General features: G+C 39.9%; 1 protein-coding gene across 1 annotated transcript; it reads right to left on the bottom strand.

Moving 5' to 3' along the window:
• Positions 1-1,586: 1,586 nt before the first annotated feature.
• On the bottom strand, positions 1,587-88,673 carry slc38a11 (solute carrier family 38 member 11). Its single transcript, XM_060827756.1, has 11 exons — positions 88,598-88,673; positions 72,837-72,911; positions 72,586-72,720; positions 70,456-70,521; positions 64,058-64,164; positions 55,972-56,051; positions 29,830-29,900; positions 18,549-18,710; positions 11,437-11,549; positions 4,542-4,673; positions 1,587-1,877 (listed from the first exon to the last, which is right to left on the bottom strand). The coding sequence occupies exons 2-11, from the start codon at positions 72,895-72,897 to the stop codon at positions 1,587-1,589; spliced, it is 1,218 nt and encodes a 405-aa protein (XP_060683739.1). The 5' UTR covers positions 72,898-72,911; positions 88,598-88,673.
• Positions 88,674-121,896: the final 33,223 nt, after the last annotated feature.

Below are 121,896 nucleotides of genomic sequence, written 5' to 3'. Positions count from 1 at the left end.
GTCCACTCTATCAGCATAGATTTTGACAGTCGATACATTAAATATCAACCATATTGCCAGCATCTGTGGGGAGCTCTTTAGAAATCTTTTGGCATAATCAACCTTTCACAATGACCTTTCTTTGTAAAGGACATTTGCAAAATTAAAACTGTAAAATGGCATCATATTGGCCTGACACATTACAATATACTTTAGTACTTGTTAAATCATCGACTTTAATCTTTTGGATTTACAACACACAAGAATTTTGCTTCAAAAATTTGCATTTTACTATTTTCCAATACTCATTAAAATTACAGTTCAGACAAGTAATGGTCATAAGTATATTCTGCCTGGTAAATGTCATGAACAATTATACAATGGAGCCTAAGGTAAATGATAGGATAGAAATTAATATGGATTGCACATGTACAAAGCTCCCATAATATTTTTTAAACAAAGCAACCAGTTGTTAGTCCTCTGCTAGATGTGAGGCTCTTTCTAATCATTGCAGATGAATGTCTAAAAATATTTTAGGTTTATATGTAATTTGGAAGCCTAATGTCTGAAACCTCCCCCCTTCCAAGGATTAGTCAGCTGTCTGTTTCGTGATTCTCCAGTTGCAAAACATAATTAGAATGCTGGAAAACTCAGCAAATCTGGCAGCATCTCAGCAGTGTTAACATTCCAGATCTTTCCTTGAGAAATAAAAAAATGCTTGTGATTATAGTAAGTGTCAAGTTAGTACAGACACAATGAAATTGCAAAGAGGATCAAAGAGCAAAAGGGAATACTTGTGACAGGACAGAAGTAAATAAAAGCTATAGATGATGCTGCAACACTTTGAAAACGTTATTATTCCTGGATTCTGTCAATTTGTAAACATTGAGTGAAGTAATGAGGCAGAGTAATAGGAAGCAAGAGAATACTGATCATAATAAAATCATGATTTTACTTCTTCACCATAAAGAGTTTCACAAAGATTCATTGAATTATTCAACACATGACATTAAAGCTACACATTCTTATGATGCTTTTTTTTTATTGGTTAATGCTAACTTGTTAGAAAATAGTGTATTACCAGCAAGGCAAAACTTTAAAACTTCAGGAGTTAGCAAGCAGGAATGGTTGATGGTCCTCTTACTGCTGGGACATTAAATTTCATTGAAACAATTCTGCTGCCTGAGCTGAGATCAGGTAGTTGAATGCTAGTCAGGGATCAAATGTTGAGCCTTTTTTTTATGGATCACTCAATTAAGTAAGTCTACACAGTCACTGATGTAGCCAATTAATAGTGAAGTACATTAATCATTTTTATTTATGGATGCATCAAAAGTTGTATCATTTGGTTGTTCAAACATTTATGGATTAGTCAGTGTTCTCTGAGTTCAATTTGCTTCACTTACAAAAGGGGAAGCTAGTGTTTACTTGTTTTAAATATGGACAATAAATTAAAGTATTCAACAGTAAATAAATAGGTTGCAAACATTAGCATAAAGTAGAGGGCATAATTTTACATTTACTTGAAAAATAACAGCACATTTGTTATAATGCAACAGAAATCAACAATTATTATTAATCAACACCACTGTACAGATTCACATATTTTATAATATGTTGGTGGTGAATGCAGGAGATTGACTGGCTGTCTCATTGACAGGGAATGTAACATTGTATATAGTTGAATTTGAAGGCATGCAGTAAAACATTTCTTTTCCATGACTGCACTCTTTTGGAAACATGACAGCCATTACAAAACCTACAATCATCACCAATATACCAGTGATCAGGATTATACAAGACTGAACACTATCCCAATTATACCATGACTCCTCAGAGAGTTTTAGATAGCATGCTGTTGGAATGATGAAAACCAGCGGAGTAGCAGCTACCACACCCTGTGAAAACAAAATAATATTGAAGAACATTTACAAAGTTGTTTCATTGTTTTGTCAAAGTCCTTGAAACGTGGAGTAAACATGTAATTTACACTTTTCTCTTATTTACATTGCTTTTTCATTATCATTCCCTTTTACTCAACAATTAATATTCTTGGAGATTTAAATTCACTTTGGGATGGCAGTACAAAATGGCCAATTGTGAATTGATATGTTATTTTGCATTCCATCTGAATTTGTTTTCCATTGGAATCAGATGGTGAACTGCGAAACAGCAGCTCGCTCACCATTCAGTGTTTTGTTCGAGATGAATTTCTACCCCCTTGTCCCCATGTGTTATCCTGTGGGATGGCACAAAAAACAGGAGATCCATGGGCATGGGATCTATTTACATGTACAAACACACATTCTAAATTTGCAGATGATACCAAATTGGTGGGTGTGGAAGGAGAGTCAATACTGGGAATGACGGCAACAAACTCATTAATAGTTGCACTGCAGGTTAGCCAGGAAAAATGCACAAGGTGTTATTTCTACTCTTTTAAACTGAATATAGATTAAAGCTTTCCTGACACTGTCGCTTTCCTGACACTGTCACCAGAACAGGGACAACACAGGGTTAGTTATAGTGTGAAGCTCCCTCTTTAATGCCCCCATCAAACAATGCTCCACCCCAGGACAGGGACAGCATGAGGACAGATACAGAGTAAAGCTTCCTCTACTCCTCTAAATTGAAGTAAAACTTCCTTTCTACTGTCCCTATCAAAGACGTCCAGGACAGGGACAACACAGCGTTAAATATAGAGTGAAGCTCCAGTTGCGCTGTCCCCATTAGACATTTCCAGGTACAGGTAAAGCATAGGATTAGATAGAGAGTAAAGCTTCTACTCTATTAAACTGAATAAAGCTCCCTATACTCTTTTAAATTGAAATTAAAGTTTCCATTACTCTTTTTAGGCAGAAAATAAAAATGTAGTTAAACATGCTAAGGCACTATATTAAATAACAAATTAATGGTTTAACGGAAACTTTCTTAACTGAAACAGAAACTTCCTAAATTAAGATAACATCATTTGGGGTGATGATGCTCCCCAAACCATGCAGTGCCCACCAGTCCACAAAGACGTTACATCATGCCAGTGAGCACCACATGCTCCCTCTCCAAAGACACTGGAGCACGGATATAACCATGAAAGAGGGGCAGAAGTGTTATTTCTAAGATGATAAACATTGGTTTCAGTCATCCTCATAGTTAATTGGAGCAAATTACTACTCACCCACTGGATATTGGTCAAGCAGTACATCATAGTCATTGGCTGGTTTAGAAGAGGTGGGGATGAGGTGGAGTTGGTTGACACTTGTGTGAAATATAATAAGTTTTCTGATGCTGTTGCCAAGGGGCAGTATTTAGATGAGAAACAAGAAAGGATCAAAGGAGATGCTTGGGGGCTCAATTTAATTGTGTGGAAAAAGAGAAGTCATTGCAGGAGATTCTCTGGCTATGACTGAATAAATAAGAATGGAGTCTGATGCTGGCAGTCCCAGCCACATGGGTAACAAAGGAGAGATACTTTTCGATGGGTGTGGGGAAGTTGAGAAGCTGAGTTGGATTAAGTTTACCATGGTCACAATCACATAGAATGTCAGTTTGTGACTTAGGTGAGGGCTATTACATTACACTGCTAAAGCTGAATCCTGTTCAAAGAATTTAAACATACTGTTTCAGGAAAGATGGTTGTAAGTGAAGTGGCTGAACTGAAGCTATTGATAGGAAATGCTACAATCTGCATAATCTTGGAGTTCCCTTCTCCTAACTATTGAGAGATCTGGTGGCTGATATGGTGTGACAGTAGAGAGGCCAAAACTGTGCGAGAGGAGCCCATAAGTAAAGGATGGGTTGCTGGAATCGGAAGGAAATTGGAATGGCAGCTAGGAACCATTGGCTAACTAGTCAGATTGAATGAGTGAATTTCTGGCTTGGAGAAGGAAAATGCTGGAAGAGATGTGAGGAAGGAAAGAAATGAACAAAAAAAAAGAAATTGGAATTCTTAAACCTGAGTGCACAGGAAAGGAGTTACTTGTGACGTTAGATTGTATGGACCAGTGGCACAGCTGCTTAGCATAAATGCTGAAAGAGAAAGGACAGCCAGTCCTTACAACTGATGAACCCTTCTGAGAAGGAAAACTCTGGGTATGAGGCAGAAAATGACAGAAGTCCAGAAGAAGAACTAAAGTGGCAAATAAAGATACATTCAGTTCACAAAAAAGCAATAATTAAAAAAATTTATTCAAATTGCATTCAGTTTAATAAAAATCAAAGTTCAGTAACAGCAACCGTGAAGCTGCTGGATTGTCAGAAAAACCTAATTTAAAACTGCAATTCTTTCATACTCCCATTTATATCCAATTTCAGTCCTGGCTGAATCCGATTGACTCTTAATCGTTTTCTGACCTTGCCCAAGCAAATGACTGGGTTGTATCAAACTATTAAGCCTTATCCGAACAAAGTTATAGGAGGACCTTTAGCACATGAACTTAAACAATTCACAAACAATGTTTTCACATGTATGTCAAATAAATCCCAATCTTGGTCATGACATCTATACCCAGAGAATGAATGGCAAAAAAAAAAGCCCCTCTTATTATAAGAATAGTCTTACTCACATTTAATTCCAAAACTATTCCAAGACAATCATAGGCTAATGAAATGCCTGTAGCTGCAGCAACAATGCAGACAGTTACAAAGAAATGAAAAATTGTTGACAATGTTCCCCCGAAAAATAAGTTTCCAATAACCTGTAGATGAAAGAAAATTCTATGATCCCTTGCTAAACAAATGAAAGCATTTGTGTTCCCATTCTTGCAATAATATATTTTTAAAATACATTTTCAGGCAGAAAAACATCATGCTACATCAAACTAATGATAAAAATGTTTAAAACTTATCTTCACCTGATTCTCCAGCAGCCAAAATATCTCATTTAATCTTAATTATTATTTCAGAATCCTTCAAAACATTTCAATGGTTAAAATGGTTTAAGTTCTACTGCAACTTATAATGAAGCTTTAGTGAAGTTTCAGCTATGCTAATCATTCTTAACTTAACATTTTCAATCATAAAATTTTATATTATACAAAGTTAAAAGCATTATATTTAAGTTCTCTGATTATAGATACACATTAACTAATGTATAGCCCTATCCTGAATCTGCAGGTCAGAAGAATGACAAATATACTTTACAACCACAAAATAATTCAAATAATAAGGCTCTGAATATCTGTATCTCCATTATAAATGCACTGTCTGATTGTAAAATTGTAAAAGTTTGCTTTTAGTGAACTGTAGAAATTGTGCAATACTTTGGGTTAAATTCCAGTCAGGCACAAAGTCTCTTGTGTTTAACTCTCAAAAATGAAGTGAAGGAAGAATTTAATTTCAGTTATTTTATAAGTCCTTTTTAAACAAATATTTTGAATCCCCAAACCTCAACTAAATGGTTAAACTGTGAAAGAACGGATCTGATGACGTGTGAAACCACCGCAACTGCATTATTTACATGCAGTTGCTACAACTTTGGATAGATGCTCTGTGTCCCCAAGGGAACTGCTGGTGAGAATTAGGAAGAACACAAATGAAAACCAAGGACTGTGCCCACAAAGACAACTAAAAAAGCAGCAGTAAACTGATAAGTTATTATAACATAAACTGCCACATAAATTATCGTATAAAATAAGAGAGGGGGATACATTTATTGCCTGTATAAGCATACTAGACCTTTGACAATTGTTTGTTGTTGTGATTGTGTATTTATTGTACAAAAACAGCCAATTAGATAATTGTGAATCATTTATTAGCAGGAACTGAATGTGGAGTGCAAACGTCTACAGAAAATGTAAATCAAGAGTGAGTTTAGAGTTTCTGTTGTTACATCCCATGTAAAATGCTGATTTTGTCTCACTCAATCTAAATGTTGTGCATTCATTCTCAAGTTTGGTCTGTTGTATAATGAACATTACATACATCGAAGCAACGAATGAAAGCAATAAGACTACTTACTCATGATGCAATCAAATAATTTTCATTCTTTTCATAAACATGGCACTGAACCATGTTAGTTTCTCTTAATTATTAATTTATGGAATGTGATCATTGATTGCAAGGCCAGTATTTATTGGCTATCAATATCTGTTCCAGAAGGTGCTGATAAGGTTGTTGAACTTTTAAGGTCAACATGATGTAGATACAAGCACAGTCTTTTTAGGAAGGGAATTCCAGGACTTTGAACCAATAACAGTGAAGGAACACTGATTAATTTTAAATCAAGAAGGTATATAGCTTGGACAGAAACTTACAGATAATAGTGTTCCCATGTCGCCTTGCTTTTCTCAGTGGGAGAGGTGCTGGGTTTATAAAGCGCTGTTGAAGAAGCTTTAGCACGTTTTTGCAGTGCATCTTGCAGATGCTATGCACTGCTGTCATTGTACACATATTGGGCACCAATGACATAGTCAGGAAAGGGACTGAGGATCTGAAAAGTGACTACAGAGAGCTGGGTTGGAAGCTGAAGAGCAGGACGAGTAGAATAATGTTCTCAGGTTTGCTGCTGGTGCCATGAGACAATGAGCTGAGGAACAGTCAGCGAGTCAGTGGCTGCACAGTTGGTACAGGAGAGAGGGCTTCAGATACTTAGACCATTGGGATGCCTTCTGGGGAAGGTAGGGCCTGTACATGAAGAATGGGTTGCACCTGAACTAGAGGGGCACAAATGTCCTGGTGGGAAATTTGCTTAATTGGTTTGGGAGGGTTTAAACTAGTTTGGCAAGGGTGGGAACCAGAGGTACACTTCTCAGTGTGTTGGTGGGGGGGGGTGCAGGTGGGGAGCTGTAGTTGTACATGAGGCAGTGATAGGATATAATGAATCTATCGGAAAGGTTTTTCATGTGATGGGACAAAGGGATCAGTTAAAGTGTGTCTGCTTTAACGTAAGGAATGTCAGAAGTAAGAGTGATGAGCTTAGAGCATGGATCAGTACTTGGGACTATGATGTTGTGGCCACAACGGAGACGTGGGTTTCACAGGGGCAGGAATGGTTGCGAGATGTTCCAGGGTTTAGAACATTTAAAAAGAATAGGGAGGGGGGAACAAAAGGAGGGGGTGTAGCATTGCTAATCAGAGAGTGCATTTACCATAGCCATGGAGAGGGAAAGGAGCAGTTACCATGGGAAGATATTTAACTGGAGAAAAGGAAATTATGACACTATCAGACAGGAGTTGGGCAGTACAGATTGGGAGCAACTGTTCCACAGAAAGGGCACGACAGACATGTGGACACTGTTTAAGGAGCAGTTATTGCAAGTGATGCACAAATTTGTTCCTCTGAGACAGGCAAGAAGGGATAAGATTAAGGAGCCTTGGATGATGAGAACAGAGGAGCTTCTCATCAAAAGGAAGAAGGCAGCTTACGTATGGTGGAGGAAGAAGGGATCTAGCACAACTTTAGAGGATTACAGGTTTGCTAGGAAGGAGCTTAAAAATGGACTGAGGAGAGCCAGGAGGGGGCACAAGAAAGACTTGGCTGGAAGGATTAGGGAGAACCCAAGGGCATTTTACTCATACGTGAGGAATAAGAGAATGATCAGGGAGAAGGTAGGGCTGACCAGGGATATGTTGGGAACTTGTGCGTGGAGTCTGAGCAGATAGGGGAAGCCCTAAATGAGTTTTTTTGCTTTGGTTTTCAATAAGGAAAGGGACCTTGTTGTGAATGAGAACTTTAAGGAGCAGGGAAACAGGCTTGAACAGATCTAGATTGAGCAAGTTGATGTGCTGGATATTTTGGCAAACATTAAGATTAGTAAGTCCCCAGAGACAGACCAGACCTATCCTAGGTTGCTCCGGGAAGTGAGAAATGAGTATGCTAAGTTGCTGGTGAAGATCTTTGCTTCCTCACTCTCCACATGCCGGAGGATTGGAAGGAGGTGAATGTTGTTCCTCTTTTCGAGGCTAATAGGGAAATCCCTGGCAATTACAGACCAGTCAGTCTTACATCTGTGGTCAGCAAGGTTTGGAAATAATTCTGAGGGATAGGATTTATGACTATTTGAAAAGCATAGCATGATTATAGGCAGTCAGCATGGCTTTTTGAGGGGCAGGTCATGCCTTGCTAATCTTATTGAGTTCTTTGAGGAGGTGATGAGACAGATTACCGAAGGTCGAGCAGTGTATGTGGTGTGCATGGACTTCAGCAATGCATTTGATATGGTTCCCACAGTAGGCTCATTCATAAAGCCAGGAGGTAGGGGATACAGGGAGATTTGGCTCTCTGGATTCAGAATTGGTTGGCTGACAGAAGGCAGAGTGTGGTTGTAGATGCAAAGTATTCTGTCTGGAGGCCTGTGGTGAGTGGTGTCTCACAGGGCTCTGTTGTTGAGCATCTGCTGTTTGTAGTTTTTATAAGCGACTTGGTTGAGGTGTGCGTTAGTAACTTTGCCTATGGCACAAAGGTTGGAGGTGCCATTGATAGTATCAAGGGCTATTGCAAGCTGCAACGTGACATTGATAGTATACAAAGCTGGGCTGAGAAATGGCAGATGGAGTTCAACCTGGATAAATGCGAAGTAATGCATTTTTGGAAGATTGAACTTGAATGCTGAATATAGGATTCTTGGCAGTGTGGAGGAACTTGGTGTTCAAGTGCATAGATTCCTCAAAGTTGCCACCCAAGTGGATAGGGTTGTTAAGAAAGCATATGGTGTTTTTCCTTTCATTAACAGGGGGATGGAGTTTAAGAGCCGTGAAGTTTTGCTGCAACTCTACAAAACCCTGGTGAGACCACACTTGGAATATTGTGTCCAGTTCTGGTTGCCCTATTATAAGAAAGATGCGGAGGCTTTGGGGATGGAGTAAAGGTTGTTTACCAGGATGCTGCCTGGACTGGATAGCTTGTCTTATGAAGAGAGGTTGACTGAGCTCGGACCTTTCTCTCTGGAGAGAAGGAGGAAGTGAGGTGACCTGATCGAGGTGTACAAGGTAATGACAGGCATGGATAGAGTCAATAGCCAGAGACTTTCCCTCAGAGTAGGACTGTCTGCCACAAGGCATCATAGTTTTAAGGTGTTAGGAGGAAGATAAGAGGAGACATCAGGGATAAGTTCTTTACACAGAGAGCGTTGCCAATAGTAGTGGTGGAAGCAGAGTCATTCGGGACATTTAAGTGACTGCTGGACTTGCACACGGACAACAGCAAATTGAGGGGAGTGTATGTTAGGTTATTTTATTTTAGATTAGGATTAATACTTGACACAACATCATGGCCGTAGGGCCTGTTCTGTGCTGTACTTTTCTACGTTCTATGTTCTACGTTATATGTTTTATGGTCTATGGTAAGGGAGTGAATGTTTACTACAGTGTAAGGAGAGCCAATAATGTGGGCTGTTTTGTTTTTTATTGATGTTTGATTTCTTCCAAGTTTTTGGAGCTGCACTCATCCAGACAAGTAGAAAGTATTTCATCAATTTCTGACTTGTGCCTTGAGGATGGTGGACAGATTTTGGAGAGTCAGGAGGTGGGTTTTCCTGCTCTTGCAGTATTTATACGGCTAGTTTAGTTAAAGTTCTTGTCAATAAGGACCTCTTTGAAGTTGTTGATGGAGGATTGAGCAATGGTTATATTGTTAAAGTTGAAAGAGGAATATTTGGATTCTCCCTTATTGGAAATTGTTGTTGGCTGGTACTAGTGTGAGCCAAATACTACTATTCATTTTTTTAGCCCAAATTTGAATGATGTTGAGGACTTGTTACATTGCAAGCACAGATGACATCAGTATGTGTAAAATTGCAATGGTTTTGTGCACTGTGCAATCATCAGAAAACATCACAATTTCTGATTCTATGTTTATGAAAAGTCATGGATGAAACAGCTGAAGATATTTGGACCTGGGAGGTTACCCTGAAGAATTTGTGCAACAAAGAGACCGTGGATTGCAGGTTCATAGTTTCTTGAAAGTGGAGTTGCAGGTAGATAGGATAGTAAAGAAGGTTTTTGGTATGCTTTCCTTTATTGGTCCGACTATTGAGTATGGAAGTTGGGAGGTCATGTTGTGGCTGTACAGGCCATTGTCTAGGCCACTGTTGGAATATTGTGTGCAATTCTGGTCTTTCTCCTATCGGAAAGATGTTGTGAAACTTGAAAGGTTTCAGAAAAGATCTATAAGGATGTTGCCAGAATTGGAGAATTTGAGCTATCGGAAGAGGCTGAATAGGTTGGGGCTGTTTTCCCTGGAGCATCAGAGGCTGAGGGGTGACGTTAAAGCTTTATAAAATCATGAGGGACATGGATAGGGTAAATAGACAAGGTATTTTTCTGGAGTGGGGGAATCCAGAACTAGAGGGCATAGGTTCAGGGTGAGAGGGGAAAAATTTAAAAGGATCCTCAGGGGCAACTTTTTCACGCAGAGGGTGGTGCTTGTATGGAATGAGCTACCAGAGAAAGTGGCAGAGGCTGGTACAATCACAACATTTAAAAGGCATCTGGATGGGTATATGATTAGGAAGAGTTGAGAGGTTTATGGGTCAAGTGTTGACAAATCGGACTAGATTAAGTAAGGATATCTGGTCAGCGTGGACAAGTTGGACTGAAGGGTCTGTTTCTCTGTTGTATATCTCTATGACTCTATGACTTAGAAGTTAGCCTCCAATAATCACAGCCAACTTCATTTGCGCTGAATGTGATTCTAAACAGTGCAAAGGTTTCCTCCAGATTGCTGATTAAAACTCTTTCACGTCAGACTCTACTAATTGCAACTTGATATCAAATGGGACTAGATTGGGTTGGGATATCTGGTCGGCATGGACAGGTAGGACCGAAGGGTCTGTTTCCATGCTGTATATCTCTATGACTCTATGTCCTTTAGGGAAGAAAATCTGCCATCCTCAGTTGGTCAGGCCTACATGTGACTTCAGCCCCACCGCAATGTGGTTAACTCTTAATTACCTCTGAAATGGCAATGTCAATCAGTTCAATCTTAATTTTACAATATAAGCAGCCAATTTATATCATCAACCATAGCAGTGAGCAGTGAATGGAACATTCAAGTTACGAATAGTCAAGTCAAAAGATTAAAAACCATACTTGAAGGTTTTGATATTAAATGAACAAATGGAGTCAGGTGATGTTATGGTAGTGAAAGTATATGGTCTTGTAATTCAAACAGTTTATGTTAATTGAATTCTAGAGTTTTAGTGTTGCAAAATTATGGATCCGCTATAAATATACAAAATGCCATTAACAAAACTAGATGTTTTGAGGACAGCAGAATGACAATTATGTGCAGTTCTACATTGAGTAAAAGTATAATTATATTTTGTATTGCAAAGGCTCATACCTATTTTCTACCCAATGACTATAAATCAAAATCTGCTCCTCATTATTATGAGGTAATAGAAAACTAGCACTGCATATTACAAAATTAATCTGGAAATGTCTATCTATAGATGGTGCACAGTAAAATTAGAAACATGCCCAATTAACTTGCATAATTATATTTACTGAAAGATAACTTACCTCACGTGTAACAAAGCATTCAATTGGAAATGTCAAAATAATGGTTATTGCATACAGAAACCTTCCAGCAGTAACCCAATCATCATTTCTGCAATAATTTTCAAATAGGTCTCCTAGTAAAAAGACATTGAAAAAATTCAGAGTTAATTTAAATTTCCATTAAACATTTCAAAACATTAACAGCATCAAAATATTCCCATTATGATATGAATGCTTTCACTGTGAAGTTATTAATTTCAAAATTAATTTGTTTCAATGAAAAGAAATAAGATATCTGAGGTGAAAAGGCAATGGTAACTGTTCAAACAGCACATGTAAACAGCTACAATTGATGTATGTCTTTAATAATGGGTGACTTTAAATTACATATATATTGGGAAAACCAAATCAGTAACAATACTGTGAAACATAGAAAGCATAGGGAGTAGCCCCAGGAGTTGCCTTTCAGACCTTTGAGCCTGTTCCACCATTCAATATGTTCGTATCTGATCATGCAACTAAGTAGGCTACTTAAATAAAAACCGAAAGAACTGCAGATGCCGTAAATCAGACAGAAAAACAGAAATCGCTGGAAAAGCTCAGCAGGACTGGCAGCATCTGTGGAGAGAAATCAGAGTTAACATTTCAGGTCGAGTGACCTTTTTTCAGTTCTGAACTGAAGAAGGGTTATTCGACCAGAAACTTTAACTCTGATTTTTCTCCACATATGCTGGGAGACCTGCTGAGCTTTTCCAGCATTCTATTTTTGTCTTAGTTGGCTGCTTTCTGTCCATATGTTTGATTCCCTTTATCCCAAGAACTATATCTAACTTCTTGAAAACTTCCCACTTTTCAGCCTCAACTGACTTCAGTGGTAGAGAATTACACTGTGGTGGAGTCACCACACTCTGGGTGAAAAACAATTCTCCTCATCTCAATCCAAAATAGCCTAGCCCCTGTCCTTGCACTGTGACCCCTGTATCCTATGGATTGGAAGATAGCTAATGTAACCCCACTACTTTGACAAAGAGGTAGAAAGAAAACAGGGAATTATAAACTAGTTTGTGTGATATTAGTAGTGGGGAAGAAGCCAGAGTCCATTATAAAAGACTTAGTAGCACCGCACTTTGAAAACAATAACAGGATCGGACAGCATGGATTTATGAAAGGGAAGTCAAGCTTGACAAATCTGATGGAATTCTTCAAAGATTTAATCAGTAGAGGTGTCAGGGAAGCCAGTAGATATGGTTTATTTTAACTTGCAAAAGGCTTTCAACAAAGTTCTGTTTAAGAGATTAAAGTTTAAAATGAGATGAATAGAAAGCTGGTTGACAGACAGGAAATGAGTCAGAATAAACAGATCTGTTTTCCGAGTGGTATGCAGTCACCTTTGAGGTACAGCAGGGGTGAGTACTGGGATCCCAGCTATTCACAATATATATTAATGCTTTTGATGAGAAAACTACATGACATATCTCTGTGCTTGCAGAAAAACACAAAGCTGGTTGGTAGGATACCGTGAACCTCCAGTGTGATTGAGACAAGTTAAGTAAGTTGTCAAATACATTGTTGATGCAATATGAAGTGGATAATGTGTGGTTGTCCACTTTAATAGCAAAAATAGGCAGGCAGATTATTATCAAAATGGCAGTAAATTGGAAAAGAGGAAGGTGCAAAGACATCTAGGTATCCTCATGCAAAAGTCACTGAAAGTAAGCATGCAAGTACAACATGCAATAAAGAAGGCAAATGGTATGTTGGCCTTCATAGCGAGAATATTCAAGTAAAAAAGCAGGGATTTCTTGCTTCAAATGTACAGAGCATTGGTAAGACCACACCTGGAGTACGTGTGCAGTTTTGGTCTCCTTAGAGTAAGGATGTTCTGGCTAATGTGGGAGTACAAAGAAGGCTTACCAGACTGATTTAAGAGGACTGACATATGAGAAGAGGTTGAATTAGTTAGGATTATATGTTCTGGAATTCAGAAGAATGAGGGGATCTCACAGACACCTAAAACATTCTAGCCAGATGAAACAGGGTAGATGCAGAAAGGATCTTTCCAATGGTGGCGGAGTCCAGAACTAGGGGCCATCGTCTAAAGATAGGGGTAAATCAATTAGGACTGCGATGAGAAAGATTCTTTTAGCAGTTAAGAATATTAATTTTCCACAGAAATGGTCATGGCCAAAGCATTGTATGATTTCAAGAAGGACGTGGATATATCATTTAGGGTAAAGGGATCAAACTAAATGAGGGAATTGCAGGAAAAGACAACTGAATTGGATGTTTAGTCTTGATCATAATGAATGGTAGATCAGGCTTGAAGAGCTGAATTGCTTATACTGGCCTCTATTATCTATCTAGGATTTTTAGGTAAGATTATGCAACATTTTCCATTTTTTAAAAATAATTCCAGATCGAGTCACTCACTTCTCGGATGACTTACAGGTTCACTATGTTATAAAATTTAATTGTTTTGGAATAGAGAAACAAATGCATCATGAAGCCAGCTCTAACCTGCCAACTTCTCGATTCAACTCAAGCATTTCAGGCTGAATGTATGAGGAGGTGGATTGCCAATTAACATATATTAGAGTCATAGAGATGTATTGCATGGAAACAGGCCCTTCAGTCCAACCCATCCTTCCCAACCAGATATCCCAACCCAATCTAGTCCCACCTGCCAGGACCCGGCCCATATCCCCCCAAACCCTTCCTATTCATATACCCATCCAAATGCCTCTTAAATGTTGCAATTGTACCAGCCTCCACCACATCCTCTGGCAGCTCATTCCAAACACATACCACCCTCTGCATGAAAAAGTTGCCCCTTAGGTCTCTTTTATATCTTTTCCCCCTCACCCTAAACCTATGCCCTCTAGTTCTGGACTCCCTGACCCCAAGGAAAAGACTTTGTCTATTTATCCTATCCATGCCCCTCATAATTTTGTAAACCTCTATAAGGTCTCCCCTCAGCCTCCGACACTCTAGGGAAAACAGGCCCAGCCTGTTCAGCCTCTCCCTGTAGCTCAGATCTTCCAACCCTGGCAACATCCTTGTAAATCTTTTCTGAACCCTTTCAAGTTTCACAACATCTTTCCGATAGGAAGGAGACCAGGATTGCATGCAATATTCCAACAGTGGCCTAACCAATGTCCTGTACAGCCGCAACATTACCTCCCAACTCCTGTACTCAATACTCTGACCAATAAAGGAAAGCATACGAAATGCCTTCTTCACTATCCTATCTACCTGTGACTCCTCTTTCAAGGAGCTATGAACCTGCACTCCAAGGTCTCTTTGTTCAGCAGCACTCCCTAGGACCTTACCATTAAGTGTATAAACCCGGCTAAGATTTGCTTTTCCAAAATGCAGCACCTCGCATTTATCTGAATTAAACTCTATCTGCCACTTCTCAGCCCATTGGCCCATCTGGTCCAGATCCTGTTGTAATCTGAGGGAACCCTCTTCGCTGTCCACTACACCTCCAATTTTGATGTCATCTGCAAACTTACTAACTGTACTTCTTATGCTTGCATCCAAATCATTTATGTAAATGACAAGAAGTAGAGGGCCCAGCACTGATCCTTGTGGCACTCCACTGGTCACAGGCCTCCAGTCTGAAAAACAACCCTCCACGACCACCCTCTGTCTTCTACCTTTGAGCCAGTTCTGTATCCAAATGGCTAGTTCTCCCTGTATTCCATGAGATCTAACCTTGCTAATCAGTCTCCCATGGGGAACCAGTAATATCAATATTTTTATAAAGAACCACCTGGGGAGAAATCTCAAATTGTGTTAGTTCTTCTGAACGAGGAAGATTACAGACAGGCAAACTAAAAATGCTGGGCAATCCCAACAAGATCAGTCAACTCATCCTTCACTGCATGGGGAAAAGACATCTAGGTCTGTAATCATGCTCCACAGCCATGCAAGGATGCACATAAGATGCTTTTAAACACGCAAGAAATTGTCACTTTTTTAAGTTGTAGAGGAAATAACAATGAGGATGATGAGCTCATACTTTTCAATTCATCACAGATTTATGAGCTTCATTAAATTTGACAGTGGGTAAAAAAAAAAGGAGTACACAGTATTGACTAAGAGGACTAAATCAACCTCCATACTCATAGCTGCTTTCTTATCTGTTCTTTGGAAGGGTTTTGTTCATAAAGGCTACTTTCTACACTTTGAATTTTTGCTGTATGCTTTGGAAATTATTTTCTGCACTGCCATACCAGAAAGTGTGCTCCTTATCCCACCTTAAATCAGATCTCAGTTGAAGTTTCAGATGTCCCGCAATAGTACATGAACATTGACCTCTGGATCTGCAGGACAGAGGGCAGCATAACAAGATGCAGCATGGAAGGGAACAACAGAGGATTCACAGGAAGCAATACTCATAACATAATACCTGCAGGCAGAGTTGAGTTTCCTTTGCATATCTGAATAGAAGTGTCTCAGGAGGTTCAAAATATCTTGTCAGATGGTGATAGACATATGCAGTCTCTGAGAAGATGACTTCCAGCTTGCTGGATTTATTGGGGTTTATAAATTTTAAAATCATGTTCAATTGTCAACCTCCTCTTTCAATACCTTTGATAGCCTTTCCCTTTAATCTTGTAAGGTTTTTCTCAAAGGCATTAAGAATTAAGTTTTGAGGGTCCATCATCTGTCATCAATAGCTCTGTCATGCTTTCGTATGAATGTAAAAGTTGACATTTCATTTGGATAAAATGAGATGCAGCAAAACACAAGAACCTATTTGCACCAAAAAATGTAAAGTCTTTTTAGTGTATTGCACACAAGGCTGTAAGTGAAGTAACACTTCCAGCAGATGACTGTGAAATTGATGGTTTTTTTAGATTAGATTCCCTACAGTATGGAAACAGGCCATTGGGCCCAACAAGTCCACACCAACCCTCTGAAGAATAACCCATCCAGACCCATTCCCTACCCTATATTTACACCGACTAATACACCTAGCACTACGGGCAATTTAGCCTGGCCAATTCACCCGACCAGCACATCTTTGGATTGTGGGAGGAAACCAGAGCAGGCGGAGGAAACCCACACAGAGATGGGGACAATGTGCAAACCCCACACAGACGGTCGCCCAAACGTGGGTACCTGGCACTGTCAGGCAGCAGTGCTAACCACTGAGCCATTGTGCTGCCCTTTTCCTTTTTCATGAATGTGAAGAGGCAATCACTATCAATGACAGACATTTTTATTCTAGAATACATCTTTCCGGCTGCTGTGATTCCCCTTTTCTGACTGATGTTCAGTATGAGGTCGCAATCTGGCCATGTCTCCCCATTGATCCCGCATGATTCTTTATGACCTTTTATATCCATTCTTTCCCATGTTAACCTCCTGGCAGGTCACCTCAATGCTGGTATCAGCAACATGTCCTGCAGCTGACCTTTTGGAACTTGCATCAAAAAGATCTTCCTGATTACTTGCAAAAGTGTCTTTTGAGGATGGTTACCTTTATTAGCTACTGCAAATGCATGAAGGTTGCAACAGCTCATTATTTCCCAATGAGTGAGCACTTAAAGAGAGGGATTTGCAATGCTCATTTAACTCAAAGACAACTACTGGAACCCTTAAACAATTTAATTCACCAACTTGTGAAAGTTATTATCTATCTTCTCATAACTTTTTATGATTGTAGTTTGTGTCCTACCTGGCTTGAGGGCAATGGCCCTCCTAAACTGTGGCCCACGTTGATGCTCCCCTATGCGGTGATGTAAGGATGACTTCTGTTTGTGGGCGGCACGGTGGCACAGTGGTTAGCACTGTTGCCTCACAGCGCCAGAGACTCGGGTTCAATTCTCATCTCAGGCGACTGACTGTGTGGAGTTTGCACATCCTCCCCGTGTCCGTGTGGGTTTCCTCCGGGTGCTCCAGTTTCCTCCCACAGTCCAAAAAATGTGCAGGTTAGGTGAAATGACCATGCTAAATTGCCCATGGTGTTAGGTCAATGGGGTAAATGTAGGGGAATGGGTCTGGATGGGTTGCGTTTCAGCAGGTTGGTGTGGACTTTACAGTTTCCACACTGTAAGTAATCTAATCTAAACTAATTTTTCATAATTTTGGCAATCTCCAGAGATCACCCTTCTCTGTCCCAGTCTTAGCTTTGCTTGAACTCATCTCTTTCTTATGTGAATGGTGTGCACCCCTAATATTCTTCCTACAATGAAATGCTAAGAGCTACATACATTCACTTAATAGTGCCAGAACATATCTTCTTGTGCAATGTCAACATCACCACTACTTCTGTATTCTACATTCCTGCAAAAATGTATATGACTTGCCATTTTTCAGCCCTTTGTGTCTCAATATTTTTTCTCAACTTCATGCTCAAAAGTAGGCAATGTTGAGAAAAATTCAACCATATAGATTAATTGTGACATTACCAAAGAAGTAGTTTGAAGAAAGTTCATCTGAGTACAGAACAACCTCGATTATCTGAACATCAGTAATCTGAATTTCACATTATCCGAACAAGATCTCGAGGTCCTGTAAAAACGTTATATGAACTATCAGTTATCCAAATAACCCTGCAGGTCTCGTTTGGATAATCGAGGATGTTCTGTACTTTAATTATGTGCAACCAACACTTCTTATCAAGGCAGAGTTCAAAAATATGGTCCAAAATAAGTAATGAAGGGCCAAGAATAGTTGCCAAAGTTTAAAAGAACATTCTTCCTATTTCTTTAATGCCTTTAGGACAGCCGTTTGACTCATTCCTTTCATTTATTCTGTTTTCTTCAAATTGTCAGTCTCAGTTTTTACTTTCTCCATTTAAGTATATATCGATAATTGAAATCAATGTTGATTTAGGGTGCAGGAACACTGAAAAACTATTAACAGTCAACCAAACTCATAAATGAAACAAAATCAATATCATTCTCAACATTTCCATCAGTAATTTCTGCAGAGGTTCCCCCAATCTCCTTCAGCAACTGTGAAATATGATAGAAACCCAAAGAAAATGAAATAAATGACCTATGACATTCTTAATCCAAGGATTTTACCATTCGGCTGTGAATTTTTGGAAATAGACCAGGAATCCTGACAGAAATCCTACCTCTGGAATTTTTATTTAAGCTAAACTGCTTCCTTACCTTGTGTATAACCTGTGAACGTAACGTATCCACACACAGCAAATGTCATACTAATGATCAGGGCAAATAACACTGACACATGAGTGATACGAGACCAGTTGTTTATCGTAGGCTGTTCTAACGATCCATAAATTAGAAAACTGTTGTGATGACAAACAAAAGCTGTAAGCACAGAATAAAATGTTAATAAATATTATGCTATTTCTTATTATGATCAAACAAACAAACATTTTTGCGCTCTTGTAAAAGCTATCAACGTTTCTTCTTTTTCCAGACAGGAATTTAGTAGAATAATTTTACTTTATAGAGACAATGCAGAAAAAAAAACAAGCTTCACTGCTTTTGGCGAGATCTTTGTGAATTGATCATAAATAGGTGCAAACTAACTAAGAATTTTTTCTTTGCTTAAGCTTAGAATTTCCATTAATTATCTTCTAACTCATCTAGCATCTGTAAGAATGAACACTACTTGGTAGCTTATGAAATAAGGAATATTTTGTTCCTTCCATTAAAGAGCCACTAGTATGACAGAGGCAACAAGGCCAGAGGAACTGCAGTTATATTAAAATCTTTTAAATTTGACTATTGATTTGGTGGAAGAAACCTTCAATCACACTGAATATGAAGAAATTAGGTATAACATGAAAACAATATGATACTTTTTTACTGAGAACAAATTGCTACCACCAAGCACACAGCAATCTAGGAAATTAAAATATTGAATTCACAGAAGCATTGCAATTGAAAATATTTGTTGCAGGATGATGATTGTCAAGAACTTAACAAAATATATAAGTTGGTCTGCTTGAATCATTAAGACTGCACGTACAGTCCATTCTGCTATAATTTGTGTTTCTTCAACATGAATCGGCTTTAATGTGATTGAAGCATTTAGACTGTTGCTTGTAGAACACAAACTTTCCTTATCTGTATTGGCTATAACATGATTCAGGCCCCATTAACTTAAATAGAGTGGCTATTCGCATTCTATCAGAATTATAGTTCCAATAAATCAAATACAATTTTGCACTGATATGGAAATTTCCATTCTTATTTAATATCTTGTGGGATATCAACAAGAAACACATTTCTTAAATACAGCATAGAAATTTCTCCAGAACATCCCAACTAAAAATACTCAGTATGGTGAACATGTGGTTATGCCACTAGACTACCTACCCAAATCTTCTGGGATATAATTCCCCATTTTTTTTTGGCTTTTTTATAGTAAGGTGCATGACAGCCAGGCTGCCATAGTTCATGTGGATTTTTCTCTTGCAATCCCCTGCTCTCCATCTCAATATATCATTCATCCAGCATCTTTGGTGTCCATCTTGTGGAATTGTGCAGCAGGAAATTTGGAAGCATTCGCTGCTGCTGCCATACTTAAACCCCAAGCACATACCTTAAAACAAGCAAGACAGCAAATGCCCCTCACATTGCAGTGCTCCATCATTACCCAAAGAAACCTAGAATAAAGGAGCAGGAGTAGGCCATTCAAACCTACATGGCTGATGATCATATGATCATGGCTGATCCTGCATCTTACTGCTCTCTTCCTGCTTTCTCCACATATCCTTTGATTTCTTTAGTCCTAAAAACTATTATGAAATCTTTCTTGAAAATCTTAAATATTTTGGCCTCAAGAATTTCTAGTGGTCAATAATTCCACAGGCTCACCACTCTCGGGTGAAGACATTCCTCTTCATCTGTCTTAAAAGGCCTGTCTCTTATCGTGAGACTATGACCCTAGTTCTGGAGTTCCTGGTCATTGAGAATATCCTTTCTGCATCTGTACTGTTTGTTCTCTTAGAATTTTATAGGTTTCTATGAGACCTCCCTCATTTTTCTAACTCTAGTGAAAATAATCTTAACTAATCCAATCCCTCCCCAAATGTCAGTCTTGTCATTCCTGAAAACAGTTTGGTAAACCTTCTTTGCATTCTCTCAATAACCAGAATATCTTTCTGCAGATAAGAGACCAAAACTACACACAATACTCCAGGTGTGGTCTTTTCCAGCTGCAACAAGATATTCTTGCTCCTGAATTTGAATTCTCTCACTATGAAGGCCAATATACCATTTGCCTTTTTCACCACCTGCTGTACCTGTAGGCTTACTTATAGTGACTGGTGCACGAGGACACCCGGGTCTCATTGCACCTCCCCCTTTTGCAATGTATTTCCATTTAGACACCAATTGGCCTGCCTGTTCTTGCTACCAAAGTGAATTGCATAGGTACTTTGCATCAGTATTCACAGTGGAAGACACCAGCAGCTTATCAAATGAATCAGACAGAGGTGATAATAGTGGCCAATACTCAGGGGAAGGTGCTCGGGAAGCTGAAAGGCCTGAAGGTGGATAAATCATCCAGACCAGATGGACTACACTGCAGAGTTTTGAAGTCATGATTTGGAGGAGCCGGTGTTGTACTGGGGTGGACAAAGTTAAAAATCATACAACACCAGGTTATAGTCCAACAGGTTTATTTGGAATCCCTAACTTTCGAAGTGCTGCTTCTTCAGGTAGTTGTGAAGCAGGACCATAAGACACAGAATTTATAGCAAAAGATTACATTGATGCAATGATATATTGAACAAACCTAGATTGTTAAGTCTTTCATCTTTTACAATGGATTTGCTGGATTGGTTCATTAGTATGTAAATCCCAGAACTTCTTTTAAGTCACATTCTCAAGATAATTTAAGGTTTTATATCAAAAGGTAACATCTCAGCTCAGACAATGCCTTAAAGGTGTGAGTCAGATCAATCTTGAGTCAGCACATACGAGGAGCAGGAAAATCGATGTTTCGGGCATAAGCCCTTCATCAGGAAAAAATCCTCCTGCATCCTCCAGACAAAAAGGGTAGCCATGGGCACCAGCTATGCCTGTCTCTTTGTCAGCTACATAGGACAATCTATCTTCCGGAGTTACACTGGCAACAGTCTGCACCATTTCCTCTGTTACATTGATGACTGTATCAGCGCCACCCCGTGCTCCCACGAGGTTGAACAGTTCATTAACTTCACCAACGCATTCCATCCTGACTTTAAATGCACCTGGGCTATCTCTGACACCTCTCTCCCCTTCCTGGACCTCTCCATGTCCATCAACGATGACTGACTCAACACTGACGTTTTCTACAAACCGACCGACTCCCGCAGCTACCTAGATTACACCTCGCCCCACTTGCCTCCTGTAAAAATGCAATCCCTATTCCCAATTCCTTTGCCTCCACTGCTTCTGCTCCCAGGAGGACCATTTCCACCACAGAACACATCAGATGACCTCCTTCTTTAAAGACCGCAATTTCCTCTTCCACATGGTTGAAGATGCCCTCAAACGCATCTCATCCATGTCCCGCACCTCCACCCTCAGAACCCACCCCTCCAACTGCAACAAGGACAGAACGTCCCTGGTCCTCACCTTCCAACCCACCAACCTCCGTATAAATCGCATCATCTACCAATATTTCCACCACCTACAAACGGACCCCACCACCAGGGATATATTTCCCTCCCCAGCTCTATCTGCTTTCCGTAAAGACCGTTCCCTCCGCATCCCCTAACAACCCACCCTCCCCTCCTCGCACCTTCCTCTTCCACCGCAGGAATTGCAAAGCCTGCGCCCACACCTCCTCCCTCACCTCCATCCAAGGCCCCAAAGGAGCCTTCCACATCCATCAAAGTTTCACCTGCACTTCCACACATCATTTATTGTATCTGTTACTCCCGATGCAGTCTCCGTTACATTGGGGAGACTGGACGCCTTCTTGCAGAGCACTTTAGAGAATATCTCCGGGACACCCACACCAATCAACCCAACCACCTCGTGCCTGAACATTTCAACTCCCCTTCCCACTCTGCCGAGGACATGCAAGTCCTGGACCTCCTCCATCACCACTCCCTTACCACTCGATGCCTGGAGGAAGAACGTCTCATCTTCTGTCTCTGGACCCTTCAACTCCATGGCATCAATGTGGACTTCACCAGTTTCCTCATTTCCCCTTTCCCCCACCTTACCCCATTTCTAACTTTCCAGCTCAGCACTGTCCTCATGGCCTGTCCCAGCTGTCAATCATCCTTCTCATCTATTCACTCCACCCTTCCCTCTGACGTATCACCTTTACCCCCACCTCTATCCACCTATTGCACTCTCAGCTACCTTCTCCCCAGCCCCACCCATTTATCTCCATCCCCAAGGCTTCCAGCCTCATTCCTGATGAAGTGCTTATGCCCAAAACATTGATTTTCCTGCTCCTCGGGATATTGCCTGACCTGCTGTGCTTTTCCAGCACCACTCTAATCATGATTATAACTTAGTGTTGTGTGAGTTATGAAGAGATAGCTGAACAAAGAACAAAGAAAATTTACAGCCCAGGAGCAGGCCCTTCAGCCCTCCAAGCCTGAACCAATCCAAATCCACTATCTAAACTTATCATCCAGTTCATAAGCATATGTATCCCTCTTCTCCCTACCTACTCATGCATCAGTCCAGAGACACCTTAAATGGATCTACCGTGCCTGCCTCTACTACCTCTGCTGGCAACACATTCCAGGCACCTATTACCTTTGTGTAATGTACCTGCCATGTATAACCCCCTTAAATGTTTCACACCTCCCCCTGAATTTGTGACCTCTCATTATTGAATCCCTCACCCTGGGAAAAAGCTTATCTGTATCTACTCTGTCTATACCCTTCATGATTTTGTAGATCTCAATCAGGTCCCCCCTCAATCTCCTTTTTTTCTAATGAAAACAATCCTAACCTACTCAACCTCTCTTCATAGCTAGCACTTTCCATACCAGGCAACATCCTCACAAACCTTCTCTCCACCCTCTCAAAGTGTCCACGTCCTTTTGGTAATGTGGTGACCAGACCTGTACACAGTATTCTAAATGAGGACGAACCAAAGTCTTGTACAATTTTAACATGACCTGCCAGTTCTTATACTCAATACCCTGTCTGGTGAAGGCAAGCATACCCTATGCCTTCTTGACCACTCTATCCACCTGTGCAGCCACCTTCAGGGTACAATGGACCTGAACTCCCAGATATCTCTGCTCATCAACTTTTCCAAAGGCTCTTCCATTTACAGTATAGTTTGCTCTAGAATTACACCTTCCAAAATGCATCATCTCACATTTTCCTGGATTGAATTCCATCTGTCACTTCTCTGCCCAAGTCTATCTATATTCTCCTGTATTCTTTGACAATCCCCTATGCTTTCTGCTACTCCGCCAACTTTCATGTCATCTGCAAACTTACAGATCAGACCAACAATGCCCTCTTCCAGATCATTTATGTGTATTACAAACAACAGTGGCTCCGGCACTGATCTCTGCAGAACACCACTGGTCAACTTTCTCCATTTCAAGAAACTCCCTTCAACTATTACTCTTTATCTCCGGTTGCTCAACCAGTTCTTTATCCACCTAGCTGGAACATCCTGCACTTCATGTGACTTCACTTTCTCCATTAGTTTACCATGTGGAACCTTATCAAACGTCTTACTAAAATCCATGTATATGACATCTGCAGTCCTTCCTTCACCTATCAACTTGGTCACTTCCTCAAAGAACTCTATTAAGTTGGTAAGGCACGATCTACCCAGCACAAAACGATGTTTCCTATCACTGATAAGCTCATTCTTTTCCAAATATAAAAAGATTTTTATTCCTCAGTACCTTCTCCAGCAACTTTCCCACCACTGACATCAGGTTCACTGGTCTGTAGTTACCTAGAATATCCCTACTACCCTTCTTGTACAGGGGGACAACATGAGCAACCCTCCAGTCCTCCGGCACCTTACCTGTCTTTAAGGATACTACAAAGATATCTGTCAGGGGCCCCCACTATTTCCTCTCTCAACTCCCTTAGCAACACTGATGCAAAGTAATCAATGAAAATCTCATCCATTTTCTCAGGTTCGACACACAATCTTTCTTCCTTACCCTTTAGTGGATCAACTCTTTCTCAGGTTACACTTTTGCTTCTTATATAAGAATAAAAGGCCTTGGGATTCTCCTTAATTCTGCTCAGTAAAGTTATTTCATGACCCCTTTTCACCCACTTGATTCCTCATTTAAGACTGGTCCTATTCTTCCAATATTCCTCCAAGGCCCATTCTGTTCTTAGCTGCCTGGACTTTATGTACGCTTCCCTTTTCCTCTTGGCTAGATGCACGATTTCTCCTGTCATCCACGTTCATGAATTTGGCCTTTCTTATCCCCTGTTATCAAAGGGACATGCCTATCCTGCACTATCTTCAACCCATCTTTGAAAACCTCCCACATATCAAATGTGAACCAATACACATTTTCAAGCTCCTGCCCAATTTTGATATAATTGGCCTTGGCCCAGTTTAGTATTTATCCCTTGGCACCACTCTCATCTTTGTCTACGAATATTCTAAAACTTACAGAATTGTTGTCACTATTCCAAAATAAATCTCCCACTGCAACTTCGACAACCTGGTATGGTTCCCCAACACCAGGTCCAATATGACCCCTTCCCTTGTTGGAGTATTGACGTACTGCTCTAGAAAACTTTCCTGGGTGCTCCATACAAATTCTGCCCCATCCAAACCTCTGATACTAGGTCTATCCCAGTCAATGTTGGGAACATTAAAATCACCGATCACCACCACCCTGTTGCCTCTACATCTTACCTATTTGTTCTTCTACCTCACGCTCACTGTTGGGAGGTCTGTAATACAGCCCCAACAATGTAACTGCACCCTTCTTAGTTCTCAGCTCTACCCATAATGCCTCACTGCTGAAGCCTTCCATAGTGTCCTCTTTTAACACAGCCGTGATATCATCCCTGACCAGCAATGCAAATCCTCCACCCCCCCAACCTCCCCCCATCTTTTACTTCCCTCTCTGTCCTGACTGAAGCATCTGTATTCTGTAACATTTAGTTGCCAACATTATGGAGGCATTGGTGGTGATTTTTTTAGGAATGACTGAAGTCAGGGAGGGTCTCAGCTGACTGGAAAATGGCTAATGCAACGCCCCTGTTTAAGAAGGGAGGGAGGCAGAGACAGGAAATGATATGCTGTTTAGCCTGACCTCAGTCATTGGTCAGATTTTAGAGTCCATTATTGAGCATGCACTTACTGAGTTCTTGGGAGTGCATAGTAAAATAAGATGCCTGACAGATCTGTTGGAAATTCTTTGAAGAGGTAACAAGTAAGTTTGACAAAGGAGAGCCAGTGGGCATGATCTATTTGGATTTCTCAAAGGCCTTTGGCAACGTGCCATACACAAGCCTGTTAAATAGAGTCCATGGTGTTAGGGTAAGATACTGGCATGGATAAAGGATTGACTGACTGGCAGAGAACAGAGAGTAGGGGTAAAGGGATATTTTTTAGGATGACAGTCAGTGAATAGTTCAGTTCCACGGGCATCTGTGTTGGGACAAAAGCTATTCTGGCTATACATTAATGATCGGACGAAGAAACTGAGGGCATTGTTGCTGAGTTTGCAGATGACCACAAAGATAGATGGAGGGACGGATCATGGTGAAGAAGTGGGGAGGTTGTAGAAAGACTTGGACAGGCTGGGCGAGTGGGCAAACAAGTGGAAGGTGGAATACAATTTGGGTAAATATGAGGTTATACACTGTGGTAGGAAGAGTAGAGGTATAGGTTATTTTCTTAACAGGGAAAGGCTTCGGAAATCTAAAACACAAAGTGACTTGGGAGTCCTAGATCACAACTGTCTTTAAGGTGCATACAAGTTCAGTTGGTAGTTTGGAAGGTGAATGCAATATTGGCATTTATTTCAAGAGGGCTAGATTAGAAGACCAAAGATGTGCTGCTGAATCTGTATTAGACTGTGGTCAAACTGTATTTGCAATATTGCAATAGGGCAGATTTGGACCCTATACCTAAGGAAGAACATGCTGGTGTTTGGAGAGGATCAAGAGGGGTTTTACAAAAATGATCCCAGGGATGAAGAGCATGTCATATGAGAACTGGTTGAAGACTCTTGGTCTATTCTCAGTGGAATTTAGAAGGATGAGAAGGGATCTGATTGAAACTTACTATGTACTGAGAGGCCTGGATTGTGTGGACATAGAGATGTTTTCACTGGTGAGAGAGACTAGGACCTGAGGTGTAGGCTCACAGTGAAGGCACAAGCATTTAGAACTGAGGTGAACACCTTCTTCAGCCAGAGGGTGGTTAATCTGAGGAACAGAGGGCTGAGGAGGTCAAGTCATTGAGTGCATTTAAGACAAAGATAGATAGGTTCTTGATTAGTAATAAGATAAAAGGTTACAGAACAAAGGCAAGAGAATGTATTTGAGAAACATATCAACCATGATCGATTGATGGAGGAGACTTAATAGGCCAAATGACCTAATTCTGCTCTGACATCTTATGGTCATATGGTGTAAAAGTGGCAGGCAATGAATTCAACTGCTGGAATCAAGCCGGGCCACAGAAGATGTGATAAGTAATGCCAAAATGACAAGCCTTAAGGCCTTGTGCCGTAATGCACTGAGCATTCTCTATAAAGCAGATGAATTAGCTGTGCAAATCGACCTAAACAGGTATGATATAGTGGATAAAATATAGTTGTGGTTGTAGTGTGACCAGGAATATCCAGTGGTTTTCTGTTTCTAAAAAGGACAGATACAAAGGAAAAGGTGGTGGGTGGCACTGTTGTTTAAAAAGGAAACTAATGCAATTGTAAAGGAGTATATGGTGAAATGGAATCTGTATGGGTTGAGTTTAGCAAACCAAAGGGGTAGGATATAATAGTAGGTGTTGCATATAAACCCCCAAAATGCAGTAGTGCTATGTAGCAGGCATGAAAACAGAAATCAGGAATGTCTGTAATCAAGGTGCAGCTGTAATTACAGCAAATTCAATTTCCATATAGATTGGACACATCAAATCAGTAGCAAAACCATCGAGGAAGAATTATTTGACTGCATACAGGATCATTTTAGGAATCAATACATTGTGGAACCAATTAGAAACAAGGCCATCCATCCTTGACTACTATTGTGTAATGAAGAAGGAATAATTCATAATCTACTTGTCAATGGCGTCTTAAGAGTGAGTAACCATAATTGGATTGAGTTCTTCATTAAGGTGGACAGTGACATAATTGTTTCTGAGGTTAGAGTCCTGAATTTAACTAAAGGAAATACTGATGGTATAAGGCACAAGCTAACTATGGTAAATTGAGGAACATTATTTAAAGGAATTATGGTAGATAAGCAATGAATGAACTTCAAAAGCTATTCATCATACTCTGGCATAAAAATAAAACAGGAAATGTGGTCAGGACATGGGAAATAAGGGGAAGTATATCCAAGTGATTGAGTAAGCACTAAGAAAGTAAGCTCAGAACCATAAGATGCTTCCTGTGTAGATGCATGAGATGAATCTGCAGTCAAAGTTATCTTGCAAAAGCATGCAAGTCATGTGTTCCTCAGGTCAGAAGTGATGTGTGACTTTGTCAGAAACCATCCATGTTGATGTGCTGAGACTAGTGGTTTAATTATGTCCATTGCATGTATAAAGGTTGGACAAAGATGCTGTCCATGGAGCTTGGAAGGATGTTGCAGAGAAGGCAGAGTTGTTTGAGTGTCGAGAGAAGCAATCAATGAACTGCTGCTGCTGCTGCTGCTGCCAAGTTGGATTTTCATGTTGGACATTGGCACCATCTAGTTTCTTAGGTAAGGCGAAGATAGTTGTGACCTTCATTAAAATGACGTAAATTAAGCTATTAAGGAGATGAAAATGCACAGAAATAAGATAGTCACCACTCATTGATGAGATTCATAACTTGCACTTTAAATCCTAAATGAAGCAGAAATTTCTGTCCTGTATGTTTCGATCTGACCATCATAACTTTTGAACATTGCATGTGATAAACCTGGTAATAGAGGGTTTTGACAAAGAAAGTAACTATGAATGCATCTGAATTGCATAAAAGTTCAACGAGTTTATTAATATCCAATGGGAAAGGGTGGGATGGAGAAGGTTACAACAGCTATCAAGTTGGCTCCAATTTCTAACCAAAACCTCTGTTCCCTTTGATGTGTCTAACAGGGAACTATAGAGCTTCCTTCAGTGCTTACTATATGAACCTGGTGGAATATATCCTCCAACTTTTTAAATATGATAATTAGTGATTTTTGAGAAAACTTTAGCTCAGGTTGATGATAAGTGTGTAAGTTAGCTCGCTGAGCTTGATTTACACCTTATCTATCTTCCCTTGAAAAAGAATAACTGGAAATGACATCACCCACCTTAAGAAACTAAGGCCTATAAATATAAATATAAATAGAGAGGCAGAACATACCACCAGCACTTCACAGGGACTCTCACTGATGATGTTATCTAAACATGGTGACGAAATGTCTGAAAACAAACTTTCAAGCTCAGCAAGCTAACTTACATACTTAAAGAAGATAATTATTTTAACAGACTATTGATTAATTTCAAAAGTTATTTTCATCTCCAAATGTTCCAATCTGATGATGCTTTGAGATGTAGGTTACGTGACAGATCTGTTTTGATTGACAATGCATCATACTTCAAGATTTCAGAATCTGCGTTGAAATTATGTATTCACTTCACTTGTCTGAAATAGAGGTGTCAATTAAATGTGTTTATTTGTGGTGTAGGTGATTCAGCATGGACTGCATGAGACAACACTCTTCAACCACCTGAACCATCCTTTTTGAGGAATTCCTGTCTTATGTACAGAGGAGGATTGCTCTTGTCCATATATCTGTGAATATTATCATCATAGAAAGTGCTTAAATGTTGAGGCTTTGGCCACTGTTAACAGGTTTTATGCTACTCCTTCTTTCTCCTGTCTTCTCACTTCCTCTCTCCCAGACATTTTTTCTATGTTCCTGAGTCATGAAGAAGCTCTTTCACAATGGAACACCTTCCTTTCAGTGGTGGAACACCAGTTAGAAACTTACTTACTATGTTAGACAAATAATGTATGGGATGCTGAATTCCCTCAGGTTTTTAATAGATCGAGTAACATCTAATCTGGAGTGTTTCAGACACAAAGACTTTCGCTGGTAAAATATAGATATTGCAAAAAGACAGATACATTATAAAATAATTTCTTCAAGTCCCACATAATTAATATTATCTACAGGTTTGTATTACTAAAGAAAATGAAAGCAGTTTATACTTTTAACAACTATTTGTTTAATCATTAATCAGTAACAGTTTGAATTGAAGTATGACAGCTACATTAGAGATAATTAAACAATAGAATCAATATTTAAGACTTACCAAATACCATAACTCCTATTGCTTGTATTGCATTTGGCTGTGCAAATGTCCAAGCATTTTCTGTGGTTGGACTGGAAGTTAAATAAGGATTAGGTAAATTGGTCCATAGTACTCTTTTTGTAGTAATTTCAATGAAAATCAAGATTGGCAGAAACAGTAATTCAATATATGCAGAAAGCAATAATAGACTCAATTTCCATGTTCGGAAAACATGCGGCATTCAGTTCAGATACACTAGTCAAAATCACGATGAGGATATCATGACTTAAAAGGAGGAACACAGAGTAACTGGTTCTGAATCACGAGTGGCAATTCTGTGTTATTGAATAACATTGCAAACATTTCCTCTGAAAGCAATAAAGCAATGAGACCAAATAATTGTTACAGCAAGCTTCTAAATCAATTTGGCAGGTATTTTTGCAAGCTGGCAGACTCTGCAATAGAACACCATGCAGAGACAAGCTGTTGTATTGGGAATAAAAATACTATGAAACAAAACCCTTGTTATATTTTGAGGCTGTGCTTCATTAGAAAACCTTAAATTTATTCACCATAGGTATTGTGAAATATGAGTACATTAATAATAGCATACATTTATTTTTAATATTGTGAATGAAGGAAATATTTTAGATATTCTTTGTCCTGTTCAGTAAATAGTGCCTTTCAGGGAAGCTGCTGATCCTTCCAAATATACTGCCTGCCACAAGTTTGATTCATTTACCAATGGAAGGCTGTGGATGGAATATTTTCCTGTTTAAAAGGGACTACATAAACACACAAACCCCATGCAAGGACTTTACTGGATCATAAAAGCATGAAATGACACTGCACAGAAGGAAACTATTCAGCTCAGGGGCCTGTGCTGGCTCTTTGAAAGAATTCGCAGAATCACAGAATTATTACAGTACAGGAGGAGGCCATTTGACCCATCATGTGTGTGTCAGTGCTCAAATGAACATCTCTCTAAGTGCCCTTCTGCTTCTCCCCATAACTATTAACATTGTTCATTTTCAAATAACCATCTAATTCCCTTCTGAATGCCTCAATTGAAGCCACATTCTCAGATAGTTCATCCCATTCTAGCTATTCACTGCATGAAGAAGATTTTCCTCATATTACTTTTGCTTTTTTTACTCATCATTTTGAATCAATGCCTCCTCATTCTTGATCTTTCTTTGATTGGGAACATTTTCTCCATATTTACTCTGTTCAGACCTCTTGTGTTTGTGAGTACTTCCATTGAATCTCATCAAAAACATCCCTTCTCCAAGGAGGACAGTTTCACCTTCTCCAATCTATCATCAAAACTCAATTCTTAATCCCTGGAACCATTCTCATATACCTTTTCTGCATTCTCTCAAATGCCTTCACACCTTTCCTTAAATCCAAGTACGGGACACAATGGTTCAACGGACTTCAAACCAGTGTCCTATTTAATTTCAATATAACTTTTTTGCTCTTGTACTCTATACTCCATTAATTAAGCCTGGATGCAGAACGTCATATCAACCGGTCCTGCCACGTATAATGATTTGTACACATATACTGTACATCCAAATCCCTCTGCTGCTGTATCACTTTACAGTTGTTACCTCTCCATTTCTTCAAACATCCACTCATCTATTATTTTCTCATACTTGTGTGAACTTTTTTTCCTTCAAATATTTATCCAATCGTGGAAGGTGGCAGCAAGGCTTAATGTAGTTCAGAGCTGAGATTAGCTGCATCTGGCGCTAACGTTTTCTGAAACCACAACCCAAGACTAGTTGAATTCTAAGCAGCATAAGCAACAAGTGATAGATAGGGCTAAGTGATTCCACAACAAATGAATCAGGCCTAAGCTCTAAAGTCCTGCAATATCTAGTTGTGAATGATGGCATCTACCTGACAATGTGGAAAATTGCGTTGGTTTAGCAAGTATATAAAAAGTAGACCATATCCAACCCAGCTAATTATTGCTCAATCAGTCTACTCTCGAGCCTCAGTAAATCGATGAGAGATGCCATCAACAGAGCCATCAAGCAGCACCTGCTCAGCAATAACAACTCTCTGATGCTTAGTTTATATTTTGCCAGAGTCACTCAGCCCTTAATCGCCTTTGTTAAAAAATGAGTAAAAAGGTTGAACTCCAGCCAGGAAGTGAGAGCGATTGCCCTTGACATTGAGGCCATATTTGACCGATTGTGACATCAAGCAGCCATAGCAAAATTGGAACCAATAGGAATCGGAAGGAAGATTGTCCATTGATTGGTGTCATACCTGGCATAAAGGATGATCGGTGTGTTTTTTTTTCCCCAGGATATTATTACAGAAGATCCTTAGTGGAATGTCTGAGACCCAGCTTTTCAGCAGCTTTATCAGTGACCTCCTTCCATTATAGTATCAAATTTGGGGATATTTCCTGATGATTGCACAATGCTCAGCACCATTCACAAATTGGAGAAAATGAGGACTGCAGATGCTGAAGGTCGGAGTCGAAAAGTGTAGTGCTGGAAAAGCACAGCCAGTCAAGGAGCATCAGAGAAGCAGGAGAGTTGATGTTTCGGGCATAAGCCTTAGATGAAGAGTTTATACTTGAAGCATCAACTCTCCTGCTCCTCGGATACTGCCTGACCAGCTGTTCCTTTCCAACACCACACTGTTCAACCATTTACAATTTGTCAGATACTGAAGCAGTCCAATTATACAGGCAACAAGAACTGGACTACTTCCAAGTTTAGATTGATGAGGATCTAGTAACATTTGCACTACTTAAGTGCTGGAGTATTACCCTCTATAACAGGTGAGAATTCAGCCACCTCTCTCTATGTTCAAAGGTATTATATGCATTGTAACTCCACCTGTCAATATCCTTGGGATTACCAGGTTCACCAAAAGTTGAAGAGATTAGCCAGCTAAATATGGTGTCTACAAGAGCTGGCTAGAGGCTAGAAATCCTGCAGTGGGCAACACACTTCCTGTGTTTCCAAAGCTTGTCTACCAACTACAAAGCACAAATCAGGAGTGTGATGGATACTCCCCACTTGTCTGGATGAGTGCAGCTCCAACAATTCTTCAGAAACTTGTGAACATCCATAACAAAGCAATCCCTCAAATAACACCACTCTTCATTCAGTCCATCCACCTCCCAAGGACAGTGTGTGTCATATTCAAGATGCACTACAGAAATTCACCGAAATTCTTTAATCAGAACCTTCCAAACCCATAACCAATGCCATCCATAAGGACAAAGGCAACACATACATTGGAACCCAAACACTTGCATGTTCCTCTCCAGTCTACTCATCATCCACTCTTGGCAACATATCACTGTTCCTTCACTGTCACTGGATCAAAATCCTGGATCTCCCCACTCCCCCTCAACTTACACTGAATGGTTTACAGCAGTTGAAGAAGGTAATTCACCTCCACCTTCTCAAGAGCAACTAATTAGGGGATAAATATGTTGGCCTAGCCAGCAACACTCACATCACCTGAAAGAATAAAAATAAACTTTCCTTTGAGATCCAAAGTCCATATTTTGATAAATGTTTCTAATAAGTTATTTTCATTTGAGAATTTCCATTTTAAAGTAGAGATGAGGTAGATTTGCAGATTCTGCTCTGAAAAAGTAACTATTTTTAAAAAGGTTAGGAAGTCATTTGGGCTATAGACATCATTTTCAGAAAAGCATGTGGATTTAATGAAGTGTCTAGAAGGATACCTTTAAATTTAAATGAAGAAGTTTTACAGAGTTGACATGCAGGAAGACAGACCCATATTTACTGATAATATGAGTTCAGTTCAGAATCATGTTGCACCTTAGAAAATTAGTTTAATATCAGCAGAAGATTAGATTGTGAAGTCTTAAAAGAATTTAGCTATCCAAGCATGGGAATTTATGGAGAAATGTTCAAGATGCCTGACCCAAAAATGCCAAAACAACTGTGAAGAATCAATTAAGTAATAAATTAAAGAGTTTAAGATGTGAGTGTTCCTACACTGGGATGCAGGAACAAAGATGAATCTTTCATTTGTTGATCACTTTAAGGCTTTTTTAAAAATTTTGTGTGATTAAAAAAGACTGGAAGTTTTATGTGAACATGTTCATTGACTAATCATGACAGGAATCAAACTCTAAAAATTAAAGTTATGGTCTGTCATGTCACTCTGGAATCTAACTTACCCAGTATCCATCAGCTGAGATCGTAACAATATGACATCATCATACAGGACAATTTTTAGTGCAGTTCTCAGCATCACCCTTGCAGAAACTAATACTCAATACAATAACTACACCTAGATCCAGATATGGGGGTCTTCTCTTATGAAAATACATTGGAGAAGTTGGGACTGTTCTGTGGGAACACGTAACCAGAGGCAGGAAGTGACTGGTTGAGAGACTGAACATCAGTCAGTGGTTCCTGAGAGTCACAACCTTGCCCCCCGTTCTCCAATGAACTCAGTGCCTGGAAAGCATGACCCCTGTCCCACCCACCCCTCACAAATCACATATATTGTTGCTGGATCCTTGAACCTGAGAGCTGCTCTTCAGCCAATCAGGTCCTCCTGTCGAGTTCAGAAGCTGAGTTAAGAGCTGCAGTTTTCTGATTACCTGCAGCTCCGAGTGAGCAATACCTCTACACTTGGGTATCTAATTCCCAAAGAAGGCATGTCAGTGTCTACAGAACTGTGTGATTGCCAGATGATCATGTAGTCCTTCCTTAGAAGATGACTGTAGGTCTCTCGCTAGCTCTCCAATCAACAGGCAAGACCCACATTGTCAATTCCAGCCACAGAGCGGGAGACAGAAATAGCTGCTGCTGTGAAGAGCAGAGGTAACAATTATTTCTGTGTAGCAGGATAGTGGGAAGTCTGATTCTCTTTTCAAAGAAATTTTCAAGGAATTTTAGGAACAGGGAGTCACCAAAGTGGCCTTGTTGGTGGAAGTCAATTTGGGAATACTCAGAAGGATGAATGGAATGATTTCTGAAGACAACTGGAGACTTTAAATTAGCACAGGTCCTGGTGAAAGAAAGAAAGGGCTTGGATCTTCATCTCAGTATTAATGTCTGCTGAAACTTTGGTGTGCAGTAAAAACATATCATAAAGAATATTTTGGTTGCCTTAGTTAATGGGGGATTATCTTTTCTTTTCCTTGTTTTTAGTTACTTTTTATGTAGTGTTTTTTTGTTGTGTTGATTTTAGTTTGCATTTTAGAGTAAATGTCTTAAAATGTGAAATCCTGTCCTTTTATTCTTTCCATTGATAGTGTTTCTATTTTAAATCATCAACCTATTCAGGAACTCTAACACATTACAATGAAGATCTAATGACATTCATATGTGCTTCAGAAATTGGCTAAATTGGTTCAAGACATGTAACTCAACACATCAAGAGCTGAGCCTCTTCACCTGATCTTATACTGAAAGCCCTTTGGCAGGGGTGGGTATTGTGTGGCTCCACCCAAACGTGATCTAGCAAAATGTCTTTTTATGACAGGCTGCATTGCAGCTACTCACGGGTGGAATCGGATACATATTGGCATGCTGCAGTTATCAAAATTAATTGCAAAGTAAATGCAACAGTTGCTGTAGTGGTGGACAATATAGGATTTCAAAACTATGATGAAAATTGAGTGCACTGAAATTCAAATTTTCTTTATTGTACTGACAATATGATTTTAGAATTTTGCAAATGATGAAGCATTTGATCAGTGTCTTAAGTAATATAATCTCTTAGTGGGAGATTATCCATGGAGGCAGTGACATAATTTAGGATTGCTTATATAGTGTATTGCTACTTTAGCAACACACATGATTCTAGGCAAATCTTCACCAATGTAACAATTAACAAAATCAGTATTCATTTGGTAGTGCTAATAAATAATTTAAATAATTCAATATTTGTAAATAAATTTAAATAATTGCTTGATAGCATATCACTTGAATATTGTTAAAATGAAGCAAAGAAGCACCAATTTTCTTGCATCCTAGTTCTGATGAGCGCAAGATGAAAAGCTTCAACTTCTTATTTCTGTGACCATACTTTGTAATGATAAGCAGATTTTTAACTAGTGATATTGCAAAATGTGTCCACCATCAACATTGGTGAAAACTGCCAACTTGTGTAAAACCTAATTCTGTAATCCTCTGATAAGACTATGATAAGAACAGAACTTATTCAATATTTCTGTTTAGAACTATTTACGAATTCTAAAGGAAATTATTTGACAAATTGTAAATCCCAGCTTGTTGAAGTAAATTTTGAAATTTCTGATTTTAGTATTTTGTATGATATGAACAGTCCATTTTACTTGCAATTACTAAACAAATAATAATGGAAATTATGTTTCCTTCAGTGGGTTTGAAGGCAGGGGCAGATAAAATTCAATGGGTGGCTTTATCACACTCTCCTAACTCACCTATTCTTCCTGAAGAGTTTGCATCCTGGGGATGCAATGGAAGTGGTAAGGAAATCACTGAATGACTCACCTCCCATTGAAACTACTGAGGTCTTTAAGTGGTCAATTAATCACCATTTAATGCCAACATCTCACTGTTATTAGAAGCTTATCTGCATTGGGTGGAGGCCCATAGCATTCAGGGAGCTTGACATTTTTAGGAAGCTGGGATGGTATTGGACAAAAATGCGGAGGAGCAAATGTTGCGGGTGCCATGGGTCATTACAGGTACCTTCCTAAAGTCATCTACCCCATTAACCCTTCTCCTGGCCTTCTGAACCTATTTCCTCTCTCCACTTAAATCTCCTCACCAAGATCTCCAACACCAGACTTCCCTGTGCTCCTAGGCATAGTAGGACTATCTGTACTCCTGGAGTAGCCACCACTCCAAGAGAATGCTGGTGTCACAATAGAGTTGCTGGCCAATCGGATTGATGATTATTAACAAGACAGTCAAATCACCCGCTGTGTATACTCCCTGTATCTCCTGAGTTAAGGTTTATTTCATCCTTTTAGTAGTGATCTACTTTGTCTTGGGATCTCTGTTTCACTCACCATATGGCTGGTATTCTCTATACTTCAGTTTTCTTTTGACTATAATGCATTAGTAATGCTTGTGACATAGTCTCTTATGAATTCTGATTTTAATTCAGTATAATCTCATTTTCCCACTATCTGGTAGAGATCATTAATGAAATCCTCAATGGATACAGGTGGATGCTGTAGTTCTTAATTAAACCTTATCTTTGACAATTTTTTTTACCTGATTTAAATATTTGTTAAAGATGTTTAATTTCTCTGCAAATCTGTGGAATTTTTCACTTCTCCCTTGGCGAGCAAGAGCATCATCTGCTATCCTCCCTTGTGCCCAGTATTTCCTAGTTCAGCCTCTGTTCAAACTTTCCAGTTGAGAAGTTAAATTATGTATGAAGAATTGTCCTTTTCAGAATGTCCAATGTTGTGTTTTACTTGACTCATTTTAGAAACTAAATCTTCCTTACAATACTATATCTCATGCTATAACTTACTAACTTGAACATATATCTTTTTTAAAAGATAAATTGGCAGCACAGTGGCTCAGTGGTTAGCACTGCTGCCTAACAGCACAAGGGACCCAGTTTCGATTCTGGCCCCAGGTGACAGTTTGTGTGTAACATGCACATTCTCCCCTTGTTTCCATCGGTTTCCTTTGGGTGCTCTGGTTTCCTCCCATAGTTCAAAGATGTGCCGGTTCGGTGGATTAGCCAGGCTAAATTGTCCATAGTGTCTAGGGATGTCCAGGCTAGGTGGATCTGTCATGGGAGGGTTACAGGGCTGGGGTGAGTTTGGGACAGATGCTGTTCAGAGTGTTGGTGAGGACTTGATGGGCTGGAGAGCCTGCTTCGATACTGGAGAGATTCTATGATAATTACTCCGCAGCGATGGATATTCTTCTGCACTTTGCCATTGCATGTGCTTTGTGGATGTAACTGTTGTTTTCCTTCCTTCATTGCTGATACAGATATTTTGCCTGCACATCACAGTAGTAAAATAGGTTTTTGCATGCTTCAAAATCTCACCATGACTTTCACTGCATTTGATTTATCTCCCAAATGAATTCCTGTATTAGAAAAGGATCATATACTTCTTTAAATACTTCAATGCTTATTTGCTTTATTGGTTTACTTTGAGATTTCTGCATCCCTGGAAGAATTTGCTCTAGACAAAGAGCTAAATAGTTCCTGAAGAGTTACAACACGAGCATTTATCTGACACTCTGGAAAATTACCTGGTATATCTTGTTGACAAAATGTTGGGCAAATCCAACCTAGCCAATTGCAGCTTTATCAGTTTGATTCTAATCCTCAGCAAAGAGATGGAAGGGGTCATCAGCAGTGCTATCAAGTGACATATGCACACTGACATTTAGTTTGGAGTCTGCAAGAGCAACCAGCTCCTGACCTCATTCCAGTCTTGATCCTACCATGGATAAAAGAGTTGAGGTCCACTTTCACCAGAGTGATCAAGGATGGGCAATAAATGTTATCCTATCCAACAATAGCTACATGCCCCATGAACAAGTTTTTATCAGAAAAATCCTCAATGTCTGGTGTACTCAGTACTCAACACGAACTTGGGACAGCTTCTCTCGAACACTGTCTCACAATATAGTTTGTACCTCTGCCTTGGAGCTTCAACTTTTTATATTTCTAAGCACCTTTGGTCAGGTCTAAAAAGGCTCTGTGCCACGTTCTGAATTTTTCTTGGTGGCGAATGTTGCGAAAAGTTTTTATGGATTTTGTTTTGAGCAAGAGAGAGAATCTAGCCATCAACCATTGACACTCAATGGTATTACCACTGCTGGTATTAGTCCCCTCCATCAAGAACCTGAGGGTTACCACTAACCAGAAACTGAACTGGACTAACCACATAAATAGGAGCGAATTACTGCAGATGCTGGCATCTGTACTGAATACAAGAATGCTGGAAATCACAAGCAGGTCAGGTAGCATCCATGGAAAGTTTGGATGATGCTTCATCAGAGCTGACCTGAAGTGTGAGGGGGCAGCACTTATGCAATAGTGAGGGAGCAAGTGCTGGGGACGGGGGGGTGGCTGCTTTACAGAACACATTTGGTTCGTGTGCAAGCATGACCCTGAATTTCCCGTAGCCGGTTATTCTAACACAGCATCCTACTCACACACCCACTTGTCTGTCCTCAGCATGCTACAGTGCTCCAGCAAATCACTGTGCAAATTGGAGGAACAACATTTCATCTTCAGACTAGGCATTTTACAATCTTCTGGATTTAATATTGAATCCAATTTCAGATTGTGAGTAAAAAATGAGGTCTGCAGATGCTGGAGATCACAGCTGCAAATGTGTTGCTGGTCAAAGCACAGCAGGTTAGGCAGCATCTCAGGAATAGAGAATTCGACGTTTCGAGCATAAGCCCTTCATCAGATTGTGAACCCATTTCTTCCCTTTCTTTTAGCTTTACTTGTTGCATTCTCTGTCACCATGTCCCCTCTCCCCTTCTCCCCACTCCAGTGGAACTATTTATTCTTTCCAATCTAGCAGTCAGACACACCGTTGATCTGCCATTCCTACATTCCAATCACTTAATCTGCTAATTCGCACCACCGGCATCTTTTCTCCCCCACCACTCCACAACTGCCTCCCTCTCCACTACTGTATAAATGCTGCCCCTTCCATACTTCACATCGGCCCTGATGAAGAGCCATCTGGATTCAAAATGTTGCCTTGCTCTCTCTTCACGGATGATACCTCACCTGCTGTGATTTCTCGCATTTTTTGTTTTCAGTAGCCATATAACTAGTCTGGCTACAAGAGCAGGCCTGAGGCTATGAACTGGACATTGAGCAATTCACCTTCTGACTCCAGGAATCCTGTCCACCATTTATAAGGCACAAGTTAAGAATGTGACTTGACTGAACAGTGCAGTTCCAGAAAAAACACTCAGAAACCTGAAGGCTTCTTAACTACACAACATCCACAAACATTAATTATATCCACCATCGCTGTTCAATCACAGCATTGTGTTCCATTTACAAGACACGCCACAGAAATTTACCAATGGTCCTTAGACAGCACCTTCGTAACCCACAACCATTTCCATTGAGAAGTGTAGGGGCAGCAGATACATGGAATCACTACCACCTGCTAGTTTGCCTCCAAGACAGGATTAGAGATGAAAGTAAAGTAAACTAGGAAGCATGGAAATAAACAGATTAACATCTCTTTATTCCTTCACAAGTGGGAAGGAATATACATTAAATCTACTTCTACATCCCACTAGAATAGATTACTTACAGTGTGGAAACAGGCCCTTCGGCCCAACAAGAATAATATCAAGCTGTTTTTGCATGTCTGACTGAAGGGAGGTGGTTATGGAAAAAAGCAAATTGATGCAGTCTTGAACATGAGACTAACATATACTCAGTCATTTGGAAGAAACCACAGACTGCAGTGAACCTCTGCACTTTCAACTGAAAATCAAATCATGGCTCCTTTGACTTCAGTGAGAGTAGAATTGGGTTTGAAAGAGTTAACATCTGGAATTATATAAATATCACTTCCCATAAAAAGTATACAAAGTTAAAAATAACACAACATCAGGTTATAGTCCAACAGGTTTAATTGGAAGCACGCTAGCTTTCGGAGCGACGCTCCTTCATCAGGTAATAGTGGAGGGCTCGATTGTAACACAGAGTTTACAAGTATATCCAGAAATCTTGTTTTGAAGATAAAATGGAAGTACACTTTAATGTTTGAATCTTGCCAAATTAGGGAAAACAGCTGAATATATCTGGAAGAATTATTGTAAATATGTAATATGTTTGCCTTTTTGCTTAGTAATAATGTGCTTATTATGGCATGCTGGTTAGTCTAGCTTCATAGAGACTTATCAGTTATTCGTACAACTGGTTTAGTGTACATTAAGGAATTATACAGATCTCTACATAGCCATGTCTTACTCTGTAGAAGTAATAATTATTCTCCACTTGCACCCCCTATCCCCAAGTATCTCAGTCATCTCACTTATGCTTTTTATGATTTGGATTATCACTTTTACAGAGTAAGACATGGCTATGTAGAGATCTGTATAATTCCTTAATGTACACTAAACCAGTTGTACGAATAACTGATAAATCTCTATGAAGCTAGACTAACCAGCATGCCATAATAAGCACATTATTACTAAGCAAAAAGGCAAACATATTACATATTTACAATAATTCTTCCAGATATACTCAGCTGTTTTCCCTAATCTGGCAAGATTCAAACATTAAAGTGGACTTCCATTTTATCTTCAAAACAAGATTTCTGGATATACTTGGCTGTACTACTGATCTGGCAAAATGTTAACCTCATCTTCAAAACTGGACTATGAAGAAATGTTGCCTGCAACAAACCTTCAAACTAACATTCTACATTACACAAAATTGTTGGCTAGACACAGTTACCATAGTTACAAGATGATGCAACTCTGTTTCCCACATATTAATTCCAGAGACTTAAACAGGGAAGTACTGCAGTGTGTGTCAAGCAGCAAAAATGATTTATTTGTCATATTACCCTTAAAATAAAAGAATAAAAATATACTTTAAAACTTCTTGCATGTGTTGTTACTATTTCTCTGCATACCACATAAGCTAAAATTTCTGTTAAGGTTTTATTTTTCCAAAATGACTTACAATTTTCAAAGAAACCAAAGACTATCTATGTTGGCCAGCATCTACCCACCAGTTAGTTCAGCTGATGTCATCTGTAGCAAAACCACAGAAAACAAGATCGAATGTATAAATATCAGAACTCACGACTAACAGCTTTGTATAATTAACGCTGTTCAGAAAATGTAAAGATCGAAAAGACTTCTGAGCCATTTCTGAAAAGTTATTCCAATTGCAAAGCCTTTAGATCTGAAAAGAGTGACATTCTCTGTCCTCCCACTCAATCGAACAGCTGACATATAATATTTTAAATTCTTAGTCATCTTTGCATAGTTTAAATTAGGCCTCCTCTGAAGGTTTTGCTTCCCAAATTTTGCTCAGCCAATGAGTAACATTGTAAACAATGTTTTCTTGCCCATCTATTTTAAATTATTTTTTACTGCCCAGGGCTTAGAAGTGAAGCACTGGTATTTTAGTAAACTACTCTAATTTACTGTATTTTTTATTTGGCTTTACTTCCAATATAACCATTCAGCTACAATGCAGGCAAGTAGCCGCAAGCCAGAATGAGCTGTAAAACAAAAGGAAAGACATGTTGCCTGCTTTGTTTCAATTGATCTGATTTCTGGCAGCCTGGATAATGATAATGATAGCTCTGATAATTTCTGACATCTCTGACAGTTAACTGTGTAGGTTAACTATGTATTTGCTCTTATGATAATGTGACAAAGATTTTCAGAAACTCATGCAATAACATCTTACATTTTAATTATACTTCTAAGTTACATAAAGCACTGTGCAGGCCACTAACAGGAGGAATGGAATGTTGAATCAGGAGAAGAACATTAGGAAAAGAGGCAGAGGGCTTGGATGAAAAGCACATTTGGAGAATGTTATTAAAATAGGAGGTCAAAATAGTAAAACAAAACTGTGGAGGCTGGAGACCTGAAATATAAATCACAGTTGCTGGAAATACTCTGCAGGTCTGGCAGCATCTGTGACAAGGAAACAGAGTTAATGTTTCAAGTCCAGTGACTGTTCATCAGAACATCAGTTCTGGAACCTCAAAGTCCTGTGTTAGTTGTTTAATTGTGCACCTTTACACCGTAAGGCATAGGACCAGAATTAGGCTAATGGCCCAATAAATCTGCTCTACCATTCAAACCTGGATGATTTGTTTTTCAACCCCAATCTCCTGCCTTCTCCCCATTACCTTTGATCCCCTAACCAATCAAGAACCTATCTACCTCAGTCTTAAACACACTCAATGACTTGGCCTTCACAGCCTTCTGTAACAATCAATTCCACAGATTATCCACCCTCTGGCTGAAGAAATTCCTTCTCAACTCAGTTCTAAAGGGTTGTCCTTTCACTCTGAGGATGTATCTTCATGACTTTTCTCTCCTACTAGAGGAAACTTCTTCTCTGCATTCATTCTATCCAGACCTCTCAGTGTTTAGAAGTTTCAATTAGTTATCCTGCTGATCCTTCTAAACTCCATTGAATATGGACCCAGAGTCCTCAATCACCTCTCATGTGACAACCCTTCATTCCTGTAAACCTCCTTAGACTCCTTCCAATGCCAGCACATAATTTTTTAGGTAGGGAGCCCAAAACTGCTCACAATATTCCAAATGCAGTCTGACCAGAGCCATATACAACCTCTGCAGTACATCTTTGCTCTTGTATTCTAGCCTTGCTGAAATGGAATCACACCTAGGTAAGAGCAGAAAAGAAACCAGATTTTCTTCCCTAAATGGCGAGTGAACCAGACAGATTTTTATAACAATTGATATGGCTACCATTAACCTTCCTTTTAATTCTAGAATTTTTAAAAAACTTCAAACACAGATTTCATCATCTGGCATGATGTATTCGAACCAATGTTCCCAGAATGTGAGTTTGGGGTTCGAGATTACTAGTCCAGTGAAATTTTCACCAAGCCATTGAATTGAAAGGATGGTGGTTCAACAAAAACCTGGGTGAATTTTCTGGCTGCTGTTCATATATTAAAAGGAGCTAAGAGTCCACTCTCTGTTTTGCCACCCAGTTCCCCCTCCACCTCGACCTGTCCACCATATTACAGGTATGAGAGTAAGACATCAAGCACCTGCACAGTTGAGAATTTATATTACCCCTGCAGTGATTTTACAGTCTGTGGAGGTAGACAAGCAGTTTTGAGGTGGAGTATGGCTATAAAGGTTGGGGAGGGGGGCACAACACCCTACAGCAACCCACCTTATCCCTCCTTCATAACCCCAATCCCCACTGCTCTCACTATAATTCTTCCAGCCATGCCCAAGATCTCCAGGTACAGCTGAAATCTGGGAGATGATATCTTCATTGGGACTTATTGTAGTATGAGCAGCAGTAAACACTGGTTTGTGTATCAGTCTGGTTGTATACACCTAATAGAGTCATAGAGGTCTGCAGCTTGGAAACAGGCTCTTTCGTCCAACTTGCCCATGCCGCCCAGTTTTCACAATTAAACTAGTCCCATTTGCCTGTGTTTGCTCCCTATCCCTCCCTACCTATCCCATCCATGTACCTGTCTAAATGTTTCTTAAATTACAAAATAGTACTCACTTCCACCACTACCTCTGGCAGCCTGTTCCAGACATTCTACTGTATGAAATAATTGCTCCTCTGGACACTTTTGCATCTCTCCCCTCTCATCTTAAACCTATGCCCTCTAGTTTTAGACATGATTTTATAAACTTCTACAAGTTTAACCCTCAATCTCCTACACTCCAGGGAAAATATGTCCTAGCCTGTCCAATCTCTCTTTATAATTCAAATCTTTCTGTCCAGGTAGCATCCTGGTAAATCTTTTCTGTGCTCTGTCTAGTTTAATAATGTCATTTTTTTACAGTAGAGCACCCAGAACTGCATGCAGTACTCCAAATGTGACCTCATCAACAACTTGTATAGTTGCAACAAGACATACTACCTTCTATATTCAAAGGTGTGACAGATGAAAGCATGCCAAAAGCCTTCTTCCGCACCCTATGATCTATAAATCTGTACCCCTAGGTCTCTTTGTTGTATAATGATGGCCCTACCATTGACTGTGTAAGTCCTGCCCTGGTCTGACCCCCAAAATGCAATACCTTACATTTATCTAAATTAAACTTCACCTGCTAGAGTTGGAGGAAGCATGCGCTGAGGTTTTAGAGAGCCAGAGGTGATTAGAAATAGAAAAATGCCAGGCCTTAAAAGTAATTTAAGGGCACAAATACAAATGTTTAATTCTTCGGAAATATTAAGGCACTGGGGCAAGTGTGACAGAATATAGGCAGAGTTTGGAAGAGCTGAAACATATGAATGGATGCAATGAGGAAATGAGCAGAAATGGAAGCAGAGCCTAGCGGGGAAGACAGTAGAGCAAAAATGGCAGGAGTTTGTGGGTATAACTGAGGACACTGTACAGAGGTTCATCCCCAAGAAAAGAAAGATTATCCGGGGAAGGATTAGACAGCCATGGCTGACAAAGGAAGTCAGGAAATGTATTAAAGAAAAAGAAAGATCCTATAAAGTGGCCAAAAAGCAGTGGGAAACCAGAAGATTGGGAAGGCTACAAAAACAAACCGAGGATAACAAAGAGAGAAATAAGGAAGGAGAGGATCAAATATGAAGGTAGGCTAGCCAGTAATATTAGAAATGATAGTAAAAAGTTTCTTTCAATACATAAGAAACAAACAACAGGCAAAAGTAGACATTGGGCCACTGATGCTGGAAGCCTAGTGATGGGAGATAAGGAAATAGCAGGAGAACTTAACAAGTACTTTGCGTCAGTCTTCACAGTGGAAGACATGAGTAATATCCCAACAATTAAAGGGAGTCAGGGGGCTGAGTTGAGTATGGTTGCCATTACAAAAGAGAAAATGCTAGAAAAGCTAAAAGGTCTTAAAATTGATAAATCTCCTGGCCCCAATGGGATACATCCTAGAATTCTGAGAGAGGTGGCTGAGGAAATAGCAGAGGCATTGGTTGAGATCTTTCAAAAGTCACTGGAGTCAGGGAAAGTCCTGGATGATTGGAAGATCACTGTTGTAACCCCCTTGTTCAAGAAAGGATCAAGACAAAAGATGGAAAATAGCAGGCCAATTAGCCTAACCTCGGTTGTTGGTAAAATTCTAGAATCCATGATTAAGGATGAGGTTTCTAAATTCTTGGAAGAGCAGAATCGGATTAGAACAAGTCAACATAGATTTCGTAAGGGGAGGTCGTGGCTGACAAACCTGTTGGAACTCTTTGAAGAGGTGACAAGTAGGTTAGACCAGGGAAACCCAGTGGATGTGGTCTATCTAGACTTCCAAAATGCCTTTGATAAGGTGCCACACGGGAGGCTGCTGAGCAAGGTGAGGGCCCATGGTGTTCGAGGTGAACTACTGGTATGGATTGAGGATTGGCTGTCTGACAGAAAGCAGAGAGTTGGGCTAAAAGGTTATTTTTCGGAATGGCAGCCAGTGACAAGCGGTGTCCCGCAGGGTTCAGTGTTGGGGCCACAGCTGTTTTATTAATGATCTGGATGAAGGGACTGGGGGCATTCTAGCGAAGTTTGCTGATGATACAAAGTTAGGTGGACAGGCAGGTAGTACTGAAGAAGTGGGGAGGCTGCAGAAGGATCTAGACAGTTTGGGAGAGTGGTCCAGGAAATGGCTGATGGAATTCAATGTGAGCAAATGCGAGGTTTTGCACTTTGGAAAAAAGAATACAAGCATGAACTACTTTCTAAATGGTGAGAAAATTCGTAAAGCCAAAGTACAAAGGGATCTGGGAGTGCTAGTCGAGAATTCTCTAAAGGTAAACATGCAGGTTGAGTCTGTGATTAAGAAAGCGAATGCAATGTTGTCATTTATCTCAAGAGGGTTGCAATATAAAAGCACCGTTGTGCTACTGAGACTTTATAAAGCTCTGGTTAGGCCCCATTTGGAGTACTGTGTCCAGTTTTGGTCCCCACACCTCAGGAAGGACATACTGGCACTTGAACGTGTCCAGCTGAGATTCACACGGATGATCCCTGGAATGGTAGGTCTAACATATGAGGAATGGCTGAGGATCCTGGGATTGTATTCATTGGAGTTTAGAAGATTAAGGGGAGATCTAATAGAAACTTACAAGATAATACATGGCTTGGAAAAGGTGGACGCTAGGAAATTGTTTCCGTTAGGCTAGGAGACTAGGACCCGTGGACACAGCCTGAGAATTAGAGGGGGTAAATTCAGAACAGAAATGCAGAGACATTTCTTCAGCCAGAGAGTGGTGGGCCTGTGGAATCCATTGCTGCGGAGTGCAGTGGAGGCCGGGATGCTAAATGTCTTCAAGGCAGAGATTGATAAATTCTTGATGTCACAAGGAATTAAGGACTACGGGGAGAACGCAGGTAAGTGGAGTTGAAATGCCCATCAGCCATGATTGAATGGCGGAGTGGACTCGATGGATCGTATGGCCTTACTTCCACTCCTATGTCTTATGGTCTTATGGAACTGGAGTAGCTAAATCTGGAAACAAGGAACATGGATAAGCACTTCAGTTACAGGAAGCAGGGGCAGCTAAGGCAATGGAGTGATGGTATTATTGCTAGATTAATATTCCAGAGACATAGCTAATGTTCTGATGACCTGGGTTCAAATCCTACCATGGTAGACGGTAGAACTTGAATTCAATTAAAAAAAATGTCTGGAATTAAGAATCTACGAATGACCACAAAACTATTGCTGATTGTCAGGAAAACCCATCTGGCTCATTAAAGATGGAAATCTACCATCCAAACCTGTCTGGCCTACATGTGACTCCAGACCCACAGCAATGGGATAACTTTCAACTATGAAATGCCCTCACTAGTCATTTAATTCAAGGGCACTAGGGACAGGCAATAAATGCTGGCCAACCAGCAATGCCCAGGTCCCACAAGTGAATGAAAAAAAAGTAGAAATATTAGATATGAGTCAAAATCTTAACTTGAAGTCAAACAGAACATCAAGGCAGAGTCTGGTTCGCCAAGTTGAAAGCTGTAACTGAAAGCAAGGGTAGAGAATGAACAGTAGGGGCTGAAAATGACAGTTTCTGCTTTTCCAATGTTAGCATGAGAAAAATTTAGATTATCCAAGCTGCTTGGAATGAAGGGGGAATGGTAATCCACATGCATTTATAGAGACATAGACATATGCAGCACTAAAAGAGACCATTCAGTCCAACTCATCCACTCTGACTAGACATCCCACTCTGAGCTACTCCCATTGCCAGCACCTGACCCGCATCCCTCCAAACCTCTTCTACTCATACACCCACCCAGATGCCTTTCAAATGCCACAATTGAACCTGCCTCCATGACCTCTCTCAGCAGTCTGTTCCATATATGCCCCACCCTCTGTGTGAAAAGGTTATCCCTCAGGTCCTTTTTAAACCTTTCCCCTCTAGTTTTGGAATCCCCCACCTGAGGAAGATGACCTTGGCTATTTACCCTGTCCATGCCCCTCATGATTTTCGAACCTCTATAAGGTCCCCCATCAGCCTCTGACATTCCAGGGGAAATAGCCCCAGCCTATACAGCTTCTCCCTTTAGCTCAAACTCTCCAGTCCTGACACAGAGTGCTTCGTGCATAGCTACAACATCCAAAAGACACCTAGATAAGTACATGAACAAGAAATGTTCTGAGGGACATGGGCCAAGTGCAGGAAAGTGGGATCAGCTCAGCTGGGATTATGCTCAGCATGGACTGGTTAGACTGAAGGTTCTGTTTCCATACTGCATGACTCTCTGACTCCATACATCTTTGTTCTCAAGTTGAACAACATCTTTCTTATAGAAGGGTGACCAGAAGTATATGGAGTATTCTAAAAGTGGCCTCACCAATGTTACCTGCACAGCCACAACATGACATCCCAACTCCTATATTCAATGTTCTGATCAATGAAGGCAAGCCTTCTTCACCACTCTGTCTATCTACGACTCCACTTTCAAGGAATTATGCACCTGCACCTAGGTCTCTTTGTTCAGCAACACTACCCAGGGCCCCACCATTATGTCCTGGTTTGCTTTATCAAAATTCAATACCTCACATTTATCTAAATTAAATTCCATCTGCCTCTCCTCAGCCCATTGGCCCATCTGATTAAGGTTCTGTTGCACTCTTAGATAATCTTCCTGACTGTCCATATTTTGGTGTCAGCTGCAAACTTGCTAACCATACCTTTTATATTCCCATCCAAATCATATATGTATGACAAAAAGCAGTGGATCCAGAACTGATTCTTATGGCACACCATTTGTCATAGGCCTCCAGTCTGAAAAGCAACCTTCTGTCTCCTACCTTCAAGCCAATTTTGTATCCAATTGGTTAGCACCCCAGATCCCATGTGATCTAACCTTACTAACCATTCTACCGAGCGGAACCTTGTCAAACGTTTTGCTGAAGTGCATGTAGATAATGTTTACTGCTCTGCCTTCATTATTCTTTGTCATCTCTTCAAGACAACTCAATTAAATTAGTGACACATGATTTCTCACACACAAAGCCATGATGACTATCCCCAATTAGTCCTTGCCTTTCCAAACGCTTGTAAAACCTGCCCTTCAGAATTCTCTCCCAACAGCTTACCCACTGCTGACATAAGGCTCACCGCTCAATAGTTCCCTGGCTTTTCCTTACAGCCTTTCTTAAACCATGGCACCACATTAGCCAATCACCAATCTTCCAGCATCTCCCCTGTGGCTGTCAATGATACAAATATCTGAGCAAGGGACCCATCAATCTTTCCCTAGCTTCCCACAATGTTCTGAGAAACATCTGATCAGGTCCCAGGGATTTATCTATCTTTACATGTTTTAAAACATCCAGCACCTCATCTTCTGTAATATAAACTCTTTTCAAAACATCACTACTATTTCCACAAGTACCCTAGCTTCCACATTCATCAGAGCCATGATGTAACTTTGGGTTATACCAAATCCATTCAGGCATTGATTTGAGAGCAGAAAGAGACAAAAGGTTGGCTAATCTAGGACATGCGAACCACGATGAATTGTAGGGCAATGAACTGTACACACAATATTATGTGCAGAAGTGATATTTTGGCCGTAAACATGTAGCTAAACTGTTTATGTTTAGCTAAAGGAAGTCATGATTCATTTGAAGGGAAGCTGAGGAAGTTAATTAGTACATTCAAAATACATGTAAGTTTACATGACATCTGGAAATTACATACAGAAATATAACAGTAAGAGAAACAAGGGAACCAATACGGTTGGGTTTGCAGGTCTATCTTTCTGTTTCTGGATAAGTAGGTGTGGTCGTACAAGTGGAGATTCATATAATTGACCAGTGGAGAAAAAGTGATGAGAATGACAGTAGAATGAACTGTGGTACACAACATGATAGGACATACTACAGATACAACTTTTTGAAAGTAAGATGTGTTGAGATGATCGCAAATACTGAAATGATTGCAAGTTGTAATCCATGTTGCTTTTGGCCATATTTTTAGATTTTGGTGCCAGGAATGTCAATATTTATTTTGGAGTTTATTAATAATATAAACATTTTTCCATGTGTCATATTTCAGTTTGTTATGAACTTTAAGTCATTACCTTTGAAAATCTGACAAAAGACTATTAAAATGCTGAAGGTAACTCATGTGACTATTAAGATTTTGACAACCTTGAATCTAAGAAAATACCCTATTAAATATGGATATTCACTGCTTTCTGGGGAATTCACACCCATCGGTTTAAGGATGCATGAGCAACAAATGAGTTTTACGTTTCCCTTTCTGTTTCACCTTGGATAACATGGGACTCTGAATCTTAATGTGCATAAGACAAATTGGAATCCATCAATAGACAATAGACGGTAGACAATAGGTGCAGGAGTAGGTCATTCAGCCCTTTGAGCCTGCACTGCCATTCAATATGATCATTTGAATGGCTGATCATTCCTAATCAGTATCCGCTTCCTGCCTTGTCTCCATAACCCTTGATTCCACTATCTTTGAGAGTTCTATCCAACTCTTTCTTAAATGGATCCAGAGACTGGGCTTCCACTGCCATCCTATTATTCTTCAATATATTATGAAGGCTTGTACATCAGAACTAGACTGGATAAATTGCAAATGTCAACAAAGGCTGATTGGAATCAAGAGGCATATCACCCTTTGTCTGGGAAAGGAGGACTTTGAAAGTGATGATGGAACTATTTTCCCCGTCTTCTTCTAAAATCAGCAATAACCTGCTTGTGGACAGAAAGAATTCCACCAAAAGCCATTAAACTAGCTACAAGTCATCTGAGGAGTAAAGGGTCTATTCCTTTCTTGGCTGCATTTATTGCAGCTCCAAGTGGGACGATAAAGGGTTGGTCCACCAGACTAGTATATCAGAGCAACAGCCTGTCAGTTGGCATGGTGCCCTCAATCTGCACTAGCTGGCACGACTGTAGGACTGAAAAGTTATGGAATAGTGAGAACTGGTGGAAAATTTATTGCATTCAAAATAACCCTTAATTGCAGTATTAAGTAGTGGATATGAAAATAAAGGAAGAACATTGTGCTAACAAATTTCACATGGGAGGAAACCTTCAATAACAAAAAAAGCTGCCAACTGACTTAGCTCATACTTTAGTCTAAGTTTTTCATCCCTTTAAAATGACAACCTTGACAGGCATAAGAAGCAAAAAGCAGTTATACTGATAATCAGTTTGTGTTGTAATCACTCACATAACAAAACTTTACTCTTTGACAACCTCTGGTGTGATAGTAAATTTTTATATAATTTAAAAAATAGCTAATGGTCCTTGCGGAATAAGTGGTACTAGTTTCAAAAAGACAGCATGTGGAGAACGTTTTAGTTAATGAACTACATGATGATTTAAATCACAAAGAAATTAATACAAAGTTCTTCTGGCTCTCTGCACTTACCAACTAAAGAATGGTTGCCAAACTGCACCACTTTCAATAATGCTTACCTTCACTCACCAATTGTGGGTTAGACCTTTCTGCTAATGGAATAAGGTTCTTGCAATCACAGCTAACAGCCTTCAATCATTGAAAAAAGCTTTGTTATTTAATTTGCTGAATTAACTAATGGAAACAAATGAAATTATGAGGTAGCAGATTTTATATCAGTCATAAAATTGCTGCTTTATAACAAAACAGAATTCAGTTCTACTTGTTCAATCAGGTAAAAAATCAAAAATATTTGAAGTGTTATTTTAGCTGTATGCATCATCTGAAGTCATTCAATGATCAGCAAAATGTAATTAATCTGTTGCATCTTTAATTTCAAAAACAACAGTTTTGTCTCCTTGTAAAATAGACAGAACTGCTACGACCAAAAATATGATGCTATGATCCTATAGAGACTCATAACTTTTTTAAAACATATGATTTTTCCAGTTACCAACTCAAAAGATCCCATAAGATGATATTATGTTTTAACAAATGTGCACCAATGAATGTAGACTAAACATTGACATGAAAATAGAAAATGCTGGAAAAATTCAGCTGGCCTGGCAGTATCTGTGGAGAGAGAAACTGAGTAAATGCTTCGAGTCCAAAGACTCTTCTTCAGAACCCAATTGTAGAACTTTGCTTTTAAAAACTAAACATTATTTAACAGGCAACCAATACAGAAAACTACAAGACATAAATACAAAGTATTTCAGATACTGGTAATCTGAAATACAAACAGAAAGTGATTGAGAAACTGAAGAGTGACTGTGGAGAGAAAAACAGAGTTAAAGTTTTGAGTTCCAATATGACTCTTCAGATAAGAGTTATATTGGACTCAAAATATTAATTCTGTTCTTCTCTAGACAGAAGTTGCCAGGCTTGTTGAATGTTTCCCCTTAACATATCCAAAATCCTCACAACACATCAATCAAATGTCTGGTACTCTTTAAAAAACTTAAGCTTCTTCTGTATTAAGCAGGATTTTCTTCTCTGCCTGCACTACTAGTGTGAAACTTCCATTGTCCTTTTACTAATTTACTAGAATAATACATGGAATCAGTAGGCGGTCTTATGCAGAAAATTTGAACAAGCTAGGTTTGTATTCAATTGAGTTTAGAAGAGTAAGAGCTGACTTAATTGGAGCAAATGAAGTCCTGACAGGTCTGCACAGAGTGGGTGTGGAAAGTGTTTCTTCTTGTGGGAGAGTCTAGAACTAAAAGTTACTTTTAAAAATGACTGATCATCCAAATACGATAGAGATAAGAATCTTTATTCTCATAAAAGGTCATGAGTCATTGGAGTTCTTTTGTTCAAAAAGTGGTAGAAGCAGCGTCCTTGAATTTTGTTTAAACCAGAGTTAGAAAGTTTCTTGATAAGTATGGGAGTGAAAGGTTATTGGGGATAAGTGAGAATGGGGAGCAATCAGACTAGTCTTCATCTTACTGAGTCACAGAGAAGGCTTGAAGGAATGAGTTTAGATCAGAGTGGTGCTGGAAAAGCACAGCAGGTCAAGCAGCATCCGAGGAGCAGGAAAATTGATGTTTCGGGCAAAAGCCCTTCATCAGGAATGAGTGTGTTACTCTAGCTCCTAATTCATATGCTCATAGATTAAATCCTCTTCAATCCTCTAAGCATAATGTAATGGATTTCCAATAGCAAAGTATCCTCTGGAATTTGTATGGTTTTTACTCTCCAAAATCCTTTCGTCAAATACTGGTTTTATTCTCACCAGCACTCCACTTAGTGATGAACCAAAAAGCAGTCCTTTTTCTTGTGCCTGATGTGGCTGCACTTACTTTTCATTTCTCATCCAATTTCTTATGTGACTATATCTGACACTCTATGAGTCTATGAGTCATAACAGTTTCTTCTTTGTGTCAAGATTTCACATTTTGATGTGAGTTTGAGTATGTTCCAATTTATGTTGTTGTCTCTATAACAAGTGGGTCATATAGGTTTGTCTGCAGGCAGATTTAGGAGAAGGTTCTACCCCCTTTCCAAACCAGTTCATTTAATTTGAATTAAAGGAGACAGCTGAAAACATAACCATCAATAAAATCTAGTATTCATAACATAGAACCGTACAGCATAGAATGGGCCCTTCAGCCCACAATATTGTGCAGAACATGATGCCAAATTAAACTAATCCCTTCTGCCTGCCCTTGGTCAATGTCCCTCAATTCCATATATATTCATGCGTTTATCTAGAAGTCCCTTAAAAGCCCCGAATGTATTTTCCTCCACCACCCCTGGCAGTGCGTTCCCAGCTCGTATCACTCTCTGTAAAAAACTTGCCCCTCACATCTCCTTTGAACTTTGCCCATCTCACCTTAAATGCATTCCCCCTTGTATTAGACATTTCAACGCTGGGTAGAAGAATATGACCGTCAACCCTATCTACACATCACATAATTTTGTAGACGTCTTTTAGCCTCCACTGCTTCTGAGAAAACAACCCAAGCTTTTCTAGCCTCTCCTCATGGCTCATACCCTCTGATCAAGGTAGCATCCTGGTAAAACTTCTTCTGCACTGTCTTCAGAGCCTCCACATCCTGCTTGTAATGTAGTGACCAGAATTGAATGTAATAGTGTGGCCTAACCAAAGTTGTGTAAAGCTGCAACATGACATGCTGACCCTTGTACTCAGTTGCCTGATCAAGAAAGGCCAGCATGCCATATGCCTTCTTTACCACCATATCTACTTGCATGGCTATTTGCAGACAGCCATGGACTTGAATCCCAAGATCCCTCTGTACATCAATACTGTTCGGTGTCCTGCCATTAACTGTATACTTTTCCTTAACATTTGATCTCCCAAAGTGCAACACCTCACACTTATCCAAATTAAACTCCACCTGCTAGTTCTCTGCCCATATCTGCAACTGATCCCATTGTATTCTTTGACAATCTTCTGCACTATCCACAGCTTCCCCAATTTTGTATCAGCTGCAAACTTACTAACCCATCCATCTACATTTTCATCCGAGTCATTTATACATATCACAAATAGCAGAGGTCCCAGTACAGATCCCAGAGCAATACTTCTAGTAATGGAACTTCAGCTAGAAAAACACCCTTCCACTTTTACCCTCTGTCTTGCATGGGCAAGCAAGTTCTGCATCCTTGTAGCCAAGTCACTGTCAATCCCATACATCTTCATCTTCTGGAAGAGCCTAGCATGACAGATATCTCCTCCTTAAAATACAAAAATCATTATTGTAATGATTTTTCTACATTATGAAAATAAAAAAAAGTCTTGATCAGTATTTATCCACCACCTAATAAGGTTAACTGGTTACTCCCCATCTTTTTATATGTGCGGTTTTGCTGTGCATAAATTATTTATCAGATCTACAAACATTATAAAAGTGATTATACGTTGAAAATACATAAATGACTATGAGGCAGCTAGTGCCATCTAAGGGTGTGAAATGCATTTTACTAGTGAAAATTTGTTTATTTATATTCTGAAATTATATTTAAATCTCAAAGGATTAGCCTCATAAAGCAACAATGTGCAAGATTTGGATTAGATCTTGATTAATGAGTTATTCAAACACTGCCTCCCAAAGAGCACTTCAAACTGAGACAATAGAAATTAATGTGGACATTCCTTAAACATCCATTCTGTTATGTTTAAATGACAGCTGGGATTACTGCAGGCGACTTCCACTGAGGATATCTGTGGCCAATTTAATTGGCAGGACAACTGACCCAGTTATAGATAAGAAGAGCTCATTAAAATGTTAAGATCAAGAAACTGGATTCCTGCAGAACAAAACCAGAAACAGACAAATAGCATACAGGCACAATTTAAGTCAGTATGGAAGAGCTGGTAAATGAAGACATAGTGAGAGACAATAATCGCCTTGATGTTGTATAGCATCAATCAGGTTCAAAGCAATCACTGGTCAGAGAAATAACACTAACAGGAAGTATGTAACTTTCTTGGTTATTTTCAATGCTAAAAAAAACATTTTAAAACAAATCTTTCACAGGGAATCACTATTTTGTTATTTCATTTACTGTTAACAAAATAATTCTACCCTGTTGATTGAATTTGTGACATAGGCCATCTTCTGACACATTGGAAACTACAATATCCAGTTCAAACACTAAATGTATTAATTGTTAAGATGGGTCTCATGCTATTAAAGAAATAGCATCTGGCTGTAAAATGGTAAAGATTTAATCATAAGAATATAAGCAACATACTAAAATACTGGAGATCTTGAAGTCAAGAAGGACAGTCACATTGGACTTGAAATGTTTACCCTGTTTCCCTCTCCACAGATGCTACCAGACCTGCTGAGCTTCTCCAGCACTTTCTGTTTTTATTACTTGATCAAAAGAGACTGGCATCCAGTTACAGAAGATATTAACAATGCCAATTTGAGAGAATGTTTAGCGCAAATTTTAAATTTGCAACAGTTCAATATAAACAAAGCAGAAGTAGAATTCAATAAAATCAGGATTAAACACAAACACACTTAAGTCTTCAACAATATATTTTTCACTGCTGTGTTGTCACGTTTATTTAAGAAATCCATGAATCACTGTTAAAGTGAGAACACTTACATGTGTGGCCCAAATGTTGCAGTTTTGACTATAACTATTACCAATATGACAATAGTTAAAACAAGCGAGGAAAATGACACCTAAAAGGAAAATGAAAAAAAGAATTGTTTCTGTTTGTTCAAAATGTTATGTCAAACTAACAAGCTAATCTCCATTACACATCAGAGCAGAAGAAGTTTAACACCAGACGAGAATTTTTAATCCAAGTGGCTCAGTGGTTAGCAATGCAGCCTCACGGTATCAGGGACCCAGATTCGATTCCAGCCTCTGGCGACTGTCTGTGTGGAGTCTGTATGTTCTCCCTGTGTCTGCATGGGTTTACTCTGGCTGCTCCAGTTTCGTCACACAATCCAAAGATGTGCAGATTCAGTGAATTCGCCATGCTAAATTGCCCATGGTGTTAGGGATGTGTAGGTTAGGGGTTAGTGTAGAGTAATGGGGAATGGGTTTGAATGGGATACTGTTCGGAGGGTTGGTGTGGACTTGTACGGCCAAAGGGCCTGTTTCCACGCTGTAGGGATTCTATGAGTTCTATGAGTTTAAAGGATCCCAAATTTACCTTGAGGGGCTAACTTGATCCAAACTGAAATCTGTGAATTGCAAAAAGATAAAAATAAGGCCAGGAGAAATCTCATTAACAAAACTGACCATGCTGGAAAGGTGGCATTGGTGGCTATATATGTGTCTGAAGTGGTTAATACTGAGGACTGCTGTAAGCATCACCTACTATGACGATGAAATAATGAACCATGTGCAGAGTAACCAAGGATCTTGGAAGAGTAAGGCCTAAAATCCAGGCCTTCTCATTGTTTCTATAACAATATCTATTGCAGCAATGTAACTTGTAACTAGTTGCTAACATGTAATAAAGTACTTGTTAAATACATGAGTCTCTTTTAGCTAGACCAATAAGTGGCTTTCCTCTACCACACTGGACCAAGCATGTCCATTAGATGGTGGCAGCAAACCTACCACGTGGTAAGGTGCAGACACAGTTTAGCTGAACATACAGAAGCAGGGCATTTAACATAATACAAGAAAATATGTCAATTAGTTGGGCCACTTTGAGGTTTTTTTTGCATTTTTCAAGAGTTCAGTTGATACTTCAAAAGCATCTGGTCTAATGTTTTTCACATCTGCTGAACTTTCTGAAAACTGACTAATTTGAGTACTTCATGGATTTTTCTGTGGCTTTATTACAAACTGAAGTTAATTCAGGTTTTTTAACTCATCTGAAATTATTTGCATTAGTGCATTTCATGGCTTTGAGATCCAAAGCATTTTGAAATCTGAAATGCTGTGAATGCCGTTAGTTACCAAGTAAGGAAATGCAGCAACACATTTGCACAGAATAAGGTTCCACAGATAGCTACGAGGTGAACAAACAAGCCGAATTTAAAAAGTACAGAACTTATATAAAAAAGGGATAAGCGGGATGAAGAAATGTAGGAAAACATGTGAGGCTATCACAAAAGCAATCTGAGAAATACAATCATCATAATAACTTATAACGTTTTAATGTGACATATTGTCTTTTTAATAAAGTAATAAAGAGTAAAGGTGGTTCATAGGAACACTATTCAAAAGAAAACCTACATTAAGACACAAAGATATATCAACACTGATGACTAAAAGCAGAATCAAAAATAAACATTTCAAGGGCTGTTTTGAAGGACCTGAGAGCGACAGAGGCTGAAAAGTTGTGAGGGAATACCAGACTTTAGGGGCTTAGCTCTGAAACAATTAATGATGCAACTAAAATCATCACCTGAGAGGATTGCAGAAATCACAGTGAATAGTGGAGTTAAAAGAGGTATGAGGTGATGAATTGACTTGAAAAGGATGAAAAGAATATTAAAATCAAAGTGATTTGATTGGCCACTTAGCAAACTCAGGGATGATGGAATTTGGTGTGAGTTAGACTATTAACAGCTGAAGTTTAGATGTGATATCAGTCTATATGGCAGCTTAGTTTATCTACTGGACAAAACCTGAAGCACAACTGGGGAACAGCACCCAATAAGGTGCCATTTTGTACACTGACAATGATATAAGCAGCTGACACACTGTCCAACACTGAAATTAATCGTCATTCGTGCTTAATAACATCACAAGCAGATGCGATGCAAATCACATCTGGAGGGTCACTCAAAGACTGGGGCATTAAATTGCACCTGATTGTCTAGAGACCAACAGAAGCATGGCAGTTAGTTGTCGCATTGATGCTAGATTAAGGGCATAGAAATATTGATTGACTTGATTTGATTATATGTTTGGGGATAAAGACAGGCAGCAGTCATGCGGGCTTCTAGGACATTACAGAGAATGATCATGTTTTCTTTGGATGGTACAAGGAGCTCAAACGGGCAGGGAGTATTTTGTTCAGTTAATCAAATGCCAAATAATCGATGCTGGATAACGTAGTTAGCCATGCATCAGGACCTTGCAATCTTGTTCGGATCATCTGAAATTCTGTTAATCGAATGCTGGATAATCGAGGTTCCTATGTATAAACGATCACAGGCAATGGTAGTAACTGGGAGTTAACATTTGATATCAAAACAATGGTAAACTTAAAAATGAAAAGCCTTTGAACAGATGAAAACAAAAGTGATGAAAGAGGGATATTCAGCTTGGAAGCTAGCAATTCTGGTGAAAAAGGGTCCTGTTAAACCTGGTGAATAGCAGTAGGTGATGTCTGATGTATGAAGGAACAAACATGGCATATTTGCATAACAAAGCACATAGCACAGAGACACACATCAATAATGTGAAATGTTCTTCAGGACTGTTGCCATCGCAATAGAGAAAGTTTGCAAATTTGATGACTGGGGTCTCTAGAAGATCACTCTAGACACAGCATGCCATTTCCTTGAGGGCAGTTCCAGATTCAGACATACCAGTGACAAATTGTATGGATATGCATGAACATTTGTACAGTGTGGCCTCTTCAAAGTACATTTGTTTTAAATTCCTGGACAGAATGTGCACTTTGCCAAAAAGGAAAGATTTCATTGCTCATCATGAATTATGATTGAAAAGTATATGAGGTGCCCTGTTTATGAATCACTGCAGTGCTGATGGTTGGGGACACCCACAGAACTGCTGGGAAGGGAATTCCATTATTTTGCCCCAGCTAAAGTGAGGAAATGGGATGTAGTTTCAAGTCAGTTGTTTGGAGAGGAAGTTGTAGGTGGCAGAGTTATCTTGTATCTGCTGCCCTTGTCCTTGGTAGAGCAACAGGTTTGGAACATGTTGTTTGAAGAGGCCTTGGTAATTTGCTGCAGTGTATTTTTAGATGGTACAAACTGCTGGCACTGTGCATCAGTAGAGTGAGAAGTGAATGTCGAAGTTGGTAGATGTGATGCCAATCAAACAGGCTGCTTTGATCTGATGTTGTCAAGCTTCATGAATGTCTTTTGAAGTTACACACAATTAGGAAAGTGGAATGTATACCATCACACTCTGAATTGTGCATTGTAGATGGTGGACAGGCTTTGAGGAGTCACAGCCATGACTCTATGGTCTTCATGGCCATTAATTTTTCGTTCCAATTCCATATGGTTATCTCTGGGATGGAGAAGAAGGTGACATTTATATTTTTGAACAGTATACAAGTTGACATTACTTGAAGGGTCAAACTTGTTATTGCAACCTGTCAATATTGGACTGAAGATGCTGAAATACCCCTGAATGAGTATGTGGGACTGAGAATACATATGCTAGACAGAATGTGAAATTGATCCAGAAGAGCAGGCTATGAGAACAGCCAATGGTGCTTATGCATGTATTACATAGTACACTGCTATGTCATGGCATCTGGTGAATCTTCATTGCTGCTCTTACTCAAGAAAAATGCTAACTGTGAGACATGTATTGTAGTTCACAGGAGAGATTTGTGACACAAGGTCTATCAGTGATATTAGTCAAAGTATGTGATGGATGCAAAGTTGGTAGATTGATACAATTTTATTTTGAAAAACAGGCAATGGCACAATTGCAAATGTGTAGATCTGCAAGATATTCTGACCATTCAATGACACTCCCTGGCCAGACTGTCATTAATTTTGGCTGAAAATGTGTTGCTGGAAAAGCGCAGCAGGTCAGGCAGCATCCAAGGAGCAGGAGAATCGATGTTTCGGGCATGAGCCCTTCTTCAGGACTGTCATTAATTTTAAGGGAGTGTGAAAAGAGCTTGCCTCACTTTGTGTGGGCTGGAAGAAGCAGGAAACCTAGAAGCTTAGCTGGTGGAGTCACCAAACAGCACTAGGTATATGTCTGCACAAACTGACATATTGGTTTCCAAGAGTGGAATATCTGTAAGTACATTCACATCAAGTTTTTCCACAACAAAATCTTCAAAAGCAAGTGGTATCTGGAGAGCTAAAAGTATGTTTCACCAACACCATGTAAAAGTGATTAACCATCAGCCTTAATCAGATTTGAACAAACTCTTTCCTGGAACATTGAGTCTCATCGCTGTGGAAATGTGTTTTTTTTGTCAGCGATTCCACTGTCAACAATGAATGGCACAGTGCTTGAATAAAGTGTTATTTTAAAATGCAACCATCTTTCCTTATCAACCTGTTCAGAAATGTTATTACACATCTCTGAAGCAGGTGGACTTGAACCTGGGTCTCTTGATTTTGGTGGGGGGGGGGGGTAGGGATTCTACCTTTGCACCTCAAGAGGGCCAGTTAAGTTGAGTGATTATGAAATCTTTAAATGGATTATGTTGGTTCCAATAAAACACCATCAAGCTCCTCATCCCATTCATTGAATAAAAGCAATTGCACTGCTATCATGCATACTCCAAGATAACAGCTATCCTAAGGTGTTAAATGTAGCATAAAATGACACTTGCTCAGGGAATGTTAATAATGAACCTGCATAAAAAAAACATGGCAACTGTCTTGTTAGGGAAGGAAAGGAGTTGTGTTGGTCTTGTTAGGTGAGCGTGAAATAGTCTGAAATTTATGGTTAAGAGAAAGTGGTAGTGTGGAGAGCCTTGACAACAGAAGATGCATGAATCTCATCCAACAGTGAAACCAAGGCTTAGGAGCTCTCTGGCTTGATAGGTGTCAGGGTACATGACCCAAATAGACAATAGAGAATAGGAGCACGAGTAGGCCATTCTGCCCTTTGAGCCTGCACCACCATTCAAAATGATCATGGCTGATCATCCTTAATCAGGATCCTGTTCCTGCCTTATCTCCATAACCCTTGATTCCACTATCCTTGAGAGCTCTATCCAACTCTTTCTTAAATGAATCCAGAGACTGGGCCTCCACTTCCCTCTAGGGCAGAGCATTCCACACAGCCACCACTCTCTGGGTGAGGAAGTTTCTCCTCATCTCTGTTCTAAATGGTCTACCCCATATAGTTAAGCTGTGTCCTCTGGTTCAGCATTCACCCATCAGCGAAAACATATTTCCTGTTCCAGGGTGTCCAATCCTTTAATAATAGATGTCTCAATCAGATCCCCTCTCAGTCTTCTAAACTCAAGGGTATACAAGCCCAGTCGCTCCAGGTTTTCAGCGTAAGGTAGTCCCGCCATTCCAGAAATTGACCTCGTGAACCTACACTGCACTCCCTCAATAGCCAGAATGTCTTTCCTCAAATTTGGAGACCAGAACTGCACACAGTACTCCAGCTGTGATCTCACCAGAGCCCTGTACAGCTGCATAAGAATCTATTTGCTTCTATACTCAATCCCTCTTGTTATGAAGGCCACCTTGCTGTTAGCCTTCTTCACTACCTGCTGTACCTGCATGCTTACCTTCATTGACTGGTGTACAAGAATACCCAAATCTCATCATACTGCTCCTTTACCTAAATTGATTCCATTTAGGTAGTAATCTTCCTTCCTGTTCTTGCCACCAAAGTGAATAACCATACAGTTATCCACATTAAACTGCATCTGCCATGCATCTGACCATTCAGCTAACCTGTCCAGATCACCTTGTGATCTCCTAACATCCTCCTCACTTTTCACCCTGCCACCCAGCTTAGTATCATCAGCAAATTTGCTAATGTTATTACTGATACCACCTTCTCTATCATTAACATATATTGTAAAAATATGCGTTCCCAGCACGGATCCTTGCGGTACCCCACTGGTCACTGCCTGCCATTCCGAAATGGAGCCGTTTATCACTATTCTTTGTTTCTTATCAGCCAACCAACTTTTGATCCAAGTTAGTACTTTGCCCCTACTACCATGCACCCTCACCTAACCTGTCCAGGTCACCCTGTAATCTCCTAACATCCTCCTCACATTTCACCCTGTCACCCAGCTTAGTATCATCAACAAATTTGCTAATTTTATTGCTAATACCATCTTCTATATCATTAACATATATTGTAAAAAGCTGCGGTCCCAGCTCTGATCCCTCCGGTACCCCAATGGTCACTGCCTGCCATTCCGAAATGGAGCCATTTATTAATTCCCTTTGTTTCCTATCAGCCAACCAACTTTCAATCCAAGTTAGTATTTGCCCCCAATTACATGCGCCCTAATCTGGCTACATACCTTTGCTTCATTTGACACGGTAGGTGACGAGGCAACGTAAAGCCATTATATTTCCTTCACCCTCTTCATCTTCATTGAGTGGCAGACTGTGATGATGCTCACCTATCAGAAAGAGTTTACTCTCACAGAGGGCTATTGGACTGTTTTAGAGATTCTGAAGGCTTTCATCAGACTGCAATTCATTCTGAAATCAATCAGGTCTGTAGGCCAAAACCCGGGGTCTGGTAGCTACCATGTAGGGAGAGCTTGCTATGTTGACACTATAATTATAGATTTACATAATGTAATGGGGCAATCCTATTTGATGTCCTATTATCATTTCAATACATTGTGAGCAGCGAGCCCTGTAGAAGTCACAACACATCCTATCCCTCTGACTTGTGAAGAAGGTTTGTCTTGACCACCAATGAAAAAGGACTAGGTTAGAATCATGTGTCGAAGTTTGGGTTAGGTCCTATCATCAATAATCAAATGAATTGTCTAGCTCCTCCCTAATCCCTGACATGGCTGCCGGAGTTTCTGCTATTCCCACACAGTAATCCTGTCAGTATTCATGTATTTGTGCTGCACAAATTCACCAATTTCTTTTGATTAGAGATGTGGAAGCATTCCAAAGCTGCCACCATGTCAGCAGGTCATGTTTCTGAATCATGCAATGAAAAGTGTTTGGATGAAAATTTCAATCTTTAGCACAAGCGCAAAATCAACAGTGCAATAACAGAAACAAAAACAGAAGTTGCTGGAGAACTCAGCAGGTCTTGCAGCATCTGCGGAGAGAAATTAGAGTTAACATTTCAGGTTCAGTGTCTCTTCTTCAGAACTGATGGTAGCTAGGGAAAGGTTGGTATTTATCCAGAAAACAGGGTCAGGGAGAATGGAGAGTAAGCAATAGATGGATATTGTGTCTAAAGAGAGAGAAAAAACAGTTAGACAAAGCAGTGAGTAAAGATCAGCCTGGGTAATGAATAGCTATGAAATAGGGACAATGAGTGGCTGACAATGGATTTTGTGTGACATCAAGTCCTGGTGTTTAAGGGTTGGGGAAAGACATGGGAGAAGGTGCCTCTAGTCCTAAAATTGTTGAACTTGATATTGAGTCCAGAAGGCTACAAGCAAAAAATTAGACGCTGTTCTTCCAGCTTGTGCTAAGCTTCACTGAGGGACTGCAGCAAGCCTGAGACAAGATGTTAGAGCAATAACACAGTGGTGTGTTGAAGTGGCAGGCAACTGGAAGCCCAGAGTTTTTGTTGCAGACAGAACGTGAGTGTTCTGCAAAGTGATCACCTATTCGATGCTTCACTTTCCCAATGTAGCATAGACCACATTGAGAGCAGCGAATACAGTAGACTAGATTAGTGCAACAATGACTTTGCATAATGAGTGGTGGGCTCCCAGCTACCAGAGGGCAATTAAGTTTGATATGCTGGTACTTAAAATTAACACTCAAGGTTTACTTTCACTAAAGTACAGATTATAGCAGTGAATATATCTATATCAAAAAAAAACTTCTGGATTTAAAACCCAACAGTTATGCAAAATTAAAACAATAATCACCTTTCCTAAGTTTGCAATGTTGCGATACAAAGACAATGGAAGAGTAAGTAGAACGGTTGTTAGCAGAATTACAAAATGTCTCTCAGCTAAAATGCTTCCAGGACCAACTGCAAAAAGACAAATAAAGTGTTAGAATTTAATTTTTAAGATTTTCTGATTCTAAAATCCACATTATTCCCTTTATTTACGCAGCAATGACCATTTATCTGACGTTCTGAACTTCATGAAATAATGGGCCAAATTTTCCCATCTCCGGCTCATTGGAGTTTTGGATGTATGTCTGAAGATGCACATCTGGACTCTTTGGAAATCCTGTTCTGCAGACCTCCATGATAATTAACTGGGACCTTCCACTTTCCCAATATTGATCTAGTTACATAACTGGATAGCAGCCGACAAGATGTTTGAAAAATCCTGGTCTAATTTCTGAGTATCTGAACACCCATCCTCCACCACCTCCCACTCAGCCAGGATCAGAAGTCCCAACCCCAAATGCAGTTACAGTCATCAAAAGGAGGAGCAGAGCTCTAATTTGACAGTGATTGTTATTACTTGGAGAATTTCAGCATGGATGTTCTGACTGAACTTCAGGCTCCTAATTACATTACACCCTTAGACCACACCAGCCATGATAATTAGAAAACTGGTTACTTGACCACTTTGACTTCAATATAAAAAGACAATTGAAGTTACCAGGTTAAGGAAAGATGAAATATTGTTGCTATCCATGTATTGGAAGGTGGTAAGGTCAAGTTGATTTTCGCCATGTCATGAGCCCAGATCGTCCAAGCAATGGCAATCATGATGAAATTGCTGCTGCAATTGAAAATCCAGGCTCATCCCGAATAAATGCTGCTGTGCATTCCTACTGAGAGTTTATACTCCCAACTTCCACAGAAATGTACAGTGCCCATCAGGAATCTTTGTCAAAGTGAAGTAGAGTCGAGGGTAGATTTGCTTTTCCCTACATCTTTAGCTTCTGTAATGGTAAATTAAAATGTCCAATCTCAATATTAGCTCATGAATGAGTGAGTGAACAGCAAATTGGAAAGGGGGTAAGTGGGTCAGTAGGATTGGAGGGAGATAGGTGAGGTTTAGTTGGGTAAGGGGGCAAATAGTGGATAAGTGTGTAATATGTTCAGTGCAGAGTTGAATGCTACTCAAGTCTGGGAAATTTAAGTGGATGGTTGGGGATTCGAATGTAGTTGGGTCAGAAATTAATGAAATGGAGGAGGTGAGGGGATGAAATTGGTTGTGTCTGGTTGGGAGGTGGGAGGTCAGGCAATAGTCAGGTTGGCTCATGAGGATCGTCAGAGGGGATATGAGGTCAGTCAGGATATTGTGATGATTGGAGTGTTCAGTTATGTAATTGCACAATTGTTCGATTTTAATCTGTCTAACAATATCCTGTTAAGAGCTGCAGAAATGCCACGGTTCCTGTACCACTCCTACCACTAGCCCACATACTCAAAGAATATAATTCATCAGACTCAGCTTTATTCCCTAATAGTTCCCTGGCATCCCATGCTTTGGCAAATAGCTCCCACTCTGATACTTATTTTTAAGTGGCCATATAATTTCAATGCTAGCTGCACCCTTGAGGATTGATTCATGCTCCAACTTTTCACTTTCTTTCTTGGGAAGATCCCAGATTCAATCTTGGAAACCTTGTAAAATTCCTCCAGCATTTCCAGATCTAAATTCTCAAAAAAATCTGCAAACTAATATTCTGGAAAATTTGACCTAGCTGTGACCATTTATCATGTAAGTCTGTTTACAGTGAAGCATGTAAATATTAAGGTGGTGAAACAGTGCCTCCTAAGGGAAGGAAAACACAGTGCTACCGGTTCATCTTTTGTATTTTAAAAATCACATAACGCCTGACAACCAGCTGATGAAAGAACAGTGCTCCGAAAGCTAGTGCTTCTAAACAAACCTATTGGATTATAATCTGGTGTTGTGTAGTTTTTAAACTTTGTATACCCCAGTCCAATACTGGTACTTCCAAATTACATATTTTGTATGGCTTAGAATATCAAGCGTACATATTGTTTTGAGCTGAGAAAAAAAACTACTAGAATTAGTCACAAGCCAAACACAACTTGAAACATAAGTTATTTTGCAATGCCATTAATCATTGTAATTCTGGTGAAACATTTGCAGGGTCTATTTGACAATTGAGGTAATGGCAGAGAATAGCTGGTTATACGATTTCCATCCTGATTTTAATTAGCCTGGTAGAAGTTCAGCAGTGGTCTTGATTAGAAACAATGTCTAGTTCCTCGACGGACAACTGTCGAAAGAGTACAGCAGGTCCAATATTGACCAAACAGTTTGGGCCTATATTTATTGGAGCTCAGGTGAACGAGGGGTGGTCTTATCAAAATATATCAGATCCTGAGGGGCTTTTACAGGGCAGATGTTGTGTGAAATCTAGAATTAGGAGGAACAGTTTTACAAGTGGCGAGAGACGAGGAGGAGTTTCTTCTCCCACTGTGTTGTTAATCATTAGAATTGTTGACTCCAGAGAGTGTGGAGGTTGCACCTTTGTATATAATTAAGGCTGAATGGAGATAATTTTGTATTACAAGGGAGTCAAGGGTTTATGGAGTGGGAGAAAGCCAGAAAATAAAATTCAGGCCATAATTTATATCGATCATGGTCTTGTTGAATCCTGAAACAGACTGAAAGAGCCAAATAATCTGTCCCTGCTCTTATTTATTACATTCTGTTAAACGAGTGCCACGTTTAATTTCCAGCCTGTACAACACCAGGAGTGCTACAATGGATCTCAGTTCCCCTAGGCAAAAGGCTGGAAGATGTGGCTGAAATTGGATTTGATTAACAAAATCTGCACATATTTACATATAGACCAAGGAACTATACCACACTATGCATAAGCAAATACATTTTATAGTCTTTAATAGCTCTGCACTTTCAACCAGTTTGCAGTTACTTAATGAATCAGTTTAAGCCTTGCCCACAATTGCCTGACTGTTGCGTCAAAAAATTTCTTTGTATATAGAACATAGAACAGTATAGCACAGTACAGGTCCTTTGGCCCATGAGTATTTATCTTAATCTAAGATTAACTTTACTGATACGTTCCTTAATTTACTGCCTTCTATATGCTTGTCCAGCAGTCACTTAAATGTCCCTAATGTCTCTAACTCTACCACCATTGCTGGCAGTGCATTCCATGCACCCACCACTCTGTATAAAGAACCTACATCTAACATCTCCCCTATACCTTCTTCCAATCACCTTAAAATTATGACAGCCATTTTTGCCCTGGGGGAAAGTCTCTGACTATCTACCCTATGCCTCTCCTTACCTTGTACACCTCTATCAAGTCACCTCTCTTCCTTCTTCTCTCCAGTATCAAAAGCCCTAGCTCACTCAACCTCTCTTCATAAGACAAGCCCTTCAATCCAGGCAGCATCCTGGTAAATCTCCTTTGCCCTCTCCTTAACACATCTACATTCCTCCTGTGATGAAGCAACCAGAACTGGACACAACTTTCTAAGTATGATCTAGCCAGGGTTTTATTGAGTTACAGCAAACCTCGCAGCCTTTAAACTCAATTCGCCTGTTAATGAAAGACAAAACACCATACACCATACACCATTTACAAAATCTACAAGGAGCAGAGGCCCAAGAACAGACCCCTACGGGACACCACTGGTCACCGAGCTCCAGGTGGAATAACTTCCAGCCACTACCTCTTGCAGTCTTCTTTTGGCCAGCCAATTCTGTATCTAGACAGCCATATTTCCCTGTATCCCATACTTTCTAACTTTCTTTCTGAGTTTAAAGTGGGGAACATTATCAAATGCCTTACTGAAATTCAAATCCACCATACACACTGCTCAACCTTCGTCAACTTATCATGTCATATCCTCCAAAAACTTGGAGGCATGACCTGCCCCTCTCAAAGCCATGCTGACTATCTTTAATCAAACTATGTTTTTCCAAATAGTCATAAATCCTATCTCTTAGAATCCTTTTAGTACCTCGCTTACCACAGACATAAGACTGACTGGTAATTCCCAGGGATTTCCCTATTCCCTTTTTGAACAGAGGAACAACATTCACCTCCCTCGAATCAGCTGGTACTGCTCCCGTGGAGATCAAAGATGCAGAGATCATTGCCAGAGGTGCAGCAATCTCATTCCTCACTTCCCATAGTAACCTTAGATATATCTGGTCAGGCCCTGAGAATTTATCGTTCTTGATGCTTCCCAGAATTTCCAGCATATCCACTTCCTTAATATCAATCTGTTCAAGCCTATTAACCTGATCCATACTATTCTCACGATCAACAAGGTCCCTCTCTCTAGTGAATACTGAAGCAAAAATCTCAGTTAGGGCCTCCTCTACCTCTTCAGACTCTAGGTACAAGTTCCCTCCACTATCCCTGATTAGCCCTACCCTCTCTCTGATCATTTCTTATTCCTCATGTAAGTATAGAATGCCTTTGGGTTTTCCATAATCCTTCCCACCAAGCTTTTTTGTGCCCCCTCCTAGATCTCCTCAGTCCATTTTTTAGTTCTTTCCTAGTTACCCTGTAATCCTCTAAAGCTGTGCCAGATCCTTGCTTCCTCAATCTTATGTTAGCTTCCTTCTTCACTTTGACGAGATGCTCGTCATCTCTTGTCATCCAAGGCTCCATGTTTTATCAATTTTCTTTTCTCTAGTGGAAGAAAGTTATGTTGATGGCAATCTTTGTCCAATGTCATGCTAGGAATTGAAGTTGGTGACCTTCGATAACAATGGAGGAAATCATTAATTATCTCCAATGGTTTTGACCCAGTGATGTTAAAGAAATAATGATACAACTACAATTCAGGGTCACGTGAGAAGAGCTACAGCAGTAACTTTGAGACATTTCCCTGAAGTTCCCACTTGAATTCAGAATTCTTATTTCCAACCCAGAATAGGCTTATGGTTGCCAGTTAATCTTCCTGCAGTATTCTGAGCAAATGTCCAAGCCAGGAGTCTTGGTACCCTAAAGCAATGAAAATGGATCTCAGAATCCAGGCAAGCAGCAACAGAGAGAATTATGCTGGAACAACACCCACCCCAACTCCATTCCCTCCCCACTCCCAACACCCCACACCAGGTAGACTAAGGAGTGGCTAGTTGGCAAGAGGGTGGGATGCAAAATGAGGAGGGATGGGGGAGTCCCAAGTGCATGAGAAATACAGAGTTAGATCTGGGGCTTTTGATAAGTGCGGGAGTAAAGAACCAAATGGGTGAGGGCATTAAGTGATAGGTAGGTGGGGCGAGGGTGGAGAGTCAGTCAAGTGAACAGATTGTAGTGGTGGCGGCAGTATGGCAGAGAGGTGAAGTTGGCTGCTCAGAGTGGATATAGTCAGTGGGGGAGGGGTTAGATTAGGGCAGGGCAGGTCAGATGAGGTAGGGACAGAATAAGAGTTGGGGTGGGAGAGGTATCAAGTATGTGAGTGAGGGTGATCAGGGTGAGAGGGGATCATGGGTTGAGGGGTCATGGTGATGAGTCTGACTCTAATATAGTTAGGTACACTGGGTAATTGTCCATCAGATGTTTAACTTCCTATGCAATTCCTGTCGAGTCAGCTGTGTCAGGAATTCTGCATGTTCCTGCATACAACTCCTATTGATGCTGCTGCACCAACTACCTTTACATCGGAAATTCTGGGCCATAAGCATTCCTCATTTTTGAGTTATATTTGAGTTGCACACAGAAATAAGATAAGCATTCAACAGGCATTGAAACAATTCTTTTTTCTAATGGTAGTCAGTAACATTTACACCAGTGCCAAGATGTTCTAAGGGCACAGCAAATATTTTATACATAAATTTACATTCAAATTATATTTTGTCAAATTACATCTATATATTCTAAAACACAATATTAGTTCTGTATTCATGTTCATTAAAATGTTGTGCTTTATAAAAATGAACTCTGTTATATTCCAAAAGATATGTCATGGTAGGAGATGTGAAGGTAACAGAGAAAGTGTCTGAGCAGAGGTTTTGGCCCCAGGAAGTATACAACTCAGAGTGCAGTCATAGCTGGTTGCTCAGCAACACTGGTGCAGAGCTGTGAGTAGGCTATCTGTCTCTGTTCTTATGACAATGCAACCGTGCACATGATAAGAATAAGAAAAAAGGTAGTTGAGAAACATCCAGTATTTTAAATTATTCAAATGCCTATATTGTTCATGAGAAAGCTATTCTGAGCTTCTTTCTTGCGAGAAGATTGAACATTTAGGCAGTTTTGCCATATTGACTTAAAAAAGTGTAGGAGTTAAGTTTATTTTTATTCAGTTCATCTCTCAATCTTTCACTTTCGTGTGAACCTGTTTTTTACATTGTATGTTATTGTTATTAAGCAACCCTAAAAAATCACTTACCTCCTGGAATTCTCTGTAATACTTTTGTTAATGTATCTCCTGATATAATGTTGTAGCTTACCATGGCTGAAAATTAAAAATGGCATCTTACAAAATGGATTAACATGTATATGACAATGAAACAGAACAAGACATCTGATGCAAACTTGAAATTTTAATAATCACAAAGTTTTAAACCTTTTGAATATCTATTTAACATTTTTGTAGACCAAATATCATAAAATAAATACTCTTTTGCTTTGTACCTGTATACAAATTTAAGAGGTTTGGCGCAGTCAAGACCAAATATAATGTGAGATTAGGTTTGCAGTTTTCCCCAAAAATAACTTTTACTGACAGCAAAGAGGCTGATACAACAGATTTGGACAAATGCCTATTTAAAACCTTCATAGAGGGGTATCAGATACTATGGAATCTGATACTTCCAGGACAGTGGTATTGAACAGATGAGCCACTTTGGTCTTTCCAGTGCTCTATTCCTCTATTCTCATGCTAAATATCACTGCTTTTGCCAAAATTATAATTTATTTGAGGATTTTGCACATTCTGCTTGGGTTGGACTGTTTGGTTTCGGCCAGAAACACTCGGGGCTGTACTTTCCAATCTGCATGGGATTGCCACTCCGGTCCTTCCTAATTATGTAAAGAAGGAACTCTGTATTTCCAAGAGGAAATAAAGACAACTCTTTCTTAGACCACAACGCTCAGAGGAAGGTCAACCACATAGCCCTTTCAGAGCTGTCAGCTGCTATATTCCAATAAAAAAAGATCCCGACAGCCTGTGTGATAGCAACTCTGACACATTAAGTGCATAAGGTAAACATGGCGTTAGGACAATAGGAGGAGAGGGTGTCAGGTAAATAAGGTGCCAGCTGAGTAAGACAACAGGTGGGTAGGATGCCCAGTGAGAAGGGGGTAAGATATCAGGTGAGTAAGGTTGCAAGGGGGCCAGCTAAATGATGCAGTATTTAGGGAAATTTGGTGTGGTTGGGAAATATTGGGCACTTTAGATGGGCAGCAGAGATGGTGTGGCATGGAGAATGGTCTGGTGCTCTGGTTCTTGTGGTGGGCGGGGCGGGGTCAGGTAGGGATGGGTCCAGCTGTGGTGGGGGAATCGTGGATTGGGTTACATCCAATGACAGATGGGTTGCATTATGTCTGGTGGCTACAGTTGTGGGGGCACTGTAGAGTCTGGTTTGTGAGTTTGAAGTTTGATTGGGGGTTGGGTATGGTGTCAGGGGAATGGTGTCTGCTCCCGGGCTCCCTGATGAAAGGCTCTGGCCCGAAACGTCGAATTTCCTGTTCCTTGGATGCTGCCTGACCTGCTGTGCTTTAACCAGCAACACATTTTTCAGCTCTGATCTCCAGCATCTGCAGACCTCACTTTTTACCCGGGCATGTCAGGTCAGGGTTAGGAAATATATGTAGTTGGAGGGAGGTATATTTGGAGACTTCTGAGGTAATTGTGGAGTCTGTGGAATAGTTACTGAGGGGTTTGACTATGTTTTTAATAGTCTAACTTTTCCTGAGTAACTGTCACTTAAATTCATATTAACTCTTTGAAGTCTTCAATTTAAATGGAGATGTTTGGAGTGTTCCATGCAGAGAGGAATGGCCGAGTGGAATAATCAATTTCTCAGGCAATTGTGTAAAAAAATGTGTGCAAACACTTCACATGGATTCTATGCTTAACACTAGGATTACAGAATTCTACATTTCACAAGGAATGCAGCCTGAAGTACCAAACATATAATAGTTCACTGAAAGAATCAACCAGTTTTCTACATAGCCCTGCTGTTTCTACATACACTTTCTTTCTTCCTTTTTGAAAGATTACCTGCTTCCCTTTACAAACCTTTCGAGATTTCTCCAGGTAAAACATTGCATGTTTTTAATATTTTCTTATTAAAAAGCTTTTTTTCTCATTTACTTTCTCAAAATTTCTCAGAATTTTGAACATATCTATTTGATCTCTTATCATTCTTTGTTATAATGGTCTAATACTTCATAATAAATATAATGTAATCAAAACTTTGATTTATTGCTAATTTGCAAAAATATATATAATTGTTACCTTTACTGGCCTTGGAAGAAATTTACTGATTAAGCAAAGTCAAAATTAAATTCTTACCAATGAAAGGATACACGAACTGCAGGAATGAAAGGATCAGGTAACCTGTTATACCAAAAGCTTTGTTCACCAGAGATTGATAAGTTGTTGTTCCAGACAGGTTCCCTCCTTTAATCAACAGTATAATTGAATAATCTATGTACAGAATGGAACAATTGTCATCTGTTTAAAATTTTATCACATTAATCTTTAATTGCTATAATTTTAAGTATTAATGAAATGTTAAAATTCTAATTCCTCAGATGAATTACCTGTTACATATGCAACCAGAAAAAGGAGCAGTATTCCTAAAGGAAAGCCAGCTTGTTTCATTGAATAAGGCAGCCCTAACAACACACAAAAACAGATGACAAAATACAGTGAATTCATTCTGCAAGAAGGGAAGAATGCATCAGAGTGTTTTGATTAAAACAAATTGATGTTTGAGTCAATACTTAAAATAATATTTAAAATAGCAGATAAACTACTGAGTCTAATATATCTCTACCATGAAAAATCTTTTCTTGTACACTAAAATCCATTTTCCCTTGTTAAACATCCATTGTACTCATCTGAACATTTACAATAAGCATTTTAACTATTGCATCATTAATTTATATTACTTATAAAATATAACTTCTCATTTATGTTTCATATGGAAAAGTATTATACAATGTAGTTGGTTAAATGCAAGCCCATCTCATCTTCTTTCAGTCCACTGTTTTACATTTAAGTGTTAAAATGAATGTTTTCCAGGCTAAAAATAGGATTGTTACATTATAATGTGTTGCTTATATAATCCAAATTGTTCATACATATCCACCTTAAAAAGGTACTATTTTAATACATATATGGCCTAATTATGATATATCACATACAATAACATTATTGTAGAAGATATAGGGAATTCTTTATATTCTAATGCATCCTTAACTGTATTGTGAAATAATAAATACTCCTCAAAATATTGATTGATTCTTTCTTTTAAAAGAAATTCTAAATGATCCTTAAAGCCTCAAGTAGTTAATGCTGTGAGTAATTGACTTACATTAATTAAGAAAGCTCAAGCTTTCGATCTGAACCTCCCTCAGACCAACTACACTGCTGTAATTAGATAACTGTATCAGCACTTGGGATAATCAATTTAATGTATGAAACATGGGTCAGGTGCTGGTAGGAAAGGAAAGACAAAGAAAAACATCAACAATCAAAACTAGATTTTACAAAGGTAACAAAGAAATAAGACTAAAGGATCTTTATCTGAATGCATTCATATCAAAATACGTTGATCTATCAGAGGGAACCAGATGGGCCCTCAGTGAACGCAACTACATTAGAAATTAACAAAAAGAAGCCAAATGTATTTCATTAGTTATCTTGGAGGTTTAAGGGGATCTCACCTAAGCTAATCAGAAGGATTATTTTCCAAAAATAAAAAGAGTGATATTGAAAATATTAAATTGATTAAATATTCTTGTGTATAATCTCCAGAGTTTGAAAAGACCTTGGTAAAGTACTACATAAAAGTTGAAGGTTTAAACAGACAATGGCTCTGTGGATATATAATTAACAATGGCAGGAGGCACTGAGCAATGGTAAGCAAGTTTTCTTCAAACAGGAGGCACATGTTGGAATGATTGATTGTTTAGATAGATATTAGTGATCTGGATAGATAGAACATAATTTCAAAGGTTGCATGTGATATGAAATTCAGAAATATAATAGTGAAAAGGATTGATTTCAGGAGGATATTTAGAGAAATGGGAATGCACAGCAGAACATTTTTATATAAAGAAATGTGAAGTGATTCATTTGTTGGAAGAATGAGCATAGACAACATTGTAAACAATGCAGCACAATTTTAAAAGGCATGCAGGAACAACATGGCTCGGTATATGTTCACACATTTTGGAAGGTGGGAGGACAAGTTCAGGAGGTTGAAATCCTTGAATTTATAAACAGAAGTAAAAAGTGCAAAAGCAAATATGTTCTCCTGAAATACTGTACTAAATGCTGTTCATGCCTTTGTTGGAGTCAAATGACCAATCCCAGGCTACCACATTTTTAAGTCAAATGTAAAGACTTTATAGAAGATGCAGACTTGCCAGGAATCAAAAGCTCCAATATGACTAAAGAAACTATGATTATTCACTGTACAACATAGAAGGTTCGGGTGAAATTAGATGGATGTTTTCAAAATCAAGAAAGGCTTTTAGAAATTAAATAAGGGAAAACTATTTACAATGATGGATGTAGACTTTATCTGTATATATCAATGCCTGGACAGCATTTGGGCTTGGGCTGAGAAGTGATAAGTTACACTTGTGCACAATGACCATTTACAACAAGAGAGAATGTAACCATGCTGAGCAAAATGACAAAGGCTGAATCCTCCACCATCAACAACCCAGGGATCACCATTGACCAGATTCTTAAAAAGACCTGACCTATACATGCTGTAGCTATGTAGGCTAGATATCTTGTGCCTATCTCACACCTCGCCAAAATCTGTTCACCATTTTCAAGGCATTAGTCACGAGTGACAACAATAGACAACAACATTTGAGAAGCCCAACGTCATCCAAGCAAAGGAAATCAGCTTCGACATCTCATCGAATACCTTAAACATTCTTTCTTCCACACATTGGCTACTGTGTAAACCATCTAAAAAATGCATTGCAGCAATTGGTCAAAGTTCGTTCATCAGCACTTTTCAAACCTCTAACTTCTACACCTAGAAGAACATAGAAAAGCAGGTGCTTGTGAATACCACTATTTGCAAATTTTCTTACATGTCATACACCATTCTGAATCCTATCATGGCAGAAAAAAATCTGGAATTAAGAGTCTGACCTTGAAACCATTATCAACTGTCGGAAAAATCTATCTGGTTCACTAATATCCTGAAGGGAAGGAAGCCACCATCTTTACCTGGTCTGGTCTACCAGACCCAGAGAAATGCAGTTGATTTTTACTGCCCTCTGGGTAATTAGGGATGGCATTAAATGCTGGCCCAGCCAGCGATGCAACAACCCATGAATTACTTTTTGAAAATAGTACTGTCATTTCTTCATTGTCCAAATCCTATGAAACCCATTTTTAACAGTGGCATGGGAACCACATGGACTGTATCCCCTCAAAGACATGGCTTGGGCAAAAGATGTTGGCCTTGCTACTGATGCTCAAAGCTCAGCAAAGCATTGAAATGTAAGCCAGTAATCACGCAGATTTCAAGGTAGTTGGTTAAATAGCATGAGGAAACATAAGGAATAAAAAAAACATAAAATGTATGAATTACCATATGTTCGACATGGAATATATTGCCTCAAAGGTCAGTGGAAAGCAGCTTCAAAAACAACTTTTACAACTTTTAAAAATAATTGCTTAAGTAATTGAAGGAGAAAGCTTGCAGGGCTTTGGGACAAAAGGGGGAGTTAGCTTTTAAAGAAAAACAGATTTGGCAGCATCTACAAAGAGAGAGAAAAAAAGAAACGTTGCAAGTCCAGTGATCTTTTATCAGAACTGAAAGCAACCTAGGTAATGGTGGTATTTATGCTGATGATTGGGGAATGAGGTGGGGATAGAAAGGAGTGGAAGGTGTAGTGGACAGCGAAGAAGGTTACCTCAGATTACAACGGGATCTTGATCAGTTGGGCCAATGGGTTAAGAAGTGGCAGATGGAGTTTAATTTAGATAAAAGACAGGTGATGCATTTTGGGAAAGCAAATCTTTGCAAGACTTATACACTTAATGGTAAGGTGTTGCTGAACAAAGAGACCTTGGAGTGCACCTAGGGTGGCATGGTGACACAGTGGTTAGCACTGCTGCCTCACAGCGCCAGAGACCCAGGTTCAGTTCCTGACTCAGGCTACTGACTGTGTGGAGTTTGCACATTCTCCCTGTGTCTGCGTGGGTTTCCTCCCACAGTCCAAAGATGTGCAGGTCAGGTGAATTGGCCATGCTAAATTGCCCATAGTGTTAGGTAAAGGGGCAAATGTAGGGGTATGGGTGGGTTGCGCTTCGGCGGGTCGGTATTGAATTGTTGGGCCGAAGGGCCTGTTTCCACACTGTAAGTAATCTAATCTAATCACAGGTTCATAGCTCCTTGAAAGTGGAGTCGCAGGTAGAAATGAAAGCATAGTGAAGAAGGCTTTTGCTATGCTTTCCTTTATTGGTCAGAGAACTGAGTATAGGAGTTGGGAGGTCATGTTGCGGCTGTACAGGACATTGGTTAGGCCACAGTTGGAATATTGCAAGCAGTTCTGGTCTCCTACTGATTGGAAAGATGTTGTGAAACTTGAAAGGAAAAGATTTACAAGGATGTTGCCAGGGTTGGAGGATTTGAGCTATAGGGAGAAGCTGAATAGGCTAAGGCTGTTTTCCCTGGAGTGTCGGAGGCTGAGGGGTGACCTTATAGAGGCTCATCACAACTTTGAGACATTTCTCAAGCTATCTTCCACTCTTTACCTCATTAACTGTACAATCTGACTCTTGAGCATCTTTAGTGTGCAAATGCATAGCAGGAGAGGTGAAAGTGTTAATCACTGCCAGCACCTTCTGGAATTTATGCAGTTGGCACCAAGTTCAAAGCCCAACTGCACACCACTTAAGAAGCAGCATGGCATGAAAATTGGCCAGATGGTCAACAGTGAAGAAGAATATTTTCGGTTACAAAAAAGTATTGACTGGCTGGTGAGATGGGCAGATGGAATTTAACCTTGAAAACTGTGAGGAGATGCACTTTGGAAGAAGTAACAAGACAAAGGAGCACTCAATGAATGGCAGGACTGCATGAAGCTTGGATGAACAGAAGGATATTGGGGTGCTTGTCCGCATACAATTGAAGGCAGCAAGGCAGGTTAATAAAGTAGTTAAGGCCATACAGGATTCATACATTTATGGATTGTGGAATTGATTATAAGAGACGAGAGGATATGTTAGAACTATACAAAACTTTGGTGAGGCCACAACTGGTGTATGGTGTGGTGTTCTTGTCCCCATAGTATAGGAAGAATTGATTGCATTGTGAGGATGCAGAGAGATAGGCCAGAATGTTGTCTGAATTGGAGCACTGTAGCAAGGAGGTTAATACCTCCCACATCTGTGTCCAGGTTGGCTGGATCTGGTGGTGTGGTCACCTGTGGAAAAAGGGACAGGCCTCTTCTCCACTATCCCATTCGCTAAAATGTACAAGTCCTAACAGAGAAATGGGTTGTAAGCTTTGCTTTCTGTGCTATAATTGTCCAGCACTACATTATAAGTGGCAATTTGTGACTTGCTGCATTTTAAGTGATGTGCAGTTGGGCTTTGAACTTGGTGCCAACAGCTAAAATTCCAAAAGATGCTAGCAGTGATGAACACTTTCAACTCTCCTATCATGCAGTTGCACAAGAAGGATACTGAAGAGTCAGGTTGTGTAGTTAATGAGGTGAGGAGTGGAAGATAACATGAGAACTGCCTCCCAGTCATGGTGGACCAAACTGTCAGAATCTCACTCATAATACTCAATGAAAGTTCAAAAATTCCACCCATCATCTTTGGATTTAAAAAAAAACTACATCTGTAAAACTATTTTCATTTGAATTACAAACTGAATTGTGCAAGGCAGCCAATATAACTTCTCTTTGGTAACTTACTTAATAAAATTGCTTGCAATGCAGATTGAGTCAGCATTTTTGCTTTATAGAAGAATGCTGAAGTGGGCATGAAGGATTGCTTATAAATGAAGAAAGGATTTCAAAATACCCAATGTAATTATGAGATGGAAAGCTCCTGAGTACACCAGAGATTTATGGCTGCATGTCAGGACACAAAATTGAACATTAGTTTATTCAGTTATTGTAGGCTGCCATTTTAGAATGAAACACTAGAAAGGAGTCATTAGTTATTTAAACAAAAATGTAATAGACTGTATTTGCTGGAAATCTGGAACAAAATTAGAAAATGCTACTATTACTCTGTAGGTCAAGCAGTAGCTAATGCCTTCCACAGAAGCCAAAGTATTACAAATTACTATCCCTTTTCTCTATTCACGTCATGTTATTAATGTACTGGAGCCAAGAGGCCAAAAATAAACATGCTGTCAATCTTCTTTCAATGTAAAACGCACAATAATGCAACAAAGGATGTTTTAGTGCTCTTTTCCTCCCATTTTGAAGTTCAATGCAAGTTTGTTTAACTCACAATTATAATTAAATAAGGCAAATTAAAATATGTTAACTTATATCAACTCAAACAGTTAAATACAATTCATTATAAACAAAATTGGGCAAGGGTGATGTCATGTTAGTGGGCGGCACAGTGGCACAGTGGTTAGCACTGCTGTCTCACAGCGCCTGAGACCCGGGTTCAATTCCCGACTCAGGCGATTGACTGTGTGGAGTTTGCACGTTCTCCCCGTGTCTGCGTGGGTTTCCTCCGGGTGCTCCGGTTTCCTCCCACAGTCCAAAGATGTGCGTGTCAGGTGAATTGGCCATGCTAAATTGCCCGTAGTGTTAGGTAAGGGGTAAATGTAGGGGTATGGGTGGGTTGCGCTTCAGCGGGTCGGTGTGGACTTGTTGGGCCGAAGGGCTTGTTTCCACACTGTAAGTAATCTAATGTCTCTTTTGTCTCTTCCCAATTCCAATTTCAATTACAACAACACTTACAAATAACCTCTAGTCACCCACAATATTTCTGCAGCTAACCTCCTACTCGATTACACTCTCATCATTAGCTTTAATGTCATTGTTCCCAGTAAAACCTACATTCTGTCCCACCTGATTTGCTCTCCTTGGAATTGTTGCTTATCTTTCATGGGAACAAAGTGCTTTTTCCATTCACTGTCAAAGCTATCTGGAGAACATCATGCATTATTCAATCCTACTTTTCTCTGTGAAAGCTGTCACAACAGCAGGATCACTTTAGATTAGATTAGATTCCTTACAGTGTGAAAATAGGCCCTTCAGCCCAACCAGTCCACACCAACCCTCCGAAGAGTAATCCATCCAGACCCATTTCCCTCTGACTAATGCACCTAACACTACGGGCAGTTTAACATGGCCAATTCCCCTAACCTGCACATCTTTGGACTGTGGGAGGAAACCCATGCAGACGTTGGGAAGAATGTGCAAACTCCACACAGATAGTCACCCAAGGCTGGAATCAAACCTGGGATCCTGTGCTGTGAGGCAGCAGTGCTAACCACTGTGCCACCCTTTACTTTTATTCATTCAGAAGATATGGTTATTGCTGGTTGTGATACAATTAATAGTCCAACTATTATTGTCCATGAAAAGGTGGTGGTGAGAAGATTTCTTTAAACAATGCACTCCATAGGGTGTAGGTATGCTCACAGTGCTATTTGCAAAGAGGTTCCAGGAGTTTGATCCCATACAGTAAAAGAGTGGCAACATAGTTTGGTGTCCAGATGATCTGTGGCTTGGAGGGGAACTTGCAAATGATGTTCTTATGTGTCTACTATTTTTGCCTTTCTAGGTGGTGTAATTCCTAGATGTGAAAGGTGTCAAAAGAATCTCAAGGTGAGTTGCTGCAGTGCATTATTTAAGTAGTATAGACAGCTGCCATGGTGCATTGGTAGTGAAGGGAGTAAATGTTAAAGATGGAGGATGGAGTGTTAATCAGGCAGCTGCTTTATCCTGCTTAGAGTTGAGTTCCATTAATTGAATTGAATTTATTGTCACGTGTACCAAGGCACATTGAAAAGTTTTGTCTTGTGAGCAACACAGGCAGATCACAGAGTTAAGTAGCATAACTAAGTAAATAATAGCAAAAACAAAAACACAGGCGAACATTCAGCGTTTTTGAGCTGGGTTCGCTCTCGATCCCAGCTGCTGCCATGCTCTGTTGCCATGTCAGCCACCTTGCTGCACAGCCGCGCTCTGGTACCACTCCGGACATCAGTGAAGCCACAATTCGGCTGACTACCAGCTTAAGTTAAGTAGAGCAAAGAGAAAAACCTAAAGAACTAAAAGAAAAAAAAGTAAGTAAAGAAGTAAGAGGAAGAAGTAAATTGGTTGGAATGGACTAGCTCCTGTCAGGTGTTCTACTCCGCTGCCATTTTGCTTATCTTCCTGTTGATAGTTTCAACCAATTCAGTAATATAAATGTCATATAATGCTAAGAGGAAATAATTGGATTCTCACTTGTCCAGGTAATATTGCATACAGGCACGGGCTTCTTCAGTATTGGAGTCACCACAAATGGTGTTGAGCATTGCATGATCATCAATTAACATGCTCCCTTCTGTCCTTATGATGGAGCAAAGGTCATTGATAAAGAGCAGATGATAGTTGAACCCAATACAATACCTTGAGAAACTCCTGCAGAGATATCCAGTGACTGAGATAATTAACTCACAAGAAGCACAACCACTTTCCTAGTGCCAGGTATGCCCCAACTAACGGGGAGTTTTCTCCGATTCTCATTGACTCTGGTTTGGCGAGGGATCCTTGATGCCATGCATGGTCAGATGCTGCCTTGATGGTCAAGGGTAGTTACTCTAACTTCACTTCTGGAGGTCAATTCTTTTGTCCATTTTTGGACCGAAATTGAAATGAGGTCAGGAGCTAAGTGGCCCTCATGGAACCCAAACTGTAGCCCTGCTTTTATTCATTCACAGGGTGTGGGTGTCATTAGCCAGGCCAGCATTTATTGTCCATCCCTAATTGCCCAGAAGACTGGTAAGAATCAATCACATTGCTGTGAGTCTGGAGTCTCATGTAAGCCAAACCAGGTATGCATGACAGTTTCCTTTCCTAAAGGCTATTAATGAACCAGATTTGTTTTCCCCCAACAATTGACAATGGGTTCATGGTCCTCATTAGACTCTTAATTCCAGATTTGTATCATATTCAAATTTCACCATCTACTGTGGCAGGTTCCCAGAACATTACCTGGGTCTCTGAGGTTAACAGTCTAGCAATAATACCACTAGGCCATTGTCTCTTCCTTTTGCTGGAGCTATTACTAGAGTGCCTGGATTACAGGTCCAGCTAGTTCTGGACAGAAGTAATCAGCACTATTGCCAGAATGTTGTTAGGGCCCAGTGCCTTTGCTGTACACAGTACTTTCAGTTGTTTCTTGATGTCATTGGAGTGAATCAAATTGGCTGAAGATTTGCATCTGGGATGATGGCAACCGAAGGAAAAAGTGATGATGAAGTAATTGCATCCATCGGCACTTCTAACTGAAGATGTTTGCAAATGCTTCAGCTTTTTCTTTTGCACTGATGTGCTGGGCGTACCCATCACTGAGAATGGGGATGTTTGTGGATCCTCTTCCTCCTGTTATTTGTTTGACTGCCCAACACTATCCACAGCTGATTTGCAGGTGTGCAAAACTTTGATGTGATCTGGTAGCTTTGAGATCCAGCATTCTCCTTTAAACAATTGCTCCTATCCCTTGACAGTAATGATTGTGTGGGGGACATGCCTGATTATGAGGTTATAGATTGTGATTAACCACTGTGCCTCCTGGAATCCCAATTCTGATTTGCTTGATCTGTTCAAAATCTATCCCATTTAGCATGGTGATAGGAATATGATGGAGGGCATCCTCAATGTAAAGATGAGACCTGTGTCCATGAGGACTATACCGTGCTCAATTCTCGAGCAATTTCATCATGGACAGATGCAGCTGCAATAAATGGACTGCTGAGGACAGGGTCAAGTACGTTTTTCTCTTATTTGTTCCCTCATGGTCTGCCATCGATCTGGTCTAGTAGGTATATTTTTTAGGACTTGGCCATTTCAATCAGTAGTGGTGCTACCAAGTGGTAATGGCTATTAAAGTTCTCACTCAGAATACATCATGTGTTCTTTGCATCCTAAATGCTTCTTCCAATTAGTGTTCAAAATGAAGGAGTACTGTTTTATCCACCAAGGGTGGTGCGTGGTAAGTGATAAACAGCAGGTTTCCTTGTCCATGGTCAACCTGATGCCATGAGATATCATGGGGTCCAGAATCAAAATTGAAGATGTCAAAGACAACTGCTGCCTGATTGTACACCACTGTGCTTCCAGCTCTGCTGGATCTTTTGGGCCAGTGGGGATGGTGTCTCTGTGACATTGCTGTGTGATTCCATGAATATGACTATGGTAGGCTGATGCTTGACTAGTCTGTGGGAAAGCTGTCCCAATTTTGACACTTACCCAAGGAGAACTTTACTGACTTGTCAAGACTGGGTTTGCTGATGTAATTTCCACTGCCTACCTCAAGTGATGCATTCATCTTCCTTCATTTCTTTTGATTTCAAAGTGGTTTGAAACAATTGAGTGGATTGCTAGGCCATTTCAAGGAGTTTATCTGTGGGGCCTGAGTCATACATGGGCCAGCAGATTTCCTTCTCTAAAAAGCATTACTGAGCCAGATGGGTTTTTACAGCAATGATAACCATAAGTCTAGCTTTTATTTCCAGATTTAGTTATTGAATTCTCATTTCACCATCTGCCATGGTGGGATTCAAGCAGCAATTGCTAATCTAGTGACATCACCAGTACCCCTATCCCCAAGTATCTCCCATCATGTCCCATTATTATTATATTACCCAGTATAAAAACGGTAATCCTTAGCTTCTTTTCTCTGGCTATCTTTGAAAATCCATGTGCTTTCTTCCTCCACCCTCACTTCCAACAAATGCAGAGTGCTGATACAAGTCTTCTCATGAAGCTTAAGATGACCTGTTCAGTAGCTTCTAGCATACGTTCAGTCCTTGTTCTTGGCCGCCAAACCAAATTTATTTCAATATTTCCCCCACCCTAGTCAGAACATGCATTATTCTCTAGTTTCTCTCTTATGAACCATTGTGTCTTATTCATAAGATCCATTACTTGTTCTTCGCCTGTTTACACTAAACTGCTGAGCACCCAACATCTCTTGCTGGAATCCATGCAAACTCACATTATAAATGGTTGCCTGTCCTTGGGCACAGTCCCCATCACTTTTATATCTATGACCATCACACACTTCTTCCTAAAAACCTAACCTTAACATATATTCAATCTCCCTTTCTAACCCAAAGTCTTTGAACATATGGTTATATCATAAATCTGTGCCCACCTTTCCCACAACACTATTTGAATGTATGTAGTCAGGTTTCTTACCCAACACAACAAAAAAAACTGTATTCAATGTCATAAAAGCCACGTATTTTATTTGACCACAATGCACCATTTCTGCTCTTCCTTTCTAATTTACCTGCAGTCTGACAGAGCAGACCATGTAATCCTCGTCAATATCCCTTCTCACCTAATCAGCTACATATCCCATGCGGTGCTTAAAGGAAATATATAAAGCAGTTGTTGTTTTAACAAGTTACAGAAGTGCAAGTGCTTACATCTGGATTAGATCAGGATACGATATCTGATTGGCATGAACAAGTTGGACTGAAGGATCTGTTTCTGTGCTGTATATCTCTATGACTCTTGACTCTAACTTATCACTGTACTCAGGCCAATGTAACATTAAGAAAAATAAAGGGCTGGGTGAAACGGAGGATAGGCAAGCATTGCAAATTATATATCTTGACAAATTAGATTACTTACAGTGTGGATGCATGCCCTTCAGCCCAACAAGTCCACACCGACCCGCCAAAGCATTACCCACCCAGACCCATTCTCCTACATTTACCCCTTCACCTAACACTAGGGGCAATTTAGCATGGCCAATTCACCTAACCTGATTGTGGGAGGAAACTGAGCACCCGGAGGAAACCCACGCAGACACGGGGAGAATGTGCAAGCTCCACATAGAGAGTCGCCTGAGGCAGGAATTGAACCCGGGTCTCTGGCACTGCAAGGCAGCAGTGCTGACCACTGTGCCACCCACAAATTGTAAATGCATTGAAGTTCATGACACCTGGTCTCAATTTAGAATGTGCTTATGTTTTGAGGCAAGTTCTTGCAAGAATGTAATGTATAGTAACTCTTCACAGATTACTTAACCAATATGAATGCAGAAGAGAGGGAAATTTCCAAAGATAAGGGGCCTCAGACAATTGTAGGAATGAACAAAATCCAACTTGAATGTATAATATTAATCATGTTTTGATTAGGATGAGCAAAAACAATAATACACCGATATACACTCTTCATAAATACTGCGGTGAATTGACAACTCAATACCAAATGACTAATAACTAATATCCTGAATATGTTTGTGAGGCAGGTGGCTTCAGAGCACAACCATTTTTCATTTAAATCTGTTATCATTTTCCATTAGCTTTTAATGACCTATTTGATTCTATTGGTAGAAATTAACCCTTGACTGACCATATTCAACTTCAAACATCAAAATTTCCTGAATAATTTGATTTTAACTAAATAAGAAGTACTGAAACAAAGTGCTCAAGAATAATCTATAATCTGGGAAATAAAATGCGAAAGGCTGAGCTCTGCAATGCTATAGGAAAGCGATCCAATCAAAGCTCTGCAAGTTTGTCACATTCAGTGGTGAATAGAGTTGAACAATTAAGCAACTCACAGAAGACGGCTTTGTGAATATCCACATACTCAGTGATGGTGCAACTCAGCATATTAACCTAAAGGCAAAATTCAAGCATTCTCACTCATTTTCAACTTGAATAATTAAATTAATTATCTTTTTTTCTCAGTTACTTTCTCTGGGATCTACTCATGTTGAAAATTGACAAGGTAAAATCTGGTCACAAACAACAGGACACATCCAACTTGGCCAATTAATATCCCATCAACCCATTTATTCCCAACTATATAACGGGAAGAGTCATCAGCAATGCAATTAAGTGCATTTCCCAATAACCTCTCAAATAAAAGAGCAGCACTATGGTCCTCTAGGACTATGATGACTTTATTTTTGCCAACAATCTAGTTTTTAATACACAAAGGGTCAGTTAGACTTGAAATGTCAGCTCTTTTCTCTCCTTACAGATGCTGCCAGACTTGCTGAGATTTTCCAGCATTTTCTCTTTTTTTGGTATTAATACACAGTTTTGGTTCTACAAAAATCACACAACACCAGAACGTACTATGCTTTGGTCCAAATGTTAACACAAGAACTGAATACCAGAGGTAAGATATGCAGGACTGTCATTAACATCAAACCAACATGTAAATGAATGTGACACCAGTAGCTGTCATAAACTAATTGTGAGTCAATGCAAAAATGTACCACTTTCTAGACTTGTACCAGGTACAAAGGAACAAAAACAGTAAGTATTATTACTGAATACCAAATATCCCTGTGCGAAAGCCTTTCGTTCTTGATGAAGGGCTTTTGCCCGAAACGTCGATTTTCCTGCTCCTCGGATGCTGCCTGACCTGCTTTGCTTTTCCAGCACCACTCTAATCTGGACCCAAATATCCCTGACCCAAGGCACATTGCAGGATTTCCTCAAGACTGTGGCTTAAGCACAATAATTATCTACTGTTTCATCAATGATCATCTCTGCGATATGGAGCAGGAATAATGCTATTTACTTCATGTATTGACGCAGTCCATACCCACACAACAAAACCTGACCTATCCAGACTCAAGCTGAAAAGTTAATTCCATACAACAGTTAGACAACAATCATCACCGATAAGAGACAGAGCCAACAAACACCCTTGATAGTTAATGGCATCACCACCATTGAATTGCCTCCATAAACATTTTGGGTATCAATGAACTTCAATAAATAAATTGATGGGACAGTAAATGGCCAAATTGGACATGGCCTGCTGTTTGTGACCAGATCATACCTGGTCAATTTTCAACATGAGTAGATGCCAGAGAAAGTGACTGAGAGAGAAAAAAAAATAATACATTAATTCAATAAATTCAGCTACTTAAACAACATTACAACTACAGCAAATAAAAATGGGACATTGTGTGATTGCTTCCTGCCATTCTAAAGCCTCTCTACTGCTTACAATACAAAAATTGTAAACTGAATTTTGCAGGGCATCGTAATCCATAACACCCCTTACTAAAATTCACGGGAGGTGGGGAGCCTGCCTAATCTTGATGCTGTCCCTAGCAGTTAAAGATGGGAGCAATTAATTGTAGGTAATTCATATTTTAAAATTTGTCCACTCTTATTTAGGAAGCAGTTCCACCTGAGAATGCAGCCAGCCAATCAGCTGGGTCAAATCCTGCAGCACTGAATAAAGCTACAGCACATAACAGCAGGTACTCAAAGCAACTAACCACCACCTCATTGGTGATTAGGGATTGAAAATAAATACTGGCCAAGCTAGCAATTTCTACATCTCCTGAGCAATTTTTTTTAAAAAAGGTCCAACAAAACCAATCAGGAGCAGGTGAGCATAACACTTAGACTGGTGAGTGTTATTTTTACTTGCCTGGATAACTGTAGTTGCAATAATACTCAAGCAACTTGATGCCATACAGATGAAAACACTCTGTCTAATTGACATCCCATGCAGGAATTCAAGTATTTTCCCTCTAATTGAGTACATCACAGTTACAGCATACCTTGCCTATACAATGCACGATGGCAGGTCATATGAAATCACAAATTTCACAACAAGAACAAAAGTAGCATGTGAAGAGCATTACCTCCAAAACATTCACCACCCTGACTTGGCCAAGTATCAGCATTCTTTCCTGTTTTTGGGTTAAAATCCTAGATCTTCCTACCTAATAATATTCTGATGATGATGCTGATCTGATTTTGTCCTTAAATCCAAATTCCCACATACCCCTGAGATTTAAACACTTATGAATTGGTGAAACATTCTCTCAACAGTAATCTGAACAATAACAGAAATTGGAAGACAAACATAACCTATCAAATTGATCATATATTTAGCTTTCCACCAAAAATGGAGAGAAGGACATAATGGTTTGCCCCAAGAATTGCTTAGGAACCAGTATTCATTTTGATACTTACTAATTTTGAAGTACATTTCTGAAGGAAATTGGACAATACACTTGATAAAATAAGATTTGCATGGTTAAAAGGAAAAGCCAATATTTGGATAGATTTTAAAACATTTCTAATGGACATACCTGTGATAGCTTAAAATGGTATTGCATACCATATTACCCATCATTCCCATTCCTGCACTTTGGTAGAACTTTCCAATGAACTTCCATACCAGCGCTTTCTCACTGGAAGCTTGTAAGTTCTTTCCTTTCAAGTATTAACTCAGTTTTTGCTTAAAGTTTACAATTGCATTTGTTCTTTTCAGCACTTATTCCAAACTATATTTGTGTTAGAAAAACAAGCTTCCGCTTGCATCTTGGGTACTTTTGTCCTAAGGTGTGGTACCCAAAATTAAACACCTTTCCGCAAGTGAGGCCTAGCCAGTATTATGATCTAATACAGCTTCCTTGCTTCTCCAAACCTCTGCCTCCATTATTAAAGCCAGGGACTCTTAGCTGCTTGTCAAAAAATTTTAAAAAACGGTTTTAAAAAATGCTTGGAAATGAACTTACTCGTCCTGCTGGAGCTCCAATTTGAAGATAAATCAAGAACAGTATACATCATTCACACCTCAGTTTCTCAGCTATTTTGACTGAAATTCTACCATTTAGCTAAAATTGCCATTTCTCACTATTCTTACTGAGTAATTAATTTTCCCTTGCGATTTTAATTTAGCTAACAAATTTATTCTACCTTTCATCCATATCATCAATACTTCATTGTTTAATCAAGGGCAGTCTTTTTGTGTGTATTGCTTTGTTTCTGTCCTAGGCATTTGCATGATTCATGACTTGAAACAAGGGCAAAAATCCCATGGCATACAATGTTCCTCGTATGCCATGGGATTTTAAAATCTGTTGCTTAGATGATCACATGACTTCCCATCTTGTCTCTTCGCATTAATCCATTGAAACCTCAAAGCCTATTTCAAAGCATTTGGACTTTTAAAATAACGGCATGGTATAAATGATTGATTTTGGAATTTCCGAGGCATTGTTTGCTGAGCATTAAACTCCTAGTTCCGATGATTGACTCCTGGCAAAGCGAAACTCGGTTGGTTGTCAACTACTTGGATGAATGCATTTTCATGAATATAGAACTAAAATAAATAACACGCGTGTTTACCAATGATCCCGGAGCCTATGATAGAGTTTATTACATTGAAGCTGGCTGATGAAAGGTTGCTTTTCTCTCCTTCTGTTGTGCTGTCGTCGCAAACCAACGCTCTTTTATCTTCCACATCAACCATCTATAAAAAGCGATGCGCAAAGTGACTCAATAGCTGAATAATTAATTCATGAATAATAGTAAATTTATTTTCTACACAATTGTATGCACGTTTTAAACAAGGAACTGCAGTTTGTTTTAAAAAATAGACAGGCGAATATTGTGACCATTTCAATGCTGTTGATCAAAAAAACAGGCATTCTATCATATTACTCATTGCTTTGCATTTTATTTATCTCGAAAGTGTAGATTAACAGTGGGGAAAGTATTCAATTCTAAGGTAACAGACTAAGTTTTTCTCCGTAAACTTTTATTTCAGTTCATTATCACGGTTTAATAACTGTGTTGGTTTTGTCTGCTGCAACTGCCGGGAATGCGTTGAAAAAAGTGCTTCTCTTACCTCTCCATAGGTTTCCTGCATTTGATTATTTTCATCTTCCATGCCGAGTGCCTCCATCAAGTCAGTAAAAACGATCTTGTGATTTGTTTATAGTTGAAGATGTTGTGAAATTGAAGCTCCTGCTTGAAACGACTGTTCTCGGGGTTTCTTCTGGATGTCAAAGGAAAGCCTTTTAAGGAAGTCCAGCTCCTCCTTAATCCGCCCCCTCTACACGGACCCTGCCACCCGGCTTCACATGAGGGATTCCTTGTAAAACTTCCAACTTCATAATTCCAAAAGAGTGGACAGTGCAACTATACTCTTTCACAACGTATTATCCAAAATTATTATGTAGCAGCAGTATTTATTTCCAGCACAGAGGCTAGCTCGACTCTGATGCACGAAAACTGATTACGAAGTTGACCCCACCTCCGTCAGTGTGAACGCTGCAATTTTTTCATCCAAATGTAATTATTTTGCAGTTGATGGCGTTAGATGCAGCTTTTCTTTTGAGTGGATCTGGTGGGAATCTAAATTATCAGTCTGAAAACGGAGTTGTGTTTCCGTTCGCAGCGTTATTGTCTATTTCAATTAGATCTGGAAACTAGGGTAGAAGTTGACTACAATGTGCCGGCTAGCTTCCCGAAAAAACTCCACCATGAATGTCAGCAAGCTGTCAGTGAACCCCCGCAGAGTGGGACCACACTTATTCTTTTCACCAGTTGATTGCCACATACTCTATTCAAACACAGCACCAGGTTAACGCAAACTGGCAGCATTTATATACCAGGCAGCGGAGAAAATTAATCACACGCCATGTGATTTAGAATACGCCGTGTGCTTAATAGTTATTGGTTTCAATGTAACAAGGCAGCTAAATTAGACTCCGACACATTCTGGAGTCTTGTTGCATTACTCTTACAGATGCCAATCCCTCATCTCTGATTCCTCACTGTTGTCCTGTAAAGTTGTGGGCTATGCGGTAGGTGATGGTCTATAATGGGTTTGCTGCAGAAGGTTGGTCCATATCATCGATGCTTCTTCAAGATCTGTTGTGTAATTACGACTGTCGTGACAGTCTTTTTCGTGTATATTTGCTTTGTTTCTGTCCTTGGTATTTGCATGATTCATGACTCTCTGCACGGATGCTGACAGACCTGCTCTGTATTCCCATTATTTTCAGTATAAATGCATAATTGCTGCGGCTCTATGAAAGAACTGGTCTCGCTGGTGCTATCCCTTATTCCACCTCAAATAAAGATGATAAAAGTGATTGCCGTAAAAGGAAAACTCATGAGGACTTTTCGAGAAACAAATATTGATTTGCTTCCTTTTATATACAATGATTACACAATACTGTTTCAGCTATTTAGGACTGACATGAGGGCTGTGAGTGTTTGGAATTCACTTCCCAAAGACGAATGCCCAGTCGTAGGATACGTTCAAGAATGAGACCAATCAATGTGTGGACGCTAAGAAATCTAAGGAATACCTGACAAGGTAGGTACCAGAGTAAGACCAGTCACAAAATGACTAAATGTGGAGCCACGTGGCAATCCCTACTGTAATGTATTTGTATTAAAAACCTTTAGGAGCAATTTTGTAATGGCTGCTACAATTCTTGTATTACTGCCCATTATTGCACATTTGCCACCAACTTTAATCAGAATGTAGGCACATTTTTTTGGTAACTGCAGTGTACTTTAAAGTGCATGTTATAAAGAGTCCTTTGGGACCTTGACAAGTTAGATGCAAAGAGGTTGCTTCCCATCCTGGAAAAGTCTAAGACCAGAAAATATAGTTTCAGAATAAGGAGTCACATGTTTCAGACAGACATGAACATTATTTTCTCTCAGAGAATAGTTATTCTGCAGAATTCTTTACCTCAGAGGGAAATAGTGGCTGTGTTGTTCACAGCTGTATGCTCAAGACTGTGATAGATTTATAATCAAGAAAAGAAATCAAAGCTTATGGGGATAAAGCAGATAAAGAATTGAGGCTTATGAAATCAACTATGATTTTGTTGAATGGCAGTGTAGACCCCAGGGGGACTGAATGCAACTTCTGCTCCAACATTTTATGGTCTCGGTTCCATAACATCCTTATTAACTGTAAGTAATACAATGAAACTTTTCTGAACTTAATCTGGCTCTCTCCTGGTCTTCTACGTAGTTACAACATATTGTTTGATTTAAATGATATAAAATATATGATCAATTTGATTCATATATGAATATTGAATATTGTGAACATTTTACATTAATTTTGTTGCAGGTATAATCAGAAGGTTGGCAATATTTTGTGTTTCAACATTTTGTAATTAAGTTCACATTTTGCAAAAAAATGTAACTTGTTGAAAAATGAAACTTAATTTTATGTCTTATCTTTTTTATGGTCTGATGGGAACTAGAAAGGAAGATGGTTCACATTACATGGAGGTAGGAGATATTATGGGGAAGGCGGAGTAATATGGTTTGCTACTCTAGGAGGGTGATCCAGTGGTTCGGCAACAAATCAAGAAGTAAATATGGTATACATCTGAATAGTAAGGGACAGGTTGTAGACATTGGGACACACATTGGGAAAAGGAAACTTGAGTAGTCCGCATATGCCAGTCGTTGTTCTGGTACATTGGTGGACTGAATGCTGTTCGTGGTATGAGAGAGTAGGCAACAAGTTCATGATACTCTTTGGTCTCATAAGATACATTATCATGATCAGCTGGACCTGATGCATAGACCCAGACCATAGCATTTCATCAGGGCTTGAAGGCACGTTTATTTGGATAACATTGCAACAAGCAAGGAATGTGACTCCTCCAGCCTGGACGCACAGGCTAGGCTGAGGTTTCATGTCGACAGCTAGGCCCAGGCCCCTAAAGGAGGAGAAAGGTGGTCTTCACCCAACGTGACAGTTTCCTTATGTGGCCTCTACCTGTGAGTCAGTCTCCATGTGTGGCAATTTCCTTGTGTGGCAGTCTCCTTGTGTGGCAGTCTCTCTGTATCACAGTCTCCCTGTGTGGCGGTCTCCTTGTGTGGTGGTATCCATGTGTGGCAGTCTCCCTGTGTGACAGTCTCCTTGTGTGGTGGTCTCCCTGTGTTGCAGTCTCCCTGTGTGCCACTTTCCTTTGTGGTAATCTCCTTGTGTGGCAGTCTGCTTGAGTGGCAGTCTCCCTGTATCACAATCGCCTATGTGGCAGTCTCCCTGTATCGCAATCTCCCTGTGTGGTGGTCTCCCTGTGTGGTGGTCTCCCTGTGTGGCAGTCTCCCTGTGTGGCACTTCCCTTTGTGGCAATCTCCTTGTGTGGCAGTCTGCTTGAGTGGCAGTCTCCCTGTATCACAGTCGCCCTATGTGGCAGTCTCCCTGTATCATAATCTCCCTGTGTGGCAGTCTCCCTGTGTGGCAGTCTCCCTGTGTGGCAGTCTGCCTGTGTGGCAATCTCCTTGTGTGGTAGTCTGCTTGAGTGGCAGTCTTCCTGTATCACAGTCTTCGTGTGTGGCGATCTCCTTGTGTGGTGGTCTCCTGACATAGCAGTCTTATCTTGGCATGAAGGACTTGTCCCTGTTTGGAGGTCTTCTTCATCTTCGGTGTTCAGGTATTCCAGTGACCTGGCAGGTCTCATCCAGGAGTGGTGGACTCAGCCCGTCATAGCAGATTTCTTCACTGGAAGCTTCTGGCCTAGTGTTCAATGGCCCGGCGTGGCGGTCTTGTCCCGGCTGCACATTCAGGATATCCCATCGTCCCTATCTTGATTTTCCCCGAGCTCAGGAGCTGTCAACTTAACTGTGATGACCTTTGTCTCAATTTTACTTTTTTTTATTATTAGGTTTGACTTCTGTCCTTGATGTTTTTGCCATAATGGGATGACATACAATTTTTCATGTAAAAGTATATGTGGCAATAAATTTCCATTCTATTCTATTCCTTCTCTCAGCTAGCTGAAATGGAGCTGGATTGCTGCCCTAGTACGACAAAACCGAGGATATGAAAATAAAATAAGAAGTACCTCATTTTAAAATGACATTTCTGGCATTTAGTCAAATGTGCATCCAGTAATGCCTGTTCCATTTGGGTGAAATTAATGCTTTGTATGAAAGATGTGTCAGTGTGGTACACGTATCTACCTAATTTGTTAGCTTTAATTAGACTAATAGGCTGGCAGATGTCTTGAATATATTAGTGTGTGCACTAAAAAAGCTAAGATAGCAATTTTGTAATGGATGTACTGTACTGTTGACATTAGTGTCCATTTACTGAATATTTGTTGCCAACTTTAACCCTAACACTGCCACGATTTCTAGGCTTGTGAGGAAAAGCCAGTTGCTTTAATTGTCTAACATTGCCATTTTACTGAAAATAAAACTACTGGTTTGAAGAAACCAAAATTGTTTCACTTTTACCTTGTACTTATTGACAACTTATTACAAAGAGTTGTAGGAATATTATCCATATTTTGAGATTTAAATTATATGCCACACAAATATTTAGCCTACTGCACAATACATTGAGAAAAATATATTTGAACTTTATTTTCCTGTCTTCTGGAGTCCTGCAGGACTAGATGGAGGATAAAGTTTGTGCTGTGAAGTACTCTATATATAATAAGGATGACGGGAATTGCTATTGAAAATTTCAGTTACATTTTTTTACAAAGTGTATTGGATGTGGTAGAATTCATTTGCGAATTGAATCATGAAATTATATTCTGATCTTTCTTGAAATTTTACAATCTATACGACCTGTAATTATAATGGGAGATACAGTACGGAATATTGTAAGGGCATAAATGACCATGGACTATGGCGTTATTTTTGGCAGAATCATATGAGAAGCCCACAAGGCCTGTCTTAGTTTCAGGAACAACTCACTCCATTTTTATGCATTTGTTAAGCAATCAGCTGAGCTCCTTGCTAGACGTTGGCAAGCTGCCAGGTAAGGGTGAATTACAGTTTATCAAATGCCTTATTAACAGCACAATTCACCTAATAAATATTGAGCTTTCTACATTACCAAACATGCTGAATAAGCTAGATATTGGGAACTCTCAACATGGAAGTCAGAACTGGCAACTTCGTCTCGCTGATGGCTGCAAAGAGCCTCCCTGTTGCTCAGTTGCAAACAGCAGCTCAGGGCATTAACCATGGCACACCTCATTGGCATTTGACATTTGCCATCATGTCTCAATCCAGTCCAACCGATTTGCTGAATGCTTTTAGAAACACAAGTTTGCATTACAACATGACCAGCAATTAGCAGCGTAAGGCTTCTGCAAGGATAATTTGAGTGCAGATTCAGGCACACCCCCATCTCAAGGGTGAGAACAGGTTGCAGCTCAGGGCTTCTCGCTTGGTCTTTTAGTGCTTGCTCACATCGCAGCTACTTGTATGCTTGCAACATCCAAGTCTTATCCTACCTGGGCATGCAGTGCCATGCCTGTTTGAATATTGGCACTTCAACCAGAATCAAAACCATCAATACTGACAAATCGGTGTGCTCTTTTGTGCCTACACACAGACAAGCTGCTTGTTCGGCCTGACAGTAAGGTTCTGTCTGGGGTGCGGTGGGGATGGGATTGCATCTTTATGAATGGTATACTGAGATATCAATCCAACACACCAGCATTTGCCATCTGCCTGTACAGCAAACACACTGCACATTAATTAAACTAATTGGCCTTGATAGAAAATGAGTGGAGATTAGTCCTCAGACCATTAAAGAGTGGAGAGGCCACTATCCATGAGGGTGTCCCTATACTGTGATTCGGTAGACAGCCTGAAGCCTTGGCATGATCAGGAGATCTGTCAGACTACAGTCCATGGAATAGACAATGACCATGGAGGGCCAGTACTTATGGCAGTGACCATCAACATGGCCCCCAATAGGAGTGTAGAGAATCAGGATGGACATCATAAAGGTGTAATATATCAAGAGCATGGAGAACAATGGTGGTGAATTTCAATGTGGGGAGTCTCCACAGGAGAAAATGGATGGAAATGGGCTATGAGGATAGTGAGAGATAAAAGGAGACTCTGGGGTGTGGAGTACCTGGTGACCAGACAGAGCAGCACAGTTCTGGTGACGTCCACCATGAGCTGCATTCCCTGCCATTGCTTGCAATTCTCTAGATTCTTTAGTAGCATTACTGCAAGACTATTAATGCAGAAACTCAGATATTGTTCTGAGATTCTGGGTTCAAATCCCACTACAGGCAATGGTGGATTTGAATTCAATAAAAATCTGAAATTAAGAGTCTGATGATGACCATGAAACCATAGGTAATGATCACCAATAAGAGGCAATCTAACCACTATTATTAACATTCAACGGCGTTGCCAAAACTGAATCCCTCACATTCAACATCCTGGGGTTACCATTGATGAGAAAGCCAACTGGATTTTCCATATAAATAGTACAGTAGCAGGTCAAAAGCTAGGAATACTGTAGCGAATAAATAGCCCCCTGTGTGCCCAAATCCTGACCAACATTTGCAAGGCAGAAGTCAATAGTGCGATAGAATACTCCCCACTTGCTTGGGTGATTGTTAGCTCCAACAACACTTAAGAAGCTTTACACCATCCAGAACAAAACAACCTGCTTGATTGACACCACATCTAATCCGACCATCATCAAAGTTCAGTAGAAGCAGAGTACACTATCTACAAGATGCTCTGCAGAAATTCACCAAACATCCTTAGAAAGCACCTTCCAAACACATGACCACTTCCATTTCAAAGGACAAGAGCAGCAAATATATGGGAATAACATCACTTGCATATTCTCCCCACAGCCACTCTCTATTCTGACTTGGAAATATATCACCACTCCTGGGTCAAAATCCTGGAATTCCCTGCCTAAGGGCATTGTGGATTGACCTACAGCACATGGACTGTAGCAGCTCATGAAGGCAGCTCACCACCACAAGGGCAACTAGGGATGGGTAATAAATGTTGGCCTAGCTAGCACCACTTACATTACATGAATGAATAAAAAAAAAAGGAAATGTAACCTGGGCAATGCCCAGGAGGACAGAATTGATGTCAGTTTGATGGAAGAAAGCTTTTTTGCTGGATGCTAGGAAATTAAAGGACAAATGAATGGCGTAGGCTTTGGCAAACTCCAGTTGCATATTATTTGTAACCTTTTCATCATCCATTTGTATGCATGTAAAATGAATGCGCTTATGGTTCAAATACTGGTCAAAAGCAATTTGCACCATGCCATTGATGCTTGCAAATTTAACAATGGCATCTCATTGATGCTGAAGTTATCAGTAATAACCTTAAAAGAGCCAAATGGTGGCCAATTATGATCTATTACTTGTGCAACCTCCAAGGTACTGTGGGAGCTGGTGAATATAGTTTTGTTATCTGTTATGTAAGCTTAATGATGGCCTTTAAGGAATACAATAAACTTTGATTTATTTAATTCTGGGGGTCAGAGCGCAACAGACTCTCACATTTAATATAACGTGTTGGTTACTCAGTTGGTGAGGGACTTTCACCAAGTTGCATGTAATGATGTTAACTCAATGCATGATGAAGACATGGTCCTTGTTATTGAGCCACTGCACAACTTTGCCATGCGGAACAATATAATCTAATAAGATCACACTTCATTAGACTTATTTATCCTTCATCTTTATTGAATTGGCTATAAGATGAATGTCAATACTGAGTGCCTTATGATAGGGTCCTGTGAGTACAGCATGTTAGAAGCACATTAGTACAGTATTGCTTCTCTGTCAAACATTCTTGTTTATTACTATGTATTACTATTTACACTATTATTCAAGTTATCAACTATGCATGTATTAATAAATCATTACTTTAGTCAGTCTCCGTACATGCTATGTACATGTCGTACTCATCTCTTAATGCTATGCATATGCATTGGCTGTTCAATAGAGTGATATTACTTTTGTGGGGAATGTTATTCCCTTGCTGTTTATTGCCATGATAATTATTGTTATTTCATTTCTATTTCCGTGATGCTGTAAACTTCAGGGGTTGACACTGTAGTCAGTGCAAATTATAGTACATGTTCCTGATTGGCTGCTGACAATGAAGGAATATTTTCTCCAGTTGTATAAATGTTCCTGTGGTTGTGTGAGTATCTCTAGTCATTCAGTTACACTGTGAGTGACTGGGATGACAACTACTCAGTGAAGATCTCAAATTGTTACTTTGGTGCACTTTTGTTGAGAGTGTTGAAGAGTACCTTGGCTGACTCTTCAATGTTCAACTCTACTGTTGGGCTTGGTGGTTTTATCAAAACAAAGGTTAGTTTTCTGCTGTTGCACCTTTATTTTGTCACTCATGCCTGTGACTACATATGGCTTCAGTAGCTTCTTTGTTTTTGGAAAAGTAGTTTGTGTGCAGTGTGACATCAATCTTTGTATTGGACTATTTTCCTTCTGGAAAGATTTTATTACTACTTGTCTTACTCAAGGAGCTCCACTTTTGTGATATTATAGACTTCAGAACTTTAATGACTGTTCATGGATCAGATGAATCAACAATGATATACTGTTACACTCAAAAGAATCAGCAATAACATTGTCTGGAATAAACTATTAAAGACAGGACAAACTAATACAGGGATTAAAAGCATTTAGCCATATCTTGGAAAGGAGGACTTGAAATTACATAGATAAAACTGTTCTGACACCTGCTTGATACACTGGATGCTTTACTGCCACAAACAACTGACAGCCCTGCAGAAAACTATAAGGGGTTGATCACAGAAAGTTGGGTCTCCAAACAGACATTTCAGGCATAATGATTTCTGATGAAGGACTCATGCCCAAAAAATCGATTCTCCTGTTCCTAGGAAGCTGCCTGACCTGCTGTGCTTTTCCAGCACCACACTCTCCACTCTGATCTCCAGCAGTCCTCACTCTCTCCAAACAGACAGCAAAATCAAACGTAACATGGAACAAAGAAGCTACTTCTGATAAGAAAGGAAAATGTAGACTTGCAGTAATTTGGATAAAAGAACTTAAAAAATCATCAATAATAACCTGAAGGATGAAAATCTGTGTAAGAATCAAACACCCAAACTTTATCCTTAGCAGAGCTTCAAGGAACAACACTGTACAAGGATCAAGCACTAGATACTTCTAGAGACAGATCACCATTGGTTGAAATTCTGGCCAGGTTCCACCATTTATCTGTTACTAGCCAAGTTGGATTGTGAGGCTTAATTTGCTTACTTGAGGACTCTTATTTTGGTTGCTAGGTGCAAGATAGTTTGATTCAATGTTTCAATATTGATTATCTATGGGATTTCTTAATAAGTAACCAAATTAAAGGTAATGTATGGTGATTTACTCACAACACTTAGCATATGTCAGTGATGGTTTTGATTTGTTTATTTATGAATCCTTTGGCAATTTTCAAGGTCATCTCAGCCTTTACATTTGACTGGGGATTATTTGGAGAGGATTATGATGGTGAAATTCCCAGTATTAACGGAAGGATGTGATTTCACTAGAGAGGGTGTAGATAAGGTTCACCATGATGTTGTCTGGGATGAAAGGTCTCAGTTATGAGGAGAGATTGGATAAGATGGACTTGTTCCCTTGGAGCAGAGGAGACCGAGAAGGGATCTGATTGAGTTATATAATATTACGAAAGGCATAGACAGAGTACATCATGAGAATTTCTTCCCCATGACAGATGTGTTTAAGCTCAGAGGGCATACGTTTCAGGCGAGGAGCAAGTAGTTTAGAGGAGACCTGGTTAAAAAAATATAGTCCAAAGGTTGGTAGATATGGAACATGCTGCCTAAGACCGTGGACGTTGCAGGAAATCTTACAAGATTTAAGAAGAATCAGGCTGAGTACCTCAAATGTTGGGGCACAGCAGGCTATGGACAAAGTGCAGGTAATTGGAATTAGTGTAGTATTGTGTTTGTTGGTCAGCATATGCATGGTGGGCCAAAGGGCCTGTTTTTATGCTCTTTGGCTTTTATGAAATAGCCGAATTCTTCATTAAAATAAGAGCAACTGTTGCTCATCACAATGTCTGGAAAACCATTTTGGGTTGAAGTGTGCTTTTGGGAATTTTACAATGTCATCTTGACAATATGTAAATGATGTACATCTATTTCCATTGGATGCCTTCCATATCCAAATGATGTCTCTGTAACTGGAATAACATTAATGCAAATAGTAATTGGAGCAGATAGTAATAGCTTGAGGAAAACACTTTTAAGTAACTTATAGTTGGATTTGTAGGAACATAGGAACAGGAATAAACCATTCAACTCCTTGGGCCTGTTTCACCTTTGGCTGAGATCATGGCTGACCTTTGGCCAAACTTCATATACTTACCTTTGGCCCACATTCCTTAATACTTTGCTTGTCAAAAAAAACGAATTAATTTAGATTTTACGTTCACAACTGGTCCACATCCACTGCCATTTGTAGAAGAAATTTCCAAACATCTACCACCCTTTGTATGTAGAAGTGCTTCCTAACATTTCACCTAAATTGTCAGCCCTTAATTCTCAGACTGTGCCTCCTAGTTCAAGAATCCCCAGCCAATAGAAATAGTTTATCTTTACATACCCTTTCTTTTCCAGTTAATATTTGAAGACTTCATTCAAATCATTTCTTAATCCAGTAAGTTCTCCAGAAAACATGCCTAATTGTATAATTTCTCCTCATAACTTAATCTCGAAAGTCCTGGTATCATTCTTATAAACCTACATTGTACTGTGCCAAGGTCAATATATCCTTCCTAACGTGTCAAGATCTGTTAACAGTACTCCACCTAGGATCTAACCAGGTTTTGTAAAAGTGTACCATAACTTCTGCATCTTTTTACTCCAGTTCTCTCAATACAAAGACCAGCATTCCATTAGCTTTCTTGATTATTTTCTGTATCTGTTTGCGGCATTTTAAAGATCTATTTACCTGAGCCCCCTAGTTTCTTTGGGTATGTACTCTATTTAACTCCGTATCATCCAGAAAGTACTCTGATTGATATTTTTGGGCCAAATGGATAGCCTCACATTTGTTTACAAGGAACTCTAGTTGCTGCAATTTTGCCCATTTCCCTAGTGTTTATTGTAATTTTATCTACACTGTCTGCAACTGCTTAACTTTGTATCAATAGAAAATTTGGATATATGACTTTCTATGCTTTTATTTTAGTTATTAATAAATTATGTGAATAACTGAGACCCTAACACAGATCCTTGTGGGACACTACTGGTCTCATTCGACATACCTACCCATTATCCCTACTTTTTGTTGCCTGCCACTTAACTAAATTTCCCATGTCAATAATTTGCCCTCAAATCTTTATGCTTCTACTTTACTAAGAGTCACTCATGTGGGACTTTGTCAAATGTCTTCTGGAAGTCCATGTAAACAACATCCATGGACATTCCCTTGTCCACTACCTTTGTCACCTCATCAAAGAAATGCAGTGAGGCTATCAGGCATGTTCGAGATGTCATGAATCCATGCTGGCTCTCCCTGATTAACTGAAAATTTTCAGAGTGTTCAGTTACCCCATCCTTGATTATTCACTCCAATAATTTCCCACCACAGGTGTTAGACTAACAGATCTATAAATCCCGGGTTTTCTTCTTTTGCTCTTCTTTTAAAAAGTGGAGTGACATGTGCAATTTTCCAATCCAGAGGAATGATTCCTGTATTTAGGGAGCTCTGAAATATTATAATTAATTTTCCTACTTCCTTTGCCTTCCTTGGATGGAAACCATTGGGTCCCATGGATTTATAACTCTTGAATTCAATTAATTTCCTCATTACTGCTATTTTACTTATACTAATTTTATTCAATCCCTGTCCTCAATCTACTTTTAATTTATTCGGGAATTCTTGGAAGCTATCTTCCTCTTCTTTTTTAAGTACTGAGGCAAAGTAATTATTCCATATGTCTGTTATTTCCCATTGTCATTGACCGTATTCCCACTTTCGGTCTTTAATGGGCCAACATTGCTCCTGACCACCTGCTTTCTCTTTATATAACTACAATATTTCTTCTTATTGACTTTGGTGTCCCTGCAAGTTTCCTCTCATAATCCCATTTAGTGGCTCTTAGAAACTATGCTCCTTACAATACTCCCTATACACTCATGACTGTGTAGCCAAATTCAACTCTAACTTCATTTACAAATTTGCTGATGACACCACCATAGTGTGGTTGGATCTCAAACAACAACAAAACAGAGTACAGGAAGAAGATTGACAGATTTGTGGCATGGTGTAAAGACAATAAACTCTCCCTCAATGTTTGTAAAACAAAGCAGCTGGTCATCAACTTCAGGAAGCATAGGGGAAGACACACTCCTGTCTGTATCAATGGTGCTGAGGTGGAGTGTAGTGATTGCAACAAAGTCAGCCAAGTGGACCTCATAGAATATGAGGCCCCTGATTGGTGCTGTTAACCTGGTCTAATCAGGGAGTCCTGGCTGACAGATATAAACAGAGTGTGAGAGGTTCTGTCCACTCTGAGAGCTGGCACTGAGAAAGCTGGATCAGTAACAAGGACTCCCCATGTGTAAGTAAAGAGTGAAAGGGTGACTGGGGACAGGAAATTGGCCTCTGTGGCATTATTTCAGTGGCAATATGAGAAAAGCATGATCCTGAAGAAACTCCCTTGCAACAGTTGATGTGTTGGGTAGGCATTTCTGGCACCATACCACTAATTGGGAAGCTTGATTCATTCTATGCTACCTTCAAACAATGTGGAAAGAATGCATTTTTTGTGGGCAATGACATGGGGACAAATGAAAAGCAATGAGTAACTCTTTTGATAGCTTATGGACCAGCAGCTTTTTTGATTATTAGGAGCCTAACTTTCCCTGAGGCACCAGATGCAAAAACCTTTCAAGAGCTGACTGACGTGGTTAAGGAATATTACGACACCAAGCCTCCTCTAATTTTGAGGCACTATGGGTTTTACCTGGCAGTTTGAGAACCGGGGAATCTGTGACGGTATTTTTGACAAAGTTAAGATGACCAGCAGAGGCTGACTTTGGTTAAACATGAGATGCTGAGAGACCATTTATAACCAGGCGAAAGCACTAATACCTGAAGCCCAGCTGGATTTCAAACAGGTACCACAATTGGCTTTATTACTGAAAAATGTGGCAAGTGGAGCTTATGAATTACTGGGTATGCCGATGCAAGTTGTCACCCTCGCCAGTCTGATTGAGTTTGGGCATTTGCATAGCCTCACTCAGGACACAACCTGAACAGAGGGACTCTAGGTCAGCCCACAGCAAAATCCCATAACAAAGTCAAGCCTCTCCAAATAGTTAACACTTTCTTCAGGATCTGGATGGGGAAGATATAGCAACTAGCAAAGGGTCACAAAACAGTTTGATTGGATTTATTATTTCTACATGTTGAGATACAGTAAAATTTATTGCTTTGCATGCTAAACAGACACATCGTACCTTACCTAAGTACATCAGGGTATTAGAACAGAACGCAGAATATTGTGTTACCGCTACAGAGAAATTGCAGAGAAATATCAACTCCAATATATGAGAGGTCCATTCACCAAGAAAGAAGCTGTTCTTGAAGCTGTTGGTATGTTTTCAAGCTTTTGTATCTCCTGCACTATGGAAGAGGGTGGAAGAGAACATAACCAAGGTGGGAAGAGTCATTATGTTGGCTGCTTTCCTAAGGCAATGGGAACTGCAAACAAAGACAATGAATGGAAGGCTGGTTTGACAGTGCGGTCATTGGCAGAGCAGTTGCTATAATAAGCTGTGATGCATCTGGATAGGATGCTTTCTATGGTACATCTACAAAAATTGGGAAGGGGTATTGTAGACATGTCAAATTTCCTTAGCCTTCTGAGGAAGTTTAGGCAATGATGTGCTTTCTTGACTTTAGTGTCAACATGGATGGAGCAGGAAAAATTGTTGGTGATATTTACACCTAGGAATTTCAAATTCTCGGCACCTCCATGAAATAACTCCACTGTGGCTCGTATCCTGTCACCAAATCAGCCTTTACTTACACATGGGAGGGTCCTTGACATTGATCCAGCTTTCTTAGAGCTAGGTCTCAGAATGAATAGAACCTCTGACACTCCTGTTGACAGTATATCTGACAGTCAGAGTTCCCTTATTGTTCCAGATTAACAGTCCCAATCAGGGAACTCAGTTTTTATGAGGTCCACCTGGGTGACCTTGTGACAATCATTACATTCTTCCCCTCGGAGTCCAAGGACAAAAGCTGGTTTTCTTTGTAGCTCCAGCTGGGGCATTTTAGCACTAGATCAGGTTCCTCCAACTCTGCCTCTGATATGGGTGGCATGTAATGCACAGTAGCTCACCTCTTGTGAGCATCTTGGAAGAAATTTGCTCCCTTCTTCAGGCAGAAAAGGTGCCAAGGCAGTGACATCCACCGCGTCCATCTCAGTTTGCCATGTATCTTCAAAGCTTGATGGGAAGGGAGAGCCCACAGGTTCCAGAACAGTCAGAAAGTTTATTGAGGAGCCGGGTATGTTTTGCTTCCACACCTTACTTGAGGTTGCAGCGTTCATATAGTCCACGTGCTTGTTCAGCTCTGTCGCTCCTACCCGAACTTTGTACATCACTGGTCCTGATCTTACTTCGACCTTATCCATGCAGGGCAATTCCCATGGTTCCTACATCAAACCCTGTCCCTTGAGGTAAACTGTCTCTGTTGCTTAGTCATTTCCACCCTCATTAGTGTTCTTGGTGTTGTTTCAACCCAACCCCCAACTCCCACCAACATCACCAGGTCAGGAAGATCATATGTTAACCTATTGCAGAGTCTTCTCCCTGTTAGCAACTCTGCTGGAGCTATCCCTGTAGTTGCAAGAGAGCTGGTCCTATAATCAAATAGGAACCAGGACAGTTTTGTATCCAGTGAATCATGGAATTGCTTCCTGATCACATGCAAGATGGCCTTGGCTCCTTTGATAGTCTGGAGACCTTCCTGACAATCTTCCAGGCATTTAATTAGGACTTCACTCAGGCAATAATTTTCTAATCAAAAAATGTTGAACCATTCTAAGTGAATCTTTCTCAACTAATTTCACCACATCAAGCTTGGGCCTGAGCCTTTTACTACAACTGGAGGTAAATTACATGGTATGCTGTTGCAAGAAGACACCCTCACCAGTCTGACTGAGCTTGGGCAATTGCAGAGCCTCACTCAAGACATAGTCTAAACAGAGGGACTCTAGATCAGCCCACAGCCAAACCTCTGCCAAATAGTTAAAATTTTCTTCAGTATCTGGGTTGGGAAAACATTACAGTTGCTGCCATTTGCAGACTCAAGACAGCAAGCATCCCATTAGACCTAAATGAAGTAAGAGAATTCATAGGCCAATATCCAGTAGAGTGCACACACTGGAAAGTAACTGACTGCTTCTCATTAAAGACTAGAACCAGACAAGACCCTACCTCACCCCAGAAGCATCCAAAGAATAACAAGCTAATGATTCTGAATGGCTGACAGAGAGTTTGGTTGCAAGTTTGGGTATGGAACACACCAGGGATGATATCTCCAGAGTTGCCAGCAATGCACCCTTTCCAGTAGATTCAGACCAAATATGGAGCGTTTGAGAAGCTGGTGTACTTTTTTTATGGGAATACATAAAAATATAAAGTTATCAGCTATTGAAGACTCCAGAATGGCAACTTTTCCCTGGAGTGTCAGAGGCTGAGGGGTGACCTTATAGAGGTTTATAAAATCATGAGGGGTATGGATAGGATAAAATAGTCAAAGTCTTTTCCCTGGGGTGGGGGAGTCCAGAACTAGAGGGCATAGATTTAGGATGAGAGGAAAAAGATATAAAAGAGACCTAAGAGGCAACTTTTTCAATCAGAGTGGTACGTGTATGGAATGAGCTGCCAGAGGATGTGGTGGAGGCTGGTACAATTACAACATTTTAAAGACATCTGGATGGGTATATGGGTAAGAAGGGTTTGGAAAGATATGGGCCAGGTACTGACAGGTGGGACTAGATTGGGTTGGGATATCTGGTCGGCATGGACGAGTTGGACCGAAGGGTCTGTTTCCATGCTGTACATCTCTATGACTCTACCACTCTATAACTGTGGCAATCTTAACTGCTCATCTGCCTACCTTCTACAAGGTCACTTGAGTTAAAAATCACCCAAAGATTATTTTTCCAAAGTCTGTCAATGACATTGTTTGAAAAACAACAGCTAGAAGTTAATCTTTTTTTTAAATTATACATTACTTAAAAATGACTGAGATGCAATTAGAATGTTTACTGAATCAGCTGAATATATAATTGTTTCTATCAGCTATTCAGACCAGTGGGTGGCACTATTGTAAAAGGCATTTAGTAGTCTTCTGACAATCTTCATATTTGCAATATTTCACAGTGGAAGTATGCATAGTTCAATAACTTAATGGAGCCAAACTAAAACATTTGATTGCATTATGTACTTTCATACACACTGATACAGAGGGATATGTTTTATCAGGAATCAGGAAAGTATCAATTTCAGGGAGTTGCATGGACAGTTTCTCTCTGTGAGCCCAATGGGGATTTCTTACATTTTTTTAATGCCTATTTCCTCATTTCCCATGATCTAAGGCACCATGCTCGTACTATCTTATATTCAAAAACTGCAGGAGTGCTCACAATTTGAGAATCATAGATCCCTATAGTGTGCAAGCAGGCTATTTGGCCCATTGAGTCCTTTCCAACACTCCAAAGGGCATCCCACCCTGACCCACCCCCACCCCTGTAATGCTGCATTTTCCAAGACTAATCCACCTAGCCTTCATATCCCTGGACACGATGGGCAGTTTAGCATGGCTAATCCACCTAACCTGCACATGTTGGGACTGTTGGAGGAATCCAGAACACCTGGAGGAACGCCACACAGACAGTTTCCCGAGGGTGGAATTGAATCCAGATCTCTGGTACTGTGAGGCAGCAGTGCTAATCATTGAGCCACCTTGCTACACAGAATTGGTGACAAACTTGAAATGTAATTGTGCACCAGGTCAAGCTCTATCCGGAGTTGCCTTGCACAGTTCATGTTTCTGAAGAATCTCCATTTTACGCATCACAGAAATTGTCTCTGATAATACCTCCTTGACATTCAATGGACACTCCCCAGGACTGACCATGGCCCATCCTCCTGGCTGACTTTGAAAGACAACCGTGATTAGTGATATTACACGTCCCTGACTAATCTTTGTGCAACTCCTCAACTGGCTGGATGCGATTCCCCAGATTGTTCACCTTGGACCTGCAGGACTGATGGTCCACAGCCTGGACTGTAGTGGTATGAAATTCCGGTCCCAAGCTGCCAAATGACAATGTCCTAAGCGTCTGGACTGATATATTGCCCTTATTCAGCTGGACCCCTGACTGAAAGCTACCTTCTTTGACTTATCTAAGAGCTACTTGCTTTTGACTTTGAGGCATGGTCATTTGTTTGAAGCACGTGCAGTGTGATTGCTACATAAGCAGCTGGCAACATGGGCCAGACGGAACACTCCTGTGGCATGGTACCATACAACAGTACTCTCTTGGCTGATCTTTGCTGACAACCATGACAGTCTGCGTGGCTTTGTGTCTGCAATAAAAGATGAGGCAAGGCAGACTTCTATGAGACTCTAAGTAATGAATAAGGAGGCAATGTTTAAAAGCAGGACAAGGCAAGACAGAGATACTGTATGCAACCAAGTCGGTGCAAAGTGAGTGAGTGCTAAGACAGCAAGAGAGAAGTCCTGATGTGCAGCCTCATCAAATCCACGCTTGATCCTTTGAGCATAATATGCAAATAGTGAAAGGTCCTGGTGTTCACCAAAGTATATCATTGAAGTCCAGACCTATCTTGTTTGTAGGTGGGAGATATGCCATGATGATTCCGTGAGGCTATCTAATAGGCAGGACAGCAGGCAATATTCCCTTTAAGTTGCACTGGTACTCAGAAGGTCCTTCTATCCCAGTTGGCATATGGATCTCTTGGCTTCCGGTTTCAGAAGCTGTTGCTATGCCTTGGAGGCTCGCACAACAGCAGGGAATATTAGACGGAACATAGGTTGCAGTAAGTCATTGTCCACAGAGCATAACCTGAGATGTTGGTGACTGTTGTCAAAGATGAATGTCATGGAGTCATAGAATTATGCAGCATAAAAACAGATCCTTCGGTCCAAATAATTCACGTAGATCATGTTCCCAAATTAATCTAGTTCCACCTGCCTGCATTTTGCCCATATCCCTCCAAATCTTTCATATTTTTGTATGTATCTAAATGTCTTCTAAATGTTGTAACTGTACTTGCATCCATCACTTCCTCCAGCAGTTCATTCCACACACGAACCACATTCAGAGTAAAAATGTTGCCCTTCTTGCCCTTTTAAAAACTTTTATCTTAAAATTATGCCCCCTGATTTTGAACTCACTCATCCTAGGGAAAAGACCATTGCTATCCACCTTATCTACACCCTTTACAGTTTCATAAACCTGTATAAGGTTACCCATTAACTACCAATGCTCAGTGAAAAAGTGCCAACCTATCAAGCCTATTTTTAAAACTCAAACCATCAATTCCCAGCAATATCCTGGTAAATATATGTTGAACCCTCTCCAGTTTAATTATATCCAGAGTCACCAGATACCTGCTTTGATTTTCATGTCAGTAATTGTCGCCATTGCATTTCCCTCTGATGCAAAGAAAAATGCATATCAATGAGGTGAGATTAGGTACAAATAGCATCCAAATAGGCCTCTTACCACTCACTATTGAGATTCTGATCTCACAGTTCAACATTTGGTTGCAGAATCAAACTTTACTTTCTCAACTTTGAAAATTTTACTGTGTCCTACCTCGCCTTATTTTCTCAAATGACTCAAAACTGCCCACATCATTCAAGGCCTGGGAAGATTCTGCCAGCAGTTTTCACATTTAGAAGCTGAAAGAATTGGATCAACAAACAAATAAGAAGCAAATGGAAGTTGAATCACAAATTTGTTAAACAGGGGGGACTTTTTTGATTGCCTTGTGTCAAAACAGGTTCATTCCAAATAAGTGAAACCTGATTTTGATATTGAAAAAGAATACTTGATAAAATTAGTATTAAAATGTTTTAGTTTTTTTTAATCTAAATGATTCCACATTAAATTTTTTTATACAGTTATACAAAAATGGGGACAACTGCCTTAATGTTTCAAAAATATGAAAGAGAAAATGTGTTCAGTTATGATTTTTGACAGATTTTCTTTTTATAACATGATTTCCCAAGATTCTTAACAATTCTTTTGGGACAATACCATGCAATTCTGTCCATAATTCAGTGTAAATCATAGATGAGTTGCGTTTATTATTATCTTTAATCTTGATGTTAATTTGCAGCAAATCATTTTGATGGCAATGCAATGTGTTTGAATCAGGCATCTGCACAATGAACAGTCCTTTGAGGATTGTGTAAAATTGAGCAAGGTGCAAGACAGGCAGCAGACCTGATCCCATTTATTTTCAACTGGCTAAGTTTGGTTTAATTGTCCCCAGTGCAGTTGGCACATGCCTCCTGTTTGTGTCACTGTTATTTCCTGTATCTTAATTTGTTTCTCATTTAATTGTTATGAAGTTGAAGGCATGTGCTATACCTTTATGAATGAGAGAATGCTGTTCTGAACTGAGAGTTTACAAAAACCTGTGTATATGACTAGATGGCAGTCTCAGAGTATACTGGAAAATTGAAAATATGTAACATTTGGCTGTGAAATGGATACCTCAGTTTTGGTTGCTGTTTTAACAACAATTCGAACTTAACCAATCAGTTTAGATTATGCTCCTGGATACGAAAACCCAATTGAGTTTGAATTTATTGTTTTGCCAACATCGAACCGATGAGATGATACGATCGACGGGGATATAAAAATGTGGACATTTTGAAAATTAGAGAGAGAGAGAGAAACTGCCATCGACATAAATCCAAGAAATTAGGAAACACTCTCTATCAACGGTATCTTTTCATATGAAACATACTCACAGTAAAAAGCAAGAACACGACCCAGGGAATTCAGCAGCTGGAAGAGTGAAGTCACAGATGATGGCAGTGGCTGTGTGAGTTTGAAATTAAGTTGCTGTAATTTTAAAAAGGGTCTTGTTGGAACAGCATATTGTTATAGTGTTGAAGGCAGTAATAAGCAGTTAAGAGAAAGAGAGGCTTAGAGTTGAGAATAGTTGTTGTTTAATGTTCACTATTATAGTAAAAAAAATGATGTTATTTTCTTTACATAGTGGAATTTAGGAGTTCTCTGTCACTCATATTCTAACAGACTACAAGACAAAGTAAGCTTTTCTGGGTGTTTGGTTTAAGTAACAAGGGTTCACCGCTGTGTCGTAACGTAATAGTATTATAATATATGAATCATTTTCGTCATGTAACTTCCCTTTTCCATTTGTTTCAATTATGTTGTCTGATTCTCCCCACTAGATAACTCATTCATTGTTATTTATGTAGTTACTTTGTTACTTATCTATTTATTTATTTACTTAATACGAGCTGAAGTGTGCTGGCAATGACACCACCCACTGTTGGACAGCTCTAGCTTTCCCTAAGCATTCCTTCACTTTCCTAACAACATTCTCACTCAGCACTCCACCTAGCTTCCACCCTACTGACCTGGAGTAATACCCACCTGACTCTACTTACTGAGCACCAGATCTCCAGGCACCCTCTTATCTGGCAACCTAGTAACCTACCCACCTGCCAACCTAACCAAACTAACTGCCATCCATAACCTCATACTTAGCTTTATTATGGACTCAAAAACCCCACTGCCCTGCGACCAACCACTTCAACTCCCTCTCCCAGTCTACCAAAGACATTCAAGTTCTGGGCATCCTGCACCACCAAATCCAAGCCAACTGATGACTGGAGAAAAAATTCCTTATCTTTTGCCTTGGAACCCTTCAACCACATGGCACTAGTTTCCAAATCTCCCCTCCGACACCCCCCTCTCCCCCCCCCCATCCCATTGCAGATCCATCCCTCCAACTTGGCACCACCTTCTTGATCTGTCCCACCTGTCTATCTTCCTTCTCAGCTATCTGCTCCACCCTCCCTACCAACCTATTACAATCACCCCCCACCTGTGTCCACTTATCACTTTCCCAGCTACCTTCCTCTGCGCCCACTCCCCCCCCAACCCTTCTATTTATTTCTCAGCCCCCTTCCCCCCACCACATTCCTGATGAAGAGCTTATGCCCAAAACGTCAACTCTTCTACTCTGCGGATGCTATGACCTGCTATGCTTTTCCAACACTTTTTGACTTTGACTCTCCAGCATCTTCAGTCCTCACTTTCTCTCTTTGGTATGGACTAGCCCAGTCCCCCTCATAATACATTACGAAGGTAGGTCAGATGTTAACGTTTTCTTATATTTTTAAAATATATTTTTATCGAAAAAATAAATTTTTAGATATTACAACAAATACAAAACAATGCAATTCAAAACAGTACAAAAAACAACCCAATTAAAAATAATCCCCAACCCACCCTCATGTACAAATGTATAAACATATATAGAAAAGTATAGAAAAAAAAACAAACTGGCTATTCAAGTAACTAAATAAATAACCAACAACAAACTAATAAATAGTAATAACTCAGCCGAGCCAAACAAAACACTCATATGTTCACAGTTCCTCCTCCCTGGATATTGGACTCATAAAACACAATCGTTATGGCTATATAAAAGTCCTTGTTAGTGTGGCAGATAAATCTGTATCAAGGTATTCCAAAAAGGGCTGCCATATCTTATAAAAATTCTCAGTTTTGTGGTGTACCATATTTGTGAGAAAATCCAGGGGAATGTGCTTCATAACAATCTTCCACCAGCCCGACAGGCGGGGGAGTTTCGGATATCCAACCAAGCAAAATATTCTTTCTTGCACAGAACATGAGAATATTGAAAAGTTGTTTTTTCTATGCGTGTCTGCAGGAAATCCAGTGGGTAAGCCCAAAAGGAGAGAGATAGGGCCCTTCTCCACCCTTACACCCAAAATCCTCTCCACTGCGCCCACGACAGCACTCCAATATGTTTGAAGACTATCGCAAGACCAGAGTCAATGGGTAAGAGTGGCCGTGAACTTGGGACATGCTGAAGATGCCCCAGTTTAAATTTTGACAAACAGTCGGGACCAAGTGGACCCTCTGGAGAATCTTCAACTGTAAAGCATGGGTTCTATTGCAAATTGTTATCTTCCTTGCATTCTCCCAAATATCCTCCCATGCCTCTGAAGAGACTTCAACACCCAGCTCTCTTTCCCACATCTTGCAGAGTCGATCAAACTCATCTGAGGGGGCACCCCCCAATTAATGATATAAAATACCGACAGAGAGTGTACTCTTAGCACTTAGCACCCCCCGCCCCCGTCAGATTTGCAGGGATCAGTCAAAAGTGTAGTCTTTTTTTTGAATAAAATCTTTAACTTGAAAAAAAATGAAAGAGGTCTCTATTAGGTAGCTTGTACTTCTGTACTAACTGAATGAAGGACATCATTACGTCTCCCTCAAATAAATCGCCCATGCAAGACACACCCCTTGCTGTCCACTGTTTAAATCCTGAATCTATCAACACCGTTTGAAAACCTGGCATCCCACTAAAGGTGTAAACAAAGATATTTTGCTAATATTGCCTTCCCTCTGCTGAATTTCCCTCCATGTTTTGACAGTATTGATGACTATTGGGTTATGGCAAAACTCCCTAACTGTCCTCATTTTGTCCAAAATCAGCAAACTGGTAAGGAAACACCTTGCTTGGAGGCTTTGATACCTAGCCATATTGAAAGAGGATCTCCAAAAAAAAACCCAATCACTCACGTAGGTCAAAACGAGCTTAACTGGTGATTTTTAATGTCCTGAAGGTCCACTCCCCCCAATCTGTGAGGCAGTTGCAGTTTGGCTAATTTAATGAGGGGCCGCTTACAATGCCAAATAAAGGAGCTAAACCAGCCATTCAGTCTCCTGAGTGTTTTCTTATTGAAATTTAGGGGGAGAATGCATATAGGGTATGGCAAACACGGGAGAATATTCATCTTAATAAGCGCTATGCAACCCAACCACGAGACTGGAAGTGCCTCCCATCTTTGAAGATCTTGTTTAATCTTGTCAAATAATTGGATAAAATTGGCTTTGAACAGCCAATCCAGAACTGGAGTAATGAATATGCCCAAATACCCCCTGTGACCACCTAAATGGGAATCTATAGTTACCCTCAACAGCTAGCTCCTTTGTGAGGTCACCCATAGGCATAGCCTCTGAGTTCGCAAAATTAATCTTGTACCCTGAAAAAGTGCCAAAGGCACAAATGCATTGTACCAAGTGAGGCACTGAGACTGCTGGATTTGTCAAAAAAATTAGGACATCGTCTGCATACAATGAAACCTTATGTAATTTTGACTCCACTTCTGGAGCTGGTGTATTGGGATCCCCATGAATGGCCTCCACCAATGGTTCAATCACCAATGGAAAAAGCAGTGGCAAAAGGGAACAGCACTGCTGGCTGCCGCTAAAAATATTAAAATTGCTTGATCATACCCCATTGGTGATGACCACCGCAAGAGGGCCTTTACCCATCTTAAGAAGACTTTGCCCAAACCAAACCACTCTAGAGTAGAGAAAAGGTACAGCCGCTCAACTCGGTCAAACGCCTTCTCTGCATCTAGGAAAATTGCTAATCCCTGTTGCTGACATGCTTGAATTACATTAAGCAGCTTCCTAACATTATTGGAGGATCTGCAACTCTTTATAAAGCCCATCTGATCCTCTTTAATAATAGACAATAACACAGTCTCCAGCCTGAACACAAGAGTCTTAGAGAGGAATTTAAAGTCCACATTTAAGAGTGAGATGAACCTGAACGAAGCACAGTCTTCCAGGTTCTTCCCTTTTTTAAGGATAAGTGAAATACTGGCCATTCTCAGAGATTGTAAGAAACAATCATGACTGTATGAATCAATAAACATACTGAGCATTGGGCCTGACAGTATACTCATAAATTCCTTATAGAATGTACTGGGAAATCCACCAGGACCGGGCACCTTTCCACTCTGAAGCTGCCTCACAGCTTCCTGCACTTCTTGCTCTGATAACGGGGCATTGAAAAAGGACTGTTGTTTGGGAGTCACTGGCGGATTATAAAATAACTAACCCCTTAGCATAGGCTTTGGCAGTTTCCCAGAGAACGGATGAGCTATCAACCTTTGATAGTGTTCTTTGATGTCTAGGAACGCCCAAAATTCCCTTGAGAAATACTCCACAAACTTATTATCCTAAAGGATAAAGGGATCCATTCGCCAGTACCTCAAACCCACTGTAACTTCCTTAATCTTAACTAGCAGGTACACTGGAGCATGATCAGGGATGATAATATTAGCAATCGTACAAGATGCCACCAAATCCAGGGTTACCACAGGGGTCAGAAAAAAAATCAATCCTAATGTGGTATCTATGTAGATTGGAGAAAAACGTAAAGTCACCACCTGTAGGGTGGAGATGCCTCCAGACGTCCACCAACCTTAGTTCCTCACACAGAGCCACTAACTGTTTAGTTTGTACAGAGGGTAATGAGGGACCTTTGGGCAATCTGTCTACAGTGGGATCCATGAGACAGTTAAAAATCTCCCCCTATAATGATGTGCTGGGACTCCAGACTTATCAGTTTAGAAAAAGAATCTACCAAACTTTTAAGGGGATAAGCTGGATGGCAATAGACATTTTAAACACCATATTCTTCCCCATTTATCAAGGCTTTAAGAACTACAAACCTCCTTTGTGTGTCTTTAACACACTCCAATAACTTAAATGGGAGATTCTTCCTAACCTATTTCTGTTATTAAATGATGAAAAATAAGCTCTGTCAAAGCCATTCCGCTGCAACTTCAGGTGCTCCTTGTCATCCAAATGTGTCTCCTGTAACAAAGCAATATCCACCTTCTCCTTTTTAAGACTCAAGAGTACCTTCTTCCTCTTAATTAGTGAATGACTTCCCTTAGAACTCCAGGTACACCACTTAATCAGATCATTAGCCATAATCTTCTGCAATAACATTTAAATTCCAGAGAGGAGGAACCCAAACAACAAATTGCTGAGCCTTAGTTCACATGATCCACCAAATATAAAAACTGCATAAACTAAAACCACTACATTTAACAAACCTACAAAACTATTGAAAATTAAAGCAACAAAAACCAAAAAAAAACAACATATAAAGCACCAACAGCACTGAATAGGGGAACTCAACCCTTGCCCAGAGGGGGAAACTCCCATCCCAAACTGCCCATAAGTAGGCATCTAACCATCCCAGCCACCTTCACTTCTCCCAGCTAGAGCCGCATCGCAAACACAAGAGTAAAGAGTAAACACCCCATAGAATACCAATATGAAAGAAAAAAAAGTTTTTTTTAACAAAAAAATGGAAATAAATACCCCACCCATCCTTTGGTATATCCTTACTTAGAAATCGAAAATGTACATCTCAACCCCCGCCAGACATAGTTTAAACCAAATTATTATCAATAGAGGGTTAAAAAAAAAAGATAAAGCTCCAACCGGACTTCCTCTGTTTCTTTTACAGACTGATAAACACATAGCAAACAACACTATTTATGTATACTAGAATTGTTCAAATTAGGTTAGCTTGTCCACAAAGCCTCTTGCCTTCTCCGATGTGTCAAAGAGATATATGGATCAATCTGAGGTGAACTGAGCACTGCCGGATACCTCAGGGAGTACAGAATCCCAAATTCCCTCAGTCTTCTCTTGACACCGTCGAAGGATTTTCATTTCTGGATCACTGCCGCTGAGAAATCCTGAATGAACATGATCTTAGAGCCCTGGTAAATTCGGGCCTCTAAATTCTTCCCCTGGACTCTGGAAGCCTCCATGACTCTCTCTCTTTATTCGGTAATGATGGCTCTGCATCAAGAGAGGACAAGGACATTGACCCAGACCCGATCTCTGCGCTGCGACCTGGTGAGCCCTCTCTATCTTCAATCCTCTCATGCCAGCCTCCAGGTCAAGGAATTTTGGCAGCCAATCCTCAACAAATTTCGCAGGCTGCTCACCTTCTTTACCCTCAGGCAGACCCATGATCCAAATGTTTATTCTCCTGCCCCTGTTCTCAAGATCATCCACTTGGTCACACAAATTACGGACCTGCATCTCCAGGGCTTGGATCCTATCCTTGGATGAACTGGCATCACCTTCCACCACTGTGACCCTGTGCTCCACTTCATTCGTCCTCTTCTCCAGGTCTCCCAGCTGCTGCTCATGCTTCTGCAGCATGAGAGAAATTGAAGCCAGCTTCTCTTCAATCTGTTTCCCCAGCATCTCGTGAAATTTCACGAGCTTGTTCACCAGGGCCTGGAAAATATTCAACTCCAAGGATCCTGCAGGCTGAGCTGCAGACCCGGCCTCGGATGCTCCTCCTCCCTTTTTCGGCATTTCTGGATGGCAGGAAACACAGGTAAGTTAAATTTTAGAAGTTTCTTGGGACTCTACGATCTTTCTGAAGTCCCATATCGTGATGGCCTGGGTTGGGTGGGTTAAAGGTTCATCCCGCTTGTGTTGTGATGCAGAGTTCTGCAGTGCTATCTTCTTAGATTGCTATCATCTTGGATCCCCCAATTTTTCTTATTTTAAAGGCAAGTGCCAGGTATTTCATTCCAGGTGCAATTCAATTGGTCAAACTACCAGATTTGAAGCAAAACACACTTTATTCATACACTATAGTTAAAAGAAATAAGAATTTAGAATAACTTAACTCGACTGGACTACTTAACAGAATAATTGATTATTTTTCTTCTAAACAGTAACTGTTCCAATATAATGACATCTCAGAAACACACCCTTGGCAAAAACTAAGTTCAGAAAAATAGATTGTCTCACAGGTAATTCTCTAGTTAAGGAGGAAAAAAAATCAAGAGAAAAGTCAGAGAGAGAGAGAGAGAGTAGGAGGGAGAAATGTACTGTAACTTCCAAACCCAGTTTCAAGATCCACAACAATTGCTACTGAAAACTAACACCAAAAATCCTGGTTCTGTAGGAGCTTACCCCAGTAATTCAGGCTACTTCTATTGTTCCAACTTCCAAAAAAAAAGGCATAACAGGCTATCTTGTTGATTTTGGAGTAGACCCTTAAGCTGTAGTATCATCAGGTACCATTTAATATCAGCTTTCAAGGTTTCTGTCCGAGCTGCTGCATTTAAATTTCAGAACACAGTGCACTGACTGCTGCAAAAAGGGTCTTGGTTTGACTTCTTCTGACTGTCCTGCACTACAGAGGAACACTATTGATTCAGGTATGCTCCACATTTCTGACACAACTGTGATCAGAATTATCAGGAATATCCAGGTCTTTCTAGTCTAATCTATTCTTTCTGCAAATCACCAACTTCACTGTCCAAAATTATTGAACTTTGTGCATTCAATATCATATTGTGACATCCACAGACATTACGGTGACAGTTTTGTAACATTTAGAAGTCATGATTTAAATATACAAATGTCTTTTTTTAACAACAGAATTTTAAAATTATGTTTCCAAGAATTTTGCTTAATAAAGTTTTCTCTAAACCAAGAGAAAATAAGTAATTTGAATCTTCACTGAAGCATCAATACATTGTCTTCTGTGATAATCTACCAATGTCCTGCAACACCGCTTACTGCTGCTGCTTCCTGCACTCAACACCTATACTTTTCAACCTCTGGCACTTCCCTTTTCAGCCTTATTGTCTGCCAAGACAATCTTTTCACTTTTCAGTTCTGTCTCACCAAGTCCCCCTGTCTTAATCCCCTTCTTCATCCATTACTCACCAAATGTTTATACTTTCCACTTTATTTCGTTCTTTTGAATATTTACCTCTCGTATTTATTCCACCTGAATCCTTTCACTCACTCGTACAATCCCTGCCTGGAACAATTATTCGTTCTCCTTCTATGCACCCTTACAGCTTCCTATTGCTATCAACATGAATACCAAATTTCTTCATTTCAACATATATTTGCACATAAAATCCCTACAGCGTGGAAACAGGCTATTTGGCCCATCAAATCCACACCATCAAGCATCCCACCCAAACATTGTAACCCCACATTTCCCATGGCTAACCCTCCTAGCCTGAACATCCCTGGATACTTGGGCAATTTAGTCAATCCACCTGAACTGCACATCTTTGGGCTGTGGAAAGAAGCCAGAGAACCTGGAGGAAACCCATGCACACATAGGGAGAATGTACAAACTCCAAACAGACAGTTACCTGAGGCTGGAATTGAATCCAGGTTCCTGGTGCTGTGAAGCCACAATGCTAACCACTGAGCCACTGTGCTGTTCTAAATATTCTGTTAAATGAGGTATCATTACCTGACCCTGGGAGTGCCTGAGTGTATGGGCTCCCACAGCAAGCAATTAGAAAGGTGAATTGTAAGTTGGTCTCAATTGCAAGGGGTTATATGTTCAGAAGAAGAAATGCCTTACTACAGGTTTACAAGGATTTGGTGAGACTGTATTTGTGGAGTATTCTGTGCTATTTTGCTCTCTGTACTGAAGAAAACAATATACCAGCCATAGAAGGAATGCAGCAAAAGATATATGAGACTGATACTGTGGAAAATATGACGATTGTATAAGGGGAGATTGGTTTGACTGTGCCTGTAGTTAATAGAGTTGAGAGAAATGAGAGAACGTCTGACTGAAAGATATAAAATTCTAACAGGACTAGACAGAAAAGTTACAAGGAGAATGTTTTCCCGAGTTAAGGAGTCTAGATCCAGAGCTCATAGTTAGAATACAGGCTGGGTCATCTTTGGACTGGGATGAGAAAATGTTTCTGCACTCACACGATGGCCAACTTGTAGAATTTGCAACCACAGAAGGCTATGCACACAGGTTCACTGAGTATATTCAAGCAAGAACTTAATTTTATTTTAGATGTTAAAGATTATGGACAGAAAATGTGCACATGATGTTCAGGTAGCAGGCCAGCCATGATCCTATTGAATGGTGATGTTGGTGCAAAGAGCTGAATGGGAGTCCAGAACCAGAGGACATAGCTTTGGGGTGAGAGGGGAAAGATATAAAAGAGATCTAAAGGGCAATGTTTTCACGCAGAGAGTGGTACGTGTATGGAATGAGTTGCCAGAGGAAGTGGTAGAGGCTGGTACAATTGCTACATTTAAGAGGCATTTGGATGGGTATATGAATAGGAAGGGTTTGGAGGGATATGGGTCAGGTGCTGGCAGGTGGGACTAGATTGGGTTGGGATATCTGGTCGGCATGGATGGGTTGGACCAAAGGGTCCGTTTCCATGCTGTACATCTCTATGACTCTATGACTCTATAGGTTTGGAGGGCACTGTCTAAGAAACTTAAGTGAATTTCTGCAGTGTGCCTTGCAGATGGTACATACTGCTGCCACCAAGTGTTGGTGCTGGAAGGAATGAATTGTGAATATGATGCTAATAAAGTGGGTTGCTTTGTTCTGGACGGCGTCAAGCGTCTTGAGTGTTGTTGGAACTGAACACAGCACTGTTTGTGAACCTAAAGTGTTTCATTTGTGACAATTCCAGTTGGAATAATTTAGTCCAGATATAATGTGGTCCACTTGACTATTTTGTCCCAATATTACCATGCCATTAAAATTCACCCAATGTACATATACAATTACTGTTCCCACTTGATGTGTTATCTTCTGCTCGTAAAATCAGTACATGATGTTGTGAAGCTACCCTATTTGATTTCTACCCAACCCCAACTCTAAGGTCATCCACAAAGGGACTGGGAAACTCTGACCATTTTTGAGCCACGTATATAAAGTTACAAATGGCAATAAGAGAATCATTTTGGTCAAGCAATAAATAAAGATTAAAAGAAGCAAAGCAAATTTTGCAGAAATAGTTGCCAAATATTGTTACTAATGTTATTGTTGATCACTGAAAATTTGTTTGAAAAATTAACAGTCTTTCTCAGATAGTGATATTGTCGTCACTTAGTTTCACAGACTTGATATGAATGTTGAACTTATTGCTATAAAGCATATATCTTTGATATATGTAAGGTAAAATTTGATGTGTACATAAGAAATATCAGGGCAAGGTGGTAAAAGGAATCTTGCATGGAACAGGTGCAAGAGGAATACAGGCATCACTCTGGCAATGCGAGGCAACTGATCAGATTCTAAGCTGTGAAGTAACTTGAACTCAAATCATCAGATTGCAGATTATTACTGTGTATTAGTGCTTAGTCTCAACCAACAGTTTGTTGATATTCACTAGTCTTCTGTGGTTTCTACAATTGCATTTGATATCTTTTGGCACATCACATAAGCCCCAAAATGGTGAAAGATTTTTAAAATGGCATCTCAGAGACTGCTATCTCTTTATTGAAAGCAGAAAAATATCCTCTTTAAATGCTCCATTTATTACCACTACAAATCATTGAGCAACATTCAGAGGATTTTTATGAGAATCATAAGACTTTTTTTTCCCATAGCAACTCTGTCAGATTGAATTGAGGTGTTTCTGAGCCTGAAGAGTTTCAGATGTGATAACTCCAGTTGGAAAAACTTACTGCAGAGATTATTTGGCTACTTTGTCCCAACATTACCATGATTATCAATTGATGAATATGTTTTCTGCAAATAAATTACTCTTCCCCGTATGACTCTAATCTCTGTGAATAGTAAATCACAACACAAGTGCGAATTCTATTTTGTTATAACAAAGTTCAAATGAACATGATCCAGTCATGTGACTGACATTGGAATTCCTGATCTGGTGCAACCTCCCCCACAGATCCCGGAAGATCAGACTTTACCTGGTAGAGAATCTTCCACTCATGAGCAACTCTGGCAATTCTATCCCTGTAGTTACATGAGGTGTAGTCCTACAATCAGTAATGGTAATAGTAATTTAGTAATTTATTGTTACATGTGTTAATGAAAATACAGTAAAATGTGTCACCATAAGCTGACAACATTTCGAATAATCATAACAGCTTGGTATCCAGCAAGGCTATAGGCTGTTCTTTCAAGCCAGCCTTCTACTCTTTCTGCCAGGCCATTAGATGATGGGTAGTATGAGTTCTCCTTATATAAAAATCCCATAGTAAATGATAGCCCACTATCTGTGACTTCCAGAACTCTGTGTGTTTGACAAATGGACCCTATGCATGTCCAATCACTTTGAGTAAATGTCTGCAATGACTAAGAACGTTGACTCCATAAAAGGACCTCCTTGGTTGACACACAATGAATCCAAAGTTTACCCAGCCATTCTCACAGATATATGGGAACTGCTTTTTTTTTGCCTTGTTGACAATCTGGACAATATCCCACCAATGCTCCCCTTCATCGGTAGAGGTATAGAATGCAAAAGTAGGGTTATAATGATGAAACTGTATAAGACTTGTGAGGCCACAACTGAAATGTTGTGTGCAGTTCTGGTCACCAAATTAAAGGAAGGATGCAATTGCTCTGGAAGGAGTGCAGAGAAGGTGTATTAGAATATTGCCAGAACTGGAGAATTAGAGCTACAAAGAGGGATTGGATAGTTTGAGGTTGTTTTCTTTGAAATAGAGAAAGCTGAGGGATAACATGATTGTCAGGGATAGATAGAGTAGACAGTAGGAACCTGTTTTTTTTGGCAGAAAGTTAAAAAACTAAGGGCTGTAGATTCAAGCTGAGAGGCAGAAGGAATAGAGGGGATGTGAGGAAAAATATTCCTGTGCAGAGGCTGGTGGATATATGAAATTTACTACCTGAGACAGAAACCCTAAATTCTTTTTAAAAGTATCTGGATCTTATGTGCTGTAAGCTGCAGGACTTTGGACCATTGCAGGAAGATGGGATTAGAAAGGACAACAGCATATCAATATAAACCGAATGGGCCCTTTCCATGCCCTTTCTACAGTTCTGTAGTTTTATTTATGAAGTTCTGCTGAACTTAGTACCCATTATTTTCACCAGGATGGGAGGAGGAATTGGGAACGTAATATCTTTCACACCCGTGCCTTTAAACAGTTCCAGCTTTTGTTCATGGGATGTCCAGAATTATGATCTGAGTACTTTACACATTTCAGGAGAAGGTATGCTGACAGAGTTATTTGGAGAGATAAGGTAACAATTTAGATAGAATCAGAGATACCTTTCAGAGAGGCAAGGTGCCCTTTGCAATTGTATTTGTTAAAAGAGGACATGAGTGTGCATAAAAATGGGTAACTTCATTGGAATAGTGAAGTTCATCAGAACTGTCACAATATTAAGACAATTGTCAAACTGTCAAGGTATTTATATCTCCTGACCTTTAAATGTTGGAGGGATTCGGGAGATCAGACAATAGTGCTAAAAATATCAATGCTTTCTACTTCCCTCTATTATCATAATTCTAAGGACTAACACTGTAGGCTTTATGTTTCTTGATTGATTTCATAACACAGTGTCGTGCCTGTCCTTTCATAGCTTGATTGGCAACTGCAAATACTTGTAAAGTCTTTCAAAACGGGTTATGAATACAAATGAATAAAGGATAAAGTAGTTGAAGGAAGTTAAGTGTAGTCAATGGGTTTTTAATCAATGGGTATTTTTTTAATAAAGACAATTCACTAATAAACAGGAAAGAACTTTGTATTTCATTTCAGCATGAATCCAATGGTCTACCAAGGGCGGATACTGGGTGAGTTGACAAAGAGTGCGTATGGGCAAGGTTTATGGGGTCAGTATGAGTTGGCATTAAATTAGTATAAGGACAAAAGTACCTCTGGGGTGTGTAGGGGGCTATAAGTTGATATATGTGTATAAG

Source organism: Hemiscyllium ocellatum, chromosome 7 (genome assembly GCF_020745735.1).
Source record: "Hemiscyllium ocellatum isolate sHemOce1 chromosome 7, sHemOce1.pat.X.cur, whole genome shotgun sequence".
Classification (NCBI taxonomy): domain Eukaryota; kingdom Metazoa; phylum Chordata; class Chondrichthyes; order Orectolobiformes; family Hemiscylliidae; genus Hemiscyllium; species Hemiscyllium ocellatum.
Note: the sequence above shows the minus strand (reverse complement) of the source record. Positions and strands in the feature narration are given on the sequence as shown.

Excerpts from the sequence above, each read along its gene's own strand:
- slc38a11 (XM_060827756.1), bottom strand. The coding sequence starts at position 72,897 with ATGAAACAAGCTGGCTTTCCTTTAGGAATACTGCTCCTTTTTCTGGTT. Across the intron at positions 70,522-72,585 it reads GTTCGTGTATCCTTTCATTG|CCATGGTAAGCTACAACATT; the intron begins GTAAGAATTTAA and ends TTTAATTTTCAG. Across the intron at positions 1,878-4,541 it reads GAATAGTTTTGGAATTAAAT|GGTGTGGTAGCTGCTACTCC; the intron begins GTGAGTAAGACT and ends TTGTTTTCACAG.